Source organism: Tachypleus tridentatus, chromosome 13 (assembly GCF_004210375.1).
Source record: "Tachypleus tridentatus isolate NWPU-2018 chromosome 13, ASM421037v1, whole genome shotgun sequence".
Classification (NCBI taxonomy): Eukaryota; Metazoa; Arthropoda; class Merostomata; order Xiphosura; family Limulidae; genus Tachypleus; species Tachypleus tridentatus.
This window is the reverse complement of record NC_134837.1, coordinates 180,177,618-180,313,033: the sequence shown is the minus strand read 5'-3', so window position 1 is coordinate 180,313,033 and position 135,416 is coordinate 180,177,618. Positions and strand designations below refer to the sequence as shown.

Sequence of the window (135,416 nt, the reverse complement as noted above, 5' to 3'; positions counted from 1 at the left end):
CGACCCTCAGATTACGAATCGAGTGCCTTAACCACCTAGCGATGCCGGAATGACAAAAGATGGTTGTAAACGGTTAACTAGACAATCACATTACATATACGCTCTGATTCAGGCGATAGGACTGACTACAGATTGTAATATTATTCACCACTATGTTCAGTAACATTACTGTTCAATTGTCTCAGTGAAACCCACACGGGGAGTATTGTTTGTTTGTTTTGAATTTCGCGCAAAGCTACTCGAGGGCTATCTGCGCTAGCAGTCCCTAATTTTGCAGTGTAAGACTAGAGTGAAGGCAGCTAGTCACCAGCCAACTCATTGGCTACTCTTTTATCAACGGATAGTGGGATTGATCGTCACATTATAACGCCCCCACGGCTGAAAGGGCGAGCATGTTTGGCGCAACTGGCATGCGAACCCGCGACCCTCAGATTACGAGTCGCACGCTTTAACACACTAGCACAGATAGCCCTCGAGTAGCTTTGTGCGAAATTCGAAAACAAACAAACAAACAAAGTTAAAAGGGCAAGCATGTTCGATGACGGAATGTGAACTCGTGACTCCCAGACTGGGAGTCGAGCACACTAATCAACAGGCCCTGCTGGACTCTTCCGTCCAGTGATGTTCCCAACTGGTATAACGGTAAGTCTACGGATTTACAACGCTAAAATCAGTGGTTCGATTCCCCTCGGTGGACTTAGCAAATAGCCCGATGTAGCTTTGCTATAAGAACACACACACACGTCCAATGATAGAAGTCATAACAACAGTAACTTTTCTTTATAAATTTCTTCATAGTTTAATACATATTTTAAAATAATGATAATAATTACAGAAATTTTAACCTCAAAACAGAAGACTAAATGTTATCTGATATCACGATAATGCATGGAATTACTCGTTTACAGTCTAGGATTTACGGTAAGTAGGTAGCAAATGAAAATACAATTTATTTCCTCGGATTTCCGAAAAGAAGTTTTTTATATAAGAACATTGTAATTTAGTATATATAAAGCAATCATATATTATCTATATAATATTATTCTGTTTTGATTTGTTTTGAGCCACAGCATAACGGCTCATAATGCAGCATTGAGTTTTTTTTCTAGTACAAACTTTCATCTCATAGCTCCATCTCTTGACTGATTTGAGTTCTTATTACAGCTGCGGCTATTGAGGATTCCCTCTTGTTTTTCATGTTAAAAGAGCCGAATCAAACAAGGTAGAACATATACACCACACAGGAAAATTAATAGAACGCGTTTAATCCTGTCTGCAAATTTATAAAGGAAAGTATTTTTCAAAAATCGATATGTTATTAATTCGTCATGTGCATGTTCCTCGCGTCCTGATGTTGTCACGTGAAACTTTTTCAACACGTTTAACACGTGCTGTTTGTCTTGAAACAAATACGCAGAGATAAATGCCAGTTGACTCAGGTTTAGTTGCAGACACGCTATTACAAAACATGGCAGTAAACTAAAGACGACCTGACCGACCCAGGTCTGTTGTTGTGGTTTTAGGGGAAAAAAAGGTGTGTGTTCAGAATTAAAACTGAAACTTCGATATTGATTGAATAGTGAATCACAAATTCAAATAGGCTTCAAAGGGCTCAAATAAAAAATAATAATATTTTGTTTTTGTGTTTAGTCTAAGAATGCAAACGATATTTACATTAATTGTAAAATCTAGAAGTGATAGACTAGAAGGAAGACATATATATGTAAAAACGGCTGGTTTGGGTTGAGAAGTTTTTTTATGTAGAGGAGCGAACAACGTTTTGACCTTCGGTCATCGTCAGGTTCACAAAGAAAGAAATAGGTAACTGACCGATAGCTGACCACATGTTTGAAGGGGGTTGTGTAACTGAGTATAGGAATGTAGAGGGCGTGCTTAGATATATTTATTAATGTAGGTATAAAGGTGTTCCTTTGTATTGGTTTATTTTGGGGTTGAGTTGTTGTATAAGTAAGACTTCTTTAATTTTGCGTTTGTTTATGTTTGTTTCTTTATTTGGTATTTGGGTGTTTTTATGGTTATGTTGTAGTTTATTTGATTTGCAGTGTTCGAAACGTGTGAAGGCGACTTTTTATATTCTTTGAATCTGGTTTCCATTTTTGACATTTCCTCAATCCATACCAGCCGTTTTTACATATATATTGAGCACCAGGAAGTGCCCAACACCCCAGTTTACACATTCCCGTAACTTTGATGTTAATATGAATATCTGAGGATTCTAATATCAGGGGTTCGATTCCCCTGGTGGACTCAGCAGTTAGCCAGTTCTTAACTCTTCGGATTTGAGGGTTTTCATCTTTAACCTCTTATAATTAACGATATACTGTGAATACATTTCATGTATTTATTATTTTCAACGAAAAATATGTTTGTTTGATTTTGAATTTCGCGCAAAGCTACCCGAGGGCTATCTGCACTAGGTATTCCTAATTTAAGGAATGTATGGGTAGAGGAAAGGCAACTAGTCATCACCACCCACCGCCAATTTTTGGGCTACTCTTTACCAACGAATAGTAGGATTGACCGTAACTATATAACGCCCTCACGGTTGAAAGGGCGAGCATGTCTGGTGTGACAAGGATTCGAACCCGCGACCCTCGGATTACAAGTCGAGTGCCTTAACCACCTGGCCATGCTGGGCCCATATATTTGATACATATTAAATGAATATTTAATTAACTTCTAAATTTAAATTCAAATTTCCAATAATTTGAAATAGTAATACGTAGTGTAAGTAGCATGATAAATCGGAGATTCGTCCGAAATAAAGTATATTACGTAACACGTTGTAGATCTAATGGGTTGAACAAAGAGACAATTGATAAAATTTATTATAAAACGTTGTAGATTTAATAGGCTGAACAAAAAGACAGTTAATAAACTTTATTATTAATTTAGTAAACTTTACATGTCTCTCGTGATTATGATTATTTCAAATTATTTTGTGAATACGAATGTTTTGAACGGATAGTTTTAGAAACAAATAGGTAAAACACATGGGTAACGCAAGAAGAATAAGAAATTAATTATGTTTTAAAACTAGGACGAAAGTGAGTTGAAGAATTGAAGAAATGTTGTTTTTTTCTTATTACACTTGGATGATTGAAGGTTCCAAATGGCCTGGCATGGCCTGGTGGTAAGGATGCTCGGCTCACAATCTGCGGATCAGGGGTTTGAATCACATCAATAAAAAATGCTCGCTCTTGCAGCCATGGTGGTATTAAAACGCTACGATCAATCCCACTTTTTTTAGTAAAATATTAGGTCAAGAGTTGGCTTCCGTCTAGTCATTCATTGCTAAATTAGGGCCGGCTAGCGCAGGCAGCTCTCGAGTATCTTTGAAATACACAAATAAACCAAGTAAAGTTCTAAAACTCCATCATCACTGGAAGACACACATGGGTAGATTTATTTTACTTTTACTGATAATAGAATGTCTATCTTCTGTTGATAATTCTGCAAGCTATGATGATGACTGATAATGCAATAGCCCTTGGAAGAGGGGAACTTGTATTTAGACAACATATAAAATATAAATAGCACAGTTATGACATAAAGCTATATGTGTTGAGTAAGCGTTAGGCTTACCTAGAATACTTTTGTACGCTGGGATGATAGACGAAACTGACGGTTCAGAAAAAGATGTTTTTGATGTAGTTTTATTGCTATTTAGACAATAATCACTATCAGAGATGTGTAAAAATTAGCATTTCAGATCTCTCTTTTGTCTTTCACAAGTCACTTGCGAAAGTGACTTAACTTTCACCTGAACTCTTAAGTTAAGTTAGAGGGTGAGAGACAAAAGATTCTTCAAAACTTCATCTGTATATGCAATATAATGCTTTAAAAGTTAGAGTTAGATGAACGCCGAAAAATGACAAGTATTAACGCACCTTTGATTTCGAATTCATAAAGAAGAAATTAAGGAGAATTGAAAAAGATAAACCTTCAGTTAAAGTGTTTCTTATACATTTTCGGTCTGTCGGTGTATCGCCATCTTTCAGCGTTTGAAGCTAACTTCAAGCCTAATTTTCTGTATCTTGACAACTTGTATGTATACCAGCGTTGATCTGTTGCTTATTTGGAGAGTCATTTATCGCACATGATAGGATTTTTGCGAAATACGTGGAGAGACAATCCAAACGAAATAATAAGATCTAAACTGGAAAAAAGAAAAATGTGAAATAAATTGGTGACATCATTCCGGTTTGTTTGTTTTTTGTTTGTTTGTTTTTAATTTCGCGCAAAGCTACACAAGGGCCATCTGCGTTATCCGTCCCTAATTTAGCAGTGTAAGACTAGAGTGGTGACTAGCTGTCTTCTCTCTAGTCTTACACTGTCGGCAACGTAGGTCCATTTTCACTGTAAATTATGACAGCGTTACACAGAAATATACAATAATGTGTTATCCAGTGCAACTGGTGTATCATCTTTTTACATACTATAAAATGGCAAAACTAAGCTAAGATATAGACATATAAGATAGCTGTCAGTTTGCATCCTTCCTCAGAATTCTGGGTGAGATCCCAGTAACGGAAGATTCAAGGATGCTGAGTCATAGAATGTCTTTTGCATTTCTCCTCGACGTCTGGTTAAGTTAATTCCAAAGAATGAGACAGTAAACAATTGCACAAATCAAAAATCTGTATTAAGTAGTGAAACAAACAAAATAAACACGAGTGTTCAGTGGCTGTGTCAAATGACGCATGAAAAGAACCTTTAACAAATTTTCTCACCAATTCTGTGCTCTATCCTTGTAAGATGCATTAATTGTAACTATAACCTCAACAAGTTATTCTAAAATTAAGAAGTTTAAAACAACTAAATGACGTAATCTTTAAGTTATTAAGTGAAAACAAACTCTAACTCTGTCTAAAGTTAAGATGTACTACAATGTAAAATTGCCCTAGGGCGAAATTTACAAAACCTATGTTGAAGTGACAGTTGACCCCAAATTTCAGTCAAAGTTATTAAGTTCTCTAAGCCTACAAGTATAGATTTTAATTCTAAACAAGAACTCCTCAGAGTTTTACTTACTTGGGTCAAACTAACTTCATGCTCTCCAGTAATTCAATGTTATGTCTTCAGACTTATAGCGCTACAAACCGGGTTTCGATACCCGTGGTGGGCAGAGCATAGATAGCCCATTGGGTAGCTTTGTGCTTAATTACAACCAACCAACCAAGCAAACAAACCTAATTCTATAGTAAAACAAAAACGTTGCACAAAGTCAGGCTTACAGTCAGCTCACTTGGAACATGCCACGTTTGTGCACATTGTTTTTACTGCAAAGTCCATGGCAGTCTCTAACTATTATTCAGTTCGATATTAAAATTTATAATCTCACGATTTAAATAGACATCTTTCCTGCAAAACAACAAAACATGGATAATTACCAATTAATTAATTCATGTGTTGTGTACATTGGATAAAGGAAAAACTGGAAAGCTTACTTGAGTAACTCTATGCAATCAAAATAAAATAACAGAAAAATAAAGAAATCACGATAGACAATTACAAATTAACGAGAGAAGAAGGGCTAATATATGTTACAGTTCTATACTATATATATTTTGTGTTCGTATAGAATAACCTATGAGGCCACATTAGACCTCCTAGCTTTCCATTGTGCCATACATAACACAGAGCATAAGGGATGATGGTAATTGAATAATTCTTCCTCCTTTAACTGTGTGACTGCAGCTGTTATAAGTATGCACAGAAGTTTTGTAAACTATATACCGCATACAGCATACCTACATTTTACTGATAAAGGCAGATTGTACCTCACACAGCGAATCAACAGCCAATGAGTTAAAGAAGGTAGAGCATGTTACACCAAGACAATTCTAGCAATTGGAAAAGTATACAAATCTTGCAAGCTATGCAGAATGTGTTTTAGTGGAAGAAAGAACAGTTACACCTACTTCTCTTATCTTAAGTATAAGGGAGAATGAGGACTTTATCTAAAGCCATGCTTCGACGTTTTTAATTTAAACTAATACAGTAATGTAAAGTAAAATTTAAGATATTTTCAGTAAAAAGTGGGCACTAAGGTATGTTTTCTGATGTCACACTCGTGGCGTTATAAACCTAGCTGGCAAGAACATATTTCTAAATAATCTTTATTATTCATAAAGAATATTATACTATGACTTGAAAGTGATGTAAATGTTGCATCATGAGAATACATGTGTAAAAAATATTGAACAGCTGTACCAATAACACAGCTGTGACGTCACTTGCTACCGTAAACTAAGCCAAAAATAGTCGTTTATTGCTATTGGAGTTCTATTACACTTGGATTAACAAAACTTTATCATCTGGGTGTGGTCAAATTTTACTAATGTTGGCGACAAACCTGTTAACTCTACTTCTGTGGTATGACAACAAAAACACACCTTTTAACCCCACTTTTGTGGTATGAAGACAGCAAACCTGTTAACCCTAATTCTGTGCTATGACGACAAAAAACACACCTTTTAACCCCACTTTTGTGGTATGAAGACAGTAAACCTGTTAACCCTACTTCTGTGCTATGTCAACAACAAACCTGTTAACCTTATTTCTGTGGTATGACAACATACCATGCGTTTCCTACCTTCTTACTGTGGTACAGATGTTTTTTTTATATTATAAACCAGTTTCCCACAATATGTAGTCAAGAAAGTTGTCAATTTTCTTTTAGCTATATTTTTTCCATTGTTATTCTATAGAAATAACATCTGTTTTGCCCATAGTAGATATGAAATAGTGAAAGTTGTGCAAAAATGTCAACAGCTAGCGTCTTCCAGTGGCTGGCAGATGATATATCAAAAATACGACCCATTCTACGTTTGAATGAGAATGACCAGTCGAGTGGGTAACAGTAGTCGCTATGAGTAAATTTAAAGTTCAATAAAGTATGAAACATTAAGTTTCATGTACCGAATCATAAGTGAATTGGTTAGTAGGTATATGTCCCGAGAGAGACGCTTGTCTATTGAACTCTGTAATCCAGTAAAAGGTAACCATCCAGCTTCCATAACCAAATACACACACTGTGTCTTTGGCTGGTAAAGACTGTTTTCATTTATGTTGCACATTGTGTCCAGTTTATTATGTTCTTTACTTAAACCCAATTAGTTTAATTAAATTTATTATTACTTCATAATATATCTCGCTGATGATTCTGTTATGTACTGAACCTACTTGGTACCCAGTTTAACCTTAAAATATCACAGTTTAACGTACTGAATGAACTAAACTGGTTAAAAGCGGCAAAAAAACAACAACCACCACCAACAACAACATGTTTAAAACAGTGACTGTGATATAGAATGTGCGTCGAGACAAACGGCACCACCTGGCGAAACAAGCAATGAAGCAAAAACCAAATGAATGGTAATTTCAGTCATGTTTTTCTTTCTGTTTACCCAGTTGTATCTTTCACTTGATCACAGTTTCGCGTTTTGCTTTTTTAAAGCTATTTTATCCATTTTAAACAATTTTAACGAACTGGTGTTTTAGAACGACGTAGTTTAGTTTTCTGAAGTAATATTAATATAATTGAACTAAACACGTCCTAAACTGGCACCAACAATACGCTGATGGTGTTAATGTTATAAGAAAAGTTTAGTGAAATATTTTAAAATAATTTTCTTTGAACTGAGTTACCGCAAGGTGCAGTCTATTATAACGTCTATTAACACCATTAAAAAAGAAAAGGCCTAAAGGTACACAGCGTGCTTTTCGCCCTTTGTCCACGGTGTGAAATTGCACCTCATATTTTAATGTTGTAAATTCGCGAAACAACATGACACCTGAGAATGAAAAAAAAGAAAAAAGAACTGTCATACTAAAGTTTCAAGTTATCACAAGACTATATATTGACCCCTAGTGGCACAGCAGTATGTCTGCAGACTCACACTGCTAAAAATCAGGTTTCGATACACGTGGTGGGCAAAGCACAGATAGCCGATTGCGTAGCTTTGTGCTTAATTCTGAACAAATAAACAAAAGACTGTAATACAGTGTTCGAAATTGAAACCTGGGCCTTTTCCTTTGTTGGGTCAACATTAGTCTCCTTTCTTTAACGAACTCAGTTTTAAAATGTACCGCTAATATTAGAACAAAAACAAGACAAATGTTAGCTTAGTTGAACTCGAAACTTTATGTTAACTTATTATCGAGACAGAAGACGTAAAACAATAGTATTAAGTCATCAGAATCAGTACATGTTCACCCCTACCCTTACAAAGTATCAGGTTGTTCTACAGCACAAAGTGTATGAAAATTAGTCATGATATCATCTAGCTTACTGAAAACAAACAAGAAAATCACTAGTTGGGGTTTCCCCATCATTACAGGAAAACCACATTGTGTCCTTTAGTAAATGCAGTACTTACAACGTATTCTTATAAAGCCAAACGCACTGCAAAAAAGACTTATTGCTTGTCTGGCAACAACTTCCGAGAATTTGAACGGCACGAGTTAGAACTTTAATTATTTACCAATCCCAGGTAACTCCGGTACGATTTCTTAGAAATAAATTTGAAGATTTACTTATGATTTTTTTGAATCTCGAGCAAAGCTACACGAGGGCTAGCTACGCTAGCTGTCCCTAATTTTGCAGTGTAAGACTACAGGGAAGGCAACTAGTCATCACCACCCACCGCCAACGCTTAGACTACTCTTTTAGCAGCAAATAGTGGGACTGATCGTAACATTACAACGCCCCAACATCTGAAAGAGCGAGTATGTTTGGTGCGACGGGAATTCGAACTTGCGACCCTCAGATTAAGAATCAAACGCACTAGCCACCTGGCCATGCCGGGGCCCAAATTTATAATTAAATTAAATTCTCGCAGTAACGTTTTTCATGCGTTTTGAGACATATTCACATAAATCACATTATTAGTTGACAATTTTCTTAGCGTTTTTATTACACATGAGGGTTTATTCAGCCGTGAACATTCAAGTTATAAAAGTTATCAGGAAAGTATCATAACAAGAGACTAAAAATGAATTGTTTTAGCGCCATCTAGTATCATTGAAAAATTCTATTTCTTATTTTTTGGTACAGATATCTAAATAAAGTCAAAAGATGTCTAAGTACAGCTGTAGAGGCAAGGAAAATACCTTTAGAGTACATGTAAATTTAGTACTATTGTGATTTTATGTTCATCTGTACTAACACTGGTAGTTTTGTTTTCCTTAAAATAAATGTATAATAATTTATATTTCATACACCACAGAATATCGTACACTATCGTACAATATGAATACGACATTATTACTTTTACTTACGTTATCACAGAATTACGAGAGCTTATACATTTTAAATTTGCGTGCAAATTATTGTAGTGTAGTTCAGTGGCGCCAGTTAAAAAGAAAGCACCGCCCAACCAAACCTTAATGTGTTCTTTTAATGTAAAATATTTGGTTAATGTATTATGTTTATGGCAAATTACTAACATTAAATATACAAAGTAGAAATAGTCATGTTTTTGTAATCGTTCATTATAAAATATCCTTTTGTCTCTTACGTAGATGTTACAGTTGATATATGAACTCCGAAATGTGCTACGTCATCAACAGTTCATGTACAGGGTGTCCGGAAAGTCACTGTGCACTTATATATTTATTAACAGACATGTTTCAATATAGAATACATGAGGTAAATATGAATGACAATTATAAACAATGTTGAAAGTGACCACCGTTGGGATCAATACAGGCTTGGATCCTTCTTATTTTGTTTCTAAACACCGCTATCAGTTACTGGCTTGAAATAGACTGAATGAATGCTGTTATCGCTGCTTTCAAAACTGCACAGTGACTTTCCGAACACCCTGTATTTTGTGGAAATTAGGGTTAAATTGCTAAAACGCTTCTACAAAATCTTCCACAATCTAATTGTATCACTTATGATTTTCTCATTGAATTTCATTCAAAATTGAATAATGTACTTAATTGTTTGTATGAATTTCGCGCAAGGCTACATGAAGGCTATCTGCGCTAGCCGTCCCTAATTTTGCAGTGTAAGACTAGAGGGAAGGCAGCTAGCCATCACCACCCATCACCAACTATTTTACAAACGAAGAGTGGGATGGACTGTAACATTATAACGCTCCCACTGCTGAAAGAGTGGGCATGTTTGGTGTGAGGGGGATTCGAACCGGTGACCCTTGGATTACAAGTTGAATGCCTTAACCACCTGGCCATGCCGGGCCTAAATGGGGCAGTATGTGCTAAAAAAATTCGTGTATATATATTGCCTGAGGTACCGTTTCTACATAACCATAATAACATGTGAAACGTAAGTGACAAATTTGCACATTTTACTAGTCAGCTTTGCAGGATTTTCACAAAGTATTATTAATTTACAATTATAAATTATACACTTATAGAATGGGCCTAATGTCTAGGTATCAAAGACAACGTCACGTCCTAGGAATAATGGACATCAACGTTCCAAGAAGTACGGACTCTGTCAGTTCTATAAAAACATAGCCTAACCCTTTGTATTGTTTATATAATATAGATCAATACAACGGGCGTAATACCTTTACATAACGTTTTTATCACACGCCATCTAGGAGCATGAAGTTTTTATATCTATTTAATTTACTATTTTTAATTTAGTGTTGAGTTTTATAAGACGTTATTTCTAAATTGTCAGTTGTATTGTAATATGAAAAATATATACCAGTAAATTACAACGTTAAAGTATAATATAATTGACAAATTGCTTATTGTTGCAAACGTGAAACAAAGCTGAAGCATAATTAATGTTTATGTAGAGGGAGTTAAAAAATAAAATTACCCAAAAAATTAAAATATAAAAATTTTGAAATAGTCATGTGTGGTAAACATATCACATTAGAGTGTTGGCAATACAACAGAGAAAACTGTTTGATATCTTAATTTTAATTAGTAAAAATATATCAAAATAAGGACGTTTGATATCATCAGAACTAATAAGTCACTAAAGTCAATCAATAAAGAACTAATTGTCTTGCAGAGAAGAAGCATTTCTTTTCTGCCTAAATTGTATATGCTTGAGATCCAATCCAGTACTCAAAGGAGTCCTTGTTGCTCGTCCCTAAGAGTCACAGCGGAATGTCTGCGGACTTACAATACTGAAAACAGGGTTTCCATGTCCGTGGTGGGCACAGCAAAGAAAGCCCATTGTGTAGGTTTGTATTTAGGTTAAAAAACCTTACTGTAATTTCTTAAGAGTGGAAATATTTCCTGAATTTCAACCACGCATGATACCACATTTATGGCCCTGCGTGGCAAGGTGGTTAATGCATTCGACTCGTAATCTGAAGGGCGCGGGTTCGAATACTCGTCACACCAAACATGCTCGTCATTTCAGCCGTGAGGGCGTTATAATGTTACTGTCAATCCCACTATACGTTGGTAAAAGAGTAGCTCAAGAGGTGGCAGTGGCTGGTGATGACTAGTTTTACACTGCTAAATTAGGGTGGGCTAGCACAGATAACCCTCGTGTAGCTTTACGCGAAATTCATAAACAAACCACATTTATAAACACCTTCTTCACCAAAAAACTAATGGTGTTCTAAGGAGTTGATTTAAAATAGTTGATATCTGTTATCCACACACAAGTAATCTCTCAAGCAAACAATTTAAAAGACAAGCACTTCTGAATCAAGCTAATCAACGTATTCAGGCATAATTTATAAAACCATAATATTTTTATTTAACAAGATCCCACTCAGAGTTCATTCAGATAACCACGGAAATAATTACCATGGTAGAATCTTTCTTACATGGTTCACACTTTACAGAAGTACTTCAAGCAGATAGTCGTGAAAGGTGAAGTACAAACATGTGACATGATTTTTCAAGCTTTGGGATAATTAAAATAAATACAGCTGTCACTTACTGTGAGAAACATATACCGCATTTCTTCGTTTTTCTTGTCCCCAAAGTATCAAAAGACCCAAGATACAAAGAAAAGCATTTCTGTAGCGTGACAAAACAGCGTGTATGAAATTCTACAAGTCACATTCCACCAAATTACAATTAATATTATAACATTGTAAACGTTATCTCAGCACCATATCACAAAAAATACTCAATATTCACTCGCAAACCCTCAATATCCTTTAAATAAAAGTGACTGATTGTTGCCTAGCATAACCGTACGTTGTAATATGTGGTAAAATTGTAAGAATTCGCCTATCTAATGTAATACCAAAAAGTTGTGTTCGGTAAACTCTCAAACCTACTAGAAGCCGTCCTGGATAAGGTGTCTTCAAAACATTTAGTTTTGTACCGACACCCTTGGTTCAGCGTTTCATTTAGTTTTTCGTACCCTACTGGGTTTCTCACTTACCGCGGTAAGAACTATGAATAGTAAGTCATGATGTGGTTATAAATACACACATACAAGCAGTTTATATGTAGTGTATAAAAGACAAAACTTCGGAATTTAAAAACCTGCAAATAGGTTCGTAAAAAAGCACGAAAATTTGTATACATTATTTACTCAAACTACGCCCGGCATTGCCAGATGAATAAGGCACTCCACTCGTAATCTGAGGGTCGCGGATTCGAATCCCGGTCACACTAAATATGCTCGCCCTTTCAGCCGTGGGGGCATTATAATGTGACGGTCAATCCCACTATTCGTTGGTAAAATAGTAGTCCAACAGTTGGCGGTGGGTGGTGATGACTAGCTGCCTTCCCTCTAATCTTACACTGCTAAATTAGGGACGGCTAGCACAGATAGCCCTCTAGTAGCTTCAGGCGAAATTTAAAACAAACAAACACTCAAACTACATCCCCTATTTCATCTTCTGCTGTTACATTTGGTGAAGTAAAAAAAAAAAGGATTTGTAACTTGAATAAATAATTTCTGAAGTTCTTTCCTAACTTTATGAGCCCTAATGGTAAATTTTATATTCCATTTTTTTTATTTATCTCGTTTGCTGACTTTTATGCCAACAGATTACTTGATATGGTAGCTACCTTTATACATAAGTATAATACACATAGCTAGTAGCTGGTTATTAAAGTGCATGATGATTTTCTATAGCTGTTGAGTATTTGATCACATTAGCTTGAAACGTAAAACGTTAAGCTGCAGAGAATATAATATGCACTTATAGCTTCTATGCAACTAAACTCATCTGTACAAGCATAACAATATACAAGTATATGATATGCCTACGCTAATATATACCCCCCAGCTCCTATTAAATTTTACCTTTTTTTCTGGTTTTGAATTTCGCGCAAAGCTACACGAGGGCTATCTGCGCTAGCCGTCCCTCATTTTGCAGTGTAAGACTAGAGGAAAGGCACCATCCCTAGTCAGCACCACCCACCGCCAACTTTTACCAAACAATAGTAGGATTGATCGTCACATTATACCACCCCCACGGCTGAAAGGGCGAGCATGTTTGGTACGACGGGGATTCGAACCCACGACCCTAGGATTACTAGCCGAACGCCTTAACCCAATAGAAAAGAAACCTTTTCAAACGAAACATATACGCCTGAAACATCGCTTTAAATAAACCTTCGTATCTTTTAAAGTAATTATTTTACGAATGTGAGTAATAAAAATTGAATATTTTCAGTATTGATTTTTTTTACTCTTTCAATTCATACACAATATAATGGTTAGCTCCTCCAAGACAGACTTTACAAAACACTGCGCATGTACACGTTGCAATCATCTAATGTACATCTATTGTTGACAGATAATTCACCATGTACTTGAACATTTCAAAGGAACAATATATTTGTACGAAAACTAACTACAAAAGGCAATAACATCATTTACACTAGTTTTGATGGGTTTTTATCTTATGTAAAATACACAAGAAACAAACTGACTTGTCGATACCCCTAACATTAATTTATTTTACTCCTATACAAAAAGTTTGGGTACAACATAAATCCATTTATGTGGTGGACTGACAAGAGAATAACAATTAGAAACAGACTGTTTGAAACTGGTTTTCTTTTCTTTACAAATCTAACATGCGAGCTTTTTTTGCAGATTTTTATGTGTGTGTAGCCTTAGTGGTCAATATTAGATTTTAAAAGTGTTATTTGAACTGATTCTTTATTGTTTACAGTTCTTTTTTCTTGAATATTTTATTATGGTTTTGTACAATTCTTTGCAATCCCTATTATGAACCATTGTTGTGGTTCACGACATAAAATCATTCTTATGTAAAACCAATTAATACTCAACTAATAAAATACCTTATAGCATCTTACAGCTCTAGTAATAAATTTCCTACACAGTTCAAAAAGAGTATACGTTGCAATTTTTATAGGTTTTAAAATAATGTGTGCTGTAATTTTCTAGAAGATTCAGTTAAAAACTTAAAAGATTTCCAGGAAAACAGTCTGTACAAAGTAATTATACTAGATTTGTGTGGATAATGAAATGGAAAGAATTTGAGCATTATATACACGTATTTTAATTTCTAGATTTAAAAAAAATTAGAAAACCATCCTTCTATTTGTAGAAAATGAGAAATCATTGAAAACCTTTCCATTATATTTAAAAGAAAAAAATCTCCTTACAGTAAAAATGATTTTCTGTTAGTCAAGTATTTTTATCTTCAGTTTTATTGTTTCAGAAACTCACAAGTTACAAGGAGAGAATTAAAATTTATAGGTTCAATACTGGCTGACGTTTTCCAAGTATGATTCAATACCAATGTCAATTAGCAATATATACATCCCTAATAATATGGTGTCACATCACCATAAGAAATCATTAATTCTAATCAAACAAGAGTTAAGTGAAACATTTTTATTCATCAAAAGTCATCTACATAAAACTAAAATGAGATTCCTTGTACCAAACACTTAACTGCAAAAACATGTAATTATTTTATAATTTTAATAGACTATTAACAGCATGTTAAAGTTACAAACAGTAGAAAATGTACAATACCATTTCTTATTTTAGGTGACATTACCATATAGAAAAACGTTATAATGCCATTTTCGTAAGTAATTATGATACAGAAAGTAAAATATAAAGAAACAAACAAAATACAAGTACAAAAAATACTAAAAAACAAGCTGTGAGACATATTTTAAGTCAGCTGATAACAGAAATTATGTATGCTAGTTAATGAACACATTCACCATAAAAACAGATTTCCAATACATTAACAATCTAAATTCTTTAAAAAACTTTCCCCAAAAGGTATGAAACAAGCTCCAATTAATGAATACTTTGTTTTTCTGAAATATTAATACAGAAATGACAGTAATGTATAGTATCAGACTTGTTTCAAGTGACTTCTTTTCCCAAGGTAAAAAATTGCCATAATAAAAAATATCAAAGGTATGGGAAAGGTCAGTGACCAATATTAAAACTATCATCTTATTTTTAACATCAGTTTGAGGTCAATGTGGTCAACAGAAACAATTGGTGGGCATTTTTATGTTTGTCCAGGAGTGCTTTTGTATTATACAGAAACAAAAAAATATACAAGCCAGCATGTTTGACCACTAACTGTACAAGAATTTCATGAAGATAATGATATTTAATTTTTTTTACTTTTTTTTTTATTACTTTTATGGAATCATTTGTGAAGAATGGTAGAAAAAAAAGAAATTTACTACTGAAAAGAAAAATAACAAAAATTGGAATTTTCTCATCATTTACCATGATGTGAAAACCACAGGTCTGAGTGTTATAAACTAACTACATACAGTACACAAACTGAGCAATACAAGTTGAGGATTGGTTGAAATTCAAACATCAAAAACTCTATTTAAATAAAGAGAAAATCATATTAGTACAGTGAATATGATAAAACATGAACTTCATTTGATGTTCCCTTTAGTGTATTAAATATCACTTAGATGTCCACTTTGTTACTGGGTTTGTCTTGGTCTAGTGTTTTCCTTTATTTAGGGATTATAACAATATTTATGTCTTCAGCATAAACAGGTCAATAGATAAATTTGCTCCAAACAAAAGATTAAAACAACAGCATACAATAAAAAAGATCAAAATGACTTACAACATCAAATGTATCCTGAGATAAAACTAATTTCAAACATTATATAATTTGTAACGTGAAAAGAAAATACATTGTTTTTTTTGCACACAACCTCTGGATAAAATGTTGATGTCCACCACTTTGTTTGTGTGACCCTACTGATCTGAAATTGCTGTCAAAAAATTGAATTTACACATTTCAATGAGATACTACTAACTTGATATATTTTTGGTCACTCACCTTGGCAGTCCCTCTTTGTTATAGGCATTGTGAAAAAATTATTATGTAGCTCAAGACACTTCAGTTGTACAAAGAAAAACAAGAAACTTAGTCAAAGTTGTACATGTTCTTACATGACCAGTCTAACACAATCATTAACTGAATTAAGAAACTGTTGGTTTTTATCTTGTTAATTTTTAGTTATTTTCTGTCCATTTCTCTTCCCTAAAAGTGTACTAAAAATCATCTCAAATAAGTAGCATCTTAGAAACTAAATACATCTTGTGTGGATAATAAATCAATGATCTGAAAAAAATGCAGTCCATAAATCTTTGTGCTTCCCATAAGACAAGTCACTTATCCTCAGATTTTAGTAATTTCATTAACACTAGTAAGTTAGGTATGAACTTGCTACACTTTAGTTTTTCCAAGTTGGTCAAGTCTAAACATAATATACACTTTTGTATTACCAACTTTGTTTTTCAGAATAATTTCCGTGTTCATTTGCAGAGGCAGACAGACACTTCCCTTTTCAGATGAAGTTGCTTTTGGTTGTTACACAGATATAGTTATCACTCATCAAAACACATCTCAGAAACCTTAAATATTTGTATAGAAGGTGTACAGTTCAGGTGTTTAAAACATAAGTATATTAAAAAACGTTTTCCTACTTTTCTTCCCACATTAATTTCATGTAATTTTTTCTTCTATTCTTATGTTCATATGAAGTGGGTAATAAAACACTATAATCTTAAATAATTTAACCCTTCAGCCTTTAAACTGAGGTTATAAATCACTTTACTCTTATTTGAAAAAAACATGCTCCTATCTGAATCTGATTGATTTCTTTTCCCCTTTAGAATCGCACATATGAAGGAAATAATAATAAAAAAATTCACGTATGAAAACTTAGTCATTTTCTATTCTCTCCCATCTTACTTTTGAAAATTTTATTTAATATCAGACCCAATGATGATGAGAAAACCCTAACAAGCCATGTTTGGGAAACACAAAAGGTACTGCAAACATGAAGCTAGCCTTTTTCAGTTCATTCATATTTACCAACATTCTTTTCTCACAAGGTTGCCTTATGAAAGGAAACTATCCATTCAACCATATTGGATTACCACCATATCAGATCTATAATACAGATTTTACCTTGGTTAAAAAAGAAGCAACAATAGTAATTGTAATTATGACTAGTATTTAATGCCTTTCAAAGTAACATAATACATCAAAATGTTAGTTTATATATAAGATGCAATGAAAGGTCTGTCTTCAAGAAAATGTGCTACTATATTACAAGAGATTTGAAGCATCTTCTGACATAAAAAACCCAAAAACAATATGAAATGCAAAAGCATGAGATATAACTTTAGACAATTTAATAAAACATGAGTCACGAATATTCTCTCTCTCATTGCATACTATGTTTTTATGATAGTTTGATGAAAAGTTGAAAGCATTATCAAATAAAACTTAAACATTTCCTTCAATTTCCCTTGCTAGTTAAAATACATTAATAATTATTGAGTAGCTGACCCATTAAGATCATTCTCCTCTTACAGAAAATTCTGTTGTATTCATGTACTTGCACTAAATTAACACAATTAGTGAAATTAAAATGTTTATAAATCCTGTTAGAAAATGGAGCCAAAATAAATAACTGATGGTTGGCAGACTATATGACCATCTAAGTATCATTATTCATTTATAACCTTTTTGTTTTATATACTACAAGCTGCTAATTGATAATCTGTGCATATCCTGTGTTTTAAGTGCTAGTGTGCTGCCATCTTCAGGAATGTCTTGAAACTTAGCAACCGTTGATGTAAGATATATAAAATAACTAATTATTAGGCTTAAGTTATTATATGTATATAATTATAACAAATGATATATGAAGTACTTAGAAGATCATATAGCTAGTAGAGGACAGACAAAATTAACACACTGGTGATGGTTATTCTAGTTACAATTCAAAGGAGACCTCTTGAATCTGATAAAAAATCTTTTCTATAATTTCTTGCAAATTTTGGAACTGAAGAAGTTAACATAGTCTATTGGTGAGATTTTGAAGATGAAAACACAAGACATCTGCAGAAACAAAAAAAATGTACTCTATTAATGTACAAGTGAAGAAGTCTTTCAAGTTATCTGAAAATTCAAATTGGTAGTTATTAAAAAAACTTAGTAATTTAACTAGGTATTTAAACTTACTTTCAAAAAATATTCATTATATATTTATAATAGAATTAAACTGGTTTATAAGTGTGCGAATAAAGTTTGAATTTTAGAAAAGTGTGGGAAATCATTAACAAATTCACAATGATTATTAGTGTGAACATCAACCATATGAAAAACCAGTTTTCTGAAAACTGTTATTTATTGTTTATAACAGAAGTAAAAAATGTTTTACAAAAATTCATTGCCACTAGATCTAAAAACAAACTCATTTGAATTGAAAGTATGCTTTAAGAATATGACCAGTCAGAATTTTAGAAAAATGTTAGAAATCAATGACTATTTTATAATCAATGTGTACAACTACATGTAAGGTTTGTTCAATGAACCCTCCATGAATGTTGATTCTTTTGAAATAATTGTGACGCAAAAATAGTACATTATTAATAGCTAGTTGCCATGGCAAGAGTCCTTTTTCAAAGTAATGCCTAATATGGTTTTACAGGATATTTAGTTAACTAGTACAAGCCAACCATGGTCTTACACTACTATAAAATGGGTCACTAAAAGTACTTTCTATAACTATGCATCATACTACGTTTTTTGTTGTTTTCTTACAGGGTATTGTACAATAATTTTTATCATTTTTGAAAAAAACAAACAACAAATAAACATGTTATAAAGTTTGATACTATTTTAGTTGTTTGCACATCAGTTTCAGGGCTATAATGATATGTCAGTAACATACTTGTGGTACTTGTACTTCTTTACATCAGCTTTTATTTTTCCCCCCCTTCTTATTCACACTCCAAGTAAATGTCAAATCATATTATTTTGTGATAAAATTTGAATGTAAAAAATGAATTCTACTCTTATTGTTTTAACATACAATCCTTTTTAGTGCATACACTTTGATGATGCTTATATTTAGACTTAGAATTTTTTTCTCTAGCAAAATGAGTAAGAAACTGTTGGATGTACATGTTAAATGAGCAAACTGCACTCATGGTTTCAATGAAACATACCTGTATTGAATGGGTCACTAACTTTTCAGTACCCTTTATTGTATGCTGGTTGTTCAATGCCTGGATAAGGAGGTGGATTGCCAGTATTGACAGGTGGGTAACCTGTGTTGGCAGGTGGATACACAGGATATCCACTACTAGGAGGATACTGTGGCTGATTCACAGGGTATGATGGCTGAACTGGATAAGTAACAGCAGTAGTTGTTGTTGTTGTAGTTCCAAGAGTATTGGCTAGAAGAGAACAGAACAGATACTAAAACAGTATCTAAATATAGATTTTAAAATTAAATGTAATGCATTCTGGTCCAGAAGAAAAAATAATAATTTCATACACAAAATATAACAACGAAAGTAAGTTGATTTAAATCTAAGTCATAGTCATGAGACAATGTGTCATAACATAACAGTGTGTGTATACCAATAAGTATTTAAAGTGTTTTTTTTAATAGTTATATTCTCCACCCCCTCCTCTCTTGTGGTCAGTTTTGCCGCAGATGGTTAGATTTCACCTTAAAGTGACATTCTGCACATACTACAATGTTAAAAAATTTGTTAATTAACAAATATGAATTCATCATATTAATACATCCTTCTCTTCCTCCATTTCTGATGGAGTTTAGGTCAAAACACTTCTATGATCCTCTTCTATTAAAATGACCCTAAACTTTTGAGGGTTGTTACTGTTGCTATTTTATACAAAAACATTTTCTGAAAAAAACTGCATATGTGTGTGTGTGTGTGTGTGTGTGTGTGTGTGTGTGTGTGTGTATATATATAAAACATTTCTGCCTCACTTCCACTTGTAATTTCATCATTTTTGCAATCTTCTGCTTACTACTTCTCATAGTCACCTTCAATGATGGTTACTTTGTAATGTATAAAAATTGCAATTGCACAGTGTTTGCTATTATTCATTACTTACCATCAGCCATCACCATGGTTACTGATCCGATGCTTGAAACTGAGCTTGGTGTTATCTTTTAAACTATGGCTAAGACTTATGTTGTGAAACACAGCCTAGATGTTTTACAATATTTTAAATGTTTGTGTTACTAACTAAAATCAAGCATACAGTGATGAAAAGAAATATGTTTTCAGAAACATTGTATCATAAATGGTTATAATCCTATACTTAAACAAAATATACGTGACATCAATAGTTGTAACAGTAAGTTACTAATCTCTATTGCATGCGTGTCATGCCTGCCAAGTAAACATTAGATTACATCTATGGCATGCATATAATAGATTGAGGCTTCATATTGTAAACCACAGACTATATTAAAACGATTGTGTGTGAATGGTTAGAGAACCACTGTTATTTGCTAACTAGTCGAATAAATTTATAAACTGACACAATGTGCAACAATATACATTAGTAATACTGCTCGGGTTTATTAAAATACTCAAAGCCATTTTACTGTAATTTGGTAGTTTGTTTTTGAATTTTGCACAAAGCCACACAAAAGCTATCTGCACTAGCCATCCCTAATTTTGCAGTGTGAGACTAGAGGAAAAGTAGCTAGTCATCACCACCCACCAAAAGAATAGTGGGATTGACTGTAACATTATAAGATCTCCATGGCTGAAAGGGTGAGCACGTTTAGCGTGATGTAGATTCCGAACCCATGACACTCAGATTATGAGTTGAGCGTCTTAATCCCCAGGCCATAATGGTGGACTAATATTAAAGAACAAACAGGCAATCCCTATTATGAACCACTACAGAAGATATGGAGAGAGTATGTCAATATCAGTTGAACAAATACAGTGAAAAGTTAAAGCTTTCAATATCTAGAGCATGTTTGTAACTGGTTGAAATATACTTCAAATAGGTATTTTCCTCCTCTCACATAAATAGTTATTCTTGTTCAGTTTTGCCCTCTGTATGAAATTTTTTTTTTGGTATACCACAAGTCTTGAGCCCTCACAAACCTTACAATCAACTGCCAAACAAACTGTTGGTATGAACATGTTTTGTAGTCACTATGATGAAAAACCTACACACTGGACTTTCCCCTGAAAATAGACTTTATAATTTAAAAAGTTTCAAAATAATAAGTTTAATTATTACAAATCAAGTGGCTCCAAAGTGTCTCACATGTAAATCATCATGTGACAACCCTCCACCAATAAGTGTGACACTCTCCTTTTATTTGGTTTTACTGAATTATCACTTCTACAATATTTTAACCTGTTCAGTGGCGTAGACAAGATAACTCGTCCAAGCCGATTGGTAACAGTGCCATGGACGAGCTAATTCGTTCTCAATAATACCTAACTTAAACGCTCAATGTCAGCACCATACATGCATTTGACCTATTTACAAACTGTTTCACTTTTGATCCAAAATGTTGTAATGTAAAAAGTTACAAAATGAAGAAGCATTAGTCATATTTTGAACTTGGTTCGGAGATTGAAGATAGCAGTGGTGATTCAAAAGATTCGGATTTTGAAGATTCTTTGAAAAATACGGAAATACGAGGTTCAGATGTTAATGAATGTGATGATAACTGGCCATCAACCAGCACTGGTAAACTGGCGATAACACCAGGGAGTAAACGTAAAATTGCAAGTTGTGTTAAGAACAGTTCCAAGAAAAAGTGCCCTAATGACAATGATTGGAATGCTGAATCCTTTGCTGCTCCAGTTATAAACCCCTTCTCAGGAAATCATGGTGTCCAGTATGACAATTTGAGCCAAGACTCAAAGCCCTTTCATTGTTTTCAAAAGTTCTTCCCTCCCAGAATTGTCAACCATATTGTAACAGAGACCAATAAATATGCAGAAACTATGATGGCCCGTGCTGTTTTCAAGGAACATTCTAGAGTAAAATCATGGAAGCCAACTAACAAGAAGGAAATTTATGAATTTATGGGTCTGATAATGTTAATGGGCATAGAAAGAAAACCAACTATTTCCATGAACTTCAGTACTGACCTTTTGCTTGCCACACCCATTTTTGGTCAGTGTATGTCAAAAAACCGGTTTCTTTTGCTCCTATCGATGCTACTCTTTACTGACAATACCCAGGAATATATTGTTGACCAATGACAGCACAAGATACAGCCCGTTACTGACCATTTACGGGAAAAACGTAGAACCTCATATGTACCAAATGAACATGTTTGTATTGATGAATCTTTGACACTATGGAATGGTCGACTGGGATTTCAACAGTACATTCCATCTAAAAGGGGTAGATTTGGAGTCAAAAGTTATGAGCTATGTGAAAGTGTAACAGGCTATGTTTGAGACTTTTTCATCTACACTGGTGCTACTACACAGTACAGCACTAAAGAGGGCAGACAGGGTGAACATGTTATAAGAATATTGATGGACCCATTGTTTGGACAAAATTACAAGCTCTATTTGGATTGTTTTTTTACAAGTCCCACTTTAGCGAAGACACTGCTTAATCGTGACACCTATTTGTGTGAGACAGTAATGAAAAATCAAACACAAATCCAAAGGGGAGAAATGGAAGTGGCACAAAAAGACAGCATTGGTGTTTTTCACTGGAAGGATAAGAGGGACATTTTCATGTTGAGTACAATACATGACAATACCATGCAAAACACTGTAAAGATCAACTGTGCTTCTGGTGCAGCTGTTATAAAACCAAAATGTGTCATTGATTACAATTGTTATATGGGAGGGGTTGACTTATGTGAGTGTGTTGCATGCTTATCCAAGTGTGCACAAGGCTGTCAAGTGGTACAAAAAAGTATTTTTTCACATGATGGATACAGTAGTGTACAATGCTTTGGTAGTTTACAAATAACTGGGAAACAACCTGTCTCTCCTGGAGTTTAGACTTGGTGTCATCCGTACCCTGACTGAATTACCACATCCAGCGCCCAAAATCCACCGGAGACCGGCCTTCCATGGAAAACCCCCTTTGCCTCACAGAACGTCACTTCCCCGACACTTATTCCCCAAACAGATAAGAAAAAGTACCCCTCTAGAAAGTGTAAAGTGTGCTCTGACAAATCCATGAGGAGGGAAAGCAGATATGAATGTACTGATTGCAAAGTAGCTCTTTGTGTTGACCCCTGCTTCAAAACATTTCACACAAAAGTGAATTATTAAATGTGTCATGTATTTCAATATCCAAAAGTGACATTTTGTGTATTATTGTTTCATGTTTTGTACATATTTCATTTTGTGTACTACTATAAGTTTGACTTAGAGAAAAAAATATTTGTTGCTTATTTCCTTTGTTTTAAAAATTACTCAATTTTGTTGAGAAACCCGGCATAGGAGCTGCCATAGCAGCTGAAATACTTGGCATTCAACAGGTTAAAAAACCATGAGTAGGGCTGAAGGGAAACTATAGTTTCCGAGCTGCCCTGGTTGTCTTGCAGGCTCCCAAAGGACCTGCCTGACTTATATACCTAAAAAACTGGCATGTAAGTTTAGTTTAGTTTTATCATTTTGAATTTAAACAGAAAATGGAAGCACTTGTTTTTTCTGTGAGGAGGAAGTGTGAGAAGAGGTAACCTATCAGAAATACATTTTCAGTAAAAGAAAATAACTTCTGATACAGTACATTATCTCTTCTCAAATGAAAAGCTAGAATCTCACATTGAATAGGTGGATGGACCAGTGCAAGGGAAAACAAAGAATTATTCTTCTAAATCTTAAGAACCTAAAAAGAATAGACCCTCATATGAGAAGATCATACATGGAAGAAAGCTCAACATTTGTACCAGGGAATTTGACAATTGGATGATTAATATTGGAACAATGTCTCTAATGTACACTGTCTCACTCAAAACTAAACCAACAGGAACTGCTCCTTGTGCAATAACGTCAAGAAATAGTGTAAGAGGCAGTACCTCTATTGTGACCCATAACACACACTATGTGTTAGAACTTATGTTGATTGGTCCAGCTCTGAATCCGAAACCACTGGGAACTGATATCCATATAGGGGTAAGATGAGAAATTCCAAGTGAAGAGGTGAACAGCAATTTTAACTGCTCATTCCAAAGCTATCACACTCCCTCAGATAACTTGTACAGAGATGTAGTATCAGATTGGATGACATCTCATTATTTACACCAACTCCTTACCTTCAGCTGAATGGTCTTATCATTATCACATTCAGGAAGATGCCTCCATAGTCCACCACCCCAGTGGCTTGGACCTGTAAAGTGGTGAGGACTTCTAGACTACACTAGACAAAAAGGGGGAGAGAAGAAAATGAGGTGTATAATTATGAAAATGACAACACCAGAGACAGTAAAATGTGACCACAAAAATCCTATTTTCAAAAGCAGACACTACTGATTTATTCAATCAAAGGCATGGCATAGATAGGCAGTTATCCCTTTCTGCTTTAACCATAACGTCCATGGGTCAGTACACACTGGGATGGGCATATTAATTAAGTAAATATATTGCAAGGAAAACCATCTCCACAGTGTGCAAAAGATGGCAACAGGTGAATGACACTGCTCCAACAAGAAACAGCTATTCAGAGCAAAGATTGAGCGATGATCATATGAGTCCCAGTGCTTGAAAGAAGTACCTGCAGCACATGATATGGTTGATATGCAGGGAGAAGTGAAGATGCAAAATCAGAGAGAAGATATTAGGAATTGATAACAAAAAAAAATAAGAGAGAAGGAATAAAAGGCCAATCACAATTAGAATACAATCTGTAAGGGAAGAAAAATCACAAAGAAGTGTTGCAAGGGAAGAAAACATTGGGAAATGGATTACATGGAAAGAAGCCTTAAAAGCAATACAGCAACCATTAACATGTACTGGACAGAGACTATCATATGGATACAATAAAGACTAAAGGTGGATGATGGCACAAAACAAAAATGTTGAAAAGAACTTACCACTGAGCCCTCAAAATGCAGGTTAATAAAAGTAATCAAAAGTAAAAAAGAACTGAGATGAAATAGCTGAGAAAACATGATCTGTGCTGGCCAGGAAGGATCAGTCAGAAAGACCAGATTCAGAGTGAAACAGATGAACAAACATTTTGGGAAGAAAAATTATTGAAATAAGAAAAAAGCTGACTTATAAACTGAATCTAATCTTGTCTGAACATATCAACAGCTAGGACAAATGAATGATGAACCAGAGACCAAAGATAAAAGAGGTAACTTGAAACTGATAAAAGATTCAAATACTTCCCATGGAGAAGTACTCCACAGGAAGCACAGCCCTCCAAAAGTTTGAGGATTGAGAGGTTACTACCTGGGAGAAAGTTTGTCTGGAAGGTCTATCAGCAACAAGGACAAAAGCACATGGAACATTACACTCCAGGAGATGTAAATGAAGTGTGTGGGTTCCAAAAGGGAGATCCAGAGATCCACTGTCTACCACAAAGGGAATGAGAATGAATGTCTTCTTGGCAAGTGATTTTAGCTACAACCACCAAACAGTTAAAATGAAATATGATTAGTCAAATTTGAACAAGAGGAAGAGAGTGAATTAAAACACATTGGAAAGATGGAATTGTCAAAGTGTAAATAGGATATGACTATCTGTAGACCATTGTCCTGAAGCCTTCTATTGATTGAATCAGGACCACCTATGAAGATGAGTATCAGGGAAGAGAAATATTCCAAAAAAGAAGGTATTTCTGAACCTAATATCATGGGGAATATGTTTAATCATATAGTTGAAGGAGAAGGACTAAAGTTGGGAACATCTACATAAACCCTGTAGAAAGCAACCATGAGTCATGCAACATCTCCTCAAAAAGTTATCAAGTGTGCTAGACTCAAAGGGAAGAAATGTTCCTATATAAACCAAATATCCAAATGCATTTGATCCTCACAAGTGAACTACAATGACTTGGATGACCAAAAAGACCATTTAAAGCATTTGAGGAGGAGAATGATGGTCCTGACAGGGTGAGGTGTTTAAGAATACACTCCCCAAAGAGATTAGAATGTGAGGTATGTAAAAGGAAAACGCATTCTACTGGAAATTCCACTGTAAGCTGACTGTGAAAGGAGTAGAAGAATATGTTAAAACTACCCATGTTAAAAAGAACCTAACTGAAGCTAGACATCCAATTAATGGTGCAAGGAAATTCCTCCAAAATGCCAAAGTCAGGTAAAATTCAGGCCACCCAATAAAAGATGTATGGAACTGAAACAGGACCAAAGGGCACAAAACTGGTACCAAATCAGTGAAAAACATAAAATAGTGTCTTGTGAAATGACAAATAAATTGTACCATAGGCATTCTCAATCATGCAGAAATAACCTACCCAAATATGATCAAATACAACATATTAAAATGTGAAAAACCCACAAAGTGGCTGAGGCAGGAATGATCAACCAAGAATTCCAATCAGCATTGAGCATATATAATAAATGGATAAACCTGTAGGAAACATAGATAAAAGGTTAGTTGACAAACATGTAAAATGAATAAAAAGGAGTTTTTCAGGATGAAACAAAAGATCAACTAAAAAGTTAAATATAACATATCAGATACGCTATGTGATGCTAAACGTACAGAAGTAACCCCATAAATCTGACCTATTGAGAATAAAAAACTTACCATTAGTCCTTATTAGCAGTGGATAGTAAACAAATGGTAGTTTTCCACCCTAAAAGATCCCAAAAGCAAACAATGTGTGGAATGAAAGAACTAAAGATTACAAACACCATAACATGGAAGGAAGGAGAAGACATCCCATGAAAACTCTTAAATATAAGTGGAACACCTACGAAAGGAGGTGCAAGTTAAATATTGTGTTGGAGAGTCAATAGGATAATACAAAGCTGAAAAAAATAGGTAGGAGTTAAAAGAGATAGGATTAACAGAGATCCAAATGATATAAAATCAGAAAAGAAAAACATGAGATAGGTTTAACAGATTCTGCAGAAGAAATCTGGGAAGGCAATCCATGATCAAGTGGAAGAAAAGTGAAAAATTTTACAATGGTCTGAACCCATTTCAGACCATTTAAGAGGAAGACAAGCAATAATAGGAACAGGTAGGGTGGACCCCAAGAGCCCTCATAAACAAAATTAATGGCATGAAGTGTATATTATATGAATGAAAATTAATGGGAAATATGAAATTTACATAAATTGTAAATGTTAAGAAGTCGTGTTGTAAAAAAAAAAACAACTATTAGATGTCACATCTTGAAAAAAAGTTATTTAACATAACTATCAATTAACCTGTAAGCAAAATTACAGGTGAAAACTGAAAACAACAGGCATTTGTTAAGTCTATTTGAACAGTGCAGGACAAAGGATATCATTAAGCTCTAAATTAAAAACTAACTGAACAATATGTATGGATAATACTGTGAAAAGAATTTTGTACAGACCCTGGCTCAAGAGATCCATATAGACCACGTTAATATAAAGAGGTATAAAAAATAATGACAATGAAATAAGACATTTTATAAAATTAAGTGTGTACTAACAATAACATATGTATGAGACATGATGTGTGGAAGAAAAACAATATAGTTAAACTAGTGATTGATATACCAGGAAGTTGAATTGCAAGTAATTTCAAAATAACAAAGACCCATGTTAAGCCTAACTAAATGGTATAGGACAAAGGATACAATTAAGCCTAATTTTGAACATGAACTTGACCATGAGTAACAACCAATCAAATGAAACTTATGGAACCCAAAAAACTGAAGGTAATAATATTAGCAGTAAAATTATTCAAAACCTATAATAGAATAATGTATTGTCTTTCCAAAATTAACAGACTGTGTTTCAAACTGTGTGAGCCTCCAAAATCATATCAAGGCCTCACAAAGGTCAGCTCAGTCTTTTGAGGAAGTAAAGCCAATAATTTTCCTGTGAAGTATTGTCACCTGAAGCCTATGTAAGTATGCTGACACAACAGAATCTCTGAAGTGGTGACTTACAAATGATAATTCAAAATGAATAACTAAACAACTGTGTTGGCAAAAAGAAATGTTTGTAATGAAGTAGTAAGTTTCACAACTGGGCAAAACAAAATTATTTCACTTAAGAATAACAAAACAATTTAGAAATATCACTTGTATAACAAACAGTAAACCTGTCAAGAGAAATTAATAAAAGATACTGAAAAACAAACTTAGAGCACAAACCAAATATTAGAACATGAGTATTGCCAAACAAGTAGTGATAATTAGTAGAATCAAAGAGAAGTCACATGCATCAGGATTATGTGCTTGTGTTGTACTCTTATTGGCAAAGGGCTGTCATGTTTTTTTGTTTTTTTAAAAGCAAGATGCATTTAAACTAGTTGTTTGTAAAGTATGTAAATAGGCTTGTAGCATGAAAAAATAATTTATGCATAGAGTGAGCAGCACTAAATGAGAATAGCTATTTGTGTTAGTAGACGTAATGCATCAGGATTTTCAATTATAAACTGTTTTGATGTTAAGTTTAGTAACATAAGAATGGAAAAAAAAAAAAAGGGGTCATGCTGTGCACCCTTTGACCCATCAACATCCACAGGGTTAATGGTGTATGATCTGTGATTATTTGATATATACATATTTTATGTCTCCATAATCTCTCATTTAAAGTTTATAGTTTATTTTCAAAAGTAGCAAAATACAACTAGAGGGGGTTGTATTTTTGTAATCAATAAAACAAACATACCAAACCAAGCCTTTTTGCTTATTTTAACAAAAACAAGTGAAGTCATCCAACTAAGTAATTACAAAATTGCCTTTTATTTTTAATGAGTGATTTGTATCCTTTTTTTTTTTTCCAAGTGATCAAAATTTCAGAAAAACACTAATTTTCTTACAAAATTATTGCATTTCATACACAAACTGTTGAAATTTGAGCATGATCATTACATAAGACTTGTTACCAGGGTCTAAACTCAGTGAAGATATTTTTTCTACAACTACAGTTATAGAATAGAATATATTATATAAAATACATATTTTTTCATCAATTCAACAAGTGTTGAAATGAAGAAGTAATAAGCATGCTTATGTACATAAACAGCAATTTCCTTTTTTTCTTTGATAAATTATCACTGTTGTTTTGCCACAGCACAAAATTTCTCACTTTGTCAGTTGCCACAATAACTAGAAGCATCATCTTGATCATTACACTGAACATAATTGAGTGTATTAACCTTACTATGCTGTGAAACAATAGCCTAGGTGTATCTCAGAATGGCTGGTATGGGCATTAACACTTTTATTGATAAGGAGAGAACAACATTTTGACCCTCCTAGTTCATCTTCGTGTTAAGATGTCCTAGGAATGTCAAAATGTTGTTGACCTAAAATGTAGATGACCTTATCAATAAGTGTTAATACCCATACCAGCCATTCTAAGATACATTTTTATTTCATGCAGGTTTTTCATAATCAAGAATAGCCTTGTTGTATGAATCAGTGTAAATAAAGTTCATATTAATATCACCTCTTGACACAGCTGTGAAGTAAGTTACTTTCTATAACTTTTAGTACAGTATATAGTTTACAATACAATGCTATCATACTTATTCTGGAGTGACTTTAAAACAGTCTAAACTTTACCAATCACAAACTTACTTACCATAGCAATTAACCAGAGTACTGTTAGCAAAAGTTAAATTATAACCCTCATAGATACATCTTCTACAGGGTCAAGGTCACAAGGAATAATTGTTTTATTTTTGCAAAGGACAGAGAATAAAAATGACCACACATGCATAAAGGTGAAGGATTAATGGAATCTGCTAATCAATTAATCAGCCTCATTTGCTGATCAATCAATTATTCTCACACAAGACTTGGGTGGTTGGAATCATTGAAAATTGTAATTTTGTTTAAATCATTATTTTTTGTGATTAGTAATAATAATTTAAAACGAACAACTAAATTAATCTGAAATAATAATGAGGAATCACAGTGAGAGTATTTGGATTACTTGAAGATTGGGAATATTGAACACAGGAATAATTAAAAATATTTATTTCAATTAATTAATCTTTTTCACACTGGTAAATAATCAATTTTGGACACTAATTATTTCAATAATGATTGATAGTTACATATAATTAATATGAATTGAGTTAATTGATGAGGTTTATGCATTTCTCTATTAAAAATGTCTTACATTAATCCACTGAAACAAATGAAATGTTCATGCAAAATAAGTTATTTTATTTTCTAAATGGTCTAACACCTGGTGTACTATCATTAATGTTTAAAATGACACATTTTATCATTTATAAAGGAAACTACTATATGAATTTTATAAGACTTATTAACTGTAGTGCATCACTTAACACTGAATCCTTCAACAATAAGGCTTCTCATGAAAGAACAAAATTCAAAAGCATAAATTAATACAGTTGTAAAGCAATAAGTGATAATTACCACCAGAGATGGACAATTAAACTGAACAAGTGACAGATACATACGTGAATTTGATAGAATAATTCCTTGTTGCCGTCTTTTTGCCAAGAGACAACAGCTACAGCAGCAACAACAAATGATGACACTGATGATGACAACAACAACCACAGAGACGAGGATACCCACAATTAATCCAACCACATTACTGTAAAACAAAATAAGCATTTTCAGCACTGACCTGGAAGACTGAATAAATATTAAGATATAAGAATATGCATTCAGTCAAGTTTTAAAACAACTTTTTTGCATGCAAACAAAATCTTAATCCAACATCAACTGTTCAGAAGTATTTTTATGTATTTAATGTTTTCCTTAATCTAACCATATAATTCCAAATTTCAAAAGTTATTATAGTTTGTTTTAGGGTCTGTGTGAATTTTAGTAATTTTGTCAGTGAAAAAAAAGGTTCCTTAAAGAGAGGGGATCTGATTGAAGCATTTAAGATTGTAAAGGGAATTAACAGCATTGATAAATCATTTTCTTTCATATTTAACAATAACTACAGTAGGATTAAGGAACACAAATATAAATTTTAGCAGGCCAGGAGTCATCTTCAGCTAAGATGATTTTATTTTGTTTAACATGGTGGTTAGTTTTTCAGATAGGTTGCTTTCAAATGTTGTACATATAGTAAATTTAAGTGATTTTAACAGAAAGTTTGATAGGTATATGAATGATAAGGGATGGTTTTTAAGTTTTTTTTTTATTAATAGTTTTAGTTTAGTTTAGAGGATGGAATAGGTCCAATCTTGTTTCAAAATGTTATGTTAAACATTGTGTTCTGATGGTCTATAGGCTATAGTTTATCCTGAATAAATTTCTTTTTTTAAATTTGTTTATAATTTTACTTTAGTACAGAGGATGGGACAGCAGGGATGGACCAACAGGTCCCTTATCCCTAAACATTATGTTAACTTCTCATACACATCATGAATATTATAAATAGAACACACAAACTGTCAGTGTACACAATATTACATTTCAGCACTAAATTCTTCAGATGTACAACAGTAACGATAATCTTCAGAACCACAGCAATAAACCTTGTCTACATTATCTCCTATTCCTGGACAACGGAAGTGAGTGGTGAATCCAAGAACCTCCTTAGTGCAAGTCATCGACATAACTACATCACAAAGAAATCCATAGAATTTGAATTAGCTGATTTATATATAATTTAATGAGACAAACATCTGTATCACCATTGCTTATCATATTATTACACATAACATGTCAAAAGAACTGGTACTAGAATGACTATTTTAAGTTACAAGACGAGGCTTAATTTTTGGACTTGTACAAACCAGAATCCAGAAGAATTAAGAATACATAGTTTAAGTGTTCCAGACTATTACTGTTTAGACAAACTTCTAGAGGGTTGTCTTAGTGGAAAAATTATAAAAGTGAATTTGAACACCAGAGATGAATAGTTTTAAGCTACAAAAGCTTAGATGTATGTGTATGGTTTGTCAGAATATAAAGAGCTACAAGTTTGTGGAATTGATTAATTGAGAATTTGGTTTGTGCTACTCAAATTCTTTTAAAGTTTTGTTTACTAGGTTTAGGAATGTGAGGATAATATTTAGGCTTAATATAAAGTAAAAAACCCATAAGTGAAGCAAAGTGACTTTAGCAGCTTAGTAAACATTACAAGGATTTCTAACACAGAATATCAGGTTTTTAAATCAAGCATTAAAGATATTTTAAAGATTTTCTTTTACATTTTTTTCAGGTTGTTAATTAAACAACATGCAGAGTAATTTTGTTTTTACAATTAAAAAACACTTATGCATCAGAATATTTTCAAATCTCACATATAAAATCTTTATAACCTCCATCCAGATAATTATCTTTTTTTTTTAAATAATTTATATTTTATCTTTTTTTTTCACCACTATCTGTATGGGTTGGTTCAAATTAACTAACCTTGTAATCTACATACAAAATTAGGAAACAATTTGTCTTCCTAGAATAATTATAAATTATAGCACAAAAACACAAGTGTTTTATCTAAATCACTTAAATGTCATAACATTACACATTCATATACATTTGTTGTTTTTATTGTATTGGCCTTTCAGTAGGGTCTGACTAACATTACAAAAGTTGCACCGACACTGCACATGCTCATGTTACCATATTTAACATAGAACTGGCCTTTACAAAGTGACCCATCTTGGCTGTGTTTTAGTGGGCCTGCATTTTATAATACAGTCACATCTCAGTTTTAATAAATTGTGTGTTCATACACATTATTACTATTTACAAAAAGTTCTTAAACTTATATTTCTAAAACATAGAAAGGTAAATAAAGTATAACAGAGCATTTTCAAACACAGGAAGAGGCTAGTGGGGTCACTGATTCAGTACCTCATTTATATCTATGCAAATATAAAAGATGAGTTTTTTTTTACATTCTGGATTTTCAATATTTGTAATTTGAGTTCCTAATTCATAAGAAACTATATGTTACGTACTTGGACATCACAACCATATAATACAAAACACAGCTACATTCAACACCATATGACACACAAACTGATATTTATGAATTTGTTTTTAATATTTAGTTTTAAATTAAAAAATTAACAAATGGATGATACAAAAATTTAAATTATAATCTACAGTTTGATATCAAAATTCTGACATACATTCGTAAGAGTACTTCAATCAAATGTTGAATATGAGTCAACAAATGTGATACAACATGGCTGATCCACGAAGACAGACTTAAAACAGATTTGTTGCGAGTTTTTGGCCTTCTTACTGGGGCCTTCGTTGGGAAAAAATGCACTGTTGTCCAATGGCGATTCCAGTAAGAGGGTCAAAAGCTCACAATGAAAGCATTTTAAAGTGGTAAAAAGTCTGTTTTTATAATTCTACATATTAATTTATCTATATTATGAGTCTTAAACAACAATCTCAATCTCCCATCTTCATTACTAGTTCTTTGCACAATAATTAAACCTCTTGCAACAGATCAGGGTTTAACAGTTATGTTATTGGGTTTGCCAACTTGTATTCAAAATTTTATTGATCTAGTATTTTATGAATTTGTCAACAGATTTGGAATGAAATTGTAGATTATAATTCAAACTTTAATATTATATATGAATTAATTTCTTAGTATAAAAGTAAATATTAAAATAACATTTAAATATAGGTTTTAGTAAGTCACCTGGTATGTTGAATGTAGCACTTTAAAATTAGATGTTTGTGATGTCAAAGTACGAAGGATATGGTTTCATATACATCAGGAACTCAAATTAATAATACTGACAACCTAGAATATAAAATATTTTACCTCATACAATTTTCTTTTGTTGAGATATGGCTTATGTACTGAATCAAAAACAGTAGGCCACACTCATCTCTTCATTTTTGGAAACAGTCCCTTATATACTCTTACTACAGTATACGACATGTAAATAACTAATTTACAGTTTAAAATATACCAAGAGTTTTCTTAGCCATTTTAATCTTAAAATGCTACAGCATTCTTTTCATCCAAGTTTTCAAAGAGGTAGATTGCATCTTTAGTCTGCATGAAGTTTCATATTTTTTAAAATATAAATAAATCTTAGTAAGTTTAATAAATTACAGTGGCCTTCTATGGTATTAGTATAGTTATTTATGATTTTTTTGGTTATTCAACTGCACATATATATGTATAAATCTTAAAATAAATTTGTTTCATATCCTCCATGTGTGAAATTTTAAAAGGCTTAGCAACCTGTGTCCAGCAACAAACAAATATAAAGATTGTAGTGAAAAGAGATGTTTGTTTTACTTCACGATTTTTCTATAATTTAAGAAAAATAACTTTAATAATGTATTTCTAAATAGTAATGACCTGTATACATTTATATAATGTAAAATAATTGAAATGTGCTTGCATATTGCAAAATACTAGTTTACTAAAACATAGCCAAAACAGGGAAGACTATAAAGGTCAGTTTTACATTACTGGATATGTGACCTGAGTGCATGTGCACCATGTCAATGCAAACTGTATAATGTTAGGTAGGAAAGACTGAAAGGTCAATAGAATAACAAAATAACATATGTTCATATATAAAGCATTACAAGACTTAAACTACTTAGACTAGACATGCATTTTTGTACTATAGTCATACTGTAGTCATTCTAGCCCAAAGAAAAACACAATTTATATTTCCTCATTTTTTATGATGGTTACAAGGTTGGTCAAGTGACAAACCTCATACAGTTAAAATATAGAAAATATAAAGTCTTACTGAAAACAAACATTTGAAATGTATGCAGGAGGTTTCATTTAATATGTGAAAATGTGCAGACAAACTTGTGAATATTATACTGAGCCCATTGTGAAAGTTTGTTTGTTTTAGATTTTGTACAAAGCTACTCAAGGGCTATCTGTGTTAGCTGTCCCTAATTTAACAGTGCAAGACAAGAGAGAAGGCAGCTAGTCATCACCATCCACTGCCAACTCTTGAGCTACTCTTTTACCAACAAATAGTGGGATTGACCATCACATTATAATGCTCCCATGGCTGAAAGGGGAAGCATGTTTGGTGTGATGGGGGTTCGAACCCACAAATCTCAGATTATAAGTCGAATGCCTAAACCCACCTGGCCATGCCAGGCCCCCATTGTAAAAGAGTTAAAATGCACTACAAAGTGGAAAAAAGTCCATTTATAATTATACATATTAATTTACCTGCACTGTGGGTCTTAAACAACAACCTCAATACATGTTTATCATCTCCCATATTCATCACCTGTTTTTTGCACACTAATTAAAGCATATCTTTGCACTTCATGTAAAACAAAAATTATCTGAAATCACAAACTGTAACAGTTCACAATCAAGGCCTCAGTTTCTCTAGATGAGTCTATAAGCTTTCTCATGCTGTCCAGCTGGTTCTTATTTTCATAATAGCTGATAGCAAGCTAGCTGGTATTTTTATCATATTTCAGTGAGGTAGTTACTACAGCATTAGATGCTCACCACAAAGTATGTCTAGTTCTTGATAGTGAGAAACCCATTTGAAATAAAAATGGATCTCAGAACAGCTGACATTACCTAACATTCAACTACAATGCCCCTTACAATCCCATACCCATCTACACTCTCGTTCTTAAGACATGTGCCTGGCAACAATCAGTTACACCCTCTCTTTGTTAAGCTGAAGATGACCCAGGTGGGTTGAAACATTATTCTCTGCTTATCAATAAAAGTGTTAATACCTATACCAGCCATTCTGAGGTAGAGAGTATGACTAAGCTGGTAAGTTGAAAAACCTACTGTTCTTCACAGTCACAACAAAAACCTGTAAAACTATACAAAATGCTTGCTGTACTTATTTTATCTTTCCATTTGTCTTCTGCTCAGAGGTGAACAAGAGAAGTTAATAACACAGATTTCTCACTATGAATCACCAGTATGTTTGTTTTTGAATTTTGCACAAAGCTACACAAGTGCTATCTGTGACAGCCATTCCTAATTTATCAGTGTAAGACTAGAGGGAAGGCAGCTAGTCATCACCACCCACTGCCAACTCTTGGGCTACGTTTTTACCAATGAATAGTAGGATTGGCCATCACATTACAATGCCCCCACAGTTGAAAGGGCAAGCATAGTTGGTGCAACGGAGATTCAAATGCCTTAGCCCACGTGGACATGCCAGGCCTCACCAGTATGACCCACAGTAAATACTCCTCTGCAAGATGTTAAATATTAAGTATTACATTTTGACTTCGGACTAGGAAGTTTTGAAAACGAAATATGAATGATCGAAATAAGTTTTTATTCTTAGCATGAAAATCAATTTGGTAAAAACACTATTAAAAATCTGATTTTCTGTGTATAACAGATTAATACTGCTCATGTTCTAAATATACGTAGGTCCAAGAAGTGTCTTGATGAAAATGAAATAGAAGCCTATAATCCGAGTATTTTAAACGGTGGGTATTTCTTCTTCAGGGGCAAACTGGAAGTCAGTATTGTAATTTTTATTGAAAAATATCTGCGGGCTTACAACACTAAAGACCGTGTTCCGATACTCGCAGTTGGCACAGCATAGTAATCCTACCGTGTAGCTTTGTGTTTAACTACAAACAAACAGAAATAATTTTGACAGTTTTACACTAGTGTAAAAGTTATCACTTCTACTCTGTTTTCAGTTACTTGGCTATTGATACTTTACGTCTATGAAGTCCTTCCGAGTCAATGAACTTAACTGTGACACGTTTATTAAAAGAGATAAATTATTGCTACATTGGTTGGACTAGGTATTAATTTGACTCAATAATCCAACAGCCAAACACTAGAGCTGTTCAATATTTGTATTTTTCTACAAATTTTATTTCTTTTTCTTTCCCACAAAGTAGAATTCATAACTTTAGAGCATACTTGTTCCAGTTGATTGACAGAACCTAGACCAGTCACATCTTAAAATATCAGCCACTAACAATGTCATGCAAACCTTTAATAAAAGTTATTTGAAATGCAATTCCATAAAATTTTAAAGGGACAAAAATAACTTATTAGCCCATCAAAGATGTCCCTTGGAACTTCCAATTATAACCACTCACTACTCACATATTCATCTAATCTTTTCTTGAACTCAGTTAAATTTCAACCTGCACCACCCTTAAAAGTAGGTCATTCCAAAAGCCAACCATCCTGTTTCAAAAGTTATACTGCAAATTTCATTAATTTGAACTTATGGCCCCTTGTCCTATTGTTTTCACAGCTAAACACAAAGTTTGATAGATCTATATTATCAATACCCTTAAATAATCTTAAGAACCTCAATCAAATCCCTCTGACCATTCTCCTCTCCAGAGAAAACTTGTGATTTTAGTCTGTCCTCATAAGACAATCCCACCATACCATATATCATTCAAGTAGATCTTCTCTGAGCCTTCTCCAACAAATCAACATCCTTCTTGAGGAAAAGTCCAAAACTGGACACAGTACTCTAAATGAGATCTTACAAGAGATCTATACAATTAAACAGTATCCATTGTCATGTATTCATTATTTCTATAGATGCTACCCAAAATCCTATTAGCCCTATTGCTAGCTATGATAAAGATGACTTCAATGATTTTTTGGTCACAACTCCAAGATATTTTTCTTCAACCTCAGTATTTAACATATAAATTCCCATATAAATAATTGTAACAGTAATATGATCAATGAAAACCTATATGAATAACTTTACATTTTGGATAATCAAACATCATCTGCCACATATTAGCCCACTACATCAAATGATATAAATCTCCCGTAAATCTGCAGAATCTCTGATCTGGTTAGTTGGTTCAAAAATGTTAACGTCATCTACAAACTTCAAGATCTTGTTGGTCATTCTAGTCAGTATCATTAATATAAATTAGAAACAGCAAAGGGCCCAGCACTGAACCATGAGTTACCACTTGTATCTGTGATCCAGTCAGGTCTAACTTCATTTATTACTGTTCTCTGCTTTCTACTCTCCAGCCAATTTTCAATCCAATTTAATAACATTGTCCCCATACACACACATTTAATTTTTGTGACAAGCCTTTTGTGAAGCACCTGATCAAACACTTCTTAAAAATCAAGATAAACCACATCCACAGTGTTTCCTTCATGAATTCTTCCAGTAACATCAAAGAATGTCAGTAGATTTGTTGAACAAGATTTTCCCTTAATGAAACCATGCTGGTTCTTTAACACTATCAAACTGCTTGAGTGACTTTGCAGTATATTTTAATCACACTTTCCAAAACCATTCCAACCACTGATGTAAGACTAAATTCAAATTTCAAAGTAGTCAACTTCCAATCTTCTAATACTTTTCCCCTACTCAATGAGTTGTAAAAAACATTAATTGGCAGTTCAGAAATAAAATATTTTAAAGTTCCTTTGAAACTCTAGGATAATAATTGTCTAGTCCAGGAAATTTATTAATTTTTAGGTTTCCCAACTTTTCTCTTAGAGTTTCAAAACTTAAAATGGTATCTTTTATATCAGTATTTTCTCCATACATAAAGTGCTGTAGTTGAGATATAGTGCTTGTATCTTCCTTCATAAAAAGTAAAGGGGACATATAGTTATCCAAGTTCTTACTGTTTCCAGTAAGTTTAAAATTCATGAATTTATTATTTACATCCCTAAAATGATCTCTTAAACCTTCAAACCAGCCATTTCCTAACCATTAACCAACTAAAAACTTTCCATTACTTCCTTTTTAATAGCACACTCTTCATTCTAACATTTCATTAACCTTCGACATGCTTTGTAATTAAACATTTTTGCTGTTAACTTTTAATATTACCAACCAGCTGCCACAAACACACCCTTTTTCATTTTCTGTTACACGTAAACCTCTTCAAAGTCATGCAGTTTCTAGATATATTATCTGGTAGCAAGGAATAATCTTTCCTTTTCAATTACTAAATTATCAAATACCCAGCAATACAAAAAATTAGAAAATTAATGAGCTACGACGACCTCTAATTTGACTTACAAGTTACAGAATGTGTAATACTTATACCTAAAGTGTTACAGCGTAAACTAATTAAACTATTCTCACCGAAGGAATCTCACCTTGATTAACAAAACAAAAACTCAAAACGATAAACAGCATTGTCAATGTAGTCTTCATTTTGAAACTTCAAGTTTGATCTTATTTTAATCTATTAACGTAACTCTTTATCCCAGCAAATAATTCAAACCAAAACTTATATTTCTTTCTTCTTGTGAAGATACTTCATTCCTACACTTCAAAATACTACAAACTACTCTTACGTCACGCCTACAAATATCAAACGAAGCAAAACTGCAATGGCGTAGCAAAACCCGGAAGAGCACAGAGTGCAGCATTAAAAATAATTAAAAATCTTAATTAAAAAAAAATTATGGGAAAAGAAAATGTAAGTGATAAAAGAATATACTTTGAAAAATAATAGCGCACAACAAGAAATAAACACCACAAATCTATAATAAATTAAAATATAATATGCCAGGGAAGGATCGTTTTCGCGAAACATCCTGCAAAACTCCCAGATTCTCATGGTAATATTCATCAGCTGTTTGTTGTTTTTAGCATTATAATCTATCAGGGTTAAGACTGAGGCAGTGGGGATTGTGTCCCGCAGATCTGGAAAGAATACATTTTCTGTTAAAGTAACAGCCAGCCTTAAGGCAAGGGTCACTCGCTATGAAATATCTGCTTAGATATTTATGTGATATTCTTAAAAATAAAGTTGCAAAAGCCATAAGGCTGGCGTAGTGATTAAAGTGGGCTCTGCTTCAAAATAATGATAAATTATCATCAGACTGGTATATATGTGTGTGTGTATTATATGTCATTTATTCGAACAATTTTACTTCTAGGCCAACAATCTCACCACCACAGAAAAAAAACTCCAAAAAATGTACTTTCCTCTCTATGCTAGGTCATCATTCTTTTGTCAGTACTGCATCCTAAGCTTAAAATACAAGTCAACCAAACCAGAGTCTACACTGCAAATCAACAAATTCAAACCTCAGCTACAGCTTTTGATATAATATCTACATTTAAAGTGTGTATATCTAAATATCATACCCAGCACATCGATGAATCCACAAATGATGAAACCCGATCAAACATAATGAACGATTATAATCTTTCAGACGTCATTTCTAAAAACTAAAACAATACTGTTATAAGTTATAATTTTATAGTTTTAATTTAGAAGTTAAACTTATCCTAGAATACCTGAAAAGTTCTGGAATCTACTAACAGAGAGATTTTTGCGAAGTTTTTCAGGAATTAGCTGCAGACATAAATAAGAATAGGCTGGCTAATTAAAGCTAAGCTTATTAAAAATCAACTATTTAGTGAAATACTTAGTTTCGGGGAAGTATTTAGATCAGTGTTGGTTATCGCATATATTCAATTACGCAATCCAATACGTAAAATTGTATAAGTACATTTATTTTTACATTAGTCGTGATTTAATTTGAATTAACATAGTATTTATATTTTAACTTTATTTATTAACGTGGGCTTACAACAGTGTAAATCACAACAGTATACGAAGAAGTCACTTCATAGAAATGTTAAGAAAGAAGTAAACTAATTTATTATCGTTATCTGAGCTGTACTTCAGATTAGTTTTACTTGATAATTTGAAATAATCCACCCTGTGAAAGAACACGTAACAGCAATAATAACATTTTAGACTGACTTGGAAATGATTATAAACACCTCGTAAGGAAGTTAATCAAACACTTAAAGGACTTCCTGGATAAATTTACTAGAGATTCCACTCACAACAAAAGGGGACTAAGACGCTTCCCAGTCTGACAAAAACTTATAAACTTTTTTTTTTTTTTTTGCAAATGTCTACCAACCTTTTCTACATCTAATTTCGTAACAGTCGTACTAATAATATTAAAGCTTGAACACATAACCAAGATAGCCTATATATTGAGCCTGTTATTAATTCGTACCCTGTAAATCTGTTCCGTAAGTGAGTTAATTCAGTTGATAGTAATTAGAGCCTCCAGTGGACCAGCGATAAATTAAAGGATCTACAACGCTAAAAGTTTTTTCGATACCCAAGTTAAGTAGAGCAAAAATAACCTATTGTGTAGTTTTATAATTTACAACAAGAAAACATTTAATTATAATTAATTTTTATAATCTAATTCATACCGTAACAGTTCTTGTTCATGAGAACCTGTAATATATATATAGCATCTAGATCACTATTATGCCTGTCGTATTCCAGCCAGCCTGACAATCCTTGGTAGGTTGCAAACATTTTTGGTTTGTTTTGAATTTCTCACAAAGCTACATGAGAGCTGTCTGCGCTAGCCGTCCCTAATTTAACAGTGTAAGGCTAGAGGGAAATTAGCTAGTCATTACCACCCACCAGGGGCGTAGATCCTGGGGGGATGGGTATAATACATCCGCCCCTTCATTTTAGGTGGGGGGTATGGTGCATACAATCATCCCCCCTACAGTTTGGTCTCTTGAATTGTTTTATTGCATCACAGGCCTACAAATTGTGTGTTTGTTCTTGTGATTCTCGTGTTCTTACTAATCGAATTACATAATTAGGCCTAAATGTAGGCTTTTTCAGTAGCCGAAATGTACATCTTTAATATAGGCGTGCTTCTAAGCTTTTTGATCTAAGCGATAGTTCATAAGTATCAATCAGTAGGCCTAAGTATACATGCAAGTATCGTGGCAACAAGATTACTCTGTAATTGGATGTTTACAGCTCTCAGGTTCACGTAATCAGATATTACCAACTTGCAAATTGAACAGTTCACATAAGTGGTTGCAAGAATCATCCCCCCTATCGGGTGTAAAAAATCTACGCCCCTGCCATCCACCGCCAACTCTTGGGCTACTCTTTTACCAACAAATAGTGGGATTGATCGACACGTTATAACGCCCCCACGGCTAAAAAGGGTGAGCATGTTTGGTGTGACGGGGATTTGAACCACGACCCTCAGATTACGAGTCTAGCGCCTTAACCACCTGGTCATGCCGGGCATGTGCACTTTAGTACTTCACTTTGTGTGTGGTCTCATAATTCCATTCAACATCACGACTCGATTGTTAAAGACTTAGCACGACTTAGTAACTGAAATTACGACCACATCTTTCATCACTTTATTCTAGAGTGAATTCGTTTTCATCTTAATATTAGATATAGCTTTTTACTGCCCCGTAAATTCTGAAAATATCTCTTAAAGATGAATATCAACCTTCGAATCTGAGAAAGCCAGAGCAAGACAAACAAATTGTTTTAAACGATTTGTTAATTTCTGTGTATCATAAAAGTTAAACTGAGTAAACATTTCTTATTCTTTTTAAAATTTTCTTCTCTTGTTTTAAATTTCGAGCATTTGAAACACCTCAGTAGTTTTGAGGAACAGAAAATATTGTCTATTGGGCAACTTGCCCGATTAGTGTTATATATACAATATTATACTTAGTGGAGTGAAAATATTTCAATGTCACAACATTATTACATTTACTGCAATGCATGTAACACAGGCAGGTGTTTTAATATGTGGATTGTGTCAATAAATTTCCTTCCAGGAAACGGGGAACATTTGTCACTATCAGGCAACTAGCCAAGCTGTACCGAATAGACAATTTGTTTGTTTTTCACGTGTATATGTAGAAACTTTTTCTGGAGTTTGTATGTTGTTTCGGTAGATGCGACTCATTGAAACTATTGGAAATTATATGGAAAATCATGTATTTGAGAATAACTACACGAGAAAAAAATCTGATAATTTTAAGAAGTAGAGAAAACCACGATTTAACCAACAGAGGGAGTAAACGGGAGAACCTGGGAGTGGTCGTGTAACTGAAGGAGTGATATATAGAGGGAGTGAACGAGAGAACCTGGGAGTGGTCGTGTAACTGAAGGAGTGATATATGGAGGGAGTGAACGAGAGAACCTGGGAGTGGTCGTGTAACTGAAGGAGTGATATATGGAGGGAGTGAACGAGAGAACCTGGGAGTGGTCGTGTAACTGAAGCTGTTATATATAGGGGGAGTGAACGGGAAAACGTGGGAGTGGTCGTGTAATTAAAGGAGTGATATATAGAGGGAGTTGAGTGACGTCATGAAGGTCACCCCTGTTTGTAGGAAGTGTTTTTCTATGTTTTGCGATGAACTATTGTACGTATGTCCCATTTCTGGTGCAACGCGGCCGGGAAGGAAAGCGTTATGTAAAAAGGTGTTACAGATGTTTTGCTTTACAAATGGTAATAAAAACATATACTTAATTGCTGTAGTTAAAGTAAAATAAAAGAGACACGTGGAAATTTATTAAAAATAAATGTTAAACAGATCAATTTATAAAGATAGGCATGAAAAATTATCAGAAATAAAGGTAAGTATTAGAAAGTTCAGGGATAAACGTTGAGAGTTCACACTACATGTGAAAATAAATAAATAAACAAAAGTTATTTTTTTGACAGCGAAGAAACCGACGATTGGAGATAACTGATTCCAGAATTAAGTTAGTTTCCTCTAGTTTGAACAACAATTAGAACAGTGATCCATTAAACTTATTTTATCTCTCTCATAGCTCTGGGGTTAAAGCCGGTTTCAATGCCGATTATTTCTCCAATGTATGTCTGCGGACTTAAAACGTTATAAGCCGTATTTCGATACCCTTGGTTGGCAGAGCACAGGTAAGCCATTGTGTACCCTTTTAATTAGTTTCAAACAAACCAGATTCAGTGCCCATGGGGTTAACATTATTAACAGAATGACAGGGTTGATTGAAGTGTTAACAGATGATTTATAATTGTTGAAACGTTTTCTAGGTGTTGTTTTTGCATGTCCTACGTTTTGACGATTGCATTTTTTACACTCTATAAAGTAAATGGTGTTTAATGGTATACAAGTAATGTCTATGGAAATTTAACGTATCTTTGGTTGTGCTTGTCAGAAAATGAATCAATGGTTTTTATGAACTTGCAGGTTTGACGACTAGCTTTATTAAATGGATGACAACCTTTTTTAATGCGACGTAATTTACTTTTGTGTGAAAAAGGATATTTTTTATAGTTCTGTTTTTCGCAAGAAAACAATGAAAACCTCGGGAAATATCTGTTTAAGGCGATCATTCAGTTGTAAGAGATAAAAACGCTTTTTTTTTTGTTTCCAGAATGAGTTTAATACGAGGGGTAAAAACAAGAGGAATTCTATTTGGAAGTTTAGTGCTAATCTGCTTAATAAAGTTCTTCTGTTGTTTTCTTTTATCTGTCTGTCACTTTCGGTAGCCTTATATCTTCTTTGTAATATGGTTTGTTTCAGATCCTTGATGTGTTTTCTGTAATCTATTTCATCTGAGCATATTTCCTTTATTCCAAGAGCAGACTGTCGGTAATGTTCCGCTTAATGTGAGTGGGGTGACAGATTTTATTTGTGAAGTTTGTAGTTTGTCTATAGGAATTTTGGTGTGTTTTTTTTGTTTGTTTTGTACAAGCTGGTGTGTGAAATTATTTCCTTTAAAAAAGACAGTGACGTCAAGAAATTGGTCTGGTTAAGAGAGTAATTAAGAGTAAACTTGATTGTTTTGTGAAAGATGTTTACGTAAGAAATAAATTCTTTAAATGATTCAAACAGGTTGTCCAAATGGCAAAGTGTAACATATATATAACATTTTCGTGAATAAGGTTTTACTGGGTTTGGTTGTAAAAGCCTAGTTTCAGTATAACCTATCATATAACAATGGAACTTTTGCTTATGTGATACTGATAAAACTTTTTAAATGCATGATGTACAATCCCCAACTTTGCGAAATTTTTATTCTGTATGCATGTAGATTTGCAGTAGGGGTCACGATTTTCCCGTTTTACTTCCGTTTCCTATCACAGAGAACTTTATTTGTCTCTATTGTCGGGATTCATATATGTATACGTCACGCGCAGATCTAATGGATTTTTGCCACGGGTAATCGGCTAGTAAAAATAATGACATAATTGGGAACCTTTTTGGTACCCATTGCAGTACTGTTAATCTGAAGATAACGTTTGTTATTGAATTCGAAGTGGTGTAGAGTTAAAACCAGGCTGGCAAGATTAATTACTGTTCGAGATTCTGATGAATTAGAAAGGTTTAAGATGGACTTTAAAGTTCTAATCCATCATCATATGGAATATTGGTGTGTAAAGGGAAGAAACATTCTTTGTGCTAAAAAGACTATTAGACGGTAAATGTTCGTTGGCATTGATATCCTCTATGACACTCAGAAGATGACCAGCGTCTTTCATGTAAGGAAATACATTTTATGCGTTAGTCAATAGAAAAGGACAATATTTCAATATTCGTGTTTGCGCTAGAAATCGTGTTGGCCAAAACTGTTCGGTTTGTGTATTTTTGGAAAGAGATAAAATCTACCTGGACAAACTTGTTTAGGTATCAAATACTGGAAGGTGATTTGTTAACTTTATTATGTCGACGAAGTTCTTTAAGTTTATCAGTTATGGTCTTAATAAATTGAATTGTGAGATTTTTTCTATATAAATTAGTGTCTTCTAGTTGCCGATTAGTTTCCCTGATATAGTTATCTTTGTTAAAAATAGCAGTACCCCTACTCTTATCTACTGGTTTTATTGTGATATTATTGTTTGATTTAAGAGTGTTTAGAACAGTTAATAATTTTTAGTTAAGATTATCATGACATTTGTTTTGGAATTTCGCACAAAGCTACTCGAGGGCTATCTGTGCTAGCCGTCCCTAATTTAGCAGTGTAAGACTAGAGGGAAGGCAGCTAGTCATCACCACCCACCGCCAACTCTTGGGCTACTCTTTTACCAACGAATAGTGGGATTGACCGTAACATTATAACGCCCCCACGGCTGAAAGGGCGATTATGTTTGGCGCTACCGGGATTCGAACCCGTGACCCTCAGATTACGAAGCGCACGCCTTAACACGCTTGGCCATGCCGGGCCCTTTATCATGACATTGTTTGGAAGATTATAAGATGTTATTTGCTACTGCTTTAATATAACTCTCTAAATGTGGTTCTCTGTTTGATGGAGGTACACCTAAAGACTTTTCTTAGAAGTTCAGTGGATGTTGGTTTTCAGTAGGTTGGGGTCTGTTGCAAAAATTTGCGGTCTTAGTTTTCTAGAGGATTCATGAAGGTCGGGAATAAATTTGGGTTTATGAACAAAGTTGAGGTCTTTATTAAGAAGATCGAGTTTTGCTTCTAAGAGACTTGTGTCTGAAAGATCAGTAATGTTAGAGGTATGTGGGAATTGTTCATTGTTATCTAAGTGATTTATGAAATCACTATTGTTTCTAGCAGGTTTGTTAGTTTAATAAGATTGTGTGTATTAAAGTATAAAGAGTTTTAAAATCATTTTTAAGCTGTTCATATTGAGATAAAAGGATTTTGATATTTTCCGGTGTTATTGGTAGGAAAATAATTTTTGTTATTGTATCTTAGAACGGCTGATATGGGCTGATACAGCAGAGAACAACGTTTCGACCTTCCTAGGTCATCGTCAGGTTAACAAAGAGAGAATTTGCAACTGCCGGGACGAGAGTATAAACGGGTACGGGATTGTAGGGGGCATTGCAGTTGGATGTTAAGTTATTAATTAGTATAAATATAAAGGTGTTCCTTTATACTGGTTTAATTTTGGTTTTAGTTGTTGTATAAGTAGGGCTTCTTTGATTTTGCGTTTGTTTGTATTTATTTCCGTATGTAATATCTGGGCGTTTTTTATGGTTATGTTGTGTTTATTTGATTTACAGTGTTTAAAACGTGTGAAGGTGTTTTTTTTTCTTTGAATCTAGTTTTCATTTTTTTTTTTCTGCTTGTTTCTCCAATATAGAAGTCGTGGCAGTTGTTACACTGTATTTTATAAATAATGTTGGTGTTATGTTTGTCAATGTAGTTTTTACCTAGTATGAACTTTAGTTTGTACCTGATTTTTGAATACATTTGGAGTTTACTGGAATATTGTGTTTTGTTTTGTTATAAGTTTTTTTCCAAATATTGGATATTTTATCGCTGATACCGAGAATATGTGGTATGCAGCAATGTAAGGTTTTGTAGTTTGTGTTATCTTGTGATTTATTATCGTTTGTTTGTTGTTGATTGTGTTATTGATATAGGTGTGTGCGTATAATTTTTTTCATCGGTTTTTGGAGGAAATTTGTTGATGTTGATGAAGTGTTGTTTTATTTTGTTGATTTTATCTTTAGTTTTATCGCATGAACATAGTTTTATGGCTTTATTTGGTTTCTTAATATGTTGAGTTTTTGTTTTGTTTTATGTGTCGAGTCCCAAGAATTGGCGGTGAGTGGTGATAAATAGTTGTCTTTCCTCTAGTCTTACACTGCAAAATTAGGTTTGCGCAGTGTAGTTTTGCGCGAAATTCAAATCAAACGATGCACTGACTACATATGCCAGTGGTGAATTTTACAATAATAAACTAATATTATCTACGTAATGCTACTAACCCTTTTAGTGAACACTAATAGTTTTTTATTAACCAGAAGATAAACATGAGTATCTTCAGTAAACTGTCATACTAGTATTTGTGTTAATGATTCTCAAATATTGCCTAAAGTTAAGGGTTTCATTTAAACTTTTCCAAAAAATCGACACAATAATTGTAGTTTTTGTATTAATTGATGCATGTACTTCTGAAAGCTTTTTAGCTCCAAACAGCATTATTGTATTGGACGCGGATCCGCAGAGCAGATTTCCCAACTGGGGCATCAGTATCCTGATCCCTCCGAAAAAGTAACATCAAATCTTTGTTGTTAAGAAGCATAAAACGTAATCATAAGTTTTCAGTACTCTGACTGCTCCGAAAAGGTAACAACATATAAATTGTAAACATAAATTTTTCATTGCAACTGGTGCTTTTACTTTTTTGACGCGTATAACATAAGATCAAATAAAATTCAAATAAGCAATAAGTTTTCACGATTCTTCTAATGAGCAAAAGCATTGATCACGTCGTCCATTTTGTCTTACATCACAAAATTTGTTATTTCTCGTTCAATATTCAAAATGGCGACATGAGACAGTCATTCTTGTCCAATGGTAGAACGTAAGTAAGTTTTGATTCGACGTAAAACAGAGAATGATTTTTCAGCAGAACAGGATGTGGCTGGAACAGTGCTGAATATTTTCGCCAACTGAAAATAAGTTGGAAGAAGCTGAGAGATGCCATTTTCATAAATCCATTTTGACAAATTATATCACGAAGAAAAATTAGGATTTTGTTTTTCTTCCTCGAGAAGACTAGCCGCAATCTCTCTTTTTGAAGGTAATTGATTCTCATTCAGTCCGTAAAAGTCACAAATTAATGAGATATCATTAGTAGCATCTTCTTTTTCTTGTTCCATTATAACAGAAGAGAGACTGCAAAGAATATTTTGATCATTTTTATCGAAACGAGATTGAATTTTCTCTTTAAAAACTTGAACAGTGGGAAAAAATATGGTGTCCCTTGCATAAGAACTCGGACTATCAAAATCTGCAGTAGCAGATGCAAATCCAGCTTCTAAGACACGTTTTGTCGGTATTAGGTAATGAGAAATAGTAAGTTCTTTTAAACTGATATCTTGTTCTTCCTTAATTATTTATTTTATATTTGTCATCAAATTCCTGGATTCGTCCCACAGCTTCGGAAAATTTTCGTTTGTCTCTTGTGATTTAAGGTTGTTGATTGTCGCATCAACAGATTTTCTCGCCAAAGAGGCATCCATTTTTTTTTATTGAAGGTAAGTTGATAAAGATAGATTCATTTGAAGTTTTTCCAAAACTAGGAGAATGAAAATGAATTCTAAGTCACCGACTCAAACTAAAGCCTTTACCCGTAGCCAATGTGCTAGGATCATTCGAAACAATTTTAAAAATGGCGAGAATTATAGCTTCAATGCATTTCTTCAAGGCCGTCACTTTGGCATGTTTCATCCTGAGACTGAAGTACAAAGACTTTTTCTCCGCGACTTTTTGAATTTTCTGAAAGTTTTGGTGATGCTTGGAACTTCCCTCGACAAAAGAATACATTTATTGTATTCTTCCTGGAGTGTTTCTCGGTAAATGAGTTTTCTTTAGGGTTTTGAACGGGAAGATTAAGCAAGTGACCAAAACAATGGACATAAATTGATTTTTGGACCAGTTTTTATTAGACTTTGAAGCCCAGCGTGCTCACCTTTCATGTTACTGGCGCCGTCGTATCCTTGGCCAACTATCAAAGAAAGATCGAGACCCTGTTGCACTAAAGTTTCTGTAATCAATTCAAAAAGAGGTCGAGTTTTCGTTGATTTCTCCAAGAAGAAGCAAAAAAAAACAACCTTTCTTTAATGAAACCTGAAATGTAGCGAAGGCAGAGAGAAAGTTGCTCGTCGCGACATCCATGGTTTTATCTGCGATGACAGAATAAAAATAACCGGATTTTACTTCATTGGCTGTTAATTTTCTCATGCTCACTGCAACCAGAATCAAAATTTCATTTTGAACATCTCAACTCAACCATTGTTTACGTCGACTAACAAGCTCTGTGAACTTTTCCTTAAACCATGGAAGATACTTACTACGCAGGTACAAAAGTTCGAGAAAATTACCTCAATTTACATCAGAAGAATCACTTACATTAAGACGATTTTCATGGCTAATAGTAATATTTTGCTCAACAAGAAAAGCGAGTGATTGTTACTTTTTAAAGATAAATTCTGTTCAGCTGTAGTTCATTTTCCCTTTGTTTTTTGGCTTGAACAAGCACAGAGCTCTGACGAATTTCTGTTGCTTTTGAACGGATTCATGCTATCGTTGAATTTTAATGGTTTACAATTTTAGTGTGTTTTTGCAATCTTTCTGGTTTTGACCATTTAGCAAATGTAAATGTCTTACAAGAGTTTGTAGCAAACTTCTCACAAAGTTAACAAGTTGCAAAATCAGAATCTTGATGATAAGATGCCCAAGGGAATTTTTATACCACTTATCTTGAAATGGTTGGCGAATCCCGCAAATAATCCGAGATGAGAATTATTAAAGCTTTAGTTGTTGTGAAACAGCAAATTAAAAACCACTTACTTTTTCTGCCGACTGTTCTTTCCGAATAGTTTTATTTCGATTATCTTCTGAATCGTCACTGGACGAATCAGAATTTACTATGACAGATAGGTTCCACCTCTTCCAAAAGAGTTTCTTCCTAAAAATCATGTGCCTCTTTTGAAACAGTGCTTTCGACTTCAGTAAAAAACTGGGTCAGTCAAATTAATTTCTCGCGTAAGGCGTGCGACTCGTAATCCGAGGGTCGCGGGTTCGCGCCCGCGTCGCGCCAAACATGCTCGCCCTCCCAGCCGTGGGGGCGTTATAATGTGACGGTCAATCCCACTATTCGTTGGTAAAAGAGTAGCCCAAGAGTTGGCGGTGGGTGGTGATGACTAGCTGCCTTTCCTCTAGTCTTACACTGCTAAATTAGGGACGGCTAGCACAGATAGCCCTCGAGTAGCTTTGTGCGAAATTCCAAAAAACAAACAAAAAAACAAATTAATTTCTTAAAAGTTTGAATCAGTCTATTTCTAATGACTACTAATTAGTTCTGATTTCCATCGTGAGTAATAATGTTGATGGAGCAGAACAAAAACTTTGATATCTTCGTTTGCGATTCTGATATGATTTCAGAGAACTTGAACTTCTACTGGTTTTCAACATATCACCATGGCAGCTTTAAATATGTGTCTCTATAGCCATTGTCCATGACTTTTACATTCTAAGCATCTGATTTTGTGACAATCAATTGCATGCATTTTTCCAAGCATCTTTGAACTTATTACGAAAAAGACCTAGAACAGGAAAAGTAAAAACTGATTGGTCCAAAAATAGGGGGGAAAATAAATGAAATGAAAAATGACTTGTGTTAGCTTTAAAACAATTATCTATACATATTAATTATTAAAATAATCCCAATGCCGTGGTCAGGATAGAATGCGCAAAAAATTGCCAAAATTAATGTTTTAAATTTTATTAAATTATTCACAAAATATAAATGAATTTTAGATCAGAATTAACATTTTGTAATCCAGTTAAGCAAAATTATTTTTTATTGTCTAGTTAAACTACGAAATTTTTTAAAAATCTTTTTCTTCTGAAAAACTATCACAAGATAAATATTAATTATAAAAACAAAAATTTTTATTCTCCTTATATTTTTTGTGTGTCTATTTATTTTATATTAGGCCGGCATGGCCAAGCGTGTTAAGGCGTTTGACTAGTAATCCGAGGGTCCCGGGTTCAAATCCCGGTCGCTCCAACCAAGCTCGCCCTTTTAGCGGTGGGGGCGTTATAATATAACGGTTAATCCCACTACACGTTGGTAAAATAGTAACTCAAGAGTTGGCTGTGAGTGATGATGACTAGATGTCTTCCCTCTAGTCTTACACTACTGAATTAGGGACGGCTAGCGCAGATAACCTTCATATAGCTTTGCGAGAAATTCGCAAACAAACAAACAACAATAACGAGACATAAAAGAAAAAATATATATACACTGCTGGCCAAAATCTTAAGGCCAATGAACATAAAGAAAAAATATGCATTTCGCGTTGTTAGACTTAACCACTTATTTGAGCAGAGCTTCGAAAAATAAAACCTTTTTTAGCATTTAATAGGGAAAAGGTGAACACCATGAAATTAGCCTAAATACTAGCTGGTCAAAAGTTTAAAACCTTACCAAAAATAAGTCCTAAAAGGGTAGGAAATGCCCAACAAGAGGTCTCAGTAGTGACTTGCATGGCCGTCACTGCAAATAACTTCAAACATTCCCTTTGGTATGGTCGATATAAGCGTTTGCAGAAGGCTGGCTGGAATTTTATTCCAAGTGGTGAAGATGGCTTTATGAAGATCAGCACTGTTTGGAATTGACGTCCATTTCTATAAACTTCCCTTGCCATCCACACCCAAACATGTTCAGTGGGGTTCAGTTCGGACGAACGCGCTAGATGGTCCAAAAATCACGTTATTCGTCATGAAAAATCCTTTGTCCTGCGGGCATTGTGGATTGCAGCATTGTCCTGTTGAAAGATCCAGTCATTTCCACACAAGTGAGGGCCTTCAGTCAATAAGAATGCTCTCTCCAACATGCCAATGTAGCCAGCTGCTGTTTGACGCCCCTGTATAACCTGAAGCTCCTTTCTTCTATGGAAGGAGAAAGCACCCCAGATCATGATGGAACCTTCTCCACTGTGTCGTGTAGAAAATGTTTCCGGTGGGATATCCTTATTGTGCCAGTAACGTTGGAAGGCATCTGGACCATCCAGGTTAAATTTTTTTTCTCATCAGAGAACAAAACCTTCTTCCACTTTTCTACATCCCATGTTTGGTGCTTCTCAGCAAAGTTTAACCGAGCTGTTTCGTGGTGTGGAAGGAAGCGTGGCCTTAGAAGACGTTTACGGTTTTTAAATCATTTCTCTCGTAGATGCCGTCTTATTATTCTTGAGTTGCATTCTACGTCCTTAAGGGCCTTAATCTGGTTCGACGATCGGCTGGTGTCTTGTCAGACAACCAGTCGAATCCTCCTGCTCAACGCCGGCGAAATTTTATTTGGGCCGACCACTTGAAATTCTCATTCCGTATTCCTCAGGATCTTTTAAGAAATTTGCAACAGCAGTTTTACTACTCCCAATCTCGCCAGCGATGGCACGTTGAGAGAGACCTTGCTTTTGCAGCTCGACAATTCTGCCACGTTCAAACTCTGTCAACATTTTAGCCTTTGCCATGTTTTTACCCTATGTAACACAGAAGATGTCAGTGGGAGATGTTGACAACGCTAATGCTTGAACACAAATTACTAAATTTCGTTACGTGTTTATCGATTTACGCTTCGTTTCAGTATATTCTTGAACTTTTAACCAGCTTGTATTTAGGCTCATTTCATAGTGTTCACATTTTCCCTATTAAATGGGAACAAAAGTTTTTTAGTTTTATTTTCCCTTTCCTTATTTTCATCTTTCGAAGCTCTACTCAAATAAATGGTTGAGTCTAACAACGCAAAATGCATATTTTTTCTTTATGTTCATTGGCCTTAAGAATTTGGCCAGCAGTGTATATATACTGAATTACATTGGTCATTGCATCATCTCGCTTGATCCACTGTTCAGTTGTTAACTAACATGTGTACGCTCGTGCTATGGTAAGGAAATGAGTTTGTTTTGTTTGTTTGTTTTTGGGAATTTCGCACAAAGCTACTCGAGGGCTATCTGTGCTAGCCGTCCCTAATTTAGCAGTGTAAGACTAGAGGGAAGGCAGCTAGTCATCACCACCCACCGCCAACTCTTGGGCTACTCTTTTACCAACGAATAGTGGGATTGACCGTAACATTATACGCCCCCACGGCTGGGAGGGCGAGCATGTTTAGCGCGACGCGGGCGCGAACCCGCGACCCTCGGATTACGAGTCGCACGCCTTACGCGCTAGGCCATGCCGGGCCAAGGAAATGAGAAAACAAGAAAAAAACAAAAGTAAAATCTTAATCTTGATATTCTTACGGATATTTTTTCTGTGTAACTCTCCAACCCATATTTATTCCCTATATTTTATTTCCGTTTTTTTTTTTTTTCACTTTACTCTTCTTTCCCTTCACCCCCCCTCCCTCTCCCTCTTCAATTTCCTTTTGAGAGTTACAGTTTTCACTGGAGTAAGGTCAAATGCCGATATTCCATAGACTGGTTTTTTTTTTACATTATCTTATTTTAATGGTTTCTAAACAATGTTAGAGGGTAAGTGAATCTTACAATTTTGTGTTTAAAAAGAAAAATCTTTGATACTGGGAGGGAAAAATAAACAGTTTTAGTGATATTATTATTAATTACAGTAAGTATTAGTGTATAACACGTTTGATATATGTTTTTAAAGAAATTGTAAAGAAAGGTAATTCCGAGTGGTTATTATTTTAAAATTTATAGATAGGGGTCCTCAACTAGCTAACGAAGTTTGAGTAACCCCTACATAGTATTAAACGTAAGTTTAATTACTAATTAGTTTTTGTTATTAGATTACATTCTGTGCTTCAGCACTTGGACTACTGTTGTCTTGAAGGAAACATGAGAAAGTGTGTGTATAGTCAGAGGACCCGGGATTCAATTTTATTTTGGATTCCTCACCGTACTGACGTACATGGATGTTTTTTTAGGCTATTACAGTGTTATCATTTATTTGGATGTAGCAGGCTTTTTTATTTTCGTCTTATGTTTTGTTAATGATGTTATATGCTGGGTGATTAGTGTTATTTAATTCATTAATCAATGACCTCATTAGTCAGTTTCACTCAATTTATTGATTAATACAGTGTTCTTCAAACTACTGTGCCTATGAACTAATACAATATCTGCTAGCTAGTTAGTTACCTTCCCTCACGTGAGGAGTTCGGGGTAGTGGCAGATAACATGTTAGTGTTTCTATAACAAAGACGTGACAATATTCAGTTGCTTGGGGAAACTGAAATAATTGAAAATAATAATCTGAAATAGGGTAGCAGGTTTGAATCCCCATCACACAAAACGTGCTCGTCCTTTCAGCTGTGGGGACATTATAAAGTGATGTTCAATCCCCCTATTCACTGGTAAAAGAGTAGCCCAAGAGTTGGCAGTGGGTGGTGATGATTAGCTGCTTTCCTTCTAGTCTTACACTGCTAAATTAGGGATGGCTGGCACAGATAACCCTCGAGTAGCTTTATGCAAAATTCAAAAACAAACAAACAAACAAATAATCTGAAACCCCAGATTAGTTGATTAGTTATGCAACAGTCAATGGAATTGGAATTTTGATTAATTTAATTGATTGAATATATAATTAAGATGTTGTTCTACTTGAAACTAGATGACTGTTCATTGTCTGTAGGAAATCAGTTGTGGTCAGCTCTTTATATTATTATTTTGGTGCTGCACCATTTTATTACATGCTTTTATTCATTCTGATTATGGGCGAGCATGGAGAGATTGTTATCACATTTCCACATATCCACTGATTCCTGAATTTTATCTTTCAATGTTATTTTTGTTTCTTCAGTATGGTAACAAATTATTGTAGATGCACTACTAAGATATTACACACAGTGTTCATCAGGCACTACAGAATGACCTGTATGAGTTACTAAGTTGGACAGGTTTTGTTAAAATATTCTTTAAGTGTAGTGTAAAATATAAGTTAATATTGTAACTACTAGGATATCAAATTCAAGTATTTATTAAACACACTTTATAAAAAATTAATTGGTAATAAAAGAGTGCTTAAGTGAGTGCTTAAAATATCTTATGATGCATTAATTATCATTTTCACAAGCCTTCAATTTAGCATCTCTCATCTGTATAACTTCATATCTTAAGGCTTTTATTCTTGTACCAGGCAATAATGTTACATGTTATATGATTAACAACTTTTGTTTTAGTAATTAATAACAAACTTAGCATGTTGCTACTAAAGGAACCTCGTATAAAAACAAGTAATATTTAATGTATGCTATGAGGCAGGAAAAGTGTCATTAAAAGTCAAATGTAGCTGAACCAGACAAGAGAAGGAAAAGTATATAAATAATATGTAAAATCATAACTACAAATAAACTTTTGCAATATAGCAGTTAGCATATTTGTGTTATAATTTGGATCTTGATCACATTTAGTATAGATAGGAACTCATTTAATAGTAAAACCAAAGAAAAGGATCTTGGCATAGTGGTGGATAAGTCACTTAAGTCTGTTTCTAGTGCTATTGCTAATAGAATTTTAGAATACATTTCTTGATATTGAATCATAGAAAATTCAAAATAATATCAATATACAAATTACTACTTAGGCCTAACTTGATACATTGTTTCCTACAAATAAGCTCTACTTTCAACACATCTGTCCTCGGTGGCACAGACTTGCAGTGCTAGAAATTGGGTTTTGATACCTGTGGTCTGCAGAGCACAAATAGTTCATTGTGTAGTTTTGTGTTTAACTTCAAACAAACAAAGCCAAACAAATCTAATTCAGTCATTTTTCTTGTTTGAGTAACCCAAGAATATGTCCAGTATCATAAACCTGTCCTCTTAAGCTTTAACTGAGATTCAACATAACCCTCTTAGTAAAGATCTCAATTTTTCTCCTACCCCTGAAAACCTAGCTTTAGTTATTTCTGAGTTACAAGAATTTGTACTCTGGTTAAGACTTAAGGATTTTTTGTTCCAATGAAAACTCTAATGTTAAGAATATCAAAACGTAGTTTAAAGGAAATTCTTCTGGTTACACCAAGTTAACAAAGAAATACACTTGGAGAGCTTTATTAAAACAATTGAGAATGAAGTAATTCAGGCTATTAACTCTGACTTAAAAAATGAAACTATTTCTCCTGCAGTGAACATGCTGCTCTAATTTCACTGTAACATGACAATATTATTGAACAAACTGATAAGTGTGTTGTCTTTGTCATTTAGAACAAATTTCACTATATTAGTGAAGCTTAGCAATATGAACTACTATAAATAAGTTAAAACCCCATTTTGCAGTTTGTTAAAATTATTAAAGACATACTATGTAGTTTACAGGAAAGAACACATCAGTGGTCAAACTTTACCAGTCTTTTCACTTAAACACTCAGTTCCTGGTTGTTTTGTCATGTTACCAAAGATACACAAATTTAGCAGTTCAGGTTGTCCTATTATTTCTAGTTGTTGTATGCCTAATAAGAACTTACTTATGTTGATCACAACGTCAAAGATATCCTGTCACATTTAATATAATACATTAAAGACAAATTTTCTTTGCAATCGAGCTTTTAGATCACAGAAAATCTGCTCCGACAGTAATAACTCTGATTGCCACATTGATTCTATGATGTAATGTGTAAAGTATTGATTTACTTGTGTAAGAAAGGGTATTGATTTATTGGAAAGGAATCAGAGAAAGCTACTCATGATTCTAAGCTTTGAAAGGCTATCTTGCATGGATAGCCCTACAAAGTTAATTTCCCCTGAGTAAAGAAGATTGAAAACTCATTATATTATTTACAAGATTATTATAGGATAAAGTACTTGACTTCTTTGTGTTGTGATCTGTACAAGAGGATGTAATTTTTAGGATCCAATTAACACAGGTTTATTTGTCTAACAGAATTATTAAGGTTACATTTACATTAATAGAGTCCAGCAATAACAGGAATTTAAAGGGAGGGGGGAAGGAATCATTGATTCTGAGTCTTACCTCATCTCACTTTCAGTGCTATTCTTTGACAGCCCTCTAAGTTTTGCTAACAGTGCACCAATCATTTATACACTGCCAGCTTTACACCATTTCAGAACATGTGACTACCTTCCACCAGTCATGCTGTGCTCCTTGTACAAGTGCAGCTAGCTCTATATAATTCTAGAGTAGCCCTCATTTTTTCAATTGCATTTTAGTGTATAGATTGTGCTTGGTAATAGATTAATATCAGTTTCGACTTCTTGTGTTTAATTCCCCACAATGTCTACTCATTTGATTGAGAAGTACTTCTGTTTTCTGAATTCTAATGTCTTCACGTAAATGTGATATTTAACGTGGTGGATGATGTACTTCCTCTGATGGTAGACAATGGCTCTGACACGAGTCACCAGGTCTTAGGGTTGAGGATGTCTGCTAGGGAAGCACAGACTTTATTTCATGGAGAGTTCGTGTCTTATGTGATGAGTTGTGAAATTCATTTAAAACAGTATAATCTAATAGCACACAATAGTGTAGGCTGAAATGAACCTCCCTTGAACTTAGACTTTGAAATTAAACAATTTTTGGAATACTCAGTTTATGATTAATTGTTAGTTAATATTTTTTCTAACACACTAATAAGTGACCTTGTGATAAGATATTCTATGTGGGCTATACGTGACCTGTGGTTAGTGTTGCTGGATTATGTATCTGTGGATTCATGGCTCATATCCCATTATCATAGAAGTGTTTATGGATTTGGAGGATTTAAGCACATTATAAGAATTGATAGTCAAATTCCACCAGATAAGAGTTGGTGTGGCAGATGCTGTTTGATTATCTGCCCATTCACTAGTAGTCTATTAGTTCAAAGTTAAGAATAGCTATGCATCAGTAGCCCTTTGGGTAGCTTTGTGTGAAAATTCTACAACAAAAAAGATTCTAAAAGTTGGTTACCACCTGAAACAAAACAAAACATAATAGACCCTAAATTTTCAGGATCCCCATTGAATCCATTTTTTTTTAAAAAGAAGGATCACATTACCATTTTTTTTAATAATCATAGGTTTTCCAGGTTCCAAGAGACAAAATATTTGTAGGTAAATCTTACCATTGCTGGAAACCTTAATCTTTTCCTCAACCCTTATTAAGTTTTATTTTTCTTTAAGAAAAATTTAATTACATGAAAGTTTTTCCATCTGTAAAGAAATTGATTTTTTAGTAATTTTTTCTTCTGTTTTCTTAAGAAAAAAAGTTGGAAAAGTCATGAGTTCTGTTGGAATGTTTTTTAAATTAATGTTGGCTGTCTTTTTGGAGTTGATGTAAACATACTCCATGTAGCATTCGTCTTGCTTTCATTTTTCATCATTCCGTGTTTGGTTATTTTGGTAAATCTTCAGCATGATGCATATTTTTTTAGTACATTCTATACTCTTTTTAACATACTCTTTTCATCAACTAATAAGTTAATTATCATATTTCATTTAATAATGAGCTTTAGGTTTCTAGGTGTTTTTTTTCATTGAATATTAATTTAGTTATCCCAATTTTTCCTTTGGAAATAGACTTATCCAACTTTGATTAAATTAATAATTTTCCAGACTTCCATAATATATTTCCTTTCTTGGTTTATTACTCGTATCATCACAGTTCTGTATGTTGGTTTCCCAGTCTCTATAACACAATACTTATAATTCACTTATTAAATCTTGTATCTCAAAAGTTATAAGTGTTTTTACATGTTAACAGTTTTAGTAAAAAGCATTTATAAAATAACAGTTGTGAAATCTTTTAGAATGGAACAAGAGATTCAAAACCTTTCTTCTATTCTGAACCCAACCTTAAAGGTATGTTCTTTTAATATGCTATACTGATGATCTTACCATAAACTTTATTTTTAATGTAGTAAATTGTTTATTAGTCAGAGGAAGCTGCAGATTACAAGATTAAGACATTAAGGTCAGAAAGTTTATTAAGGTAGGTCTCAAACACTTAGAAAACTCTAAAATTTTGATGCTAAGTTCATTAGTAAAGTTGAAGATAGAGTATGATAAATAAAAGATTTGGAGATTTGTTTCTAGCTATTAGAGTAATGTAGTTAAAGTATATTTTTTTTCAGTGAGAATTTGTTTGCAGTGAAGTATTTTAATCTGTGTTAGCTATTATGTATATTGGGTTGTTTGGTTAGTCATAAAGTACAAGTAAGTTTATTCTTTAGATTAGTGTAGTGCAGTTAGCATCATTTGTAAATGTACAAATTGCCACAGTGTTTAAGCTTGAAGAAGCATTAAAATAAGAAATACATTAATTGTTTTTTATCATTACATGAGCTGGACATTGAATTATTTTCACTTGGCAAGTTAAAGAATTAGCCAACAAATGAACAGTGTTACGGTAATATTTTATAAGTTCAGTTTAGGTTATTAACTATAATTTTTACCTAATCTTCACTGGTACCCAGTTCTTTGCCAATGTATCCTGATTTTAATATTTCAGAGATAAATCTACCTTATTTTAAGAATTTATTTCAAACTGTTACCTCTCTAATTTCCTCTCACCTGTACAGCTGAGATTTGTAGTTTTCTAGCTTGTAAGAAATGTACCAAGGCAAAAGTACAAATTTGAAATTAGTTTTAATTCTTAAAAGATAAAAAATAACATTCATATTTGATGAAAGTTACTTGTGTTTGTTATCTTGATGATAGTGAAGAAATAACTAAATAGTGATATTGTAATATTAATTCTTGTCGTCAGAAAAACATTGGTTCAATAAGTCTCGACACAAAATTATAAAAATTCTGTAACAGTTTACCCTTGAAGAGGAAAGGTCTATTTTTCAAAATCACTCAGATTATAGGGGTTTGATCATATTGTAATATTTAAGTTAGTTTAAAAGTATATACAGTGTGATGTATTATATTTGGATATGAATGACTAAAGTGTGTCATTAATATTTGTGTTTGATTAAAGCTTCATACAAATAATGATTTATTTGTATTGTAATGTATATTGTACAATATTTTCCAGTCTTTGGATCAGTCTTTGCGGTGTACAATCTGCTTTGAGTACTTCAATGTCTGTATGATAACTGTTTGTTCTCATAACTGTAAGTAAAATTTCACTTAACAACTTTATAGCTGTTTGAGGTTACATTTGTTTTCAAACCAAATCTATTAAAAACTAGTGAACTTAGAAATTAAATTTGAGCATTTTAATAGAGGCATATACCATAAAACTGTATATAGTTTTACTCCAAAAAAATCGAAATTGCAGCTCCATTTAACAAGTATTTCATAAATAGGGTTTTTAATCTTCAGTATAAAATTAATTATCAAAGTATAGCAAATATAAAAATTAAACCATACACAGAGAGAGGAAAAGGGTAAAAATTATCATTAATGTCATTATATTCAGGTTTCTGATTTCCTTGTTTGGGTTTCATCTTTACAGATGTGATGCGTTGCATCCAAGATCTCTGATAGTGATTTTTGTTTGTGTGTGCATGTATATATATACATATTATTTTTCTATAATGGTTGAATTAAAGCCTGCATCTGTCTGACTCAATCAGTTGAAAGCAGGTGACTGTCAAACCACACACTTGAGTCAGAACATGATTTAAACCATCAAATATGATATTACATATAGGTTAAATTAGCATTAAAAAAATTAAATATTTGTTGAATCACAATTTTGAAAACTTTATTATACTTGAATAAATTCATGAGTAATATTATTTCAGAAACAGAATGCTTTTTAACTATCACATTGTTATGAAAAATGATAGAAATATTTGTAGCTGCCATTTTTAATCAAAATTCCAGTATTGGTGAGGCAATTTGAGTTGCTAAAATAGTGACCAATTGAAAATAAAAACAATAAAATTACCATAACAAATTGTTTAAAACAGAAATAGGGTGAGGAGGCTGAGTCTTTTCTGTTCTAGTTACAGTAAAATAATTTTGAGGATTTATTTTGTTGTTAAAAAAAAGTAAAACCAGTAAGTATGTTGGCTACTGTTAATTTCTTTTTGAGGAATGATGTTTCTGAAAGTTAAAGTTCAGAGTATATTTCAGACAATGTTTAGAAGCTTGTGAACTTTTCCTGTCCTTACTATATGTAATTAGTTTAATATTTATTTTTCACGTTTTATTCAAGTTATAATTCAGAATACTATATTTATTTATGAGGGAAAAATACATGGAAGTTTAGACATTTTACTCAGTAACATCTAAAACAGCAACACTTATTTTGAAAACTTGAATGACATGTTTGGTTTGTCCCTTCATTGCAGATTGTTCTCTCTGCATTAGAAAGTATATGACATACAAGTCCCAGTGCCCAACTTGTTTTGAAGTAAGGATATATATCAAGTAATACATTTTCTTTTTCAATAATTAGTTCTGTAAGCATGTATGAAAATTTTACTTTATTGTAAATTTTTATAACCAATACTTTTAGTTTTCTATATATTTGATAAAGGGTTTCAGGTTTTTGTAACATAAAGATATACAATACAGTTGTATGAAACTTTTCTTCTAAATATCGTCATTTGAAATCATAAATAACTTGTATCCAAGGCAGGTTTTTTGTTTAACGTGTTGGCTACTGTACTGATGTGTTGTGTGGCCTGCTCACATGCTACACCACCTGTTAATTTCAATTGTAATTTTCTCCTTGGTATATAAAGTCATTTCCAATGCCATATGACACATCAGGAATGTCTCATCCTTTACAACTTGTGATTTTTCCATCATATCTCTTGAATGGAGGAAATTAAAGAATAGTGAATGTGAAGGTTTATTTTTCCTATAAAAAAATCCAAAAATGCATTGAAATAAAATAAATTTATGGCATTGTAAATAAAAATGAACTTTTCCATGAAAAGGACAAAAATTATAGAAAAAAAGAGGATTTCTCTATGAAAAATGTGAAAAAAGTTAAATTTTTACATAGAAAATAACATTTATTTTTAACATAAACCATAAAATGCATCTTTTGATCAGAAAATATTTTTAATGCTTTTTTTACAAAGCATTCCAAGCAAAAAGTTGGATTCACTTCACATGTGTTACAACAGATATTCACTTCCTTACATTTTTTCATTGTCTTGACCTTGTCAACTCTCTTTTTCAATTCTGCATAGCATTCCCCATATTGTTTGCTTATTCTTTTATATCTGTTGTCTTTACTTTTATATTTTTTTAGTATGTGTTTATGTGGAAGAATCCTTGTGTGGAGGTACTTGTTCTTGACATAAGGCTTCAATGGTAGATAGTCTGAATTCAGTAATTTGTTCACCCTTTATTTGAACTTCTTTACAGATAATAAATACACTTACAAGAGAAGTGTTTAGAATAAACTCAAATGCAACCTTATGGAACCATCAAATGGTTTTTCTCAGAAGCAAGACGTAGCTTGCCATGTTATCTGAAACATCTATACCCTGCTTTGCAGAATTATAAGCAACAATAATTTCTGGCTATACTGTTTCTTCATTGTTGCAGGTTTTCTTTTCAGTACATATTATCATCAAATCATGTTTTGTTGAAAGCACAAGGATTTCCTGTTTGTCTTTCTATTTTACTACATCTATTCCATCATTGTCTTTATGGCTTATAACTTCACGTTTTTTCAGCTTTGTTATTGTTATAACGTTTCAATTACCCTTTCAATTTTTGTGGTGAGTTCCAAGAAGATTTGTATGCTGTTCAAGTAACACCTCTACCAGAGAGACAGAAGTGTAATAACTATCTGTAGTAATAGTTCTTCAAGCACTGTTGTGTAAGATCTACTACTGCTTGAACAGTGTGTGCTAATTCTCCAGTTGGTCTTCCTCTTTATTCAGAATCTCCTTTCCTGATGTACACACAGATAGTATATGTGTAATCACTTGGATCACATAACTTGTATATCTTCATACCACACTTATTTAATTTACTTGGATTATACCGTCTGAATATGAGGCAACCGCACCAAGGAACCGTAGATTCATCAACTGCCAATATTTCTCCTGGAATCTTCGCTGCAGTGAAATTTGTGTCAAGCAATGCAACTAAATCTTTAACTTTGGCCAGTTGATTGCTTCCAGCAGCCAGTTCATCACTAAAATGTATGAATCTCAGTAAGAGCTGAAATCAATTTCATCCCATAATCTTGGGAATAAAAACTATTTTTGTAGAATTTTATTTTTTCATTCCAATAAAGTGAAATTTTTGGATGTTGTACAAGCCCCATAAACATTACTATCCTCAAATATTTTTTTGAGTTTTGCAACATCAGTCTTCTTCCAGTCTTTAACATGAACTCTTCAATGTACTGGATTGTTTAGAAGCAATTTTTTCTACATTGGAATTTGTCTGGTAAACAAGTAAATTATATACATCTTTTGTAACCATCAGATTAAATGCATCTATTGAACTGAAGAATTGTTGTTGAAAGGTGTTTATGTCTGCTATGGTTGGGCTGCCAGTGAAAGGAAATCTTTTGTGATGTGTTCCATCTACTTTGTGTGCCAAGCATTGGTTAGGAGTGTGGCATCATCTCTTTTGTTGTCAGTACTGCCACTTTGACTAGGAGATTCCAATTCACTATGATCATCTGACATAACTGACAGTTTACTATGATCACCTGACATAGTGGATGCATTAATCAGGGTTAGATGGTATCAGAAGAAGAATTAATTGGCTCATCACTATCTGAATCTTGTTGAGATAATAATCCATTAAATGATTTAGATGTAAATGAGGTTTTTTGCATATTCATTTAGTATTCAGTATCACCTATTCAATTAGATGTTGCAATATAAAAAGGAAAGAACAGTGATTTAGTGAAACTGCTATAGAAAACATATGATGAGTTTCAGCATGACCTGTCAGCAGATCACAGTATAAACATACATATATTAACAGTCTAGGGTAGTCAAATATTATCATATAAGACCACAGAATAAAATTACATAAACCTGATTGCTTTATAATGCTGATGGCACAGATGTAATAAATGTATAACATTGCAGCAACCAATGTGCTAATGAGTTTTTGTTTTTAAGATTAGTGATGTAGAATCTAGCATTACACTATATTTTCTCCATTTACTTACTATAGGATGACATAATTTTTTATGTTAACTTCAATTTTAATTCTAGTGTTTTGGTGCAAGTTGTGACCATTTTAAACTACATGTTTTAAGTAACATTCTTGTAATTTAAAATAAAACTCCATGAATTTTGAAAGGAACAGATCTGTTGAAGTTGCATTATATAATTAAAGACCAGCATTAGAAATGTTTTGGTGCATTAGTGAGATACATGTTTAATCACTTTATTGTTACTGAAAGAAATGTACACGTGAATTAATTTTTTTGTTTATAACAAAATGTGGTGGAAATCATCAAATAACTCATGATTTGTAGTAGAATGTTACTGTAACAAAACCAGTGGGCATGAATATTCTTTTTACAAAATTAAAAAATTAGTAATGACACAAGGTAGTTTTTTGTAATTTTTCAGACTGAAGTTTTAACAGCATTTAGTAAAGTGGTTTGGAATGGTACGAATTTTATTTTTCACAGCTGGTTGTTTATTATCTGTTATTCTTTAAAGTTAATTAATTTGAATAAGAAATAATACTTTCTCACAGTTGATTAAGAAGTTGAAACTATGGTCTAATTAAAAAACAACAGGGAAATGCACCAGAAAAGTATTTACTTTCACCATGATAACACTTTTTATGTAATATCTTCCTTGTTTTAGTTATAAATACAGTAAAGTTAGAAATAAAATGAAAATTTAATTGTACAAACATTTGTTAAGGGAGTATTCATTCTTTATCTACTGATTTCAATGCTTTATTAGTGCTTACACTTATTTATATGTTTGTATAACAGGTAGAATTTGGAAAGGAGAATTTAGTTGATACAATATATATTTATATATATTTTGACCTTCAATACTGTGTAGTGATAAAATATTTTAGATTCTAAAACATTTCAAAATTCAATAACTTTACAAAGTTTTACAGTAGTAAGTGTTTTTGTTTTATTGTACAAAAATGAGAGAATTTTATGTCAGCAACACAGAAATTGAATTATTTGTTTCATTTTTTGCCCACACTTGTTTAAGCAAAATTAATTCTTACAACAAAGTTTAACAAATGCATGTTCAGGTAAGAAGGTAAGACTTCAGTGTTTTGTCTTTAGATTATTTTTTAACTGGGACTAAAGGTTACTGCTAATGTTGATTGTGTGTTTTGTACTTTGGAGTTCTATTTTAGGAAAGATAGTTTTATGTTAAAAATCTAGCATGTGTTTTTGGGTAACAAATGAGATATTTTCATATGGAAACTTATCAAAAAGTTTTCATTTATTTTAGGAAACTTCTGAACCCGAGCTAAGAAACAACAGAATTGTGGATGATTTTCTGAAGCATTACTTCAGACTGATGTGAGAGTACATTTAACTCCTGTTTATTATATTTAATACATTTTTCATTTCAGTTTGAATTAATAATGTGTTTAATTTACTAATTATACAAAATTGTTTCTTTTTCAAAAGTCCCCTGGCAGGACAGTGACAAGTCTTTGGGTTTCCAACTCCAGAATCAGGGCTTCAGTTCCCCATGGTAGACACAGCAGATAGCCCAATGTGGCTTTGCTATAAAAAAAACTCACATTTAAAAATTGCAGAAGTCAAAGTTTGTAAAAAAATATAAAAAAATTAAAACTATTTTTTAAAAAATGATTTTGTTTATGAAAAGTCTTTAGAAAGTAACTTATGATAATAAAAATCTTAATTTCAACAAATAAACTCCATTTACTTAGTTTTAGATGCAAGAAAGAAGGAAAATTTTAGCATGTGTGATATGTTTTCTCAAGATTTTTATATTAAACACACTAGTTGCTCTGACAATCTTTGGTATTAAGAAATAATGTCTCATTAACAGACACCACCATTATATAAAGCATATTTGAATGCTAATATTACACAAAAAATAATGATATGAAGTGTAACAGAAAAATTTGCTAGGCACATAAATATAAAAGTCAGATAATCAAGTTAATCAACAGGTAGGATATGTGTACAGGATGCTTTAACATGATGGAAGAGTTTGATATTAATTGTTTGAAATAAAAATGCCAGACATAACTTTTTGATGTATAAAAATGGAAAATACACTTTATAATAACATTTTCTTATTGTTTGTTTATTAAATTGAACTTAGTATTATAGAATGTTACTTACTTCCCCACCCAAGATTACCTATTCTCATCCAGTGCTGCCCTCTACACACATGTTTATCTACTAATGTTACAAGCTTTCTGCTTTTTATTGTGTTGGAATCAAATGATTCCAACACGTCTCTCATGCACAACATTGTATGTCACATCTCTACCATTTGGAACATGATACATTTGAATTCCTCTACATGACTATAGAGCTATCATTTCTCGTTTAACAGTGCTTTTGCTTTTGTTTTCCTTTTTTTTCAAATTTGCTGTTCAGACTTAGTATATTTGCCAAACTGTTTTAATTTAAATTACTTCCATGTTTACATAGACTGTTTCTATAATTTAATCCCAGTTTATTACACTTGTGTTGTTAGTTATAACTTTGGTTTGCTCCTCTTGATTATGAATTCCAAAGTTTATGTCACCACCTGGCTAATGCTATATCATAGGCCTTGGGTGTGAGCATCTCAGAGGGAGATTTATCAATGTTTATTTGCAGGGATATTGAGCAGTACTTAGGTCAACTTTTATCTCCAGACCTTGCCACGCTACCTCCCGAACATGTGGAGCACATTCAGGCTGATGAGGACTTGGATCACCCATTTCCACTTCCTGATTTTGTTGTGCCTTCCCTTGCCCCCTCCTGATGATTCAGTTATTTTGGATTTCGTTTCTTAAGTATGTGATGTTTTATCTCTTCCTCCTATTTCCTATGAACTGCATCTTTCCTCATTACATGACCTAACTTCACATCTCTATTTGGTTTTCTTGCCTCCCCAAATATTTGGGTCCATGCTGAACAAGTTACCCGGCAATTAAGTGATGAGATTAGCTTGCTTTGTTCCTCATGGGTTTCAGATCTGTTTGCTCTTGCATATCATTATGCAGATTGTTCTCTTCTATACCAACAACTGTTAGGTTTTGTTTTACATGTTTGAGAGGCAGCCCTTAAATCTCCTGTAATGCTGACCATGCCCAATTTTCCCACCTTTCTCTTACCCTTGCAACTTTTTTACTGTGTCTTGTTCCATTCAATTCCTCTCTGAGGCTCTCTACTGAAATCTTGCAGTTTTTTTTCTTCTGATGACATCTCCATTTTTTCCTTCACATTGGCTCATTTGTTGTCTTTGACTTTGGCTTTGCACACATGGTTTCTCTATTCTGGGGACCTTCTAGATCATGGTGTGACCCTAACTTGTGTCCACGTACTAGCATTTTATCTTTGAGATTTATATATGATCTATTTTTTGCAGTTTTACATATATGACTTCATGCAAGATCCTTGGACTATTGAGTTGCATCAGTACCACAACAGTCTACCCTTTTCCAATCTCATTGTCCATTTATCTCAGTCAGAGCCCCATGTGGTATCTCTTCCAGTTTGCCTTCCCTTATCTGTCCCTTCTTTTTTGCATGCCTTACTTCATTAATTTTTTCAATGGCATTCATTATCAACAGCATCTTTGACTACCCCTGGATTCTGGTTTGGTGTGAGTTTGACTTGACAATTTTTTTTTCATCAATGGCATCCTTTCTTAAAGGATTATTAGGTTTCTAAGGTTTTGTCAGAAGGATTCATATTCACATTTCTTTCCCCATCTTCCATGTTTTCTTCCCTCTGCCTCAGGATTCAATGTCTGGCCAGTGTCTATTGGAGGTGGTCCAGGACCTACTATGTTGGCAAAAAATCAAACATGTTGTAAGTACTTCAAAAGGTTTCAGTTCCAGATTCTTTGTTGTTCCCATGGGGTTATATCTCACTGTTTGGTGAGTGTTTCATCTGGATAACCAAGTTGGATATCACCATTGCTTATTAAAATGTATATTTCCACACAGCCTTGCCTGTATCTTTGATTCCTCCATTACAAGATGATTTACTGATTTCATGCCCTACATTTCAGGCTTTCTTCCACCCATTTTCTTTCCTCTCAGATGGTCATAGCTTTTGTTCTTTATCTTCATGCTCTGGGGTTGCAGTTCCACCATCATATGGATGATTGGCTTCTTCTGGCACATTCTGAACTGAAGTTGGTTAACCATATTTATCAGCTTCTTCATGCATCTATTTCAATGAGCTGGTTAATCAAGTTAATCTCAATATATTTTCCATTTAGATGCCTTTTTTTTGACACTCATCTCATTCAGGCCCAACCTTCTCTACAATTTCATTTCATGGACTTTTTCTGTTCTCTCACTCTATGCTCAGGAGATTATCACTTTAAAGAATGTGGGCTTCAATGACATCACTGGTCTCTCTGTCATGCACAGTGTGCAGTACCTTCAGTGGGCTCTTCCTGATCAATGGAACCTTGACAACTCTCATTACTGTTCTCTCATACACTGATGGATGATCTGCTTTAATAATTAGACAAGGCCCATATGTCGTTAGGTGTCCTGTTTCCTCCTCCTTATCTGGATTTGCATCCTTTCAGGGATGGGATGCATGGGTCAGTCACCAAGGTTCCATGAAAAGATGGCTAAAACCATTCAGTGCAGTGTAGGATGGTGGTGTTCTGTGGGTAGAGATGGCATGATATCCTTCATTTTGCCTTATTCAATCACAAAGGACTGAGACATGAAATTGCAATTCACCCTTTAAGTGGCAGCCCTCATCCTACCCCTGTGTGGATGTCAGGACCATAATTATACAACATGTGTTATAGGTCACAGTGGAGTTAAGGGGATTGTTTCAATTCTGTCATTTTCACTGTCCTCAGTGTGTCTTTTGCTGAGGATGTTATTGCTTTTTGAATGGTTTTGTTCAGTTTTACTGTTGGGGAGGTGGTTTTTATTATATGGACATACTTTTGATATTGGACGTCAGTTTTCTGGATTGATAAATAGGAAATATCCTGTGTGCCATGCTCATGAGTCAAAGTGGTTCCAGTTTCCTTCTGGTCTCTTGAACTTGAGGTAAAAAATGGTATGATCTTTATCCTACCCCCCATGCGGATGTTGGTTCCCAGCAGCGTGGGTTTTGGATGTAGTTGACTTACTAAGTAGGGTCAGTTGAATCTGAGCCACTTTACATCTAGGGGCCCATCCATTAATTTACCCACTTTTATATCATGTGGGTTTGAGTTCTGAATACATTTTTTGGCTGGAACCATTATTCTGTCACAGTTCTCTCCCACTTGAATGTGCTTGTCTTTTTCTGTCTTTATCAACTACACATTTCACAGGTAGGTAAAGAGTATACCTGGTTCAGAAGAAGTGCAGTTCCTCTCATTAGATCTTGAGATTTGACTGTCTCTCACATTTCCAGAAGTATTCTTTGGATGCTTTTGGGAAGTTACTTTTGTCATTCCGTTTTACTAGTCTTGCCTCTAATTCAGTGTTGGATGCTAGCTAACCTTGTAAGTAGAGGTATCATATTGGAAGTTATAATTTTTCTTTACTGAAAATGTATTTCTTATAGTTACCTACATGCAATTATGTCTTATGCTAAACTTTGAAGTAATAGTTTAGTAGAGGTGTATAGTGGGAGTCATGTATGTCATACTTCTGTTAATTGGCATGAGAAACATTTTGGAACCATTTATTTCCAACAGGGAGGAGCAGAAGGCTTGTGGTATGGGTAAAAAAAACCAAAAAAACGTTCACTTATAGAGGGCAGCACTGGATGAAAATAGCTAATCTTGTTAGAGTAGGTAAATGTGTATTGAAAGTACATTTAAAGTATAGAATTATAACGTTCATAAGTTTATAAAAAAGATTGAATTTTGGTTTGTTTGTTTCAGGAGATTATTTTATTAACTTTGTAAAATATCTAATTGAAAAGATTTGTTCAAGTTTGTCTCTACAACATCAAGAACCCTTTTTGTTTTGAAAAATAATCTTAATCACGTATCATTATTGTTTAATTGTTTATATTTTTTACAGTATTTTTCCTCTTTTTATGTAGAGAAACCCTCAGAAAATTTCTTAGGCTGGAAGAACAGAATCTACAGGAACTTGGTAGAAAAATTAAAGTTTCAAATGACGATCAATCCAATTCTTTTTGCAGAGTTCCAGAAGAGAAAGGTTTATTGGTAAGAATCCAATAATAATGATCCTTAATATGTCCATGCTTCAATGAAACTCATGCAAAACTATGATATAATTCTTATAAAAAAATATTTTGTCAAAACTATATAAATGCAGACCTTACTAATTTTGTAACCATTCTTAAATATCAATATATCACATAAAGAAATACCTGAAACTTTGTGTTTCTAAAACATTTTGGTGTGAAAAACAAAGGAAAGAATAAATAGTTAAACGTGAGGCCTCTGAGTAAAAGCAAAGAAAAGAAACATTGTCTTTCAATGTTTGTATGTGTAAAACTATGGACTTGTAAAGTCTAATTTACAGTAGTGAAGGCCAATATTCAACTGATTAGCAAATGCTTTTAAGATGAGCTTATGTAGAAATCCTTTGTTATAAAAACTTTTATTCAGGTTTATGTTTAAAAATGCACAATGTAATATTTAAGAAAATGTACAGCACTTATAAAAAGATACTTTTTTAGAAACTAGATTCTTTAAACTTTGAATGATGAACCATTAGGTTCTTTCTTTAATATTTGATAGAAGGGTATGGCATTGGATTTAATTTTCTAGTTTATATCTGAGTGAAACAAGAACATTGGAAGCTATAAATTATGTCTTAGCAATATCTATACTACAAGTGTGTAATTTGTATTAAACTCATATGAGGGGAGAAAGAAAATCTAAAATAGAAAGTTTAGGGTGAAGAAGTGTTTCATGATACAGAGAAGTGAAGATTGAATAGCTTCTTAAATCTTTGTTTTTGAATTTAAGAAATGAATACTTGTGTTAAAACTTGAATTATAAACCATGTTTTTGATATTTTGTGCCTTGCTCATTGGAATACATTGATAATAAATTTGATGAATGTGACTTTGTCAAAGGTCATGACATAAAGCTAAGAAACAAGGTTTACAGTTACATTAGGAATGCAAACACACTTGCTCTTTATTATGTGGAAGGAGATGTTGCTTCACTACTTTCATTGCAGGTTTGTACATAACTCTTAGAACCAAGATCTTTCCTGCTAGTGTGTGTCATATTTGGTGGACAGAAATTAACATTCTTGTATCCTGAGCATGAACTATATGATGATAGTAGAACCAAGAATAACAACATCAACTGGAGAAGGTTTGATAAGTACTAAGCTGAAACAAATTTTGAATCAGTTGAACTGGGTGATAATGATTTTCCATACTTTTACACTAATTTCATGTTTTTAAAAACTTTGAATTGCATAAATGTGTTTTGAACATGAATTACATGAAGTTAAGTAACACTACTTGTTTTTATATTCTCTGGACATCTCTTTTTATCACTCAAAATAGTAATTCTATTTTGAGTTATTAGAGAATAATTTTGTTTCTTTCATTGGATAGATAGACTGAAAACTAAACTTTCTTATTTATAATCATTTAAGGAAAGGTCAGGTATTGTATGTGAAGACAGTGTACTGATGTCATCAGCTAAAGCCTTTTTACCTTCCAAAACCATAACATCACCAACAGATGCAGATGTAATTTCTAACAAAGAAGCATCTACCAGTGGAGAATCCAAGTCTGAGATAACAGATAAATCTGCTTTGTCACATAAAGGTCAGCAAAGATTTGTGAAGACTAAGTCATATTTCTTTGCTTACCAAAACATGGCAAAATCCAAATAAAACATTCTACCTTTTATTTAAGTTTTATGATTATGAGTACAGTCATAACATTTATGTGTTTGAGTTTAAATCCTAGAAACACTATATTCAAAACCTATTATTACTACAACAATCTAAGATCTTCAGCCATGTTGCTCTGAATTAACATGCATCAAACTTGTTTACTTGGTAAGTCATCCTTGTCATGTTTAGGAATAAGCTCTAATTTTTAGATTACAAGACACATGTATGTTTAGAGAATGATAAAAAATACAACACTTATTGCAAAACTTAGAAAAAAAAGGAATTTTTTTGAGATTATATTATCACTTTTTTTTCAGTGTAAGTTGATGGATCAGACATGTGCTTATTTTTATAGTTTTATTCCATAATTTGTGAAACTAACATTTTAGGGTTCTAATTAAACTTTATGATTGATATTTAAAAGGTATTTAGAATTATACTCTGAATTTTCTTTACTGCAAAATAGTTTTATTTCTGAGCTTTTGGCCCTCCAACTGGATCCTCGATTTGGCTCGATATGTAAACTTACATATTAGTTTACCTGCATTAAGAGTGTTAAAAACAACATAAAAAAAAAACTATTATTAAATTTAAGCACATATTTATTATGTTTAAGTAATGAAAGTTTATAAGGAGGAAGTTTGTTTTCACAGGTAATATGAAAACCTTTTAGACTTCTTATCAGGCCAAGCATAGCCAGCTGGTTAGGATGTTTAGCTTACAATCTGAGAGCTGCAGGTTCGAATCCTTGTCACACCAAACATGCTTGCTTTTTCAGCCATGTGGGTATTATAATGTGATGAACAACCCCATTTTTTGATTGGTAAAGGAGTAGCTCAAGAGTTGGTGGTGGGTGGTGATGACTAGCTGCCTTTTCTCTAGTCTCACACTATTACATTAGGGACAGCTAGTGCAGATAGCCCTTATGTAGCTTTGCACGAAATTCAAAACAAACAAACCTCTAATCAGCTTAATGGTAGAGTTCTGGTGAATAAATTATTTTTGTTAAAAATCAATGTTTTAATATATAGAATCAAAGTAGTGACTGTTCCGAGTGTGAAGTTTTAAGATTAAAAATACTTTTATCCATCTAAAGGTTAACAAGTTTCTTTTATTTAATCGTTAAAACCTCAAATAAATTTCAAGCTTTTAAAAATAAATCTTCATATTTTATTTGCTATATTCACTACCCTAATTGTAAATATAGTCTGTCAGTTTGACCAGCCTTGTAACCACCATAGAAAATGCAAAATAAATCAGAATTTTTCTGTAAAAACTATCTTGATACATACCATATCTGGGCATCAATATATAGATATGTATCATAACAACCATAGTAAATTTGATAATATCTTTGAAGTTTTATTTTTCTCAAGTGAAGTACAGTTTTCTGTCATTTTCTGTTGATACTATGTTATTGAATGTGTTGAACATTTTGAAAATTCCATTGTAGGCATTTAGCCATTGCTTGTTTTACCCATTGTTTAATAAAAACAAAACCTTACTAGATCAATTAACCACGTTATTAGGATCTGTAGCATTAACTCTAAGCTGCTTTTATGTATTTATATATATGTATTTTTTAAGTTGCATGTCCTGTGTGCAGTGTTCCTGTGCCAATAGAAAACATCAACATTCATCTAGACAAGTGCCTTTCTAGGGAAAGAGAAGAAAACCTTGAAAAAACGTTGAGTAATTTCTCCTGAAGTATAAAAATATTTCTAGTTTTATGCTGAACTATTGCAGTGCTGAGTTTTGTTTCTGTAAATAAAAACTAAATAGGAGAGTTCAGAATTTTGATATCTAGTTGAATTTTGTCAACTTTTATAATAAAATACTATCTAATTGAATTTTCCAGTCTTTTTACAATTTACAACTTTTAGCATTAGTTGGAAAACTAATTATCACCAATTGTGTATGAGTAAATAAATTATTAAAGCATTCTTCATAAATGAATAAAAAAGGACAGTACTGGTTGCTTTATGTTCTCTCCTTACTGTAGTATAGTTTCAGAAATACTTTAGTTTGTATTGTATAAATTGTTGTACTATTGCTAATATTAATCTTAATTATGACTGAAAAATATTTTTTTGATAATTAGGTGCTACATTTTTTGGTAGAAATGGTACTTCAAAAACTGAGCTTAAGTAATTCAGTTGTAGGATTCTTTCCTTTTATTCTTACATTTAGAACAAATGAAAAGAAAAGACAACCACTGCCTAAACTGGTGTATCACTTGCTCTCGGACAAAATTTTGAAGAAAAAAATGAAAGCTGTTGGACTAAGTACTCAAGGCAATAGACAGGTAGAGCATGTTTCCTGTTAAGAGTTTCATATATTTGTGAAATTTAATAACAAAACATGTATTAAAACTAGTTCTTAGGTCATCTTTTTTAGAATCATTTTTACTTCAAGTGGGTTTCTTATCATCATTAATTTCTTTGTTTACAAGTTTATTTCATTTATTAATTGCCTCAACACTCTTCAGGTTATGTTACAACATTTCGAGGTTAGTTGATAGAACAACATGTGCCATTAACCTGTGTACAATTTTATTCAATCAAGACATCATACAGTTTGTACTGTAACGTAATTAGATGTTGGTGTATTTTTTAAAATCAACATTGGAGCAAAATTTTATAAGTATGTTACTTAACACAAAGAGCACAAGATAAGTAAATATGTCAATGATGAATTAACAGAGAAGGTGTTAAAGGTCAAATATTATTGATACAAAATCATAGTTAATGGTGTAAATGTCATCTGTATTAAGAGTGATAATATATTGAGGATAATCTGGAACCTAGTTTTGATACATAAGAGAACTATGTTACTGATAGAAATATTAGGCTAGTTAAAGTGTCGAGCAACAGAAAGGTCTTTGTTATATATAAAAAAAGATTTATGTTCTTGATATGTCCTCTGAGGGTTGTTGGTATTTGTTCCAAATACTAATGATTACTTGTTCTTGCTCTATGATACAGACATTGTTCTTTTCTCTGTTTTAAGTACGACTGATCTCTCTCTCATGATCTTTTAGTGGTTTTGTTTTAGAGAAAGTGTAGTGGTTGTCATGAATTTGAGATCTGGAAACAAGTTTATTTCTGAATGGAAATAACAGGACTTTCAGAGAAAATTTGTTTTCAATGGTCATTAAGTTAAAGCAAATGAAAATATTATTTTAGAATGCAGGGCAATATGAGTTTGGTTTGTTGTGTAATTACGAGAGGAATTCTGCTAGCTTCTTCGGTGTCAGACTGTTTTGATACCAGTTTTTAATGAGAGTTGCTGGCATTTTCGTTCTATCTTATCTATCTCATGATGGGTCAGCTAATGCAGTGGGTGACCATATGGGTGGGACTGAAACATCTCATGTACTTCCATTTCTGACCTAAAGCTTGTGAAATTAAACATTAGATTAGTAACCAAAAGTCAGTCTGCCAGTCTCAGGATGGGCCATCTAATGCAGTGAGTACCACATATGTTGGACTGGAACAGCTGATATACCTTTATCTCTGGCCTAAAGCATTTGAAACTACATTAGAAGCCATGCCTAGTTTGATCCGAGTCAAACAAATGCTTTCAGTAATAATTACTGTCAAAATTCTATATTATTAATATCAACTAATAGGATGTTCTGCTATTTAAAAAAACTGTGTGTGTACAACAAGAAGTGTGTTATTTCCTTGGTTACAGATAGTGACTGCATGTGTAACCAGAACAACTACACTGTTACAGATACATGGCTGCAACTTTGTAGAAGAAGTATGAACTAGCCCAGTTCATGTTTGTTAAGTCCAACAGTTGGTTCTTCCAGAAATTACAGAATTATTCAAACTAATTGTTACCTTTTCAAAAGGAACTGTTGCATTAGAAAAATATATTAACTTAAGAAAAAGACGTGAGTATAGTCTGAATAAATTAATTAAATTCTCCAGTCAAGATGCATTTTAGTTCGAATATTTAGGATGGTTATTTAATGTAATGGATTCCTGTTAATTGCAAATAACAGTTTTTATAAGTGTGATCACAGAAAAAGGAGGGGAGAATGTTATAAAAAATTCATGTAACTCATTATAAGTTTGCTTTACATCCACACAAGTCAACCGGAATTTATCCAATGCATAATTGGAGAATACACTCAATTCAGTCATTGGTCAAATGGAATTTCTAGAACACTTAGGTTTGATTACAAACTGTAAACAATCACTCAGGTCCATGGAAAGTGGAAATCTTGTTCTTGACTGAGCAGTGAAGCTAGTTATTTGATGTTCATCAAAGTTGTTTACTGACAACTGTGAATTGAAGTGAAAGGACTGTAGATGTCATATACGAGGTCTGTTAAAAAAATACGCGGACTGTTTGAATTGCGCGGCTCCAGTTGGTTCTAGGGGAATCCGCTTGGTGTCGTTAGGTTTGCACAGATCAGCTGATTACGACGCCATTTCCTGATTGCAGATATCTTCATTTGTGTATTAGCTATGCGGTTTTAAGTGAAGTGCGATTTTTTCGTTTGGCGGATTTCAGAATGAATGACCTGAAGGAGCAACGACTTGCTGTGAAATTTTGTGTTAAACTTGGAAAATCTGCAACTGAAACTTTTGCTATGCTTAACACGGCTTACGGTGATATTGTTATGAAGCGTACGGCATGTTTCAAGTGGCATGAACGTTTTAAGGATGGTCGACAGTCCATTGAAGATGAGCGTCTTGGACGTCCTTCCACGTCAACTGACGACCCACATGTCGACAAAATCAACACCCTGGTGCGGGCAAATCGACGTCTGACTGTCAGGGAGCTTGCTGAAGAGTGTGGGATATCAGTTGGATCTTGTTACGAGATTTTGAGCGAAAAATTGAAGATACACCTCGTTGCTGCGAAATTCGGCCCTCAGAACTCGTGAGTTTTTGGCCAAACACTCGATCACTGTTCTTTCTCACCCCCCCTACTCACCTGATCTTGCTCCTTGCGATTTTTTTCTTGTTCCTCAAACTCAAAAGACCCTTGAAAGGAAGAAGATTTGAGACGATTCCGAAGATTAAGGCAAGTGCGACGAAGGAGCTGGAGGACATTACAAAAGAAGCATTCAGGACTGTTTCAACAAGTGGAAACACCGTTGGGATAAGTGTGTGCGTTGGGGAGGAGAGTACTTTGAAGGGGTCCCAGACCTGTAACTTCTAAATAAAGTACATTTTGTTTTATGACGTCAGTCCGCATATTTTTTGAACAGCCCTCGTATAGTCACCAAAAATCTTATGATTTTGAATTTATCATTGCCGCATTAACCTATCAGCTTTTTAAGAAGTGACAAAGCAGGTGAGTGAGATGTGCTAACAGTATACCATCAGAAGGTGGTATATTACAGTAAACAGAGAATATGATAAATTATTGTATTTATTTATTAAACTGCAAACTTGTACATCAAGTTAAATTTTCAGTCCTAACAGTATGCCACTAGAGGGTGGTATACTACACTCCTGTAATTATTTCTGCTGATTAGTAAGTGTATTAGCTGTATGTAAAAGGGTTTTTTTACCCACTCTAGGAACCAGGCTAGTTAAACTCAATGAAAGATGAAATTGTAACAACTAAGGTTATTTTCGCATTTCTTTAACATGTATATACCTTGTTGTTTAACCTACCCAGAGTAACAAACATGGCAATAGGATATAATCATAAACCCTCTGATTTACAGTATAACACAATAACCACTAGGCCACACCCAGCCTATTTATATTGAAATAATTTATTCTTAGTTTTTGTAAATTCATCTTAACAGTTTTGTGTTATTGAAACAAGTAAACTGAGCTGATTGTTTTTAAAATGTCATATAAATTGACTGGTTTTCTACACAGTTTGAATCACTTTTGTTTTCTGTTGTAGTGTCTTATTAAACGACATAAAGCTTTTGTTATTCTCTACAATGCAGAATGCGATGCTGTCCAACCTCAATCAGGTGAGAAACTTCTTGAGAGTTTTATTATTCATTAAAATTGATAAATATTTGTGATTCCATACTACAACTTTGAATTACAATTTTATAAAAGAGACCAAAATAAAAAGGGCTAAATCAAAGGGTGAAGTACATGTATATCCATTTATTTATCCTGTAACCTTCCTTATTTAGTATATGCTGGAATACCAAGTAAAGTGTAGAATTCCCTTCTTTTTTGCAGAAAACAAAATAGAAAATATAACCTACAACATTAAAACCTAATGCATTCTTTGACTGATCACACCCTCTTCTGTTGACTACAGTTTTACCTATTCAAGGCTCACCAGCACCAAAATCATTAAGTGTTTATGTCACAGATTATTTTTTCAGCCTTAAATAAGGTGAAATTAAAAGTATTCTGCAATATAATAATTAAACAATTAGTTCACTACATAGTACTGAATAATAAATCTACTCACAATGCCATAGTATTTTTCATGCACCTAAATTAGTTTAGTATACGGTGAGTCAGAAAGGACAAACATCCATAAATATTACATACGTTGAAAGAGACAGCTTACAATTAAACTGTAACAGGTTAAAGTTGATGCTTTACAACATACAACTTGTTTCTGAGGGCACGGGCTATGTAAGAATTAATAACCATACAGAAGAATGATCCGGTAATGATTCATGAAATTTCTTGCTTTTATTGGATTTATGGACCATTTCCATAATGTAAGAGCTGACTCTACAATCTTCTTACCTCTTTGTCAAATCCTTAGTCCAGATGCAGAAAAAAGTAAACCAAACAATAAATTTATACATAGAAAATAGGAAATCTGAGTGATGCATGTATTCAGAAACAGTTAAGTATTAAGTATCAAAATTAATTTTTCTTGGTCAGCAAACACGATGTCATATTAAGTTAAGTTCAACCAAGACTAGTTTAACCACCTTAACAGTTACATTAGTAATCCATTTGTCATCAATTTACTTTATTTAATTCAGTATCCCACTACTAACAAATTAGTTTCTGCAATTAAAAGTTATAACACTGTTACTTACTTAAAACACATCTTGTGTTTTTTCTTGGACTAAAAACAATCCCAGAAATGTGTCCAGAACTGTTTCCAAAATCAACTCCTATTCAGTGATTTGCATAAGTATTTGGAAGAGAAAGTTTGGGTGTCTTATATATTTATTACAAACTTGTTCTGAACAAAATCATTGGCTCTGAAAGAATTGATTGGCTTTTAAAATTTATATTAATATTTTTAATGAGGTTTGTTGGGTATGGGCTTTAATACAGCCCACACTTTTGAAAAGGCTTAAACTTTGGCTATTAAAATGAATATTTTCAGGAATTATAAAGAAGTGTTTTTGTTTTTTAAATTGAGCTATTTACATTCCATAACTTCCATGTGAGTGACTTACATTTTTTTTAGTGTCAGAAATCATTCAGCAAGTGGAAAAAGAAGAGAAAGAGATAAAGTCTGTGGCTACTAAAACATCGGTGAGGATTGTTGAGGTTAAAAGTTCATGGAATGATTTGACAAATGATATGAAATTTTAAAGTCTATTGCTGTAGATATTTGAGACCATTAAATTCTTTAGCAGCCAAATCCAAACCCGCTGCTAGAATTACTGGCTCATAGTTTTTATGGTTCTTTTTCTTTTGTAATACTATGAGTTAAAAAAAGAAGTAGCATTGTAAGAGTTTCTCTGAATATTCAGTTTGTGCTATTGTATTTCAGTTCCCTCGCAGTCAGGCCCAGCATGGCCAGGTGGTTAGGATGATTGACTTGTGAGCTGAGGGTTGCAGGTTCAATTCTCCATCACACATGACATGCTCGTCTTTTCAGCCATGGAGGCATTATAATGTGACAGTCAATCCCACTATTTGTTGGTAAAAGAGTAGCCCAAGATTTGGTGGTGGGTGGTGATGACTAGCTGCCCTCCCTCTATTCTACTGCTAAATTAGGGACATGTAGCATAGATAGCTCTTATGTAGCTTTGCTCGAAATTCAAAACAAACAAAATACTTACAGTTGATTGACTTTGATATGCTATGTATGTCTAGAATATGCTTCTGCAGCATATTTATAAATAAGTAGTTTGTTATTAAAAATAAAAAGAAAATGAAGCCTTGTTTCTTAAAATTCATTCTAAGGAAATGATCAGAACTTGAATTAAGTACAATTACAATGTGATATTACTGTGACAGGCAGGCCAGGTAGGTTAGCTGTTGGAGTTTTAACTGTTACTACCAGTCACAAATTATTTATATTGATTGAAGAATGTAGTGTTGAGTGGAGCACACAAGCACTAACTGGAGGAGGTTTACAGTTAAAGTAAAGAATCTGACTCAAAGACTAAGATTGACACATTAAAACACTTTTAATATGCTTTTCAGAATATTCTGTGTTACAATCAATTAGAATAACTTTGAATGAGCTGATTAAACCCTTTCAGTATAATTAATAAAAACTCTTTATGGATGATTTCAGTAACATTACTAAATCATTACATTGTTTCACTCAATGATATTTTAACCATGTTATTTGATGCTAGGAAAGATGCAGTATGTTACTTACAGAAAGCCTAGATTAGAAACTTTTGTTATACTCATCACAAAGATGGTCATGATTCTTCTATCAGCCTCAGAGACACTGCTGGCAGTGGGTGCAACTGCTCATGGCTACAGGTCAATGATTTCTTGATGGTAACTGTGTCAGTTAGATGACAACCAAAACTCATTGATAACTAATCTGGTTGGAATCTGATTGTAAAAAAAATGTTTTTTGACTTTTTATGGAACTGTACTCACTTATGTTTGTACATGTGTGTGTGTTTGTATATTGCTTTCATGTTCTGTATTCATTTTTTATCACTTCAACTGTTACTTTGTTTCCAAGTGAATTGTGGTCAAATGTATTGAATTTTCTGATGCAATAGATTATAGCAGTTACATGTTTTGGAAATGATCTGAATGAGATAAGAATGTTGATTTGTTGTTCTGAATTTTAGAAAGTTAGAAATTCTCTGTTTACTCAAATCAACATGTTTCTTTGCATGAAAATTTCATGAATTTTCAAGAAGCTTTAATCCATACTAATTTGCAAGTTTTCCAAATTGGGAAACTACTGAGGGAAAGTATCACCCTTTTTTCAAGGTTATTGTTCTTAAGTAACGTTTATTAAGTTAAATTTGTATGTGGTAGATTATTGTTTTTTTTTTTCAATTTTATGTGGCCTTGTATTATTGAGTATTGGATGCTGATATTAAATGTTTTATCCATTTTTTTTCTCTGTTTTTCTCTCAGATTTTCCAGTATGATAAGAAAAGCAGTCCAAGTGTTATAGAAAATGAACAAACAAAGTATGGTGGGTTTTTGTTTGTTTTTTGACCTACTGACTATATCGAATGAATCCATTTCTCAAAAGTTATCTTATAAGGAAAGACCTTTTAAATGTACTATAGAAATAGTTAAAGCAGTAAAGAGAATATTCAGTGATGTAGATATAAAACATCAGTTTTACTGATTTAATATTTCTCTAAACAAGAATTTCATTTTGTACAATTTTTTATCACAGTTACTGGAATGAATGATAATATTTTGTGAGGTTAGCATTGAATGATAAGTTAAATCAGCTAAGATTTTTATCTTTGGTAGCTTGATTTGTAGAGGTGGTATTATAAACTTGACAGGGAATTACTAAAATTAAAAGTTGTGCAGTTTATGGTACCAGTACCTTGAGACAAGAACTCACCTACCCTCAGAAGCCTTGCAGAAAATATGGTGTATATATACCCTTTGAAGCCTTGCAGAAAATATATATATACACTCACACACACACACTCTTTTTCAGATGCGTGTGTGTGTATTTTGCCTTTCGAATACTTTCAGGAAATCTGGTACACCTCGAAATATTCCATGTTACATCCCTTGAAGCTTTGCCAAAAATGTTACACTGCTAGAAATACTTTAAGTAGTTTTTTTTTTAATCTGTGCCATATGTTTATGCAGGTGTTACTTTCTTATTAGATGCACTTTTTACATATTCTTGTTAAACCCTTTAGACACAAAATGTTACTTCATTGTTAACTATTTTCAGTAATAGACCAGTTCAACTTCATGGTTATGTTAACACATTTTATGTTGTTTTTAGTATAAGATGTGTTGCATGTGGTTATCTCAGATTGAATGTTATTCCTTTTAACACTTTGTAAATGAGGAACTATGCTTAAAGCATTATTGTAGGGCATGTAATGGTTTTTCAAAGTGGTGAGATCATAAACTTGAGGTTTAACTTGAAATCTTTAATGTTAAAAAATTTTCATTTTACTGCTTGTTTTCTCTAATTTTTTTAGTTGTCTGATATAAATAATCTGTTATTTTATATTGGATAGTTCATAAAACATTAACTGGTATACTTACACTTTTCAGTTAAACAACATGAGAGGCAATTCCAACAGTTGACTGAAGATATTCAAAGAAGACAAGAGAAAAAGAAACACCTAAGTTGTAAGTTTATGCCATTATAGTATAAGAAAATATATATATATACGTTTATTCCAAATAAAAAAGAAAATTTTTAACACTTTAAAATTCAACTTTTTTTTTCCACAGCAGCTGTTAACAGAAAATAACAAGTTGTAAGTTTATATGATTATAGCATTATCTTAGACTGCTAAAGTGTATCTTTATACCATTATATTTCTTTATTTGAAAAAAAGGAATTTTTTAAAACTTTAAAATTTCCAAATCACCTGTTAAAAGTCCATTTTGGATACATGTGTGAAAAAATATTTATTATTCACGTTCGTTTTGAAGAAATGATCTCATTTGTATAATAGTTATCATTCTTTTATATTTTTGTGGGTTTTTTTCTAGGTCTGAAAAATGAAATATCAACTGGCAACTTTCAGGAAGATGATAACCATCAGATGGAAATAAACAGGACAAGTAATGACAGTGACTCAACACTGAGTGATTGTGCTAACTCTAGTACCCACATGTATCATGCCAGTTCTGTACACTTGTCTGACTTAGGTAAGATAACCTATTCAATATTGTAAAGTTTTAGATTTTTTTCTTGGACTTGTTATCTCCCGTCAGTAGGTTGATAAGTCTGCATACTTACAATGCTAAAGTCTGAGGTTTGATTCCCCATAGAGGGAAGAGCAGATAGCCCAATGTAGCTTTGCTCTAGAACAAACAAACAAACAGACCTTGTGTTTGAATGATAACTTGATGCTGTCACATGGAATAGGGTATTTCCACATCTTGATGCTCTTTTGTTTTTTTATTGTTCAGCTGTTTTCTGATAAGCAGTTTTTGTTTTTTGAGAATCAAATTGAGTTTTTGAAGAGAAAAGTTAGATGTATTTTTTTAAGAGAATCAAGACATGTCAGTGAAGTTTTGCCCATATGTGAGTCTTTCATCGCTTTTACTGATCATAAACTGATCCACTTATTACAAACTGCTGCACATTAAGTCCACAGACTTCTCAATTTTGAGATCAGTAGTTGTGTTCAGGTATAAATTTGTATTAACATAGATCATTTCAGTTAAATAAATTTAGTTTGGATTATTCAAAAATATGCTTTATTGGCAATAGTTAATGGTTTATCCTTTTAGGTCACTTGGTACAGCACTTACCTGAAGCTCAGATACCAAAGGTTCAAATTCAAACTGAGGAAATACAATAAACTTAAATTCTAATGGCCTGATTTGAATCCATTTCAGAAACACGATGTTACAGTGGTACTGTATACATGTGGTATTTTTAGTCTATTTTAGATATTCTGTTACACTTCTATATAACATTGTCCAATCTTACAAGAACACAGAATGAATGGAAGTCCCCTTTAAGTGTATTTTTCACTAACTGGCAAACAAACTATAACTCACTCTAATGTGAAAAGTTGATGAAAAGTGTGTTAACTTTCTAACCAGAGAGATTAATGTTGATGGTGCATCACACTAATCTATGTGTAGATGCTAAACTTGACATTGTAGACAATAGCACTTCTGGCTGTAGCGATAAAAATGGAAGCTTCAGTCTGCTTGACAATATTTCATCAGACTTTGGTGAGAACAACTAAAAGGTTTTTTGTTTGTTTATTTCATTTGTTCCATGTCAGTTTTGTACTGTCTGGCCATGTTATTAGCTTTCTCATACATATATTTGTAGTTCACTTCCACTCAATTGATCATGTTAAACAGGCTGACTGTGAAATGTGTAGGGCAGTTGTTTGAGTCACATAGCATAGTTATGGAAACATCGTATTTATCCTCGTGAAGATGGTATAAACCTAATTTCTTCTGCATTTGAACAGATGTGAGAGTGAATCTCCAGCTAACAGAAGTGTTTTTGCAAAAGATTATTTCATTCTATCTGTAAAGCATGCTCCCCACTGACACAGCAGTACATCTCTGTGTTTACAGTGCTAGAAACCTGGTTATGACATTTATGGTTGGTAGATCACAGACAGTCTATTGTGTAGCTTTGTGCTTAACTTCAAAACAAACTGTAAAAAGTAGCTGTCAGCAGAGACTGTGTCTGTCACAAGCACCAACCAATAGTAACAGAGTGAGAAAAGAAAGACACTTGGACAGGTACAACCTGTTGTAGATGCACTCTTATTATGAAACAAGTGGTGCAAACTGGGGACACTGAATGAATACAAGTGCATTCTGAGTTCTTTCATTCTTTATATCTCAGGACAGCTGGTATGGGTGTTAATGCTTTTACTAAGATAAAGCAGTGAACCTGAAGATGATCTAAGAAGGTCGAAACATTATATATGTAAAAACGGCTCGTTTGGGTTGAGAAAATTTTTTACGTAGAGGAGTGAACAACGTTTCGATCTTCATCAGTCATCGTCAGGTTCACAAAGAAAGAAAGAGATAACTGACTGGAAGCTGACCACATGTTTGAAAGGGGTTGTGTAACTGAGTGTCAGAATGTAGAGGGCAGGCTTAGATGTTTGAATATATAATCACTCAAATACCAAATAAAGAAACAAACATAAACAAATGCAAAATTAAAGAAGCCTGACTTATACAACAACTTAAGCCCAAAATAAACCAATACAAAGAAACACCTTTATACCTGTGTTAAAAAATATAATTTTATATTATTTATTTTTATTATTATTATTTATTATATTATTTTTTAATATAGGTATAAAGATGTTCCTTTGTATTGGTTTATTTTGGGCTTAAGTTGTTGTATAAGTAAGACTTCTTTAATTTTGCTTTCTGTTTGTTTCTTTATTTAGTATTTGAGTGATTTCTATGGTTATGTTGTGTTTATTTGACTTGCAGTGTTTGAAAACGTGTGAAGGTGACTTTTTATGTTCTTTAAATCTGGTTTCCATTTTTCTACTTGTTTCTCCAATATAGAAGTTGTGCCAGTTATCACATTGTATTTGATAAATAATGTTGGTGTGATGTTTGTCAGTGTAGTTTTTGCATAGTATAGACCTTAGTTTTGTGCCTGGTTTTTGAATAAATTTGGTATTAACTGGAATGTCATATTCCCCTTTCAAACATGTGGTCAGCTTCCAGTCAGTTGTCTCTTTCTTTCTCTGTGAACCTGACAATGACCAATGAAGGTCGAAACTTGTAATAATTTCAAATAGATCTGTTTTGTAGACGTGTGTCACTTGTAATAATTTCAAATAGATCTGTTGTGTAGACGTGTGTCACTTGCAATAGTTTTAAATAGATCTATTTTGTAGACATGTGTGCCACTTGTAATAGTTTCAAATAGATCTATTTTGTTGGCTTGTGTGCCACTTGTAATAATTACATATAGATCTATTTTGTAGGCTTGTGTGTCACTTGTAATAGTTTCAAATGGATCTATTTTGTAGGCTTGTGTGTCACTTGTAATAATTTCATATAGATCTATTTTGTAGGCTTGTGTGCCACTTGTAATAATTTCATATAGATCTATTTTGTAGGCTTGTGTGCCACTTGTAATAATTTCATATAGATCTATTTTGTAGGCTTGTGTGCCACTTGTAATAATTTCATATAGATCTATTTTGTAGGCTTGTGTGCCACTTGTAATAATTTCATATAGATCTATTTTGTAGGCTTGTGTGCCACTTGTAATAATTTCATTTAGATCTATTTTGTAGGCATGTGTGCCACTTGTAATAATTTCATATAGATCTATTTTGTAGGCTTGTGTGCCACTTGTAATAATTTCATATAGATCTATTTTGCAGGCTTGTGTGCCACTTGTAATAATTTCAAACAGATCTAGTTTGTAGACTTATGTGCCACTTGTAATCTTTTAGAATACTGGAATGTTGATAACCCTCATGGAACAGACAGAAAGAAAGGTCTGAAAATAAGAGAGGACAAACTAGAGGAAGATAGTGTGATGGAAACAGTAGGTGGTAATGAGGTGAAGGGTGGGGGTACTTACAACATAAAAGAAGAATTTGATAGTTGTATGAGAGAAGAAAAAGTCAAGGATATTTGGAGTAAACATGAGCCCACCAGCAGTTGTTCCAAACCAGTTAAACATATACCTCTTCCTGTAAGAGGTAAATTAAGGTAACAAGCAAGGCTGTGTTGTGTGTTTTTCTTAGTACTATGTTGCAAATATGTTTAGGTTTTTAAATATGATCTCATTGATGTATGTAATTGTCAATCTAAATGTATTTAATACAAGAAAAAAGAAAGTTTTTGTTCAAAGATAATTGTTTTTATGTTCCACAATTTACTATTAAGTACTACAGTTGTTCATTTTTGCTTGTTTCATGTTAAGGTAAAATGTGAAAATGAACTGTTGACTGTATGTTGTGATGTTTCTTAGCAAATAAAATATTATAGGACATAAAGAAATAACAGCTCATTTGTCTACAGAACAATATGTATATATTGTAATTTCATAAAATATGTGGGAAGGAGGTTTGAGTATTATGTGCATCGGCATGAACTCTTATCATAATAATTTTAGTTAATTATAAGTGACTATAAAATTTCAATAATTAGGATAACAAGTCGTCATTCTGATGTTAACTGACCTGTAGGATGTATGTAGTGATTTTTACATTTCATGATTATTAGTTTAAACATTACAAATCTTGAAATATTCAAATGAAATGCACTCTCATGTTTCCTTTACATATGAGTATGTCATGTGTTAAGCAGTATAGTAGAGTTGTGTATCTAGTAAACGTTCTTCTATAATTATGTGAGAAATAAAAGCAGATTGTATTGCATCCTTTCTGTAAAGTTGTTCTTGAGACTTTTGTGTTCAGGTATCATTGTAGGAAATCAGTTTACAGGTGTGTGAGTAGGTTTTCAAGCAGGATGGACATCTTGTTTTAAATGTGATAAGGACTGTGGAGGAAAGAATTTCTTAAGACACTTGAAAGTTAGTAATTGTACTTGCATAAACTGACATGTCTAGTAATATACAAAGCATCCAGTATGTGTATGAAATGTTCATGTCGAATCTGTCAGTTTGTTTTCTGTTTTGTTGTATATGTGATAGTAAGAGTGATAAACTTCTCTTTGCTATCCATATTAAATGTGTTGTTTAGTAGGCTCAATACTTGTAATAAGTTTCACAGTGTTTTTATTTAAGTAATATAAAGGAATTATTATGAATTTGGGTAGTATTTCTGACGTTCATGTGTTTGAGTTTGATAGTAATAATTAATTTTTGTGTTAAAAATTAGACTCTTTCTTTTGAGCATTTTAAACTATTTAAAAATAGGTCAGCAAAGATAGTTTTTACATTTTCTTTAAATAAATCTTGATATAAAAATTGCTCAAATACCTTTTAGTAGCTTGAAATGTTTTTGACTCAGATTTGAATGTAGTTTGTGTAATTGGTTTGTTTGCTATTGGGATAAAAATCACGGTCCATTGTTAAGGAGTTGGTACTTTATAATCTTGGGAGAAGTATTGGTTTAAGATATTGACTATACAAAATCATAAGAAGTATGTTATTAGCTTGCAGAACATGTAAAATATTAAATCAGTGTACCTTTTTCAGTTTTATTATTATTTTTAAATCAGTAGAGATACCATATAATAACTATGTAATTAAATGAAGGAAATAGTCACTTTAGTTTAAGAAACATACACTGACATCTGTCATTTGAATGTACTTTTCTTTCCATCTTGAAGCACGGTGAAGCAAAATCAACGACTGATGAAGCGACAAGGAGAGAATGGTGAGTCTTCTGAGGTGATGCTGCATAAACGATGCAGGTGAAACTACTTTCCTTGAGTGATGTAGAGAAAGAGGTAAGACTTGCTGTTAGCCACATTATGATGTGGCAAAGGTGTTTTTTTTTCTTGTTCAATATGTTCTGATAAGAAACAGGAAATATTGGTAATTTTTTTTCCATGATATTTTTTATATTAAGAAGCCTATAGCAGTTATGTCAGAAGTCATTATATGCAAAGTATCTGACTATATATGTATCCAAAGTAAGTAATCTTTAAGTTCAAAATCTGTGCATCCATAGTTTTGGATCATGTAACTCAGGAATCGTGATTCTCTACTACAATGTGATAGAATCCCAAAATATAACAAATATTGTTGCTTTTGAGTTTCCAAAGTGGTTTATAAAGAAAAAAAAACAAAAATGTGAAATATGAAGATGTCTATTTTTCCATCATGTATTAACTGAACATAAGATCGTAGTGTTGTACTGTTATTGATGAAAGAAACAAGTGGATGACAAAATGGTGTTGTATTACGTGTGGGGCTGTAAAAGGTTTACATGGTTAAAGTGTACAACCCTAAGATCTATATCGTAAGTACGGATTACATAATATTTTTCATATCTAAATATGCTTTACAACAAACAAACAGGTAACATTTGCTTTTCATATCCTGAACGATTACAACTGCACTTAATGTGGAGTAGATTTCCAGATATATCTCAAATCGTGAAAAATAAATTTTCCTTTAATGCTCGTTTTAATATAAAACCTTTGGTTCCATTCTTTTTTAATGTTTTCTAGTAAATGTTTTGATACAGGAAAATTAGGAACTAATTCATTTATTTTCAAAATCATGGTTGTTATAAGTAAAATATTTATCAAACATACAGCAACAACAACAAAAATGTTATGAAAGTAACGGTCAAAGAATTGATCTGTCTATTTGTGATAAATCAAAATGGTTTTAAAAACTCAAATTAAAACTGCCATTTATAATTGTTTTAGAAACAGGAAGCAGGCTCCTCGTCTTTACATGTACTTTAATACATCAATATTTTAAGCAAGTTTTGTTCTAAATTATATTTGAAGAAAGCATGTTAAAATATTGGAACACTAGTATTCTGTAATAACTGTGGAATAATTTTTGTTCATAATGGAATTTCTACTGTTTATATTAGCTTTTCGTTATTGTTTAAAAGACGTGAAATTATCAATTTCATTTGAAAAGTAATAAAAAATATTGTATACATATTGTTTAACTGTCAGTAGCTTAACAACCTTGTAGACCTATACCTAACTGAAACAAAATCACGGTTTTATTGTCAATTTTATGTCAATCCTATACATGTATATATAACTGAAACAAAATCATGGTTTTACTCTCAGTAGTATATCAATCTTGTAGACATATAGCTAACTGAAACAAAATCATGGTTTTACTGTCAGTAGTATAGCAATCTTGTAGACATATAGCTAACTGAAACAAAATCATGGTTTTTACTGTCAGTAGTATATCAATCTAGTGAACATATAGCTAACTTAAACAAAATCATGGTTTTACTGTCAGTAGTATGTCAACCCTGTAAACATATAGCTAACTGAAACAAAATCATGGTTTTACTGTCAGTAGTATGTCAATCCTGTAGACGTATAGCTAGCTACCTGAAACGAAATCATGGTTTTACTCAGTAGTGTATGAACCTTGTAGACATATAGCTAACTGAAACAAAACCATAGTTTTACTGCCAGTAGTATATGAACCTTGTAGACATATGGCTAACTGAAACAAAACCATAGTTTTACTGTCAATAGTATATGAACCTTGTAGACATATGGCTAACTGAAACAAAACCATAGTTTTACTGTCAATAGTATATGAACCTTGTACACATATGCCTAACTGAAACAAAACCGTGGTTTTACTGTCAGTAGTATGTCAATCCTGTAGACATATAGCTAAATGAAACAAAATCATGGTTTTACTGTCAGCAGTATATGTGCCTTGTAGACATACAGCTAACTGAAACAAAATCATCGTTTTACTGTCAGTAGTATAGCAATCTTATAGACATATAGCTAACTGAAACAAAATCATGGTTTTACAGTCAGTAGTATATCAAACTTGTAGACATGTAGCTAACTGAAACAAAATCATGGTTTTTACTGTCAGTAGTATGTCAATCCTGTAAACATATAGCTAACTGAAACAAAATCATGGTTTTCCTCAGTAGTATATGAACCTTGTAGACATATAGCTAACTGAAACAAAATCATGGTTTTACTGTCAGTAGTATGTTAATCCTGAAGACATATAGCTAACTGAAACAAAATCATGGTTTTACTGTCAGTAGTATGTTAATCCTGAAGACATATAGCTAACTGAAACAAAATCATGGTTTTACTGTCAGCAGTATATGTGCTTTGTAGACATATAGCTAACTGAAACAAAATCATGCTTTTACTGTCAGTAGTATATCAATCTTGTAGACATATAGCTGAGACAAAACCATAGTTTTACTGTCAGTGTATGTCAATCCTGTAGATGTATAGCCAGCTTACTGAAACAAAATCATGGTTTTACTGTCAGTTGTATATCAATCTTGTAGACATATAGCTAACTGAAACAAAATCATGGTTTTACTGTCAGTAGTATGTCAATCCTGTAGACGTATAGCTAGCTACCTGAAACGAAATCATGGTTTTACTGTCAGTAGTATGTCAATCCTGTAGACGTATAGCTAGCTACCTGAAACAAAATCATGGTTTTACTCAGTAGTGTATGAACCTTGTAGACATATAGCTAACTGAAACAAAACCATAGTTTTACTGCCAGTGGTATATCAACCTTGTAGACATATGGCAAACTGAAACAAAACCATAGTTTTACTGTCAATAGTATATGAACCTTGTAGACATATGGCTAACTGAAACAAAACCGTGGTTTTACTGTCAGTAGTATGTCAATCCTGTAGACATATGGCTAACTGAAACAAAACTGTGGTTTTACTGTCAGTAGTATGTCAATCCTGTAGACATATGGCTAACTGAAACAAAACTGTGGTTTTACTGTCAGTAGTATGTCAATTTTGTAGACATATGGCTAACTGAAACAAAACCATGGTTTTACTGTCAGTAGTATGTCAATCCTGTAGACATATAGCTAAATGAAACAAAACCATAGTTTTACTGTCAGTTGTACGTCAATCCTGTAGACATATAGCTAGCTACCTGAAACGAAATCATGGTTTTACTCAGTAGTGTATGAACCTTGTAGACATATAGCTAACTGAAACAAAATCATGGTTTTACTATCAGTAATATATCAATCTTGTAGACATATAGCTGAGACAAAACCATAGTTTTACTGTCAGTGTATGTCAATCCTGTAGATGTATAGCCAGCTGACTGAGACAAAATCATGGTTTTACTGTCAGTAGTATATGTGCCTTTTAGACATATAGCTAACTGAAACAAAATCATGGTTTTACTGTCAGTAGTATGTCAATCCTGTAGACGTATAGCTAGCTACCTGAAACGAAATCATGGTTTTACTCAGTAGTGTATGAACCTTGTAGACATATAGCTAACTGAAAGAAAACCATAGTTTTACTGCCAGTAGTATATGAACCTTGTAAACATATGGCAAGCTGAAACAAAACCATAGTTTTACTGTCAATAGTATATGAACCTTGTAGACATATGGCTAACTGAAACAAAACCGTGGTTTTACTGTCAGTAGTATGTCAATCCTGTAGACATATGGCTAACTGAAACAAAACCGTGGTTTTACTGTCAGTAGTATGTCAATCCTGTAGACATATGGCTAACTGAAACAAAACCGTGGTTTTACTGTCAGTAGTATGTCAATCCTGTAGACATATGGCTAACTGAAACAAAACCGTGGTTTTACTGTCAGTAGTATGTCAATCCTGTAGACATATGGCTAACTGAAACAAAACCATGGTTTTACTGTCAGTAGTATGTCAATCCTGTAGACATATGGCTAACTGAGACAAAATCATGGTTTTACTGTCAGTAGTATGTCAATCCTGTAGACGTATAGCTAGCTACCTGAAACGAAATCATGGTTTTACTCAGTAGTGTATGAACCTTGTAGACATATAGCTAACTGAAACAAAACCATAGTTTTACTGCCAGTAGTATATGAACCTTGTAGACATATGGCTAACTGAAACAAAACCATAGTTTTACTGTCAATAGTATATGAACCTTGTAGACATATAGCTAACTGAAACAAAACCATAGTTTTACTGTCAATAGTATATGAACCTTGTAGACATATGCCTAACTGAAACAAAACCGTGGTTTTACTGTCAGTAGTATGTCAATCCTGTAGACATATAGCTAAATGAAACAAAATCATGGTTTTACTGTCAGCAGTATATGTGCCTTGTAGACATATAGCTAACTGAAACAAAATCATGGTTTTACTGTCAGTTGTATATCAATCTTGTAGACATACAGCTAACTGAAACAAAATCATCGTTTTACTGTCAGTAGTATAGCAATCTTATAGACATATAGCTAACTGAAACAAAATCATGGTTTTACAGTCAGTAGTATATCAAACTTGTAGACATGTAGCTAACTGAAACAAAATCATGTTTTTACTGTCAGTAGTATGTCAATCCTGTAAACATATAGCTAACTGAAACAAAATCATGGTTTTACTGTCAGTAGTATGTTAATCCTGTAAACATATAGCTAACTGAAACAAAATCATGGTTTTACTGTCAGTAGTATGTTAATCCTGTAAACATATAGCTAACTGAAACAAAATCATGGTTTTACTGTCAGTAGTATGTTAATCCTGTAAACATATAGCTAACTGAAACAAAATCATGGTTTAACTCAGTAGTATATGAACCTTGTAGACATATAACCAACTGAAACAAAATCATGGTTTTTATTGTCATTAGTATGTCAATCCTGTAGACATATAGCTAACTGAAACAAAATCATGGTTTTTACTGTCATTAGTATATCAACCTTGTAGACATATAGCTAACTGAAACAAAACCATAGTTTTACTGTCAGTAGTATATGAACCTTGTAGACATATGGCTAACTGAAACAAAACCGTGGTTTTACTGTCAGCAGTATATGTGCCTTGTAGACATATAGCTAACTGAAACAAAATCATGGTTTTACTGTCAGCAGTATATGTGCCTTGTAGACATATAGCTAACTGAAACAAAATCATGGTTTTACTGTCAGCAGTATATCAATCTTGTAGACACATAGCTAACTGAGACAAAACCATAGTTTTACTGTCAATAGTATATGAATTTTGTAGACATATGGCTAACTGAAACAAAACCATAGTTTTACTGTCAATAGTATATGAACCTTGTAGATATATAGCTAACTGAAACAAAATCATGGTTTTACTGTCAGTTGTATGTCAATCCTGTAGATGTATAGCTAGCTAACTGAAATGAAATCGTGGTTTTACTCAGTAGTATATGAACCTTGTAGACATATATCTTACTGAAACAAAATCGCGTTTTTATTGTCAGTAGTATATCAACCTTGTAGACATATAGCTAATTGAAACAAAACCATAGTTTCACTCAGTAGTATATGAACCTTGTAGACATATATCTTACTGAAACAAAACCATAGTTTTATTGTCAGTAGTATATCAACCTTGTAGACATATAGCTAACTGAAACAAAATCATGGTTTTACTGTCAGCAGTATGTCAATCCTGTAGATGTATAGCTAGCTAACTGAAATGAAATCGTGGTTTTACTCAGTAGTATATGAACCTTGTAGACATATATCTTACTGAAACAAAATCATGTTTTTATTGTCAGTAGTATATCAACCTTGTAGACATATAGCTAACTGAAACAAAACCATAGTTTTACTCAGTAGTATATGAACCTTGTAGACATATATCTTACTGAAACAAAACCATAGTTTTATTGTCAGTAGTATATCAACCTTGTAGACATATTGCTAAATGAAACAAAACCATAGTTTTATTGTCAGTAGTATGTCAATCCTGTAGATGTATAGCTAGCTAACTGAAATGAAATCGTGGTTTTACTCAGTAGTATATGAACCTTGTAGACATATAGCTAACTGAAACAAAATCATGGTTTTACTGTCAGTTGTATATCAATCTTGTAGACATATAGCTAACTGAAACAAAATCATGGTTTTACTGTCAGTAGTATGTCAATCCTGTAGACATATAGCTAACTGAAACAAAATCATGGTTTTACATGTCAGTAGTATGTCAATCCAGTCGACGTATAGCTAGCTAACTGAAATGAAATCGTGGTTTTACTCAGTAGTATATGAACCTTGTAGACATATAGCTAACTGAAACAAAATCATGGTTTTACTGTCAGTTGTATATCAATCTTGTAGACATATAGCTAACTGAAACAAAATCATGATTTTACATGTCAGTAGTATGTCAATCCAGTCGACGTATAGCTAGCTAACTGAAATGAAATCATGGTTTTACTCAGTAGTGTATGAACCTTGTAGACATATAGCAAACTGAAACAAAATCATAGTTTTACTGTCAGTAGTATATGAACCTTGTAGACCTATGGCTAACTGAAACAAAACCATAGCTTTACTGTCAATAGTATATGAACCTTGTAGACATATGGCTAACTGAAACAAAATCATGGTTTTGCTGTCAGTGGTATGTCAATCCTGTAGATGTATAGCTAGCTAACTGAAATGAAATCGTGGTTTTACTCAGTAGTATATGAACCTTGTAGACATATAGCTTATTGAAACAAAATCATTGTTTTATTGTCAGTAGTATATCAACCTTGTAGACATATAGCAAACTGAAACAAAATCATAGTTTTACTGTCAGTAGTATATGAACCTTGTAGACCTATGGCTAACTGAAACAAAACCATAGCTTTACTGTCAATAGTATATGAACCTTGTAGACCTATGGCTAACTGAAACAAAACCATAGCTTTACTGTCAATAGTATATGAACCTTGTAGACATATGGCTAACTGAAACAAAATCATGGTTTTACTGTCAGTGGTATGTCAATCCTGTAGATGTATAGCTAGCTAACTGAAATGAAATCGTGGTTTTACTCAGTAGTATATGAACCTTGTAGACATATAGCTTACTGAAACAAAACCATAGTTTTATTGTCAGTAGTATATCAATCTTGTAGACATATAGCAAACTGAAACAAAATCATAGTTTTACTGTCAGTAGTATATGAACCTTGTAGACATATGGCTAACTGAAACGAAATCATGGTTTTACTGTCAGTAGTATGTTAATCCTGTAGATGTATAGCTAGCTAACTGAAATGAAATCGTGGTTTTACTCAGTAGTATATGAACCTTGTAGACATATAGCTTACTGAAACAAAATCATTGTTTTATTGTCACTAGTATATCAACCTTGTAGACATATAGCTAACTGAAACAAAACCTTAGTTTTATTGTCAGTAGTGTCTCAATCCTGTAGATGTATAGCTAGCTAACTGAAACGAATTTGTGGTTTTACTCAGTTGTATATGAACCTTGTAGACATATAGCTAAGTGAAACAAAACCATAGTTTTATTGTCAGTAGTATGTGAATCCTGTTGACATATAACTAACTCAAACAAAATCATGGTTTTACTGTCAGTTGTATATCAATCTTGTAGACATATAGCTAACTGAAACAAAATCATGGTTTTACTGTCAGTTGTATGTCAATCTTGTAGACATATAGCTAACTGAAACAAAATCATGGTTTTTACTGTCAGTAGTATGTCAATCCTGTAGATGTATAGCTAGCTAACTGAAACGAATTTGTGGTTTTACTCAGTAGTATATGAACCTTGTAGACATATAGCTTACTGAAACAAAATCATTGTTTTATTGTCACTAGTATATCAACCTTGTAGACATATAGCTAACTGAAACAAAACCTTAGTTTTATTGTCAGTAGTGTCTCAATCCTGTAGATGTATAGCTAGCTAACTGAAACGAATTTGTGGTTTTACTCAGTTGTATATGAACCTTGTAGACATATAGCTAAGTGAAACAAAACCATAGTTTTATTGTCAGTAGTATGTGAATCCTGTTGACATATAACTAACTCAAACAAAATCATGGTTTTACTGTCAGTTGTATATCAATCTTGTAGACATATAGCTAACTGAAACAAAATCATGGTTTTACTGTCAGTTGTATGTCAATCTTGTAGACATATAGCTAACTGAAACAAAATCATGGTTTTTACTGTCAGTAGTATGTCAATCCTGTAGATGTATAGCTAGCTAACTGAAACGAATTTGTGGTTTTACTCAGTTGTATATGAACCTTGTAGACATATAGCTAACTGAAACAAAACCATAGTTTTATTGTCAGTAGTATATCAATATTGTAGACATGTGGCTAACTGAAACAAAATCATGGTTTTACTGTCAGTAGTATATCAATATTGTAGACATATAGCTAATTGAAACAAAGCCATAGATTTATTGTCCGTATTATGTCAATCCTGTAGACGTATAGCTAAATGAAACAATCATGGTTTTATTGTGAGTAGTGTATCAACCTTGTAGACGTTTATCTAACTGAAACTAAATCCAAAGATTTCTTCCATTAATAATAACATTGTTCTTGCTCTAATTTAACTGTAGTTTTCAATATTTTTAAATAAACGCTCTTTGATCGCATTAATCGATATTCTGGTGGGAAAATCTTAATGTTAAAACATTAAAAACAAAAGAAAGAAACGCCATCTGTTTCCTGGAAAACTGTGTTCCATGAAAGTCACGGGATTCTGGCACATTACCGGAAATTGCGCGGATGTTTATTACGCGTATGCTCGTCTCCGTTAATTCAAATTTGATGTGTTTGTTGGTTTCGATATATATATATATATATATATATTTTTTTTTTTTTTTTGCAGAGTAATTAAGAAATATGCATATCCCAGTAGTTCAGCAGTAAGTTTATAACGTTGAAAATGGGGTTTTGATATACTTGGTTGTAACAACACAGACAGCTCTTTGTGTAGCATTGTGCTTAACAATATACATCCAGAACCAGTGTTCTGTTTACCAGATACCTTGAATTCATAACTTAAAACCTGAGACAACTGACATGGATTGTTTCGTTATAATGGCAACATCATATAGCTTGAGTAAACATGATGAATAAAGTTACGTTAGTTGGGTGTTTCTTATCAACTAATTTGTTGGAAGGAAATAAAATTGTTTTATCTGGGTTTATCTTTAATTTTGCGCAAGGCTACACGTGTACTATGTGCGCTAGACGCCCCTAATTTAGTAGCGAAAAGCTAAAAGGAAAACAACTAGTCATTACCACCCACCGCCATATCATAGGCAACTTTTTTTTAATCAGCAAATATTCACCGTCACGTTATAAAGCCTTTGGGTCTCATAGGGTGAGCATGTTTGATGGGACGGGGATTCGAACCTGCGACTTTCAGACTGCGAGTAAAACGCCCTAACTACCTGGGTATACCAAGTCTCTATCTCACATTATCAACCCTTGTTTCAGTTAAAGATTCAAGAACTGGAGTAGGAAATTAATATGATAATGAATGTATAATATTACATTGAACTATCCAATTGGTATTCCCTATACCCAAGATAGGAAGTGTAAAATATATAGATATTTGTTTTGTTTTGAGGCAAAGCATAGCGCAGTGGGTTAGCTGAACTGTACCCACTGCTGGGATCGAACCTTACTTGGGTGTCATGAGCACCCAACTCCACCACTGGATATAGTGGATTGTTGTTATTAATAAAGTTACTACAACGTGGAGGTGACTTAGATTCTTCTATGGACATAACTTCAATAGATTAATACAAACTTAATCAAGTTTATCGAGTACTGGTCAAGCAAGTTCAAGTATGTGGTGAATGATGCTGGTTAAACTTTATAACATTATGAGCACGTGCTTCAGAGTTTTCTAAATATTTCAAACTGGTTAGTTCATTGTACTTACTATTGTGTACTGCACTCGGAACGGTTATTTTACTTAGACATCGGTCAAAAATTGTGGAAAACCAGAAGGTTACATTAAGTGTATGGGAAGTGGTCATCTTTTATTGGTGTCAGAAGATGGAAACAAATTAAGATCGTCCTTATTGTAAGTTGTGTATTATAAATATGAGTGCTGACGTTATTTGGACCTAACAGTTTTGCTTTATCACATTTCGCACTCGAATCAAAACAAAAAAATGACTCTTCTAAACTATGAATCAATTGTTTATAATACTAAATAATGACTCATTACGTATGTAACTTTTTTAAAATCTAAAACGAATAGTGGCTTCTCTAGTCCACGAGTTAGTTGATGATAGTCGAAAATTGTGACTATAGCCCATGAGACAATTGTTTATAATCCAGGAAAACAATTCCATTTATCTGTGAGTCAGTTGTTTAACATACAAAAGACAATACCTCTTATCAATTAGTCAGTTGTTTAAGGTAAAAAAGACGATTCCCATTATCTATGGGTCACTGATAAGTGATCCATAAGTGACTTATGGATAAAAGGAATCATTGTCTTTTTTTATGTTGAACAACTGACTCGCAGGTAAGACGCCTGATATGTTTGCCAAGGTACGACTCATCTAAATATTCTCTAATTCGCTATTATTTTGTTTGTTACCTTTGCAATATGAAAATTAAAAAGAAGTTTATAATCGCGTTAAGAGGAAAGACAAATATACGTAATCAACAGTTAGGCCTGATATCCTCCACCATGTTTTCAGACTTTGTCGTTCTAACCTTTAATGTTGAATTTCCGAGAAATCATTCATGCCGTTTTTCCAGACTTGGAAGAGAACTCTAAGTTATTTTTTTTATAAAGTTTTGTTGTCACTTGTTTGCCATTTAGGCTTATTTTCTTATACGATAAGGTTAAATTGATTTTTAAACGTTGACCTTGGTCTCGAGGAATTCGAAACTTGAGCTTTGTTAGTTAAGCTTGTATTAATGGACGATTAGATAAGCCTAAGATCGTATTATTAACGTACACAATTAGTAAATAAACACTGATTGTGAAGTTTGGACATTTCTATTTGTTCAGTGACATTTTGCATGTTTAAATATGAAAATGTTTTTATATTGAAATAAGGCTTAAATTTTCAAATTATAAGTCGCATATTTCGATAACGTTTCGCTCCATGTGAAGTTCTCCCACGTCTAAGAAAAAACGAATGAAAAAAATCGCAAAATGAACATCGAAGTTATAGATTAATAACGAAATTTTTAAGTGCTATTTAATAGTAAAGTCCTGTTTAAAATTTGTCGTAATTTACATCGTCGAAGAAAAATCCTATTTCGGATTTTGAGGCCGTGGATGCATGATAATAGTGACTTAATTCTCAGTATGTTATTAGACTAGACCAAGAGTTAACGATGGGTTTCTATACTAGGTGACTTTTCTCAGTTCTAGCCTTTAAGTTCACGATTATGGACGGCTAGCTTCAGACGAGTATCTGATACAAATGAAGCCCAATTAGACAAATAAGTGTATGATATTGATACATGAGCTGAACTTCTCATATTTAAACCTCAAAATGAAAGACGTTGACTGACGCGTTAGGTTCAAGTATATTTCCTATTAACGTTCTAAAGTTTGTTTTTTTAATGAAGAGATCAGCATATCGTTTGGAATAATATATAAAAAATGTGCCCTTCTTGTACTTATGCTTATTTATAGAGCGTAGTTGCAGTGACAGTCTGTGTGATGTCAAGATGTTATCACCAACTTGGCTAAACGCCAGCCAATCAACGATCAGTCCATGTTGCCTCAATCTTTGTTTTATAACTGTTTGCTTGCTACAGTGACGGTCACGACCTTGGAATGCCACTTGTACTCCATCTTACGCCATAACAACTGCCAACAGGATGCAATAGTTGATAACGCTATCGCTGTACATTTCTTTTATAACCTCGTCGAATGGAGCAGAGCTGTGCCCTGTTTCATTTCGCCTTAGGCCTAGAACGCTTTTGTTGTTGTTTTCAGTCATACGCTAGGCTTAGCAGATTATCAGCTTTCGAGAACCTTGTGTATGGCCCACTTAATAATGCTAAACCTATTTTTTGTCGAGGTTACTTTGTCACTTTTAAATTTGTATCGCGTGTAATTATCTACGTATATTTTGATAAATCGATCAGTTAAGTGTTACGTTTTAGCCACTGTTAACAAGCTTTAATCAAAGCATGGAACATTATGGAACGAAAGTGCATTTTTGTGAATAATAAATAATATAGCTTTCCATTTTTGTCTTTGATAGGCTTACGATACAAGTGGTTTATGATGTATTAACGGCATCTTTAAAGTGTTGTTGTTAAAGCGAAAGGTGCACATGGAACCTCAAAAAAATAATAAACCCTTTATTAAGATAATAAAAATATGAAATTAGTGAAGAAATATTTTTCAGCCATAAATAATACGAACTAAAGCCACGAAGTTTTTCATTTTTTTTTTTAACATTTTTTTACATATGTATACTGACTCACAGTTACCTCTGATGGCTAATTGCTTTTTAATTAACTTGTACCATGTTGTAGGTATCAGCTTCACGGTATTTAGATCACATATGACGTCAATTTTTCTTATAAATAGATTTGTAGGATTTAAACAAGGGTAATAACCATATACAATGGCTGGAAGCTGTTTCAGTGTACACTCTACCGTTTAATTTTTGCGTTACGAAAATAAGGTCTCCCAGTTTAGCAATAATTTCTTTTTCACATATTTTGGAAATAGGATATACGTTGGGTGGGTGTGCATCATGTGTGATGTCTCGAACGTATTCTCGGTCTCAGGAAATTTGAGTTACTACCTCAACGTCGTTTTGGGTGTAAGCATTAAAAAAAAAAAGTTATAAGATTGGTACGTTGTGAACACACGTGCACATACAAACAAACTAGATTTTAAGGCTTTGATCTTTCATTATATCTGTGCTCTTATTCGTTATGAATAGAAACTTGCGCTTCCCGATTGACAGACATTTTTATTTTGTCGTCACATTGAAGATTCAGAGAGACAATTTTGGCACGCAATAATCAGAACTTTTAACTTGTGTTAATATGTTGAAGAAACATTTCTTACTTGTAGTGGTATAAATATTCGCGCAAAACTACACGAAAGCTCTCAGCACTAACAGTCAGTATGATTTTGAACTGATAGATTAGAGAGGAGACAGCTAACAAATAGTACCCGCCGCCATCTATCGGGTTACTCTGATCATATAATGGGATTTGACAGTCACTTTTGTCACGCACCTTTGGTCCTAAAGTGAGGAGCGCGATTTTATGAGAACGTGACACTAAACATGAACAGTTGGATTTAAAGTTCGGAATGTTCATCACTATGCCACCCTACCCCATATTTTTTTTAACGTAGTCCCTCAAAGCGTTATTAACTTTTAAATAAACAGTGCACGGCTTGAACACAAACTGGCTGAAGGTTACACTTGTAGCATGTATCTAAAGATAAGTTCACATCTAGTTCGAGGATACGTAAATATCTTTCTTCACCCATAAAGTAACAACATATGAAAGATGTTATTGAACCATCCCGTGATTCAAGGAATATTTAGGTTTTAGTTTCGCTATCAGTGGATGACGAAAGCCTTTGTAGGTTTGAAGTGTCACATTACTTTGATAACGCAATTAAACTTTGAAAGCTTACCATATCGAGTATAGCATTACCATTTTAATCCAGAAAGAATTGTGATTACGCAAAATATAAGTTGAAGAAATATAATTTAAAATATTGCGCTGAAATTTGATAGAGCTGAAAAAAGGTCATAAAACAGGTTTCATAAAATTTCATTTGTACACCAAGTAGAGTCACACATCATTAGAACCACGCCTTAAAATGTAGCTCTTAGTTCTTCACCGAGTGTAGGACTGCACTTATAAATGTAGCTCATTTCCACACGAATTAAAACCACATAAGAGATGTGCCTGTAAGTCTACTTTACATTTACACCAAGTAAAACCACACATCATTAGTGCCACACCTTCAGATGTAATTCACATTTCTACACCAATTAAAATCACACATCATTTGTGCCGCGTCTTCAAATGTAATTCACATTTCTACACCAATTAAAATCACACATCATTTGTGCCACGCCTTGTGTGTTGAATTCATGTTAATTTTAAATCGAATATAATTTCTGTGGCTTTTTCTGTTGTTCATACTTTTAAAAGAGACCCGTTTACATATAATTACAGTGTTATTTTATTTATTTTGATTGATTTTATCAACAGAATGACTTATGTGTTACGCGTATTTATTTAGAATATTTATTATAGTTATGTTCTGTTTTGTTTAGTAGTGGTTGTATGTCATATGTTACTATTATTATGTTTCGGGCACTCTTGTCCCAGCATAGTCAAGCGGTTAGGGCACTCTTATAGATAGAAACTTCGTCTGCAAACTATGAGAAATAGATGTAATGAGTCCTTAAGAAAGAAGTCATTAACATACATGAGTGGGTTAAGCACCCCCTCCCTGAGGGACACCTGCCTCTGGAGTGAAGTATTCCGAGTAAGTTCTCCTTCCATTAGCTCTGACGATCCTATCAAGATCTTTGACACCCAGCAAATAATTTCTCAAGGAAGCCCCATTTTATATCTCCGAAACTATACATTTTTTTAAAAAATCTGTGCTTTTAAATTTTGTTCGAAGTGTGTGTGTGTGGGGGGACGCATTTACACAGTTCGTTTGTCAAGCTTCCCCCCCTCCCACACACACATCACGAAATAGCAAAAAATGTTTAGAAGGTTGTTTGTGTTCTTTTCAGATAGTGGCCATCTTCCTTAGAATATAACTTTTTGGGACATATGCGTCATAAAACAATATTCAAACAAGATACTCGATAGTGGCAACTTGCAGATTGTGTATCACGTATTTTAAACATTAAAATATCTGTGATTATAAAATATTTGCTGGTCTTCGATGAGAAAGCTTACTAAATAATAACATCACTTGAGGGTGAAAAAATTATATACGCATGCCACGAAACATTTTTCACTTACCCAGTGTGATAGCACCTCAGTGGCACAGTGGTATGACTGCGGACTTATAACGCTAAAAACCGGGTTTCGATACCCGTGGTGAGTAGAGCACAAATAGCCCTTTGTGTAGCTTTGTGCTTAGTACAACCAATCTTATATATAAAAAAAGATGCACTTGCGTTTATACTCCCCTTATTCCGGTTTATGTCCCCCCTCCCAGAAGCACATGTCTGCGGAGTTACAACGCAAGAAACGGGTTTCGATACTCGTGGTGAGCAGATCACAGATGTCACATTGTGTAGCTTTGTATTTAACAACGAACAATTTGTCATTGCGACCACTGCTTGTATACTTAACAAAATATCCAATATCAGAGATGTTTTAAAACGTATTGTTCACTTATCAGTTTAGCCCGTCTTTATATACCGCCAAAGTTCCCCAGTTTGCCCTTGAACGATAAAGGGTCACTCGGGTTACAGGTTTACGTATCTTTGTACTAAGGTAAAAAACATATTTTGTAAATGTAAGACCCATATCTTAAATGATATCATATTTCCCTTTATCTGTTAATACTGATATTACTCACATAAACTATGCAAAGAACTTAGCTTAAATATTTTGAAGATTGGATATCATAGGTCCCGTTTTACTTTGTTTTAACTCGTTAACATATTGGCCTCTGGAATTCAGTATATTAAGTAACAGTATAATTTTCTCCTTGAGTGTTGACTTTGGTAATGTAAATAGACACACACGAGTGTGTAATGCGAGAAACATGAAACTTTAAGTACACCTTATCACTCAGTGAGCACATAAGTTCATTGATGTTGCTTTCTCTTAGAATTTCTGAGCAAAGCTACACCAAGGACTGTCTGTGCATAGATATTGTTAACTTTATATTTACAAATTATTATGTCTGTGTGCGTGTATATGTACAATAATGGTAGACTATAACAGAAGTGTCTAACGTGTTTTTCACTAATGAAATGAACAGTTAGAAATAGATACTAGTGTTCAATTCACATAAAAAACTAGCTTTCATCTAAGCCTAATCACAATTATGATTGTTCATTGTAAAAAAAAAAAAGAAAAGAAGGATTATTTTAAAAGTTAAATTTATTCCATGACAAGTTAGAGAGTGAAGCATACATTACCCACCACCCACTTTAACGGTCGCTCTTTTAACACACTCTTGGGTTCAAAGTATGCAAGTTGTTTGTGTTTATTTTTTGGTGACAACGGGTTGTGAACCTTTATTCTTCGGATTTACACTTTTTGCAACACTGCAGAAGCCATACTGTAGTTACAAGTGTGAAAATGTTTCCTCATTGAATTACAAACAACTTATCATTTTTCACACATGTTTGGTTATTCCTGATTTTTTTTTTTTTTTTTTTGAACAAGAAATAATGGACCACCATAGTCAACTGGTTACAGTACATCATTCACAATCTGAGGGTTGCGGGTCTGAATTCCTTTCCCACCAAACATGCTTGATCTTTCAGCCGTGCGAGAATTATAACATGATGGTCAATCCCAATATTCGTTGATAAAAGAGTAGCCCAAGAGTTGGCATTGGGTGGTGGTGACTAGCTGCCTTCCTTCTAGTCTTACACTCCTAAATTAAGAACGACTGGTGCAGATAGCCCTCGTGTAGCTTTGCACAAAATTAAAAACAAATCTAAACATAATATTTACAACAACCGCACCACCATACTCATTCTTTATCTTTGTACCAAGTTCCAAGATGGGTTTGTTATACTATACACTTTCTTTTCACTGTTTTCAAAGTACTAATTGTTTAGAAGGAGCCATTTAAGACTGATGTCTGTTGAGGATTATCTCTTGTTTGCAATACTTTAGACAGTCTGTCTTAAAGAAATATTGTTGTTTCTTACGTTCATGTTGTGTAGGATGTTGGGTTTGGAAAGTGTTGTGCGTATTCTCATAATGGCATACCATTACAACTTGGTTATATCCTACGTTCTAACAAAGGGAAAGGACAAGATCTGATATTACCCCAATCTTGAAAAGATTCCAATTTATATAAATATAGTTTACTGCAGGAGTGATAGGAGTTAGATATATATTTATGGAAAAATCTACTGAATAATTATACTAATCGGAGTTTCTCGGATAATTTAAGAGTCCATTAACAAATATATCTATATTTAAAGGGATAACATGAAGTCCTTGTTTGACTACAAACAGTTTTTTTAATCGTAATGCATTATCTTCATTAATGAATCCTAATGTAATATTCAAAACATTCAGTCATTGTGGTATAATTTTTTTCGGAATTATTTGCGATTTTTCAAAAAATAAAATATCTTCCAAAACAACAGTAGAAAGTGTCAACAGTACAGCAAACTTCAGAGAAAAATAAACTAGCTTGTAGTGCCCTGTAAAACAACAGGAACTGTCAACATCACAGCAAACTTTAGAGTAAAGAACCTATCTTACACTGCCCTGTAAAACAAGTGTAAACGCAGCACATCCTGAGAACAAAAACCTTTCCAATAAAAAATAAGAACAAAATTTGAAAATTTCAGAGCTAAAAAAACCTGTTTTAGAAAACAACAGAACAATATCTGTTAGGCACGCACACCTCCCAGGTAAAAGTGCCTGTCTTGTAAAAGAACATTAGAAAAAGTCATATCGATAAACCTCTTTACTATATTTGATAGCTAATAGGTGATGATCTTATCCTTGTGCACTTTGTAAAGGATTTAAAATAGAACATAATGTATGAAAATAGTGTTATATCTTGGAGTGAGGAAACACGTCTTCTTAGATCCTAAACATGTTCTGTAAGATTGGCTAGGAGAACATGCTGACCAATTCATACGGATGATGCTATGGTCTTGTATATATTAGCTGGTAACACGTCTTCTGTGTGCACGAGCGCTATTGCCCATGAAAGTCCTCCGGTGGGACAGCGGTAAGTTTTCGGATTTACAACGCTAAAATGAAGGGTTTAATTCCCCTCGATGGACACAGCAGATAGCCCAATGTGGCTTTACTATAAGAAAAAAACACACTCATGAAAATAAAACTTCTATTGCTTCTGCATACATAGGGCTGGCTCTATGGCGTCATTCACATACATCTGGCCAATCATAGTACCCATTCTCAAACATATTGAAGTCTGTACGTCCATCCACTGAAGTTACTGCCTAGTGTGTCAAACCTCCACTATTACAGGAAACAATTTCCATGATGTAACATGATGAATACTCGCGTGTTCCACGTTCTTTTAAGCCGTCTGTGTGTTTTTCATGAGTCACACTATAGGCTGCATTTTAACTCCTATGTGAAAACAGAATTCAGTTAATATGGTGTCCGAGAAATATGTTTACATCGTGTCAAACACTTATGTATATGGGTCAAGGGAATACACGCCTTTAGTCGTCTTATAATCCCCCTCCATTTTACACAGCTGATTCCAACCTCCCTTTGACAGTGAATTAATTCAAAGACAGTTGATTTTGAGTAGATAATCCGTCTTGTTGGGATCCTTCTTGTATCGTGACGCCTATGGTAAAGATTATGCAGCTATAATTGTGCTCACAGCTAGAAAACAACACTTCCGTTTACATTCAGCCATTTGATTCTCTGACTGGCCCAACTTAAAGCCCACCAATAGCTCTCCACATTAAGGAATTTTCCAGGTAATGAGAGCCACGCATATTGTACAAATGACCTTCACAAGGTTACTCTACCAGTATCATAACTAAACTTAACCAAAGTTAGTAATCACGTGTCACTATACAAACGCTAATCTACATGTTTTGACGGGACTTAGTCTAACTATTTTTTTGTTTCTCGTTGTGATCTGAATTTAGTGATTAAATCTTGCGCCATTTTGGACTTCTATGTAGTTTTTGTTTGTTGCTTAACTTTTGGACACTGGTGTATATAGTATAACGATACTTGCTACTGAAGTGGTGGTTTTGTTACATCTTCACGTTTCCAAACAAGGAAATTTAAATGTTATTCTGTTTAGATATACTCGTGAAATCTATACCAATTGTATATGCATTTGATGATTTCCACGAGTGAAGCACATTTAAGTTGATTTGATATAAAAATATCCGAACAATTTGAATAATTGATCATAACGCACAGGAATGCCTGAAGCTAACAATGGCTTTCTTCTAATATTACCGTATTTTACGCCTTGTAAGACGCTACATCATGGAAGACGACGCACCCTAATTTTAGAAAGACAATTCTAAAAAAAATATTTTGACTAAGCAACCAACACCTTGATGTAACCTTGACTTTTCTCAATCTACTGAGTAAATGCAGTCAAATACATCATATTCTTCACAGTATATTGACAATATTTAAACACGATCAGTGACTCAAAAGATAGGCGATACGCGTCTATCTTATATCATTGGATAATATTCTTAGAAGCAGCGTGTATGGGTGGTGAAATAAATCCAACATTCTTATTTTATCAAATACCAGTTCATTTCGCGAAACATTTAAACCAGTTCCAATCTGTTGTTAATGAATTTCGCGCACAACTACTTGATTATCTGCAATACCCGTCTCAAGTTTTGAAGTGATAAAGTAGAGAGAATGGAACTAGTTAAGCACCACTCACAGCCAACTCTTGGGCTACTCTTTCAAAAAAAAAAAAAAGAAGTTGATAGTTACTCTTATAACACAAATTCCTAAATAAGGAACGCAATTTTTTCCCGTGGTGGGACGCGAACCAGGTATCCACAGTCCGGCAAGCCCCCACTTTAATACATCACATGATTCACAGAAGTTTTTGTACTGGTTCTTCAAACGTTTTAATTTATATTTATGATAAAATCCAGTTGTAAAAATCAAATAGTATATTCACTGGAAATCAAACAATTCCGAGAGAGAGAAATAAAATCCAACGTGTGATAGCATACTCATCAATATTCCATACACAGTTTTTAACTCTGGTATTAATTTCAAAGGCAACCCATCATAAATAATTTTTGTCCGGCATGACCAGGCGGTTAAAGCACTCGACTCGTAATCGAAGGGTCGCGGGTTTGAATCCGCGTCACCCGAAACATGCTCGCCCCTTTTTCAGCCGTAGGGATGTTATAATGTAACGGTCAATCCCACTAGTTAGAAATACTATTGGAAATTTTAACCCAAACGGCACCTTATGGGTTAAATGGGCAAGTCAGAGATTCCTAGGTCTCAGGCTTAGCCGTTCATAATTTTGTACTACTGACCAGAGGGAAGGCAAGCCAAACTAGCAGTACCCGCCAGAAAGACATTGTTCATCCTTTTCTACTGAATAAAGGGAGTGAATGCCGTTTTCGTGACGCGATCACGTTTAGTAACACAGAACTTTTATCGAAATTTCGAACCTTGGACCCTTCCATTCGCAATTTGACAAGCGAGTACTAGAAAACAAGTACACTTTCTGCTTGAATACAGATGTTATAGTTTTTACACTTCTTATTTTGATAGACATAAAGCAGGCTATTATTTCTTGACAAAATTGTATCTATGGCTTGTAAGAAAAAAATCATTGTTCGTTATTCCTTGAACCCTTATTGTTTTATTTAATGACAAACTCAATAGACAGTTAAACGGGAGCCAGAAGGAACGTTCATATGCAGTTCTGTGTAAGATAGTTGTTTATCTGTCCAAGGTAGATAATATATTATAAACGTGCGCCCTCAACGGTACACAAAAGGGAACAATAATATAAGAGGGGGGTTGTCCGCAACCTTTGTAGCGTGAACCTGAATCTAGGTTTCTAAAAGAAAGAACTATCTTTCTTGTAGATTAAGAAGGTCGAAAGATTGTATTAGATTAGGCCTAAAGGCGTATTACCACGAAAATAACTTTGGTTGCCTGGGTCACAGACTTATAGGCGCCACCTGTAGACATACTTGCCTGTTCGTTGATGCTGGGGCCTTATTCATCTCGTTGCACGAGCTATCGCACTTGTTACATGACTACCAATGAGAGCTTCATTGGTACACAATGGTCTACTTAACCGTGGGGTTGTCGAGTGCACATCTAGAACTTCTAGGTAAGATATGCAAATAATATTTAAAGAAAACAAGGGACGTTTTACCCATCTGGGCTGTCCCACCCTCTAAATTGTAATAAGCCCTTAAATGTAAATACACCTCAATATCAACCCTTATAATAAAAATGTACATCTAGTAGTTTATTCAAATTTTCATTAAACTTCCTTAAATTCACTTTATCCACCATATTCTTTCCAAAAACCAAACACTTTGTTAGACAAATAAAGCTGCCTTATTTGAAGACGACTATTACCCAACTGAAGTGTTTATTTCTGTTTTACCATTCTCACTATTACATATGAAAAACAACGATGCATTAACAGTATCAATTCCCTTAATAATCTTTAGATACCTCAGTCAGATCCCCTCTAACCCTGTTTTCTTTCCAGAGAAAACGAGTTCAGAAAACTTAATCTATCCTTATGTTAAATCTTCTTTCCTGTTATTATATCACTAACCCTCTTCTGAAAACCTTCCAAAAATTTTGTACTCTTTCTGAGGCCTAACCAGTGTGTATGTACAATGATGTTAAACATGCGGTGGTATGTTGTATCTACAAATATTATTAAACAAGTACAAGCGCAATAACGTATAAAATTGTGTGGGTGCAAATTTCAATTAGAAACAATGGTGAACCTATAAATACTGGCTGATTTTCTTTATAGATAACAAAGCTATGGTGAACCTATAAATACTGGCTGATTTTATTTATAGATAACAAAGCTACGGTGAATCTATAAATACTGGCTGATTTTATTTATAGATAACAAAGCTATGGTGAACCTATAAATACTGGCTGATTTTCTTTATAGATAACAAAGCTATGGTGAATCTATAAATACTGGCTGATTTTATTTATAGATAACAAAGCTACGGTGAATCTATAAATACTGGCTGATTTTATTTATAGATAACAAAGCTATGGTGAATCAATAAATACTGGCTGATTTTCTTTATAGATAACAAAGCTATGGTGAACCTATAAATACTGGTTGATTTTCTTTATAGATAACAAAGCTACGGTGAATCTATAAATACTGGCTGATTTTATTTATAGATAACAAAGCTATGGTGAACCTATAAATACTGGCTGATTTTCTTTATAGATAACAAAGCTATGGTGAATCAATAAATACTGGCTGATTTTCTTTATAGATAACAAAGCTATGGTGAACCTATAAATACTGGCTGATTTTCTTTATAGATAACAAAGCTATGGTGAATCAATAAATACTGGCTGATTTTCTTTATAGATAACAAAGCTACGGTGAATCTATAAATACTGGCTGATTTTCTTTATAGATAACAAAGCTACGGTGAATCTATAAATACTGGCTGATTTTATTTATAGATAACAAAGCTATGGTGAACCTATAAATACTGGCTGATTTTCTTTATAGATAACAAAGCTACGGTGAATCTATAAATACTGGCTGATTTTATTTATAGATAACAAAGCTATGGTGAACCTATAAATACTGGCTGATTTTCTTTATAGATAAAGCTATGGTAAATCAATAAATACTGGCTGATTTTCTTTATAGATAACAAAGCTATGGTGAACCTATAAATACTGGCTGATTTTCTTTATATATAACAAAGCTATGGTGAATCTATAAATTCCGGCTGATTATTATTATTATTTTATCACATGCTGAGCTATTTTGTTTTTGTCTGGGACAATAGTTAATCAGTTTTAAAATCTGGCAAAGAAAAAATGGCAGAGGGCGCGGGTTGGTCTCGTGGATGTTGGAGCCAGATTCGAAGTCCGTGGGATACCATTCCCCACTTTAAGCTATTGGTACATTATAAAAGTAACAGTCAATTCTTTATTGTAAATTATGGGTGGTAGGGTGCTACTGACTGCCTTAATTACCCCGATCAGTGGATCAGAATTTTATGGACTTTGATAGATAAACTTTGTAATGTTACCATAAATACGAAATATAAATATTAACAGCATTTTTGTTTACTTTTAAGCATGTCTCATGTTTTTAACAAAAAAAAAATCGTGGATTCATAAATAATTTAGAATAATGTGTTTAAAAATACGGTGGGGTCGATATGTATCCTCTCCCTACTCAGCGATTGCAGGGCTATAGCTCCCGTTCTTGTTACAATCATCATTGATCTCTGCCCCTGAAACAAACTTCGGTTAACTTGCTGTACACGAAGCCACGCCAAGTTCGTGCACGCGATCATCTCCTGGAGAGACGCTGCATGCTTTATTGTTCATGACAAAGACGCCTATACGACGTTTCGTATATATATCGACATTCTCTCTGCGTGAAAAACTTCTAATGGGAGAAAGGTACCATTTGCAATTGCTATTAATTAAAACTAATAATTTCTTTAATGTGAGTATGTGCTAATTATTCTCATATTCTTCAATTTAATGTAGAAAGAAGACAAACTAATATACAGAACTGTACAAAAGAAATTCTCTAAAAATCAGCTTAAATAATTGAATTAAACTAAAACCATAAAGATTTTTAGAACCTGAGAACGTATACGAATACAAATTACGTAAAGATACCCGTTAAACCTTACTGGGGAACGCACACTGTGGATTTCTGAGAACTTCTAAATGTGTGTAAAATTAATCATATGGTGTTCCAACCTGATATACATTTGTGGAATCTTTATATTGTGATATTATTTATTCTTCGTTTCTATGTTATTTTGAATACAATAAGAAGCCAGCGTCCTCTACTGGAATTTTATTCAACTGGTATAAGTTGAATCTTGGCACTATTAATCTTGAAATTAGTTTTAGCCAGAGGCGCTATTATTCCGGGATACATAGCCTGGATCTTCTAGGCTTCGTTTCGTCTTCCGACGAGGTTGACATCTGATAAATTAAGATAATCGTGTAAGAAGTACAATGGTGGTGGAGATAAAGATGTCTGGGGACGAGTCTGTTTTGACCTGGGCTTAGAACAAAGGGAACAATCGAAGACAGTGTTCTTAGTTTATATAATTAGCTATACTAAGAATTATTGAAATAACAAACCAGTTTCTGTCTCATCTTCTAAAATGTAAAACACCGTGACTTACGTGAAACATAGTTGTTGGAATTTTAAAGAACAACCCGAAATGTTTCATAAAAGAAAGGTATTAGCCCATTCATATGCCAAAAAGAAGACTGGACAATATAGGTACAGGTATTGACTATGTCCGATATCCCTTAGCTATTAACACACTAGCGAACATGCATGAGAACGGTACATGCGTTTCTACAGCTTAACTGCACATAATAACGTTTTATTACATTTAAGATAAATTTTAACCTCAGTTTTTTTACCTTTTCTGTATTTTCAGTTTTCTCTCAAACCTATACTTTATTTGTTGCCAAATATTCTGTTAAATTTCATTTAACCTAAGAGTGAGTGCACTGATTACTTTTGTCGTGTGAATGCTGTGTAACCTAAACCATGTTACAACCGATGTAGTTTTCGAGTAATCTATCTAAATCATCTATATCTGAATGAAGTTATTTTTTTCAGAATTACGCCATGCCAGATATTTCTCTCTCACGAAATGTGCCTCCCTCTCCCCAGTGGAAGAGCGGTATGTCTGCGGAGTTACAACGATAGAAACCGGATTTCGATACCCGTGGTGGGCATAGCACAGAGAGCCCATCGCGGAGCTTTGTGTTTAACTTCAAACGAACAAACAAAAATCTCGAAGTGACTGACGTAGAGGCATTGCGGGGGGGCCCTGGCCTCAAGTGCGTCGGTGAAATGTGGCAGAAACAAACTGTTTATGTCGAGAATTGCCTCTACCAATATTTTAACCACACACACAACGAGACAGTGCGAGAGAGGAACTCTATTTACGTGAACCATAACGTAAAAAACTTTCTTTGCGCAGCTGAAGTTGTGTGGATCGTGTTCATTACTTTGTTTATTAACAACTTGGCAAGACATGGCCAAGGGATCGTAGCGCTCTACTCGCAATATGAAAGTTACAGGTTCGAATCCCTTTCCCATCAAACATGCTCGTTCTTTAAGCCGTGAGGACGTTATAATGTGAAAAATAGTACCAAGAGTTGGCGGTGGGTGGTGGTGATGACTTCCCTCTAGTCTTTAACTTCTAAATCAAGGACCACTACCAGAGATATCCTTCGTGTAGCTTTGCGCGAAATTCTAAAAACAAACAAACAAACTACACTTGAGATTGAAAGGACCTGAATGCTGTATGGCTTGAGCTAATATTTAACTTTGATCGTATGTGTAGATTGAATGGTACAGTAAATCAAAGTCAGCCGAGTAACCCTTAAAAATAGCGGCAGTTCACTCAAAGTACTAGAACAACTGGGAAAGGGGTCATGTATTGTATTTCATTAGATAATTAACGCCCATCTGTTTTAAGATATTCAGTTTTCTAACGTAATGAAGCATAAATCTAAGGTATGCGGGTCTGACATGGCCAGGTGGTCAGGGCGTTCGACGTTCATCAACCTGCGAATCGCGTGATCTAAATCCTTCAACGAACATGCTCACCCTGTTAGCCATAATAGCGGTAAAAGGTAGCTCGAAAGTTGGTGGAGGGTGATGTTCACTCATTTCCATCCCTTTAGTCTGTCACTCCAAAACTAGGTACGGTTAGCGCAAGGTACACAGAGGACCCGGAGTGTAACAAGACAGGTTCTGAAATATTAGTTGGCCCAAGCGAAAATTCGTCTGTTGTGATCATTGTTGGCAGATCGTCGACGGGAGGTCAGTCAGGTACATATACTCAGCACTACATTGTACTGACCGCTTCCAGTGTATTTACTTGACCGTTTTTGCCCCTATCTCCCGAGTGCTGACGGTGGGAGAGTCTTCCACAGGCCGTGGAGGAGATAATCAAAAAATGATTTGGTAAACGTAAAGCTATAATACAGTAAATACGATGGATTAAAATTCAATCAAAGCTACTCAAGGGGGACTATCTTAATAGATAGATATCCAAGTGACAGACTAAGGGAAGGCAGCTGGATAACAACAACACTCATCGCCAACTATTGGGTTACTCATTTACCATTGAATAGTAGGATTGACTGTAACATTATAACGCTCCACGGCTGAAAAGGCAGGCATTTTTCAGTAACAGGTTTCGATCACGCGATCCGCAGATTGCGGCAAGAAAACTTTCAGGTCATTTTTCAGTAACGGGTTTCGATCACGCGATCCGCAGATTGCGAGTCAAGCGTCCTAGCTTTCAGGTCATACTAGGTAACCCCTACCGTTTCAAACGTCTACATTTCAAATTGCCAAAATTACAGTAATAATGCGGATTACAGTAGAGGATTTTATGTCGGATTACTACTGCTGTCAAAATAACAGTAATAAAGTGGATTACAGTAGAGGATTTTATGTCGGAGATTACTACTGTTGTCAAAATAACAGTAATAAAGCGGATTACAGTAGAGGATTATATGTCGGAATTACTACTGCTGTCAAAATTACAGTAATAAAGTGGATTACAGTAGAGGATTTTATGTCGGATTACTACTGCTGTCAAAATTACAGTAATAAAGTGGATTACAGTAGAGGATTATATGTCGGATTACTACTATCAAAATTACAGTAGTAAAGTGGATTACAGTAGAGGATTATATGTCGGATTACTACTATCAAAATTACAGTAATAAAGTGGATTACAGTAGAGGATTTTATGTCGGATTACTACTGCTGTCAAAATTACAGTAATAAAGTGGATTACAGTAGAGGATTATATGTCGGATTACTACTATCAAAATTACAGTAATAAAGTGGATTACAGTAGAGGATTTTATGTCGGATTACTACTATCAAAATTAAAGTAATTATATGTTGTATTAGTGTTGCTTTGGCACAAGATAAACTGTATAAAAGTAACGAGAAACGACAGAGAGGGAACTTTAATTAGGGACAATACAGTACACATTTCTATATAAAAATAACGTTATGTTAAGAAATGAATGAAGGAAACATACAATGTTTACAGAAGCTTAAAGTGCTGGTTGACCATCCCATATCTGGTCAGTTTAGTAGTCAATTTGTTACAGTCTTGTGTAATGAGTGCTATAAATACAAGAGGAAAGTTAACAAGCAAGAGACTTAGGCCTAATGGAGAAAGCTGTTTCCTCTCCCAGTTCATTAGGTAGACTGGACTGTGTATTAGTTTTTTACTTAATAATAAGAAAGATGACATCTAGCGATAGACATTTGTACAGCGTTAGGAAGGAAACGTTAATTTCTTTATATGGTACAAAACGGAGAAAAACTGGAAACAGGGAAAAACTAAACAGACGTAAATACATATGTGTAAGTAGATATGTTGTAAACAGATGAATGGGGTAGAAAGAACACATAGATGTGCTGGATTTTGTAAGATGTGTTACCTTTCCCACTAAAAGTACACATCACCGTTTCAGCCTGTTTAAAATGTACGACAGGAATGATGCAAAGTTTTCATAACTTTCTATTTTATAGAAGTTAGGCCTTAATACGAAGATGTTGCCAACGGTATTTCAATCAGAAACAAGGAAAGGAGGCTAAGTCACTTACACACACACACACACACACACACAGTAACAACAAAAACAATACACACAAACTTTGACTGCATGTTTCAAAATTCTTTGCTCAGCCGTCACTAAGTTGGTTAATCACCAACTCATAAATACAGTAAGAAGTGTAAACTTTAACCCTACAATCAATGGACTTTAAAACAGATTTTTTTTTACAATCTATTTATGTGCCCTATTGATTATAGTTGGTGACAGGGGAAATAATAGCATATAAATCGCGTGAAAATTGTGAACACGAATACCCGTAAGTATTGAAATGTCGTCCCACCAATAGTTGTTGGAGCTTCATCTGGATTTTAAGTTGCAAATGATTAAATTCAAATATTTCATGTTTTTGTCAGTTGTTGTAACAAACACACATAAAACTACACAATACGATGGAACATGTAGATTCCGCTTGTAAAAATTATATAAAAATGAGTTTATTTAAGTAAAAGAGATGACGCATTCTTTTATTTCGGTAACGCTGATCTAAATGTTAGCGCTATTTATAAAATATTCATACAATTAAACAAAGTATGAAAGCAACGCAACCCTATAATTCTATAAAACATAATATAAAATAAGGGTTTCTTGTTTTCTGAAAGCCCATCTTCTATGTCTTTTCGGGACAGCATGGCCAGGTGGTTAAGGCACTCGACTCGTAATCCTAGGGTCGACGGTTCGAATCTCTGTTACACCAGACATATTCGCCTTTTCAGCTGTGGGGGCGATATAATGTGATGGTCAATCCCATTATTCGTTGGTAAAAGAGTGGCCCAAGAGTTGGCGGTGGTGGTGATGACTAGCTGCCTTCCTCTAGTCTTACACTGTTAAATTAAGGACAACTATCGCAGATAGCCCTAGCTTTGCGCGAAATTCTAAAAAACTAATCCATGTCTTTCCCATTTTTCTGTTTGGAAGTTGTATATATTATGTAGAAAGTGTCAAATATTGGACCCAGGTTTTCAACTTATCTCTATCCAAATCCAATTCCTTTAGGAACTAACGATAGTAAACGCTTTTCCGTAAATACAAAACTACGAAATCTCTACTTTGTCGAGCAATATTAGCGCCTGCTTGCTTCGGAGTCGAAAAGATTTGAAAATGTAATTTAGTTGGTTGGAAGCCCCTCTACCCTTCGGGGTGGTTCTCCTTTTGCAGTTCAATAATAATCATAAACGACTACTTCATACAATTAAATAATGACAAAGGTAAGTCCATATGATTAAATGACTGAAGTAAACTCGTTCGTACAATTAAATGTCTAACGTGATATACACAATTAAGTGAGTAAAGCTAACCAGTCTGTACAATTAAATGACCAAAGTAAGCCTGTCCATATAATGAACGAATACGGTAAACCAGTTAACGATATTAAATAATCAAATCGGGTTATATTTGCAGCGTTATTTTTATTATAAAAACATCAAGGATATAATAAACATTTGAAACTGTCACATTTTGACAGTTTCTTCCATATTTCATCACACGCTCTGTCGATGTAGTTATGTACGTCGTTGATTTTGTATATTGTTTTCTACACATAGTGTTACTCTCTCCTTCTGTAAATGACCTTCAATTTCGAAACCTTTTTCGGAACAATGAGAACATATAGTGGTGCCCATGACGCCATACGCGGGTGATGTGGAAGGTTACAACCAGCTGCTGCACGTGAATGGTGGACTCAGAACTAGTACGACAAAGGCGAGCCTGGTTTTAAAATTTTGTGCATGCTCTCGATCTGGTGGGCCGGATTTTCTGCATGCGAAATCGTGTCAAGGAAATTCAGAGAGTCACTTCTAGAGCATAGCAGCGATCGGAAATCGGAGTTGAATATAGTAGTGTGTTAGGAGAACAACGTCAGAAAATAATACTGGTGTGATAAAACTGAAACACAAATTCTTATAACCCGAGCGTTTTCGAAAGGTGGACCTTTCTTTTTCTGGGGCATACTGATGTGATAAGATAGATGGATCGCATGAATTATGTTACTGGTCCCCACACCACTCCACTCTGAATACCCTGTGTGAAGTATGCGTTTCAAATCCGTTAATTACCTGATTCACACATTGAAACCAGTAATCTGTTTGTGTACCGTCTTTAGATGAAGTATGGAGTTTTCATGTTCACTCAAAATTAAGACTAATGATTATCTTTCAAGTACATACTGATTCTGCGAAGTTTCATTCATTCTGATTGACACAAGTTTCAAATAATGAACGTATACTTTATCTCTCTCTCTGTATATATATACATAATCCCATCACTCTCTCACTTTATGTATACTTTATGTTATATCTGTCTATATATATATATATATACATACACCTTATCCCATTTCTCTCTCACTGTATGTATACTTTGTTCTCTCTCTCACTCTATGTATACTATATGTTTTATCTCTCTCTCTCTCTCTGTGTTTATATATAAATATATATATATATATACACACACACTTTGTGTTCTGTTTCTTTCTCGTATCTGTCCACCGCTGAAAAGCGGTAGTCTACGGATTTACAACGCTAACATCAGGGGTTCAATTGCCCTCGGCGAACACAGCAGATAGCCCAATGTGGCTTTGCTATAAGAAAAACACACAAACACATTCTTGTGCCTATAACAGTTTCTTATGTGTGTTCTTCTTTGAAAACACGAACTTAATATTAAAAATAGTAAAGTAACTGGCTAATCGTCCTACAGTAGCAGAGAAACAGACTAGTAAACTTAGAACAAATAATTCAATGTAACAAACCCGCAAGTCACCTCCACTGAACCTAACTGTATTCTGTCAGATTGCTTGCTACGTGAAAAATCCCTGTGACCAACAAAAAATTAAATCTAAAAAACGTAACACATAAGAGTATTAACGCATTCTTTGACCTACGATACGTTTGTTATTTAGCTCAAAGCTACAAAAAGGGCTATCTGTGATCCGCCCCATAGGTGTATCGAAACCTGGTTTCTAATGGTGCAAGTCCTCAAATATACCGTTGTGCCACCAGGGGGGGTAATTTATTTTGACATAGCTTTCTCGACACGAATAAAAAAAAAATGTACAAATTATCTGGGATAGTTCTTTTTTTAACTATCCATCCATAAGACCAGATAACACCAATTTTGTAGCGAAAATAAGTTTTTGGTACTAACTGCGTTAATGTATCGAATTTGGAATATTTGTGTGTACATTTTAATTTCGCGCAAAGCTAAAGGGAGGACTATCTGCGCTAGCCGTCCCTAATTTAGCAGTGTAAGACAAGAGGGTTAAGGCAGCTAATCATCACCACCTACCGCCAACAATTCGGCTACTCTTTTACCAGTGAATAGTAGGATTAACTGTCACATTATAACGCCACCACAGCTGAAAGGAGCGAGCATGTTTGGTGCTACCGGGATTTGAACCCGCGACCCTCAGATTACGAGTTGAGCGTCATAACTATTTGTCCATGCCGGGCCGCGTTTGTGTGTTTAACTTGCATTTATATACAAGATGTTCTTGAAAGCCTGCTGCAGAGAAATTTAAAACAAAACAAAACAAGTCTCGGTTTCTTTTACAACTTCCTATAAGTGAACCCAAGCAACATCGGGTAACTACTTTATCGTTAATATAATTCTTTGAATATGTAATATTATTCGAGTTCTTTCGAATTAAATGCTTGTTTCTTTTCAATTTTCGCGCAAAGCTACACGAAGGCTATCTGTGCTAGCCATCCCTAATTTAGCAGTGTAAGACTAGAGGGAAGGCAGCTCGTCATCACCACTCACCGCCAACTCTTGGGCTACTCTTTTAACATCGAATAGTGAGATTGATCTAATATATTAAAATAACACCCCTACGACTGAAAGGGCGAGCATGTTTTGGTGTGACGGGGATCAATAGAAAAGGATAAAAAAAAAATTCTTAAAATTAAGCCTATGGACACGTAACGTGTTTGTAAATGGGAGAAGATCGTACAGAGAAGGCTAGACGATACACAATTTTCATTGTGGTAAGAGAGCAGGGCGTCGTGGCGCAGCAGATGGAAGGGCCCGGGATTCGAGACGTGATTCCATTGATCTGCTCCGTACGTTTTGCAAGACGTGCCTCTTAAAATTCAACGTTAATTCTACTATTCAACGCAAAGAACTGCGCAAAGTATAGTGGAAACAAATGTTGAGGGCTGGGCTTAGTTCTTCTGTCCAGTAGCTCAAACGTTAGGAATTACTTTTTTTCTGACTTCTAGGGGGATATCTGACTTGGATGTTTAGCGTGCATGCTTGTAATGTTGAAGGATTCCTGTGACAGTTTACAATAAACTGTTGCAAAGGGTGAAAAGGGGCAGTCACAACACGTAGTGACAAACTTTTCACAGATCCTCACCACACGTGAGTGCAGCTTCCAAAACCATGTTAAATAAAACTTCGTTGAGACTGTACTGGCACACAGGCGTATTAAATGAATAAGGTTGCTATGATTCCAATTGATCAATCGTTTTCTAATGAAGACAGCTTTGTTTCTAGAACGTGACGTGTTTGCGTTTTGGTAAAAGTAAACATATTTCCCCTATGCTACTGATTTATGTTAATTTCCATATAACATGCACAAATACTATTGGAAAGGTTTTGTATTAATGTAAATATACAGCTTTATATTTGTGTCATAACCATCAATGACGTTATGAAGTAAGTTTCCTTTGGTGTATATCAAGCAATTTACGATTGTGTAAGCGGTCATTGTTGTCTTGACCTAGTTTCTCCATCTATTGTCATGTCAATCAGAGCGGCTCATATGTTATTATTAGTGAAACTTTCAATATTTATGGCATTAACGAATAACATGTCTTAAATAAAATGATAAAACCAGAACGGGCAACTAAACACAAGAGAGAGGATTGTTAACATAGCTGTGCTTGTACTGATGAGGGGTATCGACATTCTTAAAATTAATCGTGCTGCTTCGAAACGAAAATGTTACTTTACTACTCAGAGTGTTCGTTAGAGCTTCGTGTGCGAACTATCGAAATAATTAATTTAATTTTGACTTTAAGCATTAATTAACCATTACTAAAGATATTTAGTTATGCTTTTCTAAGAAACGTAAGCATCGATCTTAAAAACCAACCAAACAAAAAATAATCTTTACATGTTTTGTTTTCATAAATACGTCCATCCATCCGGCCAAAAGCCGACTGTGGATCGTACACACACACACACACACAGAGAAGAATACAAATGATCGCATGTTAAACTAAGAACTTCCAAATCACCATCGTTCTGTTTGGTTGTAGTTAAGCACAATGCTATAAATGGGCTAACTATGCTCTGCTCATCACGGGTATCGAAGCCCGGTTCTAAGCATTGTAAATCCGCAGACATCCCGCTGTGCCACTGGGGGAAAGGGAGTCACCGTAATGAAACACAAGTAGCTAAGCGAATGAACCTAGTGCCTGACTATGGAAAGACCAAACAAAATAAAAAACAACTCAAACAACAAAGTACTAGTAGAAGTATTAGTTTACTTTCACATCTATTACGTATCGGTAACTTCCCTCTTCTGAAGTCAGAAACGTCTTCCAGTTTGTAATATTTAATAGTGGTTTAACTTTTAAAGTGTTAACATTTTCTAAGTAATGGGTATCTCTCTATATCTTTTTTTTAACAACCTACAGCCATACTTGTATTGAAGAACATGATAACCATTTGAGGCAGACATTTTGTACTATGCGAGATGTATTGTGGGTGTAACGTTTCACTCTATCGTATTACCACTAATATTGCACCATGGGTAGTTGAAATTCGGCTTATAATTTTAATACGTATTACCGAAACTATATAAAGCGAGTTCTTCGATTTAGTGTTCCTTTTTTTTTTTTTTAATTTAACATTGGGGTTTGCCGTAAGACTGAAATAAAGACCTAAGTATATATTTCTATATGAAAAATAATAAAAAATAACCCCTACTTCACGTCAACAACGATGCTTTTATGAACGATCAACAGTGTTGCAATGAGGTAAAAGTTTATATCAGTTTACGGTAATCAGAGAACGTAATGCCAGAAGCAAAGTTCACGAGCGAATGAGGTCAGGCCTACGTAATTAAGAATAAGAGAAACACATGTGTATGTATAGGCTTACAATTAAAGTATTAATGACTCCTAGAGAATCTTTAGTGTTTTATATAATGTTTCCGATAAACTCGAGTTTTTAAGAGGACTCGTAACGAGCGTTAACTAAACACGAGTTTTAACAACACAAACTACACATAATATGTGTCAACTAAACACGAGTTCTAACAATATAAACCACGCATAATGTGTCAACTGAGCACGGGTTTTAAAACTCACAAACAGCTCAAAACGTGTGTCAACTAAACACGAATTTCTAACAATACACAAGCAACTCAAATCAACTAAACACGAATTTCTAACAATACACAAATATCTCAAAACGTGTCAACTAAACACGAATTTCTAACAATACACAAATATCTCAAAACGTGTCACCTAAACACGAGTTTCTAACAATACACAAGCAACTCAAATCAACTAAACACGAATTTCTAACAATACACAAATATCTCAAAACATGTGTCAACTAAACACGAATTTCTAACAATACACAAATATCTCAAAACGTGTCACCTAAACACGAGTTTCTAACAATACACAAGCAACTCAAATCAACTAAACACGAATTTCTAACAATACACAAATATCTCAAAACATGTGTCAACTAAACACGAATTTCTAACAATACACAAATATCTCAAAACGTGTCACCTAAACACGAGTTTCTAACAATACACAATTATTTACTACGAATCTTTTTTTTTAATTTTAACTCAAACAAAAGTAGTAAGAAACTTTCAAGAGTAAAGACAGACAGACAATAAAAAAAAACTCAAAAGCGTTTATTCAGCGATCATCTATTGACCATAACGTTTTCTTCGAAGCTATCGATGTAGGTTAACAGCTAAAAACCCTCGACCAAGGTATGTGAATTCACAAAAGGTACGTTACGTCAGAAAAACTCAAAACCTAAATCAGTTCTGATAAACTAATAACTGCAACGTTTGTAACACAGCGGGTTATATTCCACTGTTTGAGTTTTAAAGTAGGTTAAAATAAGGTTTAGCATGTAGTATTACCAGTGTAACTGTAAACTAATGCCACATTGCTCAGGCCGATATAATTAAATACAGGCAAAGAACAAAAGGTGATTAATTATTCTAGCCTGAATTTTGTTGTTTATTTTATAAGGTTAAAGTTTTATCCGTTGACCTTTGACCTAACCAGACTTTCAGATATTCAATACATGATCTGTTATAACTTCGGATACATTGTATGTTAACAGTCATACTTTTAGCTGCATATTTACTGTGCATGTTTATCTGTCGTTGTCGTGAAAAGATCTGAAACCCTAAGGAATGGATGAAGTTTTCATAAGTTTTCGTAGAAGGAACCCGACATATCTTCAGTAGTGTTGAGAATGTCTTATAAGAAATATGTAACCGACGAGAGCTTATTAACACGGTCTTCGTAACTTGTTACGATATCCTTCTAAAGAGGATATACAACAATATAAAATACACGTTTACTACAATACCAGTGTTTTAAATAGGTTAGAAAATCACGGTAAAGAAGCAAGGTATTACGATATTTGAAAACAACTGTGCAATAGTTTGAAAACTGACAAAAAAATAAAAATGGAACGGTCAACAACGACAATCCAGCTTGTAACATCTGCTGCATGTTGTCTGTTAAAAATGTTTATTTTTCTTTCACATGTTCTGTTTTATTCTGCAGGTCAAAATGGTTCGCCTTAGGTCGTAACACTCAGTTACAGAAGGATTTGGTGGTCCTATGCAGTTGGAGGTCGTTTTATAAAAATACCAAGCAAAATATTTTTAAATATTATTGGAGAAAATTACAAAAAACAATAGAAGAGGAAATAATCCAATAAAGTGAAATATTAGGAAACTAATTTCATATTTAGCTTAAAATCATCTCTGATTTCATTCGTATTTCATGAGCAAAACAATAAGTATGGGTTAACAATCTAAACAAAACATTTCTTTGATATTTGTTCTTTATTTAAAAATTTAAAAAAGTTAAATCAATATAAAGCTAAACGGAATATTGTCATTTTAAAATGCGTTAGAAAATAAAGCTTTTATCGAAGGTAAAGAAAAATAGAATACGTTTACTATATTCTGAATAATTCTGCCAAATAAAGCAAATGTTTTTTTACTATTCCCCTTGATATATGTTTGTTTTGAATATTCGCAAAGTGTTACACAGCAAGCCGACCCTTATTTTGGACAGAGAATATGGATGGATAGATGGTAACTAAGCAACAGCGTCCACGAACATCTCTACAGATCTCACGAAGGTTTATGCGAAATTCTGAACCAAATTAACTGTGTTTAGTGCGTCACTCTTTCAATGATTTACATAAGCAATCGAAGAAAAATAAAAAAACATTCACTCATTCAGAAACAACGGAATTGGGTTTAAACCAGAAACATGAAACTAGTTTTAAACTTTCAGGTACAGTCTTCTCCTTCAAAAATAACTTTGAATAAATAGAACATTCTACTAGTTTTTGTTTTTTTCACTATATATCCAACAACTGTTTACCGATAAATAAAGAGAAACAAATTAAAAAAACCTTACCGAACCTTCTTTCAAAGTCTTGATTATGTACTTCAACACGTTGTAATAATACCTCTACCTTATTATGTGCTTCAACACGTTATAATAATAACTCCACTTGGTTATGTACTTCAACACGTTATAATAATACCTCTACTTGCTTATGTTCTTTAACACGTTATAATAATACCTCTACTTGATTATGTACTTCCACACGTTATAATAATACCTTTACTTGGTCATGTACTTCCACACGTTATAATAATACCTCTACTTGGTTATGTACCTTAACACGTTATAATAGTATCTCTACTTGGTTATGTACTTCAACACGTTATAATAATACCTTTACTTGGTCATGTACTTCCACACGTTATAATAATACCTCTACTTGGTTATGTACCTTAACACGTTATAATAGTATCTCTACTTGGTTATGTACTTCAACACGTTATAATAATACCTCTACTTGATTATGTACTTCAACACGTTATAATAATACCTCTACTTCATTATGTACTTCAACACATTATAATAATAACTCTACTTGATTATGTACTTCAACACGTTATAATAATACCTCTACTTGATTATGTACTTCAACACGTTATAATAATACCTCTACTTGATTATGTACTTTAACACGTTAAAATAATAACTATACTTGATTATGTACTTCAACACGTTATAATAATACCTCTACTTGATTATGTACTTCAACACGTTATAATAATACCTCTACTTCATTATTTACTGCAACACATTATAATAATACCTTTACTTGGTTATGTACTTCAACACGTTATAATAATACCTCTACTTGCTCATGTACTTCCACACGTTATAATAATACCTCTACTTGATTATGTACTTCAACACGTTATAATAATACCTCTACTTGCTTATGTTCTTTAACACGTTATAATAATACCTCTACTTGATTATGTGCTTCCACACGTTATAATAATACCTCTACTTGATTATGTACTTCAACACGTTATAATAATACCTCTACTTGCTTATGTACTTCCACACGTTATAATAATACCTCTACTTTATTATGTACTTAATATAATAACATCTCTAGTTGGTTATGTACTTAATAATATTATAATAATATATCTAGTTGTTATGTACTTAATAATATTATTTCTAGTTGATTATGTACTTAGTAATAGTATAATAGTACCTCTACTTGATTATGTACTTAATAATATTATTATAATATATCTAGTTGGTTATGTACTTAATATTTCTAGTTGGTTATGTACTTAATATTTCTAGTTGGTTATGTACTTAATAATATTATAATAATACCTCTACTTGATTATGTAGCTACACGAGGGTTATCTCCGCTAATCTTCCCTAATTTCGTAGTGTGAGACATGAGGTAAGGCAGCTAATCATCATCACCCACTGCCAACTCTTGGGCTACTCCTTTATCAACGTCCCCACGACTAGAAAGGTGAGCATGTTTAGTGTGACCGGGATCCGAACCCTCGACCCTCAGATTACGAATCGAACGCCTTAACCTAACTAGCCATGCTGGGCCTATTCTTGATTAAGTAATCTACTTCCCAATAATATTTATTCTTTATTACGGTCTTTAGCACCTAATATCAACAATTTTTACTTTTGATTATGAACATAATTCTTGGGATTATAAGTTATTTCAGAACAATTTTCAAAAGAAATAACTTGATATGTTAATCGATGAAGTATATGTTAGATTGTATAATGTACTTCAACATTATACAGTTGAAGTATAATGATATTCTCATTATAATGATATATATATATATTTATATATATATAATGATATATCATTATCATGATATAATGATATTTGATATTCTCAAATCTCTTCAGAATAAATCATTTTGAAGTTATAACTTAATGTAGAGGAATCGTGTTAAATGGAACAGGTCATGTTTTTCTCAGGTCCCGACAAGTCAGAGCGTAAAGCAACTTGTGACCTGATCACAAAGCAAGAGCATCAACTTGACCTGACCCACCTTCAAGCTACTTAGGAACGTACCATAACATTCTTGTCCTCTACCATAAAACTAGGCCTCTCAAAAATTACTTACTAAAACATGACTTCATAGAAGTCAATAAGAGTGGGAAGTGATTTTATAATATAATATACATAAAGAAAAAGCTACTCTTGTAGAAAGCGAAATATATTTTTGTTTGATTGTTAACAAGCACAAAGCTACACAATGGGCTGAGTTTTGTCTGCAAAGTATATCAGAAACAAACTTTTAGTGCTATAAGGCGTTGGTCTGGCATGGCTAGGTGGTTAAGACACTCGACTTATAACCTGAGGGTCATGGGTTCGAATCCCCGTCACACCAATCACGCTCGTTCTTTCAGTCATGTTGGTCCGGCATGGCCAGGTGGTTAAGGCACTCGACTTGTAACTTGAGAGTCATGGGTTCGAATCCCAGTCACACCAAACATGCTCGCCCTTTCAGTCGTGGGGGCGTTATAATGTGACAGTCAATCCCACTATTCGTTGGTAAAAGAGTAGCCCAAGAGTTGGTGATGAGTGTTGATGACTAGCTGCCTCCCCTCTGGTCTTACACTGCTAAATTAGGGACGACTAGCGCAGATAGCCCTCGTGTAGTTTTGCGCGAATTTCAAACAAAACTCTAAGCCGTCAAACTACTCAACCATATAGAGTATATTGATTTATATATGTGTATACATATATACAGAAATATGTTGCATACAACTTATATTGTACGAATTGTATTGTGACATATTCATCTTTGTCTGGTTTATTTTCTTTGCAGCAACGGTCAACTGGACAGATCGACAGGAGACTTAACATTTATCAGTATGTAACATTTATGGATCAACTAGACTGTCGGGAGACACAAACAGTTCCACCTGTTTATTTCTATCTACAGAAACGTTGGTTAGTTAGTAAGTTTAATGCAGAGAATGTTCTAAAGCTTTATGGCTCAGTTTTCAGTTACATTTAGGTTTCCAATAAAATAAACTGTTCTAAACTATAACAAAGAGAGTGTATATAAATTGTATATCAAAACGAGAAGACCACCGGTTTCTCAGATCCATGGTTTCACATCGTTTTTTACAGTTACATGACAAGGAAAATCAGTTTCGTGTAGTACAAATTCTCACGTGATCGGAACGTCGAAGCACTCGAGGATGCTTGCTTGGAATGGGAAATACAATGTTACATTTATTTGAAGCGATTCCGCATATGTGCTAAACTTCCATGTTTACAGACTGTTAAAGTTACCAATGTATGTCTTATCGTTTATACCCTCTCTACTGATTCGCCCAAGTTTCAATGACACACACACACACACAGAGAGAGCAGGAAATTGTTTTAATGTTTCTTGTTTTGAAGAAAAATAGTTTAAAATTAGTTTCAAAAAATAAAAAGAGTGAAGATTTGTTGCCGTAAGTTTTGCTTTACGAAGCTTAAACTGCGATTATTATTTATTTATTCATTTATTTTTGGAGTGATAATTGTTAGACGACCCCCATTTTTGTTAAATGCCACAAAGTTATCTTCCCTATTTATTGGTATATACCTATTATTTCCAGCTTTTAAAAGCCTTCGTACAAATGATTCTTGGCAGAGTGGACAAGGCATATACTTTCAACAACTATGTCATTACTCAAGGTTTTTAATTTACGGAGTGAGTGCATCATGAGCCATATTATTATTACTAACTTATTTACAAGTGACGAATCAAAATGTACTATCCAGGGCCGTAGAAAGCAGTAAGACCAGACAGACCACTTTTTCATGGCACCTACTTTTCTACTCTTTGTGTATTCAAACTTGTTTCTTCAAATTCAACACATTACTTTGTGTGTATGACGTATATGTAGTTAAAATGGCTCAAAATTCAATCTCATAGCATTGAATTTTCAAAAGACTTTCTTGGGACCATGCTCCTAGAAATTGTAATGACCTGACCATTCCAAAATTGTTTCCTCTGACAATGCTATAAGTTTCTGGTCACTAATTGTAACTGTCAATTACTGGTTTCTGATGGTTACGGTCAGTTTCTTATCACTGATTGTTACCGTCAGTTTCGGTCACAAACGATTACTGTCAGTTACCGACTGGTCTCTGATGGTTACCGTCAGTTTCTAGACAGTGTTAGTTACTGGTCTCTGATGGTTACTGTCAGTTACTTATCTCTGATAGTTATCGTTGTAAGGTTACGTATGAGTCATAGTTTGCAGTTTTTGTTTTTTATAAAATGGTTTAAGCCATCTGTCTAAACTACGACACTTTATTTGACTATATCTATATTTGAAAACCTAACTATTTTACAAATGATTGTCCTTGAAAGCAGTTTAATTCGATCCCTTTCTTGTAGATTGCAAAATTAAGCATAATAATATCTTGTTTTTCGATGTGTTCATTTTGATTTCTTTCCAGTATGAAATTCGTTGTTTCTGATGCGCTTTTGTGATGCAGGTTTTAATTGTTTAATAACATTACAGACAAATAAATAACCAGCTGCTAAAAATTTCACCAAATCAGATTTTCTAGCTAGTAGTAGAAGTTGGCTTCACTGTGGTACCCATAAATAACTCGTCTGTGCTAAAATTTTACCATCTACTTTAAAAACTAATTTAAAAATATTGTATGAGTAAGTCTTACAGTAGGCTAGGCCTGGTTTTAATAATCACAACATTTCGATCTTTAGCCTCGGGTCACCAAACAGAAATTACGTTGATAAATATACTTTTGTTACTTTTACCTAACGATAGTGTGGGGCAAAACGCTGTAATAATTAAAATCAGAACTTGTCTACTGTAAACATTACTTATTGTATTTTTAATTATCTATTCAGTTCGGGGTTTCTCACTGATCATTAGGCTCCAAAAATGTTCAAATATTACGCAGGGATTTAGATGAATCCACGAATATATGCCAAGTACGAAACTGTTGTGGTAACTATACAGAAAGTGAAATGTAAGAATCCAAAAATTATAATTGCAAATAGTTAAATATAACTTTCACCAACTTATACTTAAGGTATAGCTAGCTACAAACACTGACATTGGTGTACACTCAAAGTGTCGCTTAAGGTTTAGTTACATTGATTGATCCATATTCAAGGTTTAGTTATATTATAATAAAGTCCCATCGCTATGTGCTTGAAGTTTAATTACGGTCACGTTACCTTTTATTTGAAGCTGGAATCATAATTAACACACAACTGTCTCGTTACTTCCAAGTACTCCCATTCCTTTAAAGTCCACGTGCTTTAGAAATAGTTATAGCTTCACTAGTTTTAGATAAAGGCATTAGTGAAAGGATTTACCATCAATTCATTTCCCCTCACAAGAAATATCATTTCAAAGGACTAGAGACTTCAAAATATTGTATGTCTTGACGTTGACTTTGTACATTATGAAATTTCAAAAATGTTTTTCATAACGCGATTTAAGCATTTTAAGTAAGTTTTTACTGATAATATAACTTATTTTTTAGATTTAGTCTTACTGTGTAATTCTTTCCATTCTGTAGGCTTAAACTGCCCTTAAAGATGTGTAAATAAAATGATAGACTACAAAAGTATGTTTCTGTTGGGTTTTTTTGTGTGTATACCCTTGTATAAAATAATAAATAGACATTGTTTAATTTTGATAGATTTGTTTACAAAGTAACGAAAAGTTTATTTCGTTTAAAAATAGAAAAAAATCAATACGGAGGTTCCACTCACTAAGTATATTTTATGCTTAACCGTACGTCAACTGTTCTACTCTCTATATATTTAAATGTTTAAAAGAGTTGTGCTTGAAACTAAATAACTACGAAACTAATGAGTCATTCTGCAACAACTGACAAAGTCGGTTTTATTATATATAAGTCACTGTACAAAACCTCTATTAACATAAACTGTACATGCTAAATAGCTCTTGACTCTTTAATAATATACATTTTTACAATCAGCGATTGTACAGTAGACTGCCTTGTATTGGGCGACATCTATCGGCCTCAGTTACATTAAATACATGCACCTTACGTTAGGACTTTGTCACTGGGGGGTCATTCCGTGCATCAACCCAATTTCATAAAAACAATCAATAAGAAATAAAATTGAAACACATTTTAACCAAAGAAAATTAACATAATCTGACTATTAATATAAAAATGTGTGCGATATTCTGAAGAGTTTTAACAAGTATACTAGGTAAGCCTCAGGAAACTATTTTCCAGAAAAACAATGTTCGTTATACTTACTGTCTAATATTTTTAAGTTATCAAATACAAGGATTTTCTTTAGAAAAACGCAAAAAAAAAGTTTAATTTAATTTGTTTTCGTAATTTATGTATTAAATTTGATTTTAAAAGTCGTTTCTTTAAGTTATTATATCTGAATTGATTATTTAACAATCTTTCAACCAAATCATTTCTGTTCTAAATCGTTAAATAATACGCTGTCAAAACACCAAACATTTCACGAACACAGCCGTTCCAAGTCTTGCTGTATTTAGGACTGTAAAATAATACAGTTGGTCGGTGTACCTAAATTATAACTGATGTATGCAACAGAAAATCAGAACACAGAAAAAAAAAAAAAAAAAACAAACGAACCTCATAACCTTGAAGTACATTTCAATATAAAATTTAACCAATAAGCAGTCATAATGGATACAATATGAATTTGGATGGTACATATTACAATTCAAATATACAATAAACGAATTTATAAGGGTGTTACCTGACTACAGATTCATAATAACATTTAGAAATAAAAACAAAAGTCACCTTCGCAAATAAAAACGTCAGATACTGAACCGTTACATTTCCAAACAATGAAGTTTAAAAATGACGTAAACATTTGGTTTCTGAAACTTTTCTATGGCATGGCACAGACACAAGTATTACTTACTCTTAAGAAAACACAATAAACCGGTATAGCAACATAAAACAATTAAAAAACACAAGTTCTTGTTTAAAATAACTGCAAAATCCTAGTCACAGCAACGTTGTTTGTGGATTGTATTTGTACTGTTTTTCGCGCTGTGACTAGTATTACATGTTACAGAGATGGATTTCGTCTACGATTATTTTTGCAAAGTAAGTGCTTAAGCTTTCTTTCAAGACTGTATAATCTGAACAGCGTACCCTCATTTTTTTTTTTCTGTCACTATGAAAATTTTACAGAATGGCATATTTTTACCTCATAATAAGATTTATACGTTGAAATACAAGCTGGCACTGCTGTGTTCCCGAAACTGGCTACACAATCACAGTTCATTCTGGGCCATTATCACAAAGAATTAGTACAATTTAAAAATGGAAAAATGGTGTAATGTGCGACGGCTGGTACTGGTCCCTGAACTTACTAGGCCTACTCTTAACTCCAATACATGATCACTTAATTCTAATTCTTTTCCTGAAAGCTTACCACAGAACCCATTCGAATTATTTTTAACATTACATGTGGAAAAATAAGTAAAGAGATCATCACAAAATATATAAAATACATTCCTGAATATTCAGGAGATATGAATTAAAAATTTGGCAGTATTTCAACCTTTAACTTGAGACGTAGGCCGTCAACTGCTCCAAACCGAGATTCTTGTAGCGAGGGTCTATGATAAAACTCTCCCAGCCCATTCTCCCCGACTCTTTACAACCTGCGCGCAGAAATCGAGGGATATTTTCAATAAGTGAATAATGATGTGACGTCTCAAAGTAACCACTATCGTCTTGCTGGTAATTCTCTACTCCATTACCATCGTCAGAGTCCGAGAGATCTGGCGAATATTCCTGCTTGTTTCCATCGTACAAGACACAGATGCTACCATTTTCACCGATCCGATAGGACACTTCACTAGGGTCAACCCACATAGTAAGCTCGTTGGGAAACAACTTCCGGAGACTAGCTTCACCCAGTCCACAAGACCTTCCAGCTTTTTCGATCACAGGATCCATTTTGTGGTTAATTCGCAAACAGCGATAACCTGAGCCTTTAAAAGCATTATTAGGAAACCAGTGTTGTTGGTAATGTTCGGTTAAAAATTTCTCCATTTGGTTATGAAATAACCGAAGTTGGTTGGCATCTAAGATATTCCCTAATCGGATAAGATTAGTTAAAAAATCTACGGCACTTCTGACTTCTTTTTTCATGGTGTTAGTAGAAATATCAGAGATTAATGCGAGGAGACCCACTTTTACAGCTAACAGTAACTAAACCCTGGTATTGGACGTTTGCGTGGTTGATGAAACCTTACAAGATGGCTACTTCTGAGTTTGACTTGGAGCTTGAAGGGAGTGTATCACAGGTATAATCTTTGGACTCGAACTGGGAATTTAAGATATATCTGCCTTAATAATAACCACAATGTGGACGGTAGAAAAGTATCAATAATACATGACCTGAGACTTGCTTGCTCTACACATTTGGTCTTAAACACCTTACAGCCCCCACCTCTTCTTCTGTTTCGTCCTTTTCGCTACAAAGCTTTGTAAACGTACACCTTTTATAACTCTAGGGAGCGTGAGTTGACGTCACTGTTGGGAATTTGTTGTGACGTAGACAGTTACTCACCAATCATAATGCAAGTAAGCATTGCTTATCTAAAAAGAGAGCAGGCAAACGGAACAGCAGAGAAACGAATGGCTGTGCGGCGATGTTTACATCTCTTGGTAATCCGAATATAAGACCTGCACTTAAATCATGAAAAAAACAGCAAACAAACCCTAAACTATACTTAAACTGTTATGAAAAATAGTTTGTGATGGATTTTCACTCTGGTAAACGCAGGGTATCATTGTTATTCTAACCGATATTAAAACAAGAGAATGAAAAGGTACAGACAATTTCATAAAGAGACGTAAAATAAAATGTTTCAAACATTTTCATAAAAAAACTCGTAAATATTTTACTTTTATGAACAGAGGTGGTGAAACAGGCGTTGCTGTTCTATCATTTCTGTCTACCTGTAATCTGGTAATTGATAATAAATATTTAATTTTATCCAGTAAGTCCAGAACTATTATGTTCTTAGTCTCCCAGATCTTGGGTTTATAGTGTATACTTAGTGTTACAAGTCATCTTCTAAAGTAAATTACTGTTTAGAAGACAAGGGAATGAATTAATAACCACTGTTTTACTATACTGTACCTGGTAAAGGCTAATCTCAGGCATTGTGAAAACAAATATATGGAATCTTCAAACCATATATCGATATAGATAAAATTAAATAATGTAAAATGTTTATTACATTATTCTATAGCTCTATTCCCCACTTTAGACATATATAAACATGTAATATACTTTTCTCAAATTTAAACACAAAGATGTATTAGTAATCGTTCTTTAGATATAGACTCGAAAGCGTTCACCAATCTAGATGTAGAACATACGTTTTTCGGACACTGACACGTAAGCGTTCCTCAAATCTAGACATAGAATATATATTTCTTTAGATAGCCAGCCAGTAAACGTCATAAGGCATAAAGCAAATATTTTTGAGACATACATATAAAATACCCACTTTGAAACATACTATCTCAAATCATTATTTTCTATCATAAATTTAGGAACTCCAATAGCCGCAAACCGACCTCTTTTTTCTGAACCCCACTGGGAACTCATTACGTCTCCAAACCTTTCGCCCACTTAATGGATTGAGAAAATTAAGTTCTGTAGTTTTTATACGTTTTTATCTTTTAATATATTGTGACTTCGTTATTAACTTTGCTTATAGAAATTTACAGGTTATAATGAGAGGCCCCCCGCTAGTACAGCGGTATGTCTCCGGATTTATAACGCTAAAATCAGGGGTTCGATTCCCATCGGTGGGCTGAGCAGATAGCCCGATGTGGCTTTGCTATAAGAAAACACACACGTGTAATGAGAGACGTTAACACTTTTTTTTTCTGCAGTTGGAATCAAAATGTTCCGACTTTATTTTAAACATTATTAACGTATAATCTACAAAAGTTTTGAGCTTTGTATTTTGATGATATATGAACGTTAAAGATGCGTGAGTTTTCTCTTATTTTTGTACATACCACTACGTTTTCCTTTAAGCCAGTGAAGTGTATTTACATTTGCCCTATTTACATGGGTTCAATTATAGATGCTTAGTGAGAAGGATTAACATCCATACCACGAGAAAACGAAGTTGTTTATATCTTCAAACATTAAACAAAATATTTATTATGGTTTCTTGACGTACTTTTCGCGTGTATTTATAACAACTACGAGTCAAGATCTATCACCAGGCTGCTACAAACGATCATTCGTTCCAGCTCAAAGTCATTGGAGAACGGAAGCTTACACGTGCTCGATGACGTCATAATTCTCCCTGTGTTGAGGAGTCTCTCTGAGCGTTCGATCAGAGCGACAAACAAAGAACTGCCAGTTGTTAACTGAAATTATGTCGCAAGTTGCAAAAATCAATATTTCTTTTCATCGGTTCGTTTTGAAAGTCTTGTTAGTATATTCTAAAAATACTTTCAGGTTTCCCCACTAGTTGAGAAAAATATTTAAACAGACATCTGTAATTTTGGAAGTTCAGTAACAAGTACATCTTCATATTTTGTCTACTGCGTAAACGAGAAAAAAACTGAT

The 135,416-nt window shown here is 33.6% G+C and overlaps 2 protein-coding genes and 1 pseudogene across 15 annotated transcripts; 1 reads left to right on the top strand and 2 right to left on the bottom strand.

Moving 5' to 3' along the window:
* Positions 1 to 14,788: 14,788 nt before the first annotated feature.
* Positions 14,789 to 39,654, bottom strand: LOC143240230 (uncharacterized). Its single transcript, XM_076482358.1, has 5 exons — positions 39,391 to 39,654; positions 31,788 to 31,935; positions 30,815 to 30,954; positions 19,439 to 19,669; positions 14,789 to 18,326 (listed from the first exon to the last, which is right to left on the bottom strand). Exons 1-4 carry the CDS (start codon positions 39,446 to 39,448, stop codon positions 19,464 to 19,466), a joined length of 552 nt encoding a protein of 183 aa, XP_076338473.1. The 5' UTR covers positions 39,449 to 39,654; the 3' UTR covers positions 14,789 to 18,326; positions 19,439 to 19,463.
* A 13,774-nt stretch (positions 39,655 to 53,428) lies between these two features.
* LOC143240225 (E3 ubiquitin-protein ligase RAD18-like) lies at positions 53,429 to 133,292 on the top strand. 13 transcript variants are annotated; one of them, XM_076482354.1, is made up of 17 exons: positions 53,429 to 53,477; positions 59,297 to 59,348; positions 60,529 to 60,607; positions 61,796 to 61,857; positions 65,873 to 65,943; positions 70,633 to 70,759; positions 72,177 to 72,351; positions 74,010 to 74,109; positions 74,613 to 74,727; positions 78,306 to 78,378; positions 79,806 to 79,873; positions 81,683 to 81,743; positions 82,808 to 82,885; positions 83,255 to 83,413; positions 86,677 to 86,938; positions 88,526 to 88,645; positions 113,157 to 114,769. In XM_076482354.1, exons 2-16 carry the CDS (start codon positions 59,298 to 59,300, stop codon positions 88,611 to 88,613), a joined length of 1,569 nt encoding a protein of 522 aa, XP_076338469.1. In that variant the 5' UTR covers positions 53,429 to 53,477; position 59,297; the 3' UTR covers positions 88,614 to 88,645; positions 113,157 to 114,769. The 13 variants fall into 13 exon arrangements, 12 of the variants coding, with proteins under 12 accessions (XP_076338469.1, XP_076338466.1, XP_076338472.1 ...); XM_076482351.1 differs by lacking the exon at positions 53,429 to 53,477 and adding an exon at positions 53,910 to 54,063 and having other exon boundaries at positions 113,157 to 115,426; XM_076482355.1 differs by lacking the exons at positions 53,429 to 53,477; positions 113,157 to 114,769 and adding exons at positions 53,959 to 54,157; positions 123,973 to 124,416.
* Positions 130,652 to 135,146, bottom strand: LOC143240227 (protein BTG2 pseudogene; annotated as a pseudogene). The gene has a single exon (XR_013021644.1). The product of XR_013021644.1 is annotated as a protein BTG2 pseudogene (transcript).
* Positions 135,147 to 135,416: the final 270 nt, after the last annotated feature.

Coding starts and splice junctions, on each gene's coding strand:
- LOC143240230 (XM_076482358.1), bottom strand. CDS start 39,448: ATGAAGACTACATTGACAATGCTGTTTATCGTTTTGAGTTTTTGTTTT. Junction 30,955..31,787: donor GAAGAATTTAGTGCTGAAAT/GTAATATTGTGT, acceptor TTTGTTTTACAG/TAATGTGGTTGGATTAATTG. Junction 19,670..30,814: donor AATTATTCTATCAAATTCAC/GTATGTATCTGT, acceptor GTTCTCTTCTAG/CCAATACTCTTGGAACTACA.
- LOC143240225 (XM_076482347.1), top strand. Junction 60,608..61,795: donor AACTGTTTGTTCTCATAACT/GTAAGTAAAATT, acceptor CCTTCATTGCAG/ATTGTTCTCTCTGCATTAGA. Junction 83,414..86,676: donor TGTACACTTGTCTGACTTAG/GTAAGATAACCT, acceptor GTAATCTTTTAG/AATACTGGAATGTTGATAAC.